The sequence below is a fragment of the Brienomyrus brachyistius genome, chromosome 13 (assembly GCF_023856365.1).
Source record: "Brienomyrus brachyistius isolate T26 chromosome 13, BBRACH_0.4, whole genome shotgun sequence".
NCBI classification, from domain to species: Eukaryota; Metazoa; Chordata; class Actinopteri; order Osteoglossiformes; family Mormyridae; genus Brienomyrus; species Brienomyrus brachyistius.
Genome location: NC_064545.1, coordinates 68,973 through 187,404, shown reverse-complemented (window position 1 = coordinate 187,404; position 118,432 = coordinate 68,973). Strand labels below are relative to the sequence as shown.

Genomic DNA, 118,432 nt, shown 5'->3' with positions numbered 1-118,432 from the left:
TTTCCACATCAGGCATGCAGTGCTGCCTGAAAGTCTCGCTCTGTTAGCAAAAGAAAAAGAATCCCACCCAAAAGGAAAAGGGTTATTGGGGGGCCAAGGTGCTTTGTTCCACTAGGCCAGTGGAGTTGCCTAATTTGACTTGATAAATGAACGCCATGCTTGACTGAACACGCCGCCAGCACTCCTCCGCCTGCACGGGAGACGTCTGCAGCGCAGCTCAGCTGAGAATCAAAGTCTGCAGCTCTGAATCCTCCGCTAATATTTTTGGTTTCAGTTAGAAGCCGCTGCATTTAAGTCACAAACTGTATTCCCCCAACTTTGGAACCACTAATTTTCCAGTTAACCCCTCTGTCACTGAGTGCAGGTCATGGGAGACTGAACCCAATTAGATAGTACTAATGAATCCCAGAGCTAGATGACCAATTCACATAATAGTACCAGGATCCCAAACGGACTCAAGTGTAGTTCTTTGGATGCGACCGAGTGGCAGCAAGGACCCAGCTAACATTAACATGCATGGCAACAACACTATCCACCTGCAGCACAAACATCCTGAATGTTTTCAGGACTATATCTTCAAACATTTCCAATAAGTCCTGCAGTCACATTCAGGGGAACGTGTCACTTCAGTCCAAAACAGATACATAAAACGCTGCTCGTGGCTGTTTCCTAACATTAACCTTGTATCATGTTGCACAGCGAAGCGCATTTTGTAGCGATGGCTGAATGTGGTACAGTACGAAATTATAGACAGTAGGAAATTTGCTTCACGCCCCTAGGACCAGGGTCCGAGTCTCCGTCTCCCTTGTCATCGTGGGGCCCCTCCAGGTTCTCTGGTTTCCTCCCACAGTCCAAAAACATGCGGGAGAACTGGAGTTACCGCATCGCCTATAGGTGTGAATGGTGTGTGTGTGCCCTGCGATGGGTTATTAATGGGATGGGGGGGTGACCCTATGCAGGTACAGAAGATGAGTGTATGATAAGTTTTCCTTAAAGTAACAGTTGTGTGTGCCGGTATCTGCTGTGCTAAGCACTTGGAAGATGAATGGATGGATGATTATCCAAACATGGTTCAGTTCTGTTTATGTTTAAGCACAGCTAAATCCAAAAGCGGGTGGGGTGAAGGTGGGGTCCTGTTTAACGTCACCATACGCAGCCCGTTTCTCTCTGTTTTTCCTAATGTGAGACACTGCACTGGAGTTCCTGTTGAGTAGGTTTTAGAAGTAGAGATCGATTTTTAATGAGCAATGCTAATTTAGAACTATAGTCAGGTGACCAAGCATCAAATGATCAAAGGCCTTAAAGTCACATGACCAAGCTTCATATGACCAAAGATCATAATTGGAGAGTCAGATTGCAGAGGCAGCCATAGTCAAAGGCTTCTGCTACTACAGGGAAGTTTTGAGTATTAGGGAAACAATGTCTTCATCAAGAGTTGTGATTAGTGGGTGTCTGTGTATAACAGACTCTTCTGTGCTTCATGACGATAGCACACCCATTGCCCTCCACCTATAAATATTAAAGCGTTCCCTCCTGCGGCCAGGACCACAGCGCCACCTATAGGCCATGCAAGGGATGGTCTGTAGTTGAAAGGGAAGTCAGGATTACCTTCTACCTGTTTATCTTATTAGCACCTCACAGTCAAAAGAAAAAAAGCATGTGACAAATCATCAGGTGACAAATAGCTAGTTGATGCGCTCTTCTGGAATGCTGTTTAAGCTCATAACCCATAGCTAAAGCAGTACTATGTAACTATGGCGGGCATATTCTGATGGCTGCGTCAGGACATGCAACAGGCCTCTCGGCTTCACGGCAGTCACCTGCAGCGTGATGAAGCAGTATTAACAACAGTAGCAGTGATATACCGCCAGGGCTTACAAAGGGGCAACTGCCGTTATTCCTCATACTGGACTGAAACGCAGTGACAAACACTCCCCAGTGAGCCAGTGAGTGGCAATTTAAGTCATTTACATTAGTTTTCTTGTCAACTTGCTGTGTTGCTAGCTGACAGAATTGGGCAATTCTCTAAATCTTCCCAGACTGGCAGCGCCCCCTACTGTGTGAGGAAGAATTGCAGAAGCAGCAAGGCCAGAGGAATAGCAGAACCCCATGCACGGCTTACGGAAGCCTTCCTGTCACAAAGGTGAGCACCCACAGTTCTCTGTTCCTGGGGTAGGCACGCTCCAACATCCCCACTGCAGTACAACACTATTAATCTGGCCACCACCTTGTGGGCAGCGTATGGGCAAACTCCATGGGGAGAAGCTTATGCATATACTTACATTTTAAAAATACACTGAAAAAGTAATGGTTAGGGCCAATTAAACCAAGAAACATGAACAAAATCTGTATGTCTCTCCTAGTGATGTACACAGACTTCTGGAGGGATCCTCGAATATGGAGGCGTAGCCAACTGGTACTTATTGCTGGCCTGGGGGGGGGGTGCAAATTTACATGAGATTTTAAGTGATTGTGGGTTATAGGAAGGACCATATTGTAATATCAATGGGGAGGGCACTTTCATTCGTTGTTTTGAGGCACTCCCTGGCCCCCACCCCTCTGCGCATGGGGTGCCCATCTCACATACTGTTCGGAGGTAGCCTAGGCCGTCCAAGACCTTTCTTGCTGGACAAATGTCGGTAGCTGAAGGTCAGTGACTATCTGGGGGGGGGTGTCACAGTGTATGTGGACAAAGCCCACTTGAGTGCCCTCTGGAGTCAGAAGCATTGTGCCACAATCAGACAATTCGCAGTGAAGTAACAGGACACACCTAAACACCAGCTGTTCAGTGATTTGACTAGTTTTAGTAAAACTAGAGTTTTTCTAAATTTATATTTTATAACAAAAAATGCAGATATACAGTATTGAAAAAATATTTAGTTTCATTTTCAACAACCTAATATTTTCATGACCTCCATAACACTAACCCGTAACATACTGTCCCCAACCTCCGATGTCATGAATGGTCATAGAAAGAGGACAGAGTGTTAGGAGGACGGGGATTTGGGGGCCCTCTGAGGGCGGGTCAAGACACCATGGCACATCTGCCGGCACCGGTATCAAAGAGGAAGGGAAGACACTAATAATCATTGCAGCTGTGTCCAGTATGAGCTAAAATGTGTCCGTTCATAAGCACGGTGCTGTGCATTCACAACAGGAAGCCTAAACGAGAGTTAAAGAGCCAGCATTTCCACAGCAGTCCTCCGCAGACATTGGGAGTCAGTTAAAACAAGACTAGGAGGTTAGTAAACGAGAGCAGATGTCTGAATGCTGTATTCAGCACCACTTGCAAAGTGCTCGGCATTCTGATTGTGCTGCGAGCCGGGAGACTGGGGAGTGGTGGAGCAGAGGGCATATTGCGGCAGGGAGGGGGTGGATGTTACAGTCCTTCCCCCTGCGCCTCTGCTCTCTTGCCTTGGGAGAGCCTGTTCAGGCAGGAGTGACAGTAAGCTGTCCGGTCCCTCATGTCCAGCACACAGTCCCGCACCATCTCCGCGAACACAGAGGGCCACAACTTGTTCAGTGCCTCCCCCTTGGTGTTGGTGTCCAACGCCCTTTGCAACAAGCTGCGTAGGTATTGCTGGATGGCCTCGGCCCTCTCCAATGCCTCCACGGCGCCCTCCTGTGGCGGGGGAGAAAATGGCAGGTTGGCATGTGCTGATTAGCGTGATATCTAAGTTCTTTGGGCATTACGGCACTTAGATGAGCCCTCAGCGGAACAGCGGTCTGAGCTGGTCAGCCATCATCGATCTGCCGGGCCTCCAGCGGGTGATGCTCACCTCTGTGTTCTCCACGCCGGCGTCGCGGTTCGGGTAGGTGAACAGCGAACGGCTCAGACCTTCTCCCAGCAGTTTCCCATTATCACGCAGCTCCTCGGGACTCTGCCCAGCCCGGCGGCCGCGGCCATCTAAGAGGAACTGCAGCTGACGCTTTCTGCAGAGCATCATGGGAAAGAATATAAGCCAGTGACCGAGGAAAAGTGCAGTGCAGGAAAAGACAGAGAGAGGATGTACCAGCATCCATCTATCCATTCATTGTCTGAAACCACTTGTCCTATTGAGGGTCGCGGGGGGGGGGGGGGTTTGGAGCCTACCCTGGAGGCTACGGGAGCAAAGCAAGGAACAACCCATGATGGGGCGCCAACCCATCACAAGGCACCGCAATCAAACAGCATTCAGTTCCCAAATAAGGCAAACGAGTTTGCACTACTAAATGGGAGATGACTTATGTGCAATATCAAGACATTTTTGCATTCTTACAAGTTCAAGCTGCCCCTAACAGTGTCCTGTGAGGAGAAGAGCAGGCAGCCGGATTTTGTATCACAGTGTATGTAGCAAGCTATGAACAAATGAACAAGAACTATGAAAAACATACGTCCATTCATCCTCCAACTGGTTATCCAGAACAGAATTGGAGTGGAGCTGGAGCCAATACCAGGAAGCACAGAGAACGAGGCAGGGGGAGCCAGTCTGTTACAGGGTATGCACACAATCACACAGAGCAATTTAGGGACACACATTAACCTAACTGTCTTTGGACTGGGGGGGGGGCAGGGGAACTGTCACAGCCCACACAGGAAACTACAGTGGAAGTGGGATTTGAACCCACAACCCTGCTGCGTCACTGTACCACCAGACAAAAAAACATAAAAAGATTTTCAAAAACGCTATAAAACATGAGGTTGGCTTATATGCTGAATGGGCAAATAGGCTCTCACTAAAAGCTAAACCAGTGTACATGTCATGAAAATGATGTCTGAGGATTACATAGTGGGAGATCTCTCAAGCTCTGGAAGAGAACTAAAGCTAAACAAATAAAGAAATGAACAGCATTGAAAATAAATTGATAGACAGAACATAATGATATACCGTTTACAATGATTAGACGAACGATATTTCAGCTTTATGGCGGTGCGACTGCAATGCACATTCGGAAGTCATCCGACTAAGTTTTGATCTGTTCCCTGTCTAGCGACATGCTGTATGACACTCTCTACTGATGCCAGGCGATGGCAGCATCACCATATTTTTTTGTGTTTAAAGAAATACTGATTCAGTACCAGTAGTCATTAATTTATCATATCATACTTATATTTGCTGCAATGGGTTCATGCCCCATCTTGGGTTATTCAATTAGAGTAAAAGCTCATCTATAAAATACCACCTAAGAGATCCACTGATTCAGACAGACAGCTTGGACATATACTGCCTCCAACAATTACAACCTTTATCGGAATCCTGACAGCTCTGTCTGAGCTCTGAAATGCCCATGTCAAGCTTCCAACAAAACCGCCAACTGGAACGCGACTCCGAAACTGACCTTTTGTTGCCGTCTTGCTCGCAAACACCCGCATGACCATTTTCAGCTAAGCGGACATCCAAAGCGGATGCAGCTCTGGATTCTCAAATCCTATTCATCACTATTATCTGCCTGGAATACTGGGCTACACCGACCTGCTCCAGACACTCCTGCCAGAAAGCTTAAGTACTTTTTGGCCTGAACTAAGGGCCTGAGCAGTTGATGGGATCAACCTGCCTCTTACCGAGACAGGAGAGGGGTTTGCGGGAAGCACTGAGAGACTGATTTACATCCACATATATGGAGAAGCGTTACACACAATTGGAGACGCATCTCAGAAAAGCTAGCCTGGGTTTGTATGCTGCGAATATTCTTCGGGAATAAAGTATTAGAACAGCCAGAAATGTCTTGATAGTGTGGCTTTTGACTATCGCTCAGCATGAGAGAATTCTCCATTGATATTTTAATGATGGTGTGTATATAATGACAATTAGTGACAGTGAACGCTGAGACAAAGCTTTATGTTACAGGAGCAATGTCTTAACAACTACTCATCTGGTGTTTCGGGGAAACAGACCAAAATAAGTTTTTGGTCGCTGTCAGACCTCCGTGGGGCTCTCATTCAAGAATGAACTTAGATCATGTCAACCAAGTGCTGCATGAATCACTTAAGAACTATTACAGCTCACAGAACCGAGTACAGCATGCATGGCTCTCAGCTGAACGTTATGAGCCTGCTGACAAGGGGAACTCTGAACCCAACATCATTATAAAAAAAAATACAACAATTTCAAAGCAGCAAAACAACGCCTAGTTCCTGATCAAGAAAAGTTCCCCATAAAATTAATGGCAGGTGTGGAGTCCTTCCATATTTTGCTGAACTTATGTTGCAACAGCAGTCTAGGAGGACATGTTTAAAGACACAGACAGATATTAATAGTACATCAGCAGAGATGAGGTGCCACCAGTGATTTTACTTTGCTTGTTTGGGTTTGGCTTTTAATCATGGTCATGAACCAGGACCAATCAGGCCGATCGAAGGATGCCAAACACCACCGGGCTTCCGATTCAGAGGAAGTCGCATTTCTGTCTGAGTCCACATGCCACACACACTACAGACTGGACTCACCTGGACTCGTCCAATAACAGCAGCAGGCGATAGTGTGGGGTTTCAGTGCCAGTGACGTGACCCAGGGCTCCAAAGAGTCTCTCCGCCGTGATCACGTCCTCCAGGGTCACCTGTCACACACAAACCCATCACGCTCATCGCTCGAAGGGAGGCACCCCAAAATGCGGGTCATGAACAACCTGGAACCAACCTCCTGGCCGTTGATCTTCTGCAGGTTGAAGTGGCTGAGGCGGAAGATGACGAAGGGCCGCCACAGAACAAGGTCCACCACCGGGTTCCCGTCGGGGTGGATGGTCAGCTGCTCCAGGCGCCGGACCTGAGCCAGGGCACCCAACTGGGGCAACCGGCTGATGTTGGTCTCGAAGAAGATCAGATGCTGTCAGGAACACAAAGAGGATCGTGAAGGAACACCACCAAGCCCTGGCTAACAGTGCCCCAGTGTAGAGGTGTCCGAGTGGATGATGGGTCGCGACCTCACCGACAGGTTCGGGAACTTCACCCTGATGCGGGGCAGTGTAGGCGCGATGCCGTCGAAGGGGATGTAGCGGAAGGCAATGACGGTGACAGCACCAGCGGTCTGAGCCCCCCAGCCCCGCTCCAGGGCCTCCAGAGCCCCCAGTCCAAACAGGCGGAGCGTGTCCCCATCCAGCTCGGCCAGGTGGCTGTCTGACAGGGACAAGCTCTGCACACTGGCGCCCCCTGCCTCTGGGGACCTGCAATCATCACATACAGCATCACATACAGCCAGGGACAAATCCAGCAAAATATGAAAATCAGATTTTCATATTCAGATTTTCCTCTCCCTAATCACACATTTGCAATGTAACTTTATTTAAAAAAATGAACAGAATGCATAGACACTATAAAACTTACTGTATGTCACAATACAAAAGCAGCAAGAAAATAAGACAATAAACATTAATGACAACAATAAAAACTGCAAATGAGAAAGGAAGAGTATGTACATAGAAGCATGTAACCCAGGGCTATTCAAATCACGGCCCTCAAGGTCCAAGCTGATTTTCCAGCCTTGCTTTACCCATGAGCCGGGTGTGAAGTCTCTGGCCAATCAGTAATTAATAAAACTAACTACCTGGCAGAACTGAAAACAAGGCCTGGATTTGGAATCGAGGGCCAGTTTTAAAGGCACTGATGTGACCAAGGAGGTCAAAATCATCAGTAGTGCCCATTTGCTGATCTGCTCCTGATTTCCCCTTAATTCATGAATATGTTCGGTGTAAAGATACACAAGATCAATCGTGAGAGAGGCCCAGTGTCCCTCCTGACTATGACAGCCAGTGTCAATTATATTTCCTGACAGTGTGTTGACAACTGAGAAGTATCCTATTTCAGTTGTTAAATTCATGGATGCCTAAGCTGCTGAGTTGTAAGTGACCCATTGCCCTCTGTTCCCCATCCAGCTGTCCCTACTTGATGTTCTGTACATTCCAGGTTTCAACCGTGATTCTTTCTTTGCAGTTGTGGATTTTCTTTTCTAGCAGCACAAATGTCCATTTCAGAGGCATCGATGCATACTGGGAAAAACCAGCCGTACTCTGAAGAATCCATAGCTCTTCTTCCGTAGCAAACTGAGGAACTTCTGACCTGAGGGATTCACCTTTCAACACCACACTGTTTTTCATCCTGATATCTAAGTAAGGTTTCCCGGTAAGGTGAGGAAGTTGCTGATCTTTAACATCTTCAGCTGTTACCTTGGTCCTTGAGGAACATGGCAAACCATGTTGCTCATCCATATCCTGGAATGAATAAAGTTCTGATTTGCCAAACATTCTTGCCAAAACCCCTGTAGACAATCAATAGGAAGAAGTACATAGTTTCCCTCCTGGCTAAATGTAGTACTAAGACAATCTCACCCAGGATCCTCTCTGATTTTCCCCCATACTTACGAAGAGGCAGGAATAATACTCCCCATCTAAAAATTCGATTTCTCTGCCCAGCACCTGTATACAGTAAATCCTGCAATCCACATGGTCTTACACACACTGCCTCTAAAAACCCACCAGGGGGGCTCAAATTCCTTGCTTCTCCAAACACTTAATGGCCCAATTTTGAAAAAGCAGAATAAGTTTAAATGTGGGGCAGCCAGGCGACATGTGCACCTGCTTCACTTTAAGATGGTTTGTCGGTCTGATCCTTGTACACTTTCCTCCCCAATGCGGGACACGTTTCAGCAATAAATTTAGGTGGGGGAGCTGAGAGCGTCATAAATCGCAGAAAATTAATCCAGGCTAAAATATTCATCTTGACAAGGAAAACCTTGCTTTGTAAAGAAACATAAGGAGCACGTCATCTCTATAGATAATACTTTTATTCTTCATGCCAGAAAAGCTTTCCTGAACACTGGCTAGCAAACATTATACCCTCTAACCAGAGAGTACCCTATGTCAGTCTCAGAGGTCCAATTCTTTCAAAACAGGCCAAGAGAAGGGAGGAGCCAGCAGCCCATGTCATGTCAGTGACTCTCATGTCTGTCTCTAGTCTCACGGCGGATTGGCACTGAGGTGGCCGATTGCCATGTTGCCATAGAGCCCTGCCTGGAATGCAGCGTCCACTTTCAGCCGGACGGCGTGACGATAACTCACTCCAGTCATAACGGAGGACTAAGTCTACATCAATCTTATGTTCATACACAAAGCGGATTACAATAACAATCCCAGCTTTATGAGATTGTCCAAGCTTGGTAAATTACAGAAAGTCAGCCTGTTCAGTCTTCTCAAAAATAAACATAAATCAGAACCAGTAAAACATATTTTGTAGAAGGACTGGACGAATATGTGCATCAAATGTAATGCAGGAAAATCATTTTAGGGGGGGGGGGTTCAATCGTTTTGCAAGGAGCTGCAAATTTTCTATATTTCAAGAGTCTTCAAAGGCTATATTTCAAGATTGACCCACCTATGGGACCTGGTGGGCAAGGCCTTCTGAGATGTAATTATTATTCCATTTATGCATCATATTCCAGGCCCTGATCTCTTGTATATACTTTTTAATTTAATGTTATATTTTAATTTTATTTCTCTTCCAGGATTGCCTTAGTCTACTAATTGTTATTTCTAATGTAAATACCTTATTACTGTCTCTTCTTTCTGCGGCACAGTCCAGGAGTGACTTAGGTAACAGATTTCACTGCATAACATGTAGGTGACAAATAAAGGATCTTGAATCTTGAATTTTGGTGGGTCTCTATGGCTCAGTTCACACAGGTTGATGGAACAATTTCCTTCACACTCGCCATAAATCTTCCACCTCCCTGTTCCTTCCCACTACTGCAGCAGTGTCTGTTTTTCCTAAAACACTCACTCCTGCTAGTTTTCTCCGTACAATTACTAAAACATTTCCCAGATTTAACGTTTCACAATGACCTCTCCTTCTTCAAGCCCGCAAACTTCCTACATTCATCATTTTGATGCCTTAATGGTTTATATTCTTCCCGCCGGTCACCTTAGTGGGTTAGTGAGTGTGCACTAGCTCTCACACATGCTCCCATCCTATGGAAAGTTTGGAGACACGTTCCCTCAGTGACACTTTTTTTTGTCTTTGCAGAAATCACAACACAAACAGATACGAAGAAAACATTTCAAACGCTTTTCATTACTAAGAAAAAAATGTCTTCATAACATTTCATAACTTCAACAGATACTTTGGAGACAGACCCACAATGGAGAGCAACACCTGTTTGCATAACACGCACATACTCGACCTCAAAGAAATCTAAAGAACACACACTCACAGGGAACCAAATTTCAGCTCGCATTCCTTTTCCCAGAAGCACAGCTGGGACACCTCAAACGCACACACAGAAACTCATTCATCCTCGCAAACTGTCACGCTCACCCTGACAGACTCGCTATACACCAACATGTAACTCATTTCTCCAGCAACTCCCAGTCAAACACAGCGCACTAAGAGGTCAGCGGCAGGCCCATTGTGTCATACGTCCATCTTCCTTTCTGATGACATCAGTTTGATCGTGTTGAATAGAGATGAGTTCATATGTTTGCCTTTGCAATGTAAAGCTGCCAGTCAAGCCACAATCAGCACCATCATTAACTAGGCGCTTATCAGTTACGTTTACTGATCCATTCAAAAGTAACAAATGAAATGACAAGGATGGAAATCCTGAAATAAATCAGATGTTTTCACACTAAACCAGGTTACAGTTCAGTGCACAATTTCTCTCATTCCAAGAATAATGGGAAAAAAATAATCTAAGGTTAGATGGAAAAAAGGTTTTTTTGTATATCTCTATTGATTGATATGATGATCATCATTGTCCTCACAAAACACAAAGTGTGATATAATGCATCAGGAGCTTCAAAAATATGAACCATCTGTGGGTTCCCAAGGACCATATTCGGAAACACTGCTCTACATGCATCAGGGGTGGAATTTAGGATTTGAATCTGCATCCCCCACACTCATAAGCTTCTCACTTTCCCCGAAAGAGACTCTGAAGCGGGGCTCCAACTGCAGCTCTGCAACAATTGAGACACACTGCAATGCCAGAGCTGGGCGGGAGCAAAAATGCGCACTGTCTTGCAGGGGTCTCGGAGGAAGCAAAAAAGAGGACCGCCTGTGGATCCCCGAGAACTGGACAGGGAAACACAGCGTTAAAGATATTAAAGATGCAGTGGCAGTCCTGGGGCCCACAGCCTGAGAGCGCAGTGAGACGAAGAGCAGGCCAATTGTGCATACTGGCAGATTGAAGCACTTCCAGTGAAGTGCACGCTGACTTCAGCAACAGAACGGTGAAAAGCTATTAGATGCAGCCCCCTGCATCTCTCAGGAATAATGTGTCGATTCCAACCCCACTGGAAAACTTCCGTCGAGACCACCAACAAACACTAGCAAGTACAGACTGAATGTTAACACGAAGTGAGCGTTTTGACGTGTGACCCTAACTTCACACTACACTGTAAGCTGCACTGTATGTGACCCTAGAGGCTAGTGGAGTCAGCAGGGTTCCCTGTACCTCTGGGTTAGGCGTGAAGGGCACACCAAATGGGGAAATAACAGCAGCTAACCGCTCTGCCTAAAGCAGTGATATGATGCTATGTTTCCTTGATCTCCTGGACATATTTTACCCAAATTTCACCAGCCACAAAGCCAAGGTCTGTGGTTGAACCCCCTCGCTAAATGTGACCTGGGATGCGTGCTTGAAGGATCCGCACACAGTTAGAAAATAATACAAATTATAGAACAGCAACACTGTATTCATCCCTGTTGAAACCTGGAAAGTACAGCTCAGTAAATTCTCTTTTTGTTGAACTCATCTTCCTCTCCAGCTGGTGGAGTCACTGCACAGGGGCAGCCAGTGTGCAGTGTGCAGTGCCCCTGGAGCTGGCTGTTCAAGGCCTTGCTTAGGGTCCCACCAGTGGCATCAGTCTGGCGGCCCTGGGATTTGAACTGGTGATCATGGGCTGTCCCTCAACTTACCGACTGTATCCCGGTATTCTTGTATGCTAATGAGGCAATAACGATAATATGAGACTCATATCTACCACATGGAACCTGCATTCTGCTACAGCCCCTGTGCACAGACCTCGTACCTGGGATCCCGAGGGCTACTGGGCCGACTGGTGCGTATTCGTGCCTCACTGCCCCCAGCTGGTCTCTCCGAGGCTCCAGCTGGACACGTCAGCCTGCAGAGAGAAACCAATAATCTCAGTCACCCGACCTTCCCCCCAACCCCCCCCGGGCCCAAGCCCCAATCCCAACCAACGTGCTACAGGCCTGCAGGTCCCACGTACTTCAGCTCGTCTGGGGAGAGCTGCTGGCTCGGCCCGTCGTTCTGCTGGGGTGGGCAGTGCTCAGGGCTGCCCTCGTCCCTGGAGCCGGATTGGGCTGGCAGCTCCAAGCAGGCCTTGAAGCCCTCCCACTGCTGGGCCGCATTGCGGATGGCCTGACGCCGTTTCTCCTGGAAGGACACGGGTCACACAAAAGCACATGGGTTACACATGTACACACACAAACACGCACACATGCCGCCACCATCCACATCATTACCCCGTTAGGGCCAAAAAGATTTCCCATGGTAACTTTATCGCAAAATCACATGGTTACTACTGCGTGACCTATAAGGTTCATAAACTGCACGAGGCATTAAAGTCGCAGCAGGTTTCCCGCTTTAGCACCCAGTGGTGCGGCGACGGAGCGGCTGCGCGTAACTCACACACCTGCAGAGGCAAACAGGCCCCTCCCACAATCTGTCCGCACTTGTCCCATAAACTTGAGAGCACTGCGAACGTGGCACTACACAAGTATCTAGGGCGCTTTAAATACCTACTCGCCGTGTAGCTCTGGTGATGATGTATACAGTGCCAAAGTATTTGCTCGTAATGGTGTCGGCCAACAGCGACGTACTTTAACTTGTGTAGTCCCCACGGCAATATTTTCTGCAGTCCTTAACTGGAGACTTTTCACAGTTGTTCAAGCATTACCTGTCATGGAGGCCAGCGTATGACTCAATGCGAAGGTTTCCACCTGTCCTGCTCAGAGACGCCACTACGGGTCGTAACCACGTGCCTGGCCCATCGTGTTTAACCCGGGAAGCGTCTCTGAAGGGATAGTGACGAGCCTGAGCAACTTGCTGGAGTGTTCATTCCGGCCCCCTGAGAGAGAAACCGATAGCGGAGTGCCGGCTGTCACTGAGATGGCCGGTCGGCCGGATGGTGTTCGCTTCACACCAGGGTAGATGCTCTTTGGCATAGAGACGGCCCGACACACCAGGAAGGCTGTGTGGTGGACAAGGCGGCACTGCGTGCCCACATCCTGCTGGGTGCCAGTGTGATCCAGTGATGTAAGCAGCTCCAAAACTGAGCATGCTGCTCCACACAAGCCCAGGCAGGGACAGACATAAAAGTCACGCCATGGGACCCGCACCTCAGCATATGGGACACACCCTTACATAGGCCATCTGGCTTATATTCTCAAACACACTGGGTGAACGGACCCCACCCCCATTAAAGAATGTGATTAAAGCTCATGCGAGAGGTCTCATTTGGAGGAAAACAGGCGATGTAGTGGTGCACTGAAACTTTGACCAATACTGATAGCCAATATCCATCCATCCGTCCATTTTCCAAACCGCTTATCCTACTGGGTCGCGGGGGTCCGGAGCCTATCCCGGAAGCAATGGGCACGAGGCACGAAACAAACCAGGATGGGGGGCCATCTGCATGTTTTTGGACTGTGGGGGGAAACCGGAGTACCCGGAGGAAACCCCACGACGACATGGGGAGAACATGCAAACTCCACACACATGTGACCCAGGCGGAGACTCGAACCTGGATCCCAGAGGTGTGAGGCAACAGTGATAACCACTGCACCACCATGACGCCCCGATAGCCAATATATTTTTGCTAAACTGATTTTATTTTGTGGAAATCGAAAAAAATGGCTCTACAGGTTAAATACATTTTGCAGGTCGGTACTTTTGTGAATGAACCGACAAAATCCCACGTCCTCCACTATTGAAGACAGTTTGCTATGCAATACAGTCACCACCATTATTTTACTAGTTGTGTCTTTAGCTCTGGTACTGCTAATGTTTAAATATCGGTTGGCAATAATCGGCCAAGATATGGACCGATATCGATATATCCAGCATCATTAAGATAATGCAGAGGCAGAGATACACTTCATTAAACATTAAGAAATAAATTGCATCGGGATACAAAAGTAAATGCATGTCACTCTTGCATTGGTGCTAATGCAGAATCGCTTGCAGTCAAACACATTGGACAGACACACACCAGGCCTAAACAGAACAATTCACACACCTACTCTGGGAAAGAAACTCCTTGAATTAGCATACATGAGCATCCATCTCCACGAAGCCCTCCTGCAGGTTGGGTTAACAGGAGACACGGCTGATGTTTACCATGGCGTCATAACACACCAGAGATGAAATGTTAAAGAGGCGAGTGACAGACGACCTTCAGGAAGCGGGAACGAGGGGGCAGCTCGGCTACTTCGAGGCTAAAACCGGGGCGGTCTCCCAGTGTACCGGGTCCATAACAATCACCCAGCCACAAGCCCAGGCATACAGCTCCACTAAGCATCGATATGTCAAACCCTAGCAAACTCGTAATTCACCTGAAAGCACCCCCACCACCATCACCACCTGCAGAGAGAGTAAAACGCCCCCTCCATTAAAAAAAAGACCAAGTGGTTTCAGGAGATCTTAAATCATGGAGGAGTAGGAGCTGAGGTAGAGAGATTGCAGTCATTTTTCTATATATCATCACACCCGGCAGTAAGTTTCCTTCCTTAGAACACGTCATAGGAATGTCATAGAACGACAGTGCATTAAAAGGAACATGGAAACTATCTGAAGTTACAGTAACAGCACAAAATAGTTTAACACAAGGTCTACGCTGCGCATTGAGGATGCTGGGAGGCGCTTGTTCAGACCATTGAAAGCTCTCCTTCATGCAGTCATGGACGCGTGCGACCAAGTCACTGCAGCCAGTGGACCGACACCCACAGTTCCAACTCCAACGTGCCACAGCCGATCACAGCCAAGACTCACCAAACTCTTACATTTTAACCCTCCAACTAATCCCTCATTTTCCTGGGTGGTTCCTACTGACCAAAAAGCCTGAAATTTGAAAGTGTCTTGGTGAATCTTCTGGGTATTCTCCTAAAGAGGATCAAGTCTCCATTCCTCCCTGGAATATTGAGGAGAAGGAATAAACAAAAGTGTAGGAAATGAAGAGGTAAAGGCCTTTCCAGTGAGCGTACCTTGTGCACTGCGTTCTTGTGGCTCTCTCTCTTCCGTTCCTCATCTTTCCGTGGTAGAACACAGGCCATGTGCCCCTCCTGCAACAAAAGGTGCACGAGTTCATCACACCATTTACTGCATGCACCGTTAGCCCAATCAGCTCAGCACTGAAAAGCACACTGACATCCATCCATCCATCCTTCCATTTTCTAACCACAGCTTCTGTTCACGGTCCCAGGAAATTAAAAATCTGAATTTATCATTTTAATATAAATGTTTTTAATTACTAATGGAGCAAGCAGAGATGCAGCGGCATTTGGGTTTGCTCTGATACATTGTCACCTTGAATTTCTATTTTCCCCTCAACACATTTCATCTCCCCAGGTCACCTTAGACCGCACACCTCTGAAATCCTGCCACAGTGCCAGTAATTTCACAGCCTGAAATATTAAATCTCGATTTTTCCTGCACTCTGTTCAATGCCTCTCAGCTCATACTCTGGATCTATGTATATTATAAACTACAGAAAATTATGGGAATTTTCATAATTGTCATACGTCCTGTATAATTTTCCATTTGACCAAATGAAAATACTGATAATTGATTAAAACATTTTGCTCTTCATACTAGACATTGTACATTTAAACAGCACCTGGCTAGTCGTCTTAAATCACAAGAGTAAAACCAGAGTGATAATCTTAACAGGCTGCAGGTCTGTGCCTCACGCCTACAGAGATGGTGCAAGGAAAGCAGAGGCCAGGTACTGATTGCGAGTCTCCTTTAGAAGCACATGCTGGAGAGATCTTACGAGCCACACGCCGAGATCTGCATCCCAGCACTCATATTGCATCTGAAGGGAACCACCAGCAGGCAGGATGCACTCGAGTGCCAGGCCTTCATCCCTCCCTCAGATCAGTGTATGAATGTGTTCGGCTGTTTCGGAGCCTCCGTGTGCTTAAGAACGGCACAAACTCCGCCCCTTCCTGGTATATTCCGCTTCTCAGAGGGCGTCACTTGATACATCCTGTTGACAAACTGTTTAAAGTTACCCATCTAATAACTCAGGCCAGCTGTGCATCTCTTCTTGGTCACTGTGCTCCCCCAGCTAAGATGGGGGGGTGGGGGGCTCTAAATCATAGACTACCACAGGCTGAGGCTTTGCTATATGCTCTCTGATGCAGTGGCCAAAGCAGAGGCTGAGATGGGCATCATGGAGACCACACACACACACACACACACACACACACACACACACACACACACACACACACACACACACAGCTGCAGAGCCCCACCCTGGCCCGGACAGGTGTAATCACATGCAGTCTGACATTTTAACATGCATAAACATACTAACCAGAAGCAGCTAAGAAGGGAATTGAAGCTAGTTAAGAAAAATAACCAGGATTTTAAAAGACAAGCCATTGTGAGCAGACTTTGTCTGCAGTTAATGCCACTTTATAACAGCAAACCACTCAAATTCAGCTGCTCCAGGAGCTCTTCCCCTTTGTGGTAACGGCAAAATGTCTTCAGTCATAATTCCCCTCCCGCCCCGACAACCTAGGGACACCGGCAGGAGTAGTAATGCACATGTCCCCAGCGAGCAATGGCCACAGATGATTATGGAGACACACACTAAATGAACAGGAATCTCATTCCTTATACGAAACCAACAGATTACCAAGGACAGCTCAGAAAAGGAGAGAGAGAGACAGATGAATGAAATAAAAATTACAGCAGGCGACAGTCGCCCTTGATCAGAGCTGACATTGTCTGCTGCCCTTATGCTACATTTCCACCCAGCCGAGCACGATACAGCTTTATCTGCTGCAGTCTGGCATGCTGATGCGGGAACTTCGAGCCTTTGTGCACGCAGACGCAGATGCACGCGCGCAGCTGACAGCTAGCAAGGCAGCGACAAGCCGCGTATCACGGCAACGAAGCGGGATCCGTCCTCCGCCGCTGGGATGTGTTTCCCGGAAAAAGCGGCCGTCCGGGCAGAATATGCTGATTGGGATCCGATGCAGAGATTCGCCCCCCCCCCCCGCCCCATGCGTTATGCAGGGGGATGGAGACCCCTGTCCCTCCTACCTGGTGTGGTGCCCGCTGGCGGGGGGGCGACGCGACTCCGGCGGTGGGCAGTGCCAGGCAGGAGGCGAGCGACGGGCAGCGCGTCAGTCCTTCCCAGCCGTGGCAGCCGGCAGCCCCCAGCATCCCCCTCGCTCGCTCTCTCGCTGTCCGCCCGCCCGCCTGCCTCTCAGGGAAACACAAGCGCCGACTCGCGCATGCCCGGCCGCCGAGGCTGCTGCGAATAGAAAGGGCGGGGGGGGGGGGGGAGAGACCGGGTGGCGAACCGCACGGTAATGCGGAGATCCTGACTGCAGGAGCAGCGCTGCGCATGCTGATGGCCAGTGCCGGGATGAAGGCTGGTAATCCAGGGGGAGACGCCCACACGTGTGAATGGCGGTGATCTCCCCACCATTTGGAGCAGGAGGATAACCGCTACCTGAATGTGGCATGAGGACAGGTATGAACAATATCACAACATTCAAAATGCATTCAAATGCATGCTGTAATTAACACAAAGACCCCCACCCGTCCAAGCTGACGTCTGCATGCTCCCAAGTGTGTGCAACCCAGCCCCCTTTATCGATCACAGACATGCTGAGGAGAGCGAGGGCCAGATCAATGCATTTATGTACGCCACGTGCATCCTGGTTACAGCCTGCCAGGGCCATTAAAGACAGGACACGATTCCAGGCAAGACATTTGGCATAAAGGTATTACGCACAGGGATATGAAACGATCACTTTAATGGAAACATCAAGATCCACCTCAATCACCAATAGTATTGTTTCCCAATCTGGTCCTCAGGGACCTAGGAGTTGGGAGGGATGAAAAACATGGACCGACTCTGGGTCCCCGCAGACTGGATCGGAAAACACTGACCAATACTATCTTATTATTAAACACGTTTCTTTGAGACTTTAATACAATTTCAGGACAGCAGATAATAAACAGTGAAGCAGATTTCCACCCCCCAGGAAAGATCTGCATCACCTTCCGTAACAGATATTAACAGATATCATCTTTTTTTTTTTGGGGGGGGGGGGCACATCCCAGTCAGATTCAGAGGCCTCGAAGGTCCCCTACGCAGCACTGTAGGTGTGGAATCACTCTCCAACACCATCGTCCATTCAAACCGCTTCCGGTCGTCTCCTGCACTCATCCCATTGGCTGACGGGAGTGATGCTGTCCTGTTTCAACAGGATTACTACACGCCTCCTAGTAGCACAGAAGATAAACACCAGGAGCTAAAAGGTGAGAACACACAGCCGGACGAATCCTGGGCTCACGTCGACTTGCAAGCCGCCCGTATCAAGGTTCCCATGTTACCTGTAGACCCAAAACCCAGCTGACCTACATCCAGCCAATGAACCTGCAGCTTGCCCGGGACGACAGCCAGCACTGCCTTGCGTGGGCCACTAGTACCCATCAGTACTCAGGACTACAACATATTGTGTGTATGTGTGTGTGTATATATATATATATATATATATCCACGAACATGCATTTGCAAAACACACGCCCACATGTCTTTCCTTTCCCTCTCTGTCTGGACCATGGCTCTTTTGTCAGCCCAGCAGAATATAAATTTAACTGTCGTGCTTTAGTGAGTGGGCCTGGATGCCGAGTCTAAGCTGATGTGACACATACTAACAGTCAGCCAATCAGAGCCAAACTATACCCGCCTTCAGTGGCCCTGAATTCCGCAGCTGTTTTCAGAACCACACATCTCAATGGCAGAGCACTGCGGCAGGACCTTTGCCTCCCATACCTTCCATAAAGTCAATGCAGCTTCGGTTCATTACTATTCATCACAAAGGCCGGAAAAAAACTAATATAGAAATAGTGGCTCCTATTAAGGCACTAGGAACTAGTGGAAGCAACATTTCTGTTGCTCATTGTATGGCTTTTAAATGAGTGCTCCAGGATGGAAAAGGATGTGTACCAACGTTCTGATTCATACTTCTAAAGTCTGGTTCATATTTCGCATGTATGACAGCAGCACAGTGCACAGCGATTGTGATGTAATTTAGGTCATGGAATCTGCCTTGGACTTAAACACTTAAAAATTGAAAACACACTGGTTCATAGGTCTTGTGTGCACGCCAGCCGCACAGCACACGGCCATTGTGACGTAGAAACATAGAGGCAAAGGATCGACTCCGGGGTACAAATGAAACCCAAAATTTTGTTCATTGACCAGGGAAAAAGTGGCAGAAAGTCAGAAAGTAGTCAGACCAAAGATAGAGGGTAGAAAAGGTGTTTGCGTACTATGATTAAAATTATAACAAAAATGGCAGATCTGACAAATGGTTGACTGAGAAAGTTTAGAAACACTGGCATTTAAATGATTCCTCACTACAGGATTATAAATACTGCAGTGCCCGGCAAACCCAGGCTTCACGCGAGCAGCAGGGAGAAAAAAAGGAGACCTGCTTGCTGGGAAGAACATTCTCTTTAATTGCAGTCCTTAACAGGATCGTACACGGTTCACACAAGACACGGGCAAACATACACGCCTCAATGGGGAAATACAAAGCAACGTGTTTACAATTACATTTACAATTTCTACTGCAACACCATGTGTCACGATATACGTCGGCGGTAGAGGCGCACGGGTAAGGTGATGAGCGGAGAGGCAAGCAAGCAGGCAGACTTAGGGCAAACGGGGATTTATTGGAAGGACGAGGACTCGGGAACATGGCACGCCGACTAACATCAATGACAGACAATGCTAACAGGTAAGACCAGGACTTAAAACCAGACAAGACTAATCAAAGTAATCAGATACAGCGGGGTACAATCAGGGAAATACACGTGGGAAGGCAGGGGGCGTGGCACACACGAGGAGCGGACGAGCCGGGCATGACAGAGCCCCCCCCCAAAGGCGCGCTTCACCGGGCACGCCCAGGAGGAGGCGACGAACGGGACGAGGGGACCAAGACCTGAAAAACAAAACCCAAAACCAAGAACAAGAGACCGGGAATTAAACAGAGAGACAGAACAGGCACAAAGACAGGACCAGGGACAAAACCTGACAGAGGACGGGGAACACGGACCGACAGAGAAAGAGAGGGGACACAGAAGGAACCGGCGGGACACAAGGGCCAGGAGTGAACAGAGGGCACAGAGGAGGACGGGCAGCAAAGACAGGAGGAACACGAGGAGCAGAGACGGGCGGAACGAAGGGACGAGCAGAAAACAAAGGGACAGAGACAGGCGGGACAAAGGCAGGGGCACAGGGAGACAAGGAGGGGGAACAAAGGGGAGCCCGAGGGAGACCCAGCGGGCGACGGGCGGCAGCCGGAGGGGCCGCAGGCGGCCGGGAGGCCGGAGCCGGAGGGGACCTCGGAGGGGCCGAGGAGGCAGGGCGAGGGACCTGCGGAGGGGCCAGGGAGGGAGCAGGAGGGAGCACCGGGGAAGGGGACGAGGGAGCAGGAGGGGCCCACGGCGAAGGCCCGGAGGAGGGGGGAGCTGCAGCAGGCGACGACGTCCGGGGGAGGGCCGGAGGTAGGGGCCCCGCAGGCAACCGCGGAGCCGCCGTCGGGGAGCCCGCAGGCGACCGACCAGGCTCTGGAGAGGGGAGCAAGGCGGGGCGACGAGGCCTCGGAGGGGAACCCGCAGGTGACGCCCAACCCGGAGGGCCAGGACCCGCAGGCGCCAACCGAGCCAGAGCGCAGGCGAGGGAGGGCGAGCCAGGGGGCAGGGCGGGCGGGACCCCAGCCCTGCGTCTGTGTCCCCTTCCCCTGCGGGACACAGACAGGCTGACCCTAGGTCGGAGTCGATGTCGCCGGGGCGAGGGACAAGGGGTTACAAGTTCTGTCCCCGAGGGGTCCCATTCCAGCTCCTCCACCTCCAAAGAGGGAGGAGCCAAGATGGAGTTGTCCAGGACCACCTCGGGGACTAGGACAGGGACTGGAGCTGCTGCAGGCGGAGGGGGCGCCTCTGGAGCTGCTGCAGGCGGAGGGGGCGCCTCTGGAGCTGCTGCAGGCGGAGGGGGCGCCTCTGGAGCTGCTGCAGGCGGAGGGGGCGCCTCTGGAGCTGCTGCAGGCGGAGGGGGCGCCTCTGGAGCTGCTGCAGGCGGAGGGGGCGCCTCTGGAGCTGCGGCAGGCGGAGGGGGCGCCTCTGGAGCTGCGGCAGGCGGAGGGGGCGCCGGGACAGGAACACGGTCAGGCCGCCGGGGCGCCGGGACAGGAACACGGTCAGGCCGCCGGGGCGCCGGGACAGGAACACGGTCAGGCTGCGGGGGCATCAGCCCGGAAACTGCAGAACGCTGCAGTGGGGACCTCGGCCCAGGTGCTGCAAGCCGCTGCCGTGGGGGCGCCCGCCCGGGAACTGCAGGACGCTGCAGGGGGGGCACCGGCACGGGCGTTGCAAGCCGCCGTCGTGGGGGCGCCCGCCCGGGAACTGCAGGACGCTGCAGTGGGGGCGCCGGCCCGGGCGCTACAAGCCACCGTCGTGGGGGCGCTCGCCCTGGAACTGCAGGACGCTGCAGTGGGGGCGCCGGCCCAGGCGCTGCAAGCCGCCGTCGTGGGGGCGCTCGCCCTGGAACTGCAAGACACTGCAGTGGGGGCGCCGGCCCAGGCGCTGCAAGCCACCGTCGTGGGGGCGCTCGCCCTGGAACTGCAGGTGACTGCAGTGGGAGCGCCTCGGAAGCGGCTGTAGCAGGCGGGGACAGGAGCGTCTCGGAAGCGGCTGCGGCGAGATCAGGAACTGGGGCGAGATCAGGGACTGGGGAGAGATCAGGAACTGGGGCGAGATCAGGAACTGGGGCTGCAGGCAATTGCTGTGGGGGCGCTCGCCCGGGAACTGCAGGGGACTGCAGCGGGGGCACCTCAGGAGCGGCTGCAGCAGGGCGGTCAGGGACAGGAGCGCGGTCAGGGACAGGAGCGCGGTCAGGGACAGGAGCTGCAGCAGGCGGCTGCAGAGGGGGCGCCTGCCCGGGAGCTGCAGCAGGCGGCTGCAGAGGGGGCGCCTGCCCGGGAGCTGCAGCAGGCGGCTGCAGAGGGGGCGCCTGCCCGGGAGCTGCAGCAGGCGGCTGCAGAGGGGGCGCCTTTGCAGGAACTGGAGCGCGGTCAGGAACTGGAGCGCGGTCAGGAACTGGAGCTGGCTGCAGTGGGGGCGCCTGCCCGGAAGCTGCAGCAGGCGGCTGCAGAGGGGGCGCCTTTGCAGGAACTGGAGCGCGGTCAGGAACTGGAGCGCGGTCAGGAACTGGAGCGCGGTCAGGAACTGGAGCTGGCTGCAGTGGGGGCGCCTGCCCGGGAGCTGCAGGTTGCTGCAGAGGGGGTGCCTGCCCGGGAGCTGCAGGTTGCTGCAGAGGGGGCGCCTGCCCGGGAGCTGCAGGTTGCTGCAGAGGGGGCGCCTGCCCGGGAACTGCAGGTTGCTGCAGTGGGGGCGCCTGCCCGGGAGCTGCAGGTTGCTGCAGTGGGGGCGCCTGCCCGGGAGCTGCAGGTTGCTGCAGTGGGGGCGCCTGCCCGGGAGCTGCAGCAGGCAGTGAAGGCGGCTGCGCAGGCGGCTGCACGGGAGCGGGGTCCGCCGGCAATGGCGGCTGCACGGGAGCGGGGTCCGCCGGCAATGGCGGCTGCACGGGAGCGGGGTCCGCCGGCAAGGGCGGCTGCACGGGAGCGGGGTCCGCCGGCAAGGGCGGCTGCACAGGCGGCGGCGGCAGCGAAGGCGGCTGTACTGGAGCGGGGTCCGCGGGCAGCGGCGGCCGCGCGAGCGGCTGCTCTGGAGCAGGGTCCGAGGACAGCGACGGCCGTTCTGGAGCGGGATCCACCGCTCTCCGGAGCAGGAGCAGCCCTCGGAGATCCGCTGCGAGCTGCTCCAGGACTTCCGGGGGGGAAGCAGGAGTGAACGCAGCGAACCCCTCCTCTAGCTGCATCACGAGCTGGTCCGCTTCGGGCGACATCTGCCCGGCCAGTTCATCCCTCACCCTCCAGTATAACCCCTGGAGGGTGAAGAACTGGGTAATGTGAGTCGGGGTTGGAGCGATTACCTCTGGCCGGAGTGTCTCTGCCGTAAGCGGTGGGACGAGCTGAGCCGGCACAGATGAGACGGGCTTGGTCCCTTTAAGACGCCGCGGGATTCGCGGGATGGCATCTCTTACAGTGGCGACCCCTTTGTTCGCCACCCGCTCAGGCCGGAAGCAATTCCGCTCGAGCGGCGGTGGCAACTCCGTGGCGTCCGGTTCGGATGGCCACAGTAGCAGGGATTCATCCACCTCCTCCTCGCTCAAGGGCCAAAGCCTGGCCAACGCGCAGGCTCCCAGACGGAGTACCAGTTCTTCCGGAATTTGCTTGCTCCGCTTCTTTGCGTGGTCTGTCATTCTGTCACGATATACGTCGGCGGTAGAGGCGCACGGGTAAGGTGATGAGCGGAGAGGCAAGCAAGCAGGCAGACTTAGGGCAAACGGGGATATATTGGAAGGACGAGGACTCGGGAACATGGCACGCCGACTAACATCAATGACAGACAATGCTAACAGGTAAGACCAGGACTTAAAACCAGACAACACTAATCAAAGTAATCAGATACAGCGGGGTACAATCAGGGAAATACACGTGGGAAGGCAGGGGGCGTGGCACACACGAGGAGCGGACGAGCCGGGCATGACACCATGTACTTGTCTATACTTTTTGCATGTTTGATTTTTGATTTAATTTTTAATGCAGTTTCAACAATTTTCTATTTTTTCTAAACCTAGTTTCTTTTTCAGTGTGGTTTCCATTAGTCTTTTATTTTAAAGATGTAAATCTATTTGCCTGTTATATATTTTAGTTTATGTTTTAGTCATTTCATTTCTAGGGATAAATGCTAACTATAACAAAATGTCACGATTAAGTGCCATCGGCTATTTCTGTGGTTCAAGAGAATTACACGAGAGGCCCAATAATACGTACTTTTGATAAATTTGACATTGGTTTTTATTTAATTTCAATTGGGTTTTGGAATTAATATTTATAGCTGCTGATAGTAGAGAACTGGTCCACTGTTCCATGGCCAGGGTGAAAACCACACAGCTCCTCCTGAATCCGAGGTTCGACAATTCAATGGAGCCTCCTTTCCAGAACCCCCGAACAGACATTACCCGGAGGCTGAGGAGTGTGATCCCCCTATAGCTGGAGCACATCCTCCGGTCCCCCTTCTTAAATAGGGGCACCACCACCTCGGTCTGCCAGTCCAGAGGCACTGCCCCCGATGTGCACGCGATGCTGCAGATGCATGTCAACCAGGACAGCCCCACAGCAGCCAGAGCCTTAAGGAAGTCCGAGTGGATTTCATCCAGCCCCGGGGCCCGACCACTGAGAAGCTTTTTAACCACCTCAGCTCCTGGGATCAATGGAACATGCAAACCCCTCCACCACGATAAGGTGTCGGCTCCAGGAGAGGATTATTTTTGTACATTGTTTTATTTCAGTTTATGGAAATTTTTTCACTGACGATAATCCTGCTTTTGGTACTCTAAGTATATAGTAAATGGTTAGTTTTATCAAAATTCAGATTTATTCTTATAACATCCATATCGCGATACATAGACATGACTTAAAAGCAGCTTCGCTCTACAGCGCCACCCGCAGGCCTGACGTCAGAGTACACGGTCTACACTGATGTATTGGCGCTAGAAGTAAGAACATTCGGCATTGGATGGTCCATTACAGTGCAGCCGTTTTCACATGAAATATGAATCAGCCCGAAGTCACAAATTACTCACAGAATAAAAAGTCCACATCAACTGCTCCAGAATTCATCTACAGCGTCCCAGTCACCCCCAGCTCAACTAGGAGAATATCTTCTGTGGCACGGATGGGACGCACTAAAAAGTCACCTGTGTTTTCAGTTGAAAAATAGCCCTTTTCCGTTTACATTAAACTTCTGGGCTTTTCCCAAAAAAAGCCACTTTTCAGTATGAAACGCTGAACCTTTTACAGGTTCCTGAAGACATCTGTGCTCACTTCACCCTCACAATGAGGACTTGGCAGCAGAACCAGAGAGAAGCCAGAGAGAGGAAAGTAAATTCGAGATGCTTCTTTATTCTGCTTGCGACTGATAAAATGCAGCCTGTATGCGACAGTGCGCAGAGATGCTAAAGGCGCTCCAAATGCTGCCATTGTCTCTGGAACGGTACACTTTCACTAATACTGTCTGATGGGGATGTTAATAATAGATGCCTTTTACTAATTAACAGGCTGGACAGGAAAGTAGGGGCTTTGCGTCATTTAACAGAAATGGCATCCTGCTTGAGGGGAGTATTGCACTCCTTCCCTCTTCATCAAGCTGAAAGGCCTGAGGCTTCCTCTACATTCAAACAGCTTCTCCATTATGCTGTTTTACCAAATAACAGAATGGAAGCAGGAACCACGAAAGCACAGAGTCCACAGGCTAACTAGACCAGTGTTTCCTAAACCGGTCCTCAGGGGCTCACAGACCCCAGTCCAAGTTTTTGCTACTTCGCAGCTCCCTGTCAGAGAGTCCACATTTTTGCTCCCGCTGGAAGGGAGCAAAAATGTGGACTGTCTGGGGGTCCCTGAGGACCGGATTGGGGAACGCTGAATTAGACAGAGGAGCAAAGGACTGAGGGCCGGAAAAAAACCCACAAGTGGTGAGAGATGATGGGCAGGTCAAGGACATCAGACGATAAAAGATCTGCGGAACAAGTTCAGATGGAAACGCATAATTATATGCGCCTAGAAGACAAAGCTATCAAACCAATAAAGCGACTCAAGGGACTGGCCACCATCTAAGGAAAAGCCAAGAAAAGGTCAGTGGGAAGGTCCCGGCAGCCCAACATACAAACACCCATAAATTTCAGCAACATACTTGCAATTTTGCAGGTTTATGCATATTCTGCTTATATATATGTGTGTGTTCAGCAGATGCTTTTATCCAAAGCCATGATGATCAGTCAGTAGGATCAGTCAGTGTCCCAGGAACTGGGGTTAATGGCCTTGCTCACTGGCCCAACGATGACATCACTCTGCTGGCTATAGGATTTGAACTAACGACCTTCTGATCACACACACAGACCATAACCTGCAGGGCTCTCACACCAAATGACTCTGCATTGCATGACCTCTGAAGCGCAATGAGTTCCACATGAGCTTTACCCCTGATCAATCAAGTAGGAAAGCCCTCAGGAGACATCTCTGGTGGTTCCTCTGATCTCCAAACTCTCAAGTTTCTCATAAGACTCCATAACACACCAGGACGACGTATGTCAATAATATATAAGGCCGACAACAGTTTAAGGGGAGGGGGGAGGTCGATGGATCTTAAATGCACTTTAGCTGAAGTCCAGATAGCCAGGGACACTGAGCAGATGTTTGGATTTTCACTAAGTACAGCAGCGCCGTCCCAATAATCCCAGCGGGACGAAGGTCTCCAAGCGCCTGCAGCAAGGAAGCAGCCAACTGGCGCCCAGTGCACAGCACTTACGCAGCTAACCCCAGCCCCCGCGCAGCACCTGCTGGGAGAAGGGTCGCCAGAATGGGGCCCCCACCCCGAGCCTTAGTGGTTGGAACAGCGGGTGAGCAGTGCAAGTTGTAGGCAGGTATCGGTCAACTATGGATTTCCCCCTCCCCCTTGTCCCTGTGCTCCCCCCAAAATGTGGTGGAGGAGGGAGGTCCAATCAGTAGATTTTGCCAAGCAGGGCAATCCTGAATCTGCCAGGGTATCCGTGCCAACACCTCACCCCACCCCAGAGCTCTGTACAGCACTATGACAGACCAGGGGACTCTTGCCACCTCAGTATTAAACCCACATAATCGCTGGCCAATCCCAGTTAGACGTTACCCATCCGATGTGTCACACTGCAGCCCAAGCAGGTGACCTCTGCTCTGTGGCATGCCGGCCATCCACCAGACGTATCAGTGACAGCCCTGCAGAGAAATTATTTTGCTGAGCTTTTCATGGGCTCATTTCCACCCTCCCAGATAAACGCACCACTGTCAGCAAATGAACCCCCCCCCCCTCCCCACCCAAAGATTTAATTGCACGAGTAGGTCTTCCACCAACATTCAGGTGCTCGGCATTTCTTGTGTAATGTACCGAGAGCTCACCAGCCAATGGAGGGGAAAAAAACCAATAGAAGGCAGTGATTATGTAGCATTTATGGAAAATTCCTAGTACTGAGACAACATGTAAACTCCACACCGGCAGGCATGCATTTGAAAGCCCATATCTTGGGGGTGCCATGCAACAATACTCGTTCTGTAACATGGCATACAAACATGGCATACTGTGGGCCAGTTGCTCACAGTATGGTCTACAATGCGGTCTGCTGCCCTCTGTGGGTTATAGTAGGGAATTACAGGTACAGCATTTGACTAACACCTGTAAACATAAAACAGGACATAGTGGAGCAGCACAGATCACCACAGGAGAGGCTGCCAGATGGTAACGCACCTTACTTTCTCAACACTGCTGAAAGTCATACGACAACAATTATACTGATCTCCATTTTTCAATGGCTTTTAAAAACAAGCAACTCCCAGTCAACACAACTTTGCATTTCATATGTGCTCAGCTTCAATGTGAAATAAGTTCCTCACACAGAAAAAAATTGTGTAGTGTTGTACTAAACCCAGTTTGAGGATGAGGGAAATCTAACCCTGTTTTCTCATCACACCTTATCGGATACCGAGAAGGGGACAAAGGACCATGCAGGTTAACAGCAGCCTGATAGTTTCTGGTGTTTAACCACACACACTGTGTTACTTTTGCACAGTACAATATGCTGGTGCAACAGCATACCAGCACATTTGCACATGTTCCAACTTCAAACATCTTGTCTCATATCACAAATTTCATTGAACACATTTAATTATTGAATAAAAATCATCTCTAAAAATCTTCCATAGTTCAGAGTCAGCCTGGAGTCTAATCAGACAGTACACGGTTCTGGCTTGGTGGAGAAGAGTAGATATTTCACTCTTCCAGCAGGGGGCGCTCGATCTTGCGGTACATAAGAGATTGTTGGAATTTAAATTTAAAAAAAAATTACAGACAATAATTCGGTGTAAAAGGATCAAAAGAACTGATTTGAAATTTGCAACTTTTAACACATATATGCATTTTAAGCATGCAGGTAAAAAAAATATTCATTTGCACAAATAATTCATTTGCATGGTATCAAAATTCAAAAGAAGGTACTTTGCTCCCCCCTACTGGCCAACCGTGATTATTGCCCTTTGAGTCATACGGATCAGTCATAAATAAAAGTACTGCAGTCAATATAAACTGATGCAGTATTTTTGTTAATGTGTGATAATTTATTGTTAATGCATTTATATATTTTTTACAAATTGATTTATCTATGAACAATTAATTGGCTCTCACCTTGCGGCCTGTATTCACCTGGTAAGGGCCACAAGTGAACAGAGCGGATAATGGTTTTAAAAGATGGCTGCAGAGATGTATTCAGTTCGGCCCGTCAAGCTCGTTTGGGGAGAACTTAACCAATAGCTCAGAGTTATTAAAATCTTATCTAGCTCTGATTTAAAGGAACTCAGGGTTTTAGCTTGCGATACACTAGCAGGAAGACTATTCCATACTCTAACTACATGCTGTGTAAAGAAGTGCTTCCTCAAATTCGTTTTAAAATGTTCTCCCGCTAATTTCCACTTATGGCCACAAGTTCTAATATTTAAAGTAATATTGAAATAGCTATTTGGCTGAACAGCATCCAGACCTGTTAGAATCTTATATACTTGGATCATGTCCCACCTCAGTCTCCTTTGCTTGAGGCTAAACAGATTCAGCTCAGCTAACCTCTCCTCATAAGACCTTCCTCTAAGACCAGGAATCATTCTCGTAGTCCTACGTTCCACCTTTTCCAAGGCAGCAATGTCCTTCTTAAGGTATGGTGACCAAACCTGCACACAATATTCAAGGTGGGGTCTTACCAAGGAATTACATAATCGTAGCATCACCTCCCTTGACTTAAACTCCACACGCCTAGAGATGTAACCCAACATCCTATTGGCCTTTTTTTTGCTTCCCCACACTGGCGAGAGCGGGACATGGAAGTATCAACATAGATCTCAGTGTGTTTCTTGCTACCTTTATTTCAGTGGAAACCATAAAATATCTGTACTTCATATTTCTGCTCCCTGCATGGATGGCCAGTTAGATTTCTTGCCGACTACAAAATACTGCTCTTAACCTATAAAGCTGTAAATGGTCTTGTACTGCAGTATGTGAGTGACCTCATTTGCAACTACATTCCGAATCGTACACTTAGATCACAAGATGCAGGTCTTCTATTCATACCCAGAATAAAAAACGTTACTTTTGGGGGAAGAGCATTTGCTCATAAAGCACCACGGCTATGGAATAAACTTCCTATTAGTGTTCAGAACTCAGACACAATCTCTGCTTTTAAGTCAGGGCTTAAAATATACCTTTTTAGCCAGTCATTGGGATAGTAAAATCCCCTTTTCTACGGTGAATGGGAAATCTGAAGATTCATAGTCATTTGAGATTAAAGGGGAAAGGGGGGATTGGTGCTGTCGTCCTGCCACTCTCGCCGATAACTTAAGCTATTGACGGTAGGTTGGCTTGACGCCAAAACCCCTGGAAACCCTCATGTCTGTGCTTCCTTCCAGGTCTCTCTTTTAGCCAGACTGTCATAGTTACTTTAGTCCTGCCGGAGGTTAGGTTAGGTGTAGGGCAATAACTCTTCTCCATCTTCTCGTTTCCGAGCTGATCCTGAGCCGACTCTACACCGTGTGAACCTGCACCTGGACTCCTGGAGATAACTACATGACACCAACTGGGACTTTATAACTATATGAACTTTAATGAATGTCAATATAAATGCAGTTTCATGCTCCCGGTCACCCAGAAGAGGATGGGGTCCCCTTCCGAGCCTAGATTCCTCTCAAGGTTTCTTCCTGCTAGAGGGAGTTTTTCCTTGCCACTGTCGCCTCAGGCTTACTTGGTGGGGTTCTGGCCGGTTAAATATAAAGTGCTTTGTGACAATGACTGTTGTTAAAAGCATTATATAAATAAAATTGAATTACCTTACATTTAACTAAATTAAATTTCATCTGCCAGGTATCAGCCCAGTCGCTAATTAAATCCAGATCCCGTTGTAGCCTCTATGCTGCTAGATCAATATCTGCTACACCACCCACCTTGGTATCGTCTGCAAATTTAACCAGTTTACTGTATGAATTCGTGTCAATATCATTAATGTAAATTAGGAACAATAGTGGTCCTAAAAGTGAACCCTGCGGTACCCCACTATGAACTGTGGCATTGGGCCTCTAATAACTACTTGTTGCTTCCTGTCAGTTAACCAGTTTTCGATCCAAGCTGCTATAGTTCCTAAAATCCCTGCCGCTTTGAGCTTAAGCAAGAGCCATTTGTAGGGGACAACAACAAAGGTCTTCTGGAAATCTAAGTAGATCAATCTAAGCTTCCTCAAAGTCCTCAAGTAAATTAGTTAAAAATGATCTACTTCCCCTAAATCCATGTTGGCTATCCCTCAGAATGTTATGTTATGTTGTGTGCGTGTGAGACAGAGAGACAGATAAAAATGTTATTTTATCATTGTGGGGACCACTTCTTTGGTCCACACAAGCAAAAACTCAGTTTCATAAAAATCTGTGACTGCAATCAAAAAACTAAAATTGCCAAAATTCTTGTATTTCTATGTTTGGTTATGTATAGTTAAGGTTAGGGCTGCATAGGGGTTAAGGTTATCATAGTTAGCATTAGCATTTTTCCCATAGAAATGAATGAGCGGTCCTCAATGATTATACGACTGTGTGTGTGTGTGTGTGTCTCTCTCTCTGTGTGTTTACATTGATCACATTTGAGGACCAAATTGTCCCCAAAGTGTAGTAAAACCTGAAATCTCCCTACTTTTGGGGACATCTTTTGAGGTCCCCATTTGGATAACCTCAGTTTGGATAACCTCAGTTTCATAAAAATCTATGAATGCAATCAAACAAGCTTTATAGTGAGCCTTCTATCACATGCTAATTTAGTATTGAACTGACTCTGGATAAATGAATTTTGAATCAATATATTTTCTTTGGTTACCTTCACAAAACCAACAGATTAAACATACTGGAAACATCGTGAATTTTTCCCTAAGAAAAATAGCGCCAGAATGTTAGGAGTTTGTTACCGCAAACCGTTCTCACGTGTAACTATTTTGCCGGTACACACGACACACTGATACTTACCTTATTTTGAGTAAAAGGACCATTTTATGAAGTATAATATAGTTTCTACTAGTTTATATTCATGCAACGCATGCTCCCTTTCCCTCCAACGTAAATATTCTCCCCCATTTAAAAACTTCCCAAACACACAATTCCTAGTATGAAAATATAACAACTGGCTAATACGAAAATCACCACGCTTTTGACTTCCTTTAGAAGTGCAGGGGTTATTTGTTTGTTTATTTATTTATATATATATATATATATATATATATATATATATATATATATATATATAAATAAATAAATAAATAAATAAATAATCTCGATGGGGAAGTAATGAGACAATTGATTTAGTGTTCACACATACACAACGAATACAAGTACGTGTAAATTAAATGTCTTTAAATACATAAGGTGCTGGATGAGTATTATATACACAGCGTACAAAAGGGGACATTGTTTTAGGGGAGGGAAATGATTACGTGCGAAGTGTAGGTTTGTTTCGAAGCAGTAGATGGGAAGTCACTGGATGAGAATTATATACACTATACACATAAGGTGAAGGGATGACACATTTCTAGGGAGAAACGCTGAATCAGAGGCAATGCATGTGCAGGTTTCTTCAGGTGCAGCGTCAACCTTCAGAAGATGTCTAGGTCCTCACCCCTCGCATGTGTCATTACCGTCTGAGCCGTCCCTAAGTGCTGCTTTCGCACACCTCACACCACATCGTAAGCTCGAGGGCGTAAAAACAGCACTCTCGGGCCTTTTTCGGGAGACTACAGGGGAATTACCGTGTCCATCCCAGGCGTCCGCTGCTGGCTCAGCGCAGAGGCGCTCCTGCGTCCGCTGCCAAGCACAATGCGGCGCGCCGCCAAGGCAGCGCCCTGCGGTGCGGGGAGTGAGTCACTCAGTCGGCTGGCTGATTGCTGCCAAAGGGGAGGAGGCGACGGACCAGCCTTTGCTTGGACAAAGGCACCAGCGATGTGTGATTTACCAACAAAGACCATTAAAATAGCGGCTGCTCAGAATGATAAAAATTGGATGCTTACTAAATATTAAAAGTGAAACATTAAAAATGCAGCTGACCAAAAAAAAAAAACACACGCCGAAAATCATTTTAAACTACCCTGACTTGCGATGCACATGATTATAAATTCAATTAATTTGTGCTATGAGCAATTTATGATAAAGTACCTACACTGTAAAATCATTCGATATGCACGTAGGAGGTTGTTATCCAATTATCCGAAGTCTAAAAAGCTATTAGTGATTGACCCTACTAATTGGCAAAGCGTCCTTCCCTGATTACCGACAGTTTTTAAACACTTGCAGTAAAAAAAAATCGTGTCTCTCATCGGAAACACACACACGTCAGGTGGTGGTTCTTTTTCTTTATAAATGTAAACATTTAGCACAAATACAGCGTGTAAGAAATGAACGCATTGATAAAAGCATTTCTCCGCTGCCTCTCCTTGCTTTTGCCTCCCCCCTGGCTTCAGCTCGGTTTCTGCTGGTGGGTTGGGGATGCGTGCGGAAAGACGCTATGGCCCAATCCCAGGGCTCGTCTCAGACAGCGGACTCTCCTCGCACATCAGGAAGTACAAACGCAAGACATCAGCCCATCTTCTGTTCAGGGCTGCTCTTCCTCGTCGCTCCACTGGCTGCAGTGGGGCAGGGTCTGGGAACTGTGGAAAGCCGTGGCGCGCGTCTCTGGGCTCCCCTTCGCTCTACACCGGCATTGGTGCCAACAGCGTAGGGCGCTGCGCACCCCTGAGACCCACGGTACTGGGGAACCGGTGACCAACGCGGCCATAGATCCCATTGTCAACATTTCTGAAGGGGAGGAAGTAAACATTCTGGAAGAAGACCGGTCATTTCCCAGCGTGAGCGCTCCGAAGGCATTGGCAGCTCACGTTGAAGCAACACTGGATTCAACTAAGCTGGCGTTAGCTGAAGAGATCATGGTGGACCAACAGCAACAGGAGATCGGGACCCAGGTGACCATAACCGTGGCCATCCAGGAAGCAGAAGACGAGGAGCCCGCTACGGAGATGCCTTCAAACTCTCTGAATTTCTACGGTGGCAGTTGTAGTGAAGACGACACTGGAAGACGGGAAAAATCAAGGTAACTAATTTTATTACAAGTATATTTAAATCCGTGTTTACATTTCTAAACGTTTTTAATGGAGCTATATTGTAACATTCCTTAATATTAAGAAGATGTGACGTGACCTCATATCGTGTCATATCACCAGCACGCCCTTGTATTGTCACCTTCGCGTCACTGACGCAGGTCATTCTAGCGGCGTGTCAATTCGGGAACGGCTTCTTTACCTAGACCTGTTGCCGATATGATCCAGCGTCATACGTGTTTTGCTTTACTACTTTTGTGCAGTTAACCATACGAATGTTTGGGTTATTCTTTAAAGTCGATTAGCCTAGACAGAGATCACTAAAACTCCGCTGTTCCACTTACTAATGGCTTTTGGTTTTTCATTATGGAATTCGGGTAAAATGGAACGTTCCCTGATTTACTCCTGGAGGTGTTACCTTCACCAATGCCAGTTTTCATTCGTGAGCACTTTTATTAAAAAAAAACAGCTTGCAATCAGTTATCTGCAGTTATCGGTAAGGTATCTGCAATTCCTTAATGGACAGGCACTATTGCAGCACCCTTTATGCTGTGCTGTTTGGGGAGTTGACTGTCAGGATTGCAGTGACACTAGATTCTTTTTGCTGCTTGTAACCAAATTGCTGGTATGCTAATGGAGTGATACTGCAACTTATATCAAGTAGTTTTGGTAGCCCTGACTTTCCACCAATCCATCTTCAGAGATTGGTAGCTGCAAGTTGCGTTGAATAACATCTGAAGATTTCTTCAGTTCCAATACAGAAACACTTTAGTCCAGTTGCATATATACAACAGCTTGGCTTTGTAACAGTGGGCATGAGTAACAAATACAATGGGTGAAACTGTCCTTTTTACTCAGCGGAGCAGGAACAAGTGGTGGGGAAGCTGAGGAGGAGAGCTGGCAGCCACCACACCCCGAGCTCTCCCAGAAGCTGGTGGCCCAGATCGAGTACTACCTGTCCGACGAGAACCTCGAGCATGACGCCTTCCTGCTCAAGCACATCCGGCGGAACAAGCTGGGCTATGTTAGCATAAAGTTGCTCACATCCTTCAAGAAGGTACCCAGCGTCTGCATATTTACATCATGGGTTCCCAAACCATTCACAGCCCCAAAATGATAGGTGAATCCCTCAACCCCCCCAGGCCAATTAGGGTTCTAAGTCTACAGTACCAAGGTACAGAATTGCATAATAGTTAATGTACATCAGTGCATTTCTGTAGTCCAACTTTAGCTGTGCCAGGGTTTTAAACTTGGTACTGCCTACATTGTATGTGAAAATGTGGTCTTGGCTCATTGTCATGGGACTGAAGCAGAATTATTTGGGCACAATGGGGGGGAAAAGCTAGAACATCTTGTACAACAATAGTGGTGGAACCTAAAGCAAATCTAATGTACTTTTGCCATTGAGTAGCTTTTTAATAATGGTATGAATCTGGAATGAGCACTTAAATTACCAAATTGGAGCCTTGAATGATCTCTGATCTTTTGATTATTGCCAGGTGAAGCACTTAACTCGAGACTGGCGGACGACAGCCTGCGCACTGCGCCAGTCCACCGTGCTGGAGCTGAACGAGGAGGGGCGCAAGGTGCGGCGGCGCTCTGCCGTCCCCGTGTTTGCCAGCGAGAGTCTGCCGAGCCGCATGCTGCTGCTTAGTGAGCTGCAGCGTTGGCCGGAGCTGGGCCTGGCCTTACAGGGCAGCTCGGGTGAGGGAGATGGAGTGGGAGCTGGTTCAACGCAGCAAGAATATCTCATGGAGCTCCTGCTCAAGGCCTTTGGGGCGTATGGCTCCATAGCTTCTGTGCGGGTGCTGAAGCCTGGGAAGGATCTGCCCGTGGACCTGAAGAAGCTGAGTGGCCGCTACACGCAGCTCAGCACTGAGGAGTGCGCCATCGTGGAGTTCGAGGAGGTGGAAGCCGCGATCAAAGCCAGTGAGGCTATGGGTTGTGGGGATGGAGTGGCTGGCCCACTCGGCGTGAAGGTCATCCTGATTGGTACCAAGCCACCCAAGAAGAAGCTGCCCAAGGACAAACCACAGGAGGCCAATGGGACGTCAAAGAGCCGCTCCTTGAACAGCCGTGTGCGGGAGCTGCAGTATCAGGCAGAGGATTCTGCGTGTAGCTCCTCTGAAACGGAAAGCAATCCCACCTCCCCTCGCTTCAGCCGCAAAGTCCAGCCGAAGAATAAACTGAGCCCCCCAGCAGCGGGTTCCTGCTACCACCAGAACAACCACCTGAGCCCAGCAGTGTCCCCATGGTCCAGCCCCTGGTCAAGTCCCCGTGCCAGCCCAAGTTCCCTACGCAAGTCTCCACACCCTTGCAAGTCACCTCTGGCCAGCGAGGGCCGACTGAGCCCCGAGTCTGGCCAGCGCAGGGCAGACTACTCCTCCGACAGCAGCCTGACTCCCTCGGGTAGCCCCTGGGTACAGCGGCGACGCCAAGTTGCCTCCCAGGAGAGCAGCCCAGTGGGCAGCCCCATGCTTGGGCGCAAGATCCAGAACGCAGATGGACTGCCCTTGGGTGTTCTACGACTGCCCCGTGGGCCCGATGGAACTCGCGGCTTCCACTGTGCTACCATGGAGGAGAGGGGCAAAGCTGCAGGAACACAAACGTGAACTGGAGTGACCAGCACATCAACCACCAACTTCCAGATTGGTACTAGCCAGTTTATGCTATAATTTTGTTTATATGGCTAATGTGACTCCATGCAAGCTACTGTGTTACACAAGAAACGAGAGCCGATTTCCATGAAATCGTACAATGGTCTCAAATTCAAAAATCACATGATGCACTTCTTCCATTAGCATCTTAAAGACTGAGATGGGTGGAATGATGAATGGCTTTTTAAAGCTCCAGGAAGATGGAGACTCATTGTGTGTGCAGATCCTGTTGTCAGACTCATACATGTGTTAAACGTAGACCAGTAGCTCACTGTGCTAAGGGCCTGTGGCGTTACCACGTTGGCCTTCTGTGTTGTGAATTCTCTGAACAATGGCCATGCATCTCCTTTTGGTATCTATGCAGATGTAGATCAGTTCTGTGATAGTTTGTGTTGGCAGTACAGTAATGGAAATGAAGCTTGGCGGGAGGATGTTTTTGGGTGGTGAGTGCTGTTGTAGCAAGGGGGGGGGGCAGGGTCAGTGGTACTTGAGTGGTAAATATTGTTTACCCTTGTACAAAATAAACAAATGGCAGATCATTTGTGGTCATGTCTCTTCCGAACAGTAACATGGAACCAAATAGGCACCAAAATATTTTACCATTAAGGTACAGTATGGGAGAATGGGTAAGACAACCACTTACTGGTCGAGCAGGAAGGTCTGTATAATCAGCCTGACATGGGTCAATGGGCCTCCATTCAAACTGGGGTACCTTTAAATCTGACAAGTTCAGTCTAAGCAAGAAATCCTGCTTTGCGATACCAACTACGCAAGTTACTAATGTTAACATGCAACTGGACTGTTTCACCTATATATGTTGCAAAGGGGAGCTTTTGAGAAACCTACCTCAGTTTAGATGTTGCTATTCAGAGATGAGCTAACCAAAGAGATTTTTGCAGTACAGTTTGTAGAAAGCTACATCGCTTCGAGAATAGTGCTAAACATTTGTATCTTCCCAGTGTAGCTGCTTTTTTTTTTGTTTCTAAATGACAGGACTGGGTTAACACAGGTTTATACCAGAGTATTTCAGCAGACACCTTTGAAATTCTTTCACATAAAAGATTTACTTACTAACCCTTTTTTTGTGACTCTGAACATGGTAAACAGAGAAGCTGTAACACGTCAAGTCTGACAGACTTATTTATTAAAGCAGATGCCAAATGAGCTACTTTGCTAAACTTTTTTCCCTAATTGTGATAGGCTCATTTTCCCAGTGCAACATGAGCAGTGACAATGAATAAACATATAAAAGTCATAACGGTTACCATGCATAAGGTGTGGCCCAATAAAAATGCTAGTTCAGTCCCTGTTAGCATGCGTGAAGGACCGTGGGCTCTTGGTGAAGGCAGCTGGATTTCGAGAAGAGATCAGGCAGGAGCAGCGCCCACCTCTGTTGCAGCCGCTGCTTGACGGCGTCTGTGGTGAAGCTGCAGCCAATGGCCTGCTGGGAGAGCGCCCACACTGCCTCGCGGTCAAGGCCGAATGTGGATGCCGCTAGCTGGTACTCCATGGAGAGGGTGGTGCTGAACACGCCCTTATCATCCGTCTAGAGGGACGGGGTTTCAGTCAAATTTTTATACATATATGAGAAACACAAAGACGCTGACAACTCCGTAACTCACACAGAGCACGCAGGGATGTCCCAGCTGATACCAGTATGGGAAGTGATGCTTCTGGTAGGAATCTACAGTCTGACCCTTGACATTGGACGTTAAGCACAGCTCTGCAAAGGAAAAAGAAAAGGATCAGAGGACTGTGGTTAAGATACTGGATGTGGTAAACTGTTAATTTGAAGGGTACAGTGGACTTCAGAAAGGCTCATATACTCGGCGACCTGCTTGCTAATGCAAACCGCCTGACCTTCCAAACATCAACCCAGGTGGCTGCAACTGAACATATACAGCAAGCAGAGAGGGTCAAGAGGGTCATAAAATGTTTGGCTAAGAATTACAACAGCTATTATGCATGACCTAAACAACTGTCAATGTGGTGCGATTATTAGTGCCAAAAACAGGTTGCAGCATCTCACAAACAACCCCTCCTATTTTAACACAGTACAGCGTTTAGAGTGTACGGATTATAGTGTGATACGCAAAAAAACATCCAGTCAGTGGCGGCTCTGTGGGAGAAAAAGCAACTCGTCAGTAAGTGGTCAGAGGAAAATAACTAGACTTGTCAAAGCTAACAGGAAGTGCGGTGCGCAGAAAAGTATTCAGCAAATCCTAACTTGTCTACCCTGAAAAACCCTCAGGGGGAAAAACTGGGAGCTATCTGCTTCTGTCTGGGGTTTCCTAATAGTGGCCATTGAGTGCAACTCTCAGGTCCTATAAATGATTACTTTGAAATTAAAAGCCTGCAGATTTCAGCATATCATAAGCAAAAAATATGTTTCACAGAAGATTCACAGTGTAATTTTCACATTTACTGAAAGAAACTTAGTAACACCATATGATTGTATCAAGGTTTGACATATGCACTGTCTAATGCTTCAGTGTGATTGGCCAGCATGAGCACAGGTGGTCATTTCTTACCCAAAGGAATATTTTTTTCTCTGACTCTGTCCACCAGACTCTGAGACCCGCCCACTTCTGGGTGTAGGAAAGTTCCATGGCCAATCCTGTCAGGGGGGAGGGTCAGCAGCAGCTCCGACTCCTCCGTCTGGGAGGGAACCTGGAACAGAGCTTCTCTTTTTTTTGTATAAAGTTTAAAAGTTTAAACATGTACTTAACTGACGTGCCTCTTATGAAAACAGCAATTATTACGATAACTGAACTAGAATGAGAATGTAGTTCAACTGAAATTTTGATTAGCTTTAAACTGTATGTCTATATTTAACATTTTTAAATGAATTATTTTATCCATCCATCCATCCATTTTCCAAACCGCTTATCCTACTGGGTCGCAGGGGGTCCGGAGCCTATCCCGGAAGCAATGGGCACGAGGCAGGGAACAACCCAGGAAGGGGGGCCAGCCCATCGCAGGGCACACTCACACACCATTCACTCTCACATGCACACCTACGGGCAATTTAGCAACTCCAATTAGCCTCAGCATGTTTTTGGACTGTGGGGGGAAACCGGAGTACCCGGAGGAAACCCCACGACGACATGGGGAGAACATGCAAACTCCGCACACATGTGACCCAGGCGGAGACTCGAACCCGGGTCCCAGAGGTGTGAGGCAACAGTGCTAACCACTGCACCACCATGCCGCCCCCGTATTATTTTATTTTTATAATATATAGTATTGGTGGGAAAACACACAGAGTTTCATTACACATGTAAAATGACAAAGATATTCTGTTCTATTCCATAGTAGTATGAGGCTTTTTGGAAATGAACCCTCAAATGGATGAGAAATGATTAAGTATAACTCCAGGTAAGACAACAGAAAGAGTGAAATGTCTGACTTTGTGTATTCATTATAATCGGAATTATGCTTAAGTTGCATAGATGACTGTGTGCTCTAGGTGCTTAATATGTTACTTTAGGGAAAGCAACTTTTTGCAATAACGTGGCACTATTGAAAGTGAGTGGTCAGGCCTTGTTGCAGGAAGACTTGCCCTCCTGGCCTGATGTAGCAGTAAAGTACCTCAGACATGTGCAGAGCCAACTTCAGCCCACAGTTTTTGGCCTTCTGCAAGGCAGGCAGGAAGTCTTTGCCATGACCCACCTTCAGAAGGAATAAATGTCCCGTAAAAATCACACTTATCACCATTATGAAAGCGAAACGAAGGCCGTGCAAACTAAGAAAACTGGGACAGGATCAACTGACATTTGGGTCACCACTGAGGTCCATGCCGACAACCAAACCGTCACTGGCCAGCATGTAATCCTCCGCAAGCTTCACTGTCTCCATGGCAACCTCAGCCCCATTCCTTCGATCTACTGCCACCAGGAACCTTCATGAACAATTGGACATGTACTCACCTACCTGTATGCGAAAACATCTTCTAGAAGAAACAGCTGGAGTCTTACCTGACCTCCGTGTCTACGTCCTCCTCCTTACACTGCCTGATGGCTTCAATGATGGATTCCACATACCTTCCCTTTGTTAGACCTTGCAAAACAAAGGATTTAAAGAACTTAATAAAAAAATAAAGCTTTTGTTAATGTGAAGAGTGTTGGATACCAGACACCATTCCTGGTGTAGGGGGCAACTACCTTAAATGTGACCCGTCGCCACGAACTCAGTTTTATGGGTGAAGTTCTACCAGTGCGACTTATTTCGTGACGACGGGTCACAAATTTTACTATAAAGTGACTGTTGTGGGCTGTCACTTAAAGTGTTGTTTTAAGGCAATACTCTTGACTTGACATATGTTAGATTAGTCAGGCAAATACACAAGACCCCCCCCCCCCATATCTCTTTGGTAGATGCTGGGGAACCCCTGGACAGGATGCCCCACAAGATGATCATGTGTCCCTCATCACAATCATACAGGTTTAATGCAGATATTGGGAGAAATATTTAAACTCCAACAATTCATGCAGTGAATATTTGTGGTATTTGTTGATCCCAGTAACTGGTGCTCTTGGCTTGCTTTGGGCATGTTTTGAACTCTTTTTAGAATAGACAGCACCATCTAGTGAGATAAAAAAAATACAGCTAACGGCTCATGAAAAGTGTCAATTTAGCCATCATTACTTTGAAAAATATTCCCATTTTAATTTGCTTATACGGGGGCATACCAGTGTTTGCATCAGCCCGAGGCGTACTCCGCAGCTCCAGGTACCTAACTCCATCTTCCGCAAACTCCTGAATAACTGATTTGGTAACCTAAAAACACAGACATCCCTGAATACCTGCACATTTATTGTGTTCCTCAAGGTACCATCATGGGCAACGTAGCAGGGTAAAAATAAACACTTAAGTAACTGACGATTCTTCGTTAAAAAATTTAAGTTGCCATACCATTAAGAGGTCTTCTTCTGTGTCAATAAGTTGATGAATCACTTTAAAAACCTGAAAGCACCTGTAAAACAAATTACCTTTACAGTTCTGCTGGCAGGACGTAAAATATAACAGAGTCTATCTTTGAAAATTCCATTACATGATCGTAATCAAGCAAGCGCTTAGATAAAAAATAAGTAGTTCTGCTCAGGGTTTTAAGAGTGTTGTTCCGCAAGGCCATGGGTACGCACTCGTCTAGTGTCCGCCGCTGGCCCTTCAGGATGGCAGTCATACTATGGTCGATGTTCAGATGCGGTTTGCGGGCTATAAGACGCTTCATAGTTGCGACACTCACAGAGCCATTGAGGTGAGCATGGAGCTCCTACAGAGACAAAAATTAAAGCAGACAGCAATCATCAGAGGGAGAAAAGCATCTCCATTTAAATAACTTATCATTCATTTTCATCGACTGGAGTTGACTAACAGGGAAAGAAAGATATGTCTTTTACCAATAATATTTTCTTATCTTGCCAGATAATACCATTGTATTTTTGCAATACAGAGTGTTACAGTTCAAATGTTCATTCAAGAACGGATAAATTACCACTTTCGGAAGCTGACGATAAAACAGTTCTGCATCATCCTCCATCCTCAGTGTTAAATCCTGCGCCTGTTAAGCGCTTTTGCTTTTCCGCTGTGATAATTGTCTTCAATATCAGTACTGTAAGCTCCACTTCCTAAACCGGTCTCTTTCGTAAACAATTTCAAAGCGGATTCGCTCGTTGCGACATCGAAATAATCCCCCCGACATTCGGACACGCACGCTGTAGTTCCGCATTTCGCGTGTCATGTTCTTAAAATAGCAAGAAAATAAAATCGTAAGCAAAAGTACTATATTATTTCTCCTCCATTTTCCTATACTTTTTTAAAACTTCTGAAAAGTACAAAAATGAAGATTCCATTTTTTAAAACTGTAAGACGTTTAAAAATACTTATATGCAAGTACTTTATTAGTGAGGATATTTAATGTAATGAAAGAACGAGACGAAATGTTGTATTTTTTTTACAGTACAACCAGTATAAAGTGCTTCGTAAATGTATTGCGCAGAAAACAGTTAATTCAGATTATCGAAGGATAATTGAAAGTGAGAAAGTGTTTCCCAGACTAATTTATATTAATATATCGATATGAGGTGCAGGCACATCATTAAAGTACCAAGTCTCCCTATAACGAACGATTGCTGCTTAACACAATAAACATAACTGACATAAATCAGTAAATCAACAATAAATCTGCAGTGACAGAACCACATCAGCAAGACAGAGGCCTGAGAATCTTTGATTGAAATGATTTATAATTTGGATACGAACATATGCCCGCGACCATGACTAGGACAAGGATGCAGGGATGGAGAGATATTAATGTATTCTTTGTGAATGGAGCGTGTTACGTGAAATTTAACACATTCCAAACAGTTGCTTATAGCTGGTAGGTTTTACCATGGGGGGGCAGTATTTGTATACGTTATGGGGCTTTAGTTCTCTGTTCAGTGATTTTATTTAAACTAGATAGTATGCCATGCGGATGGCCACTGGGGGGCACTTAGCTAGCGCTCGAGCCCAAACTCTGTTCTACACTCAGAATACGGGGGACTGGACTGACTACCAAAGGTAGGTGCTCCCATGAGATAGCAGTCTGTTCAAATTGCCTGGGAATCCACTTCATCTCATAAACTTAGGCAGCAGTGGAGCCAGACAGGCCAGGCGGGACGGGATCCAGGCTTCTGGGAAAGCCCAAAGTGGGTGGAACTCCCTCTGCTTGCTCTAAGTAGAGATCACGGGATCTCGCACTCTACAGGGAAAGGTATTTCTTTGTTTTTGATTATATTGGCCTGACAAACTAGCTAAGCAGGGCCCCAGGTTTAATATCCTGTTATATTATTCCATGCGATTTCACTGAGGCAATACATCTTACCCTAAGATTTTCATTTATACTGTTATTTGCCTGAATGGCTTTCATGATTTCTCTTTAACTACAGCTCAAGGGGTTATGAATTTTACCTTCTTCCCAAGGCAATAACATCATTAGTCAAAGGAATCCAACTCCCGAATACGTTTGCAATTATAAATATATCAGGCAGTATGGCTGCTTGATGCAGTCTAAGGGTTTGCTGTAGTTTGTACCAATAGCTTGATGTCTCACAAGCCAAGGAGGTTGTGTAAGAGAGGCTTAAGGGGCCCTTTTCTCTTTAAATGTCGATGGCTACCCAGAATGCTCAGCGGCAGAGACAGCAGATACAGCATGCTTTTTCTGCCCACAGTTCCATTCACTCCACTGCTGTCACATTCCACTGTGGCTCGGTTGCTATTTATCCCCGTTTCATCTGGCAGTCAGCGCAGACGCGTCTGCATGTTGTGCTGCCAAAGTGGTGACTCAGTGTGGCGGGAGACGCGCGCCGTTGTGAAAACAGCTTACAAACAGACAAGCCTCCTCCCCAGGAACTGAAGCGGCACATATGTCAATCACGGAAGAGCTGAGTGAAAGTGTTCCCAAAGCTGGCTGTCAGAGGCAGGGGGGGGGGGCTGGCCGAGGCCCTCTGGCTGGCTGCCTCTGTCTGCCTCCCCATCCCTACAGAGAGGCCTCCCCTCGCGCCAGGCTGCGGTTTTATTAGCTCTGGCTCCACATGATCTCATCTGGAAGATGGCCCTGGTGGAGAAAGAATCAGGAGCCAGATGTGGGTTTAAGCTCTGGATGAACTATGTGCCAATGCATGTGTGTGGTATGCAGGCCCTGCCATATGGTTCCCATTCCCAGGCGCACAGTTCATTTCTCAGTGTTATTCTATGCTGGAAACAAATGAAAACTATTATCTTTCTAGCGGAGTGCTGTTTGAATAGCGGCCTGCTCCTCCGCCTGCAGTAATAGGGGTTTGTGCCACGGCACAGCAGCCAGATTAAAGCCCCTCGAGATCTGGCTTCACCCCACACAGGCCTTTGATTGTGTAAGTACCCAGAATCCCATTCAGGTCGTCGTTCGCCCCTCGGCAGGCTTAGGCCCACAGCGAGCCGACGCCACTCCAGCGCTCCTTCAGTCTGAGATACTCCTCTCAGAGGAGCTACAAAACACAAGCAAAGTTAAAAGATTTACAGGCAACGTGAGTAGCTAAGGGTTTTGAAGAAAGCTTGTCCGGTGAAGGTCTGGGAAACTAACTGCATTTCCACCCAGGATGGCCAAGGGAAGCATGGCCAAGGTCTATTTCTGTGTTTGGGTTTTATTTTTACATAAATGTGGTGTCATGGCCATTGTGGTGATTCCACACAATGATTCCACTACCAGCAAAAAAAGACTCTATGTATTCACCATACTAACCAATATAGTTTGCCACACAGCAGATTCAGAGCAAGTCACACCAATGGCTAGAGAGAGCCATTAATGCTGAAGGCTTTTAGCCCCTTACCTGTGATCTTTTATTGGTATCTCAATAAACTCAGATGCCTTATAATGATCTCATTCTACACTCTATGGCAGACGTGGGCCATGTGTGTATGGGAACCAGATGGCGCCGCCACTTTAAGGGCTTTAATTGAATTTGAGTTCTAATGTGGTGACCTCATCTGCACAACCCATCCTCCACTCCCAGTACTGGTACAACCAATCATATTTTAGCATAATACTACCAAGTCTGGAACTCTAGTGTGGTTAACAACAGGCTTCTGTTAGTGAGGGATTTTGTGTGATTGGTTTAGATGCTGCGGAAGATGGTCTGCTGGGTTTGTTAACAGGGCCGGGGCGATTGGGGGGGGGGGGGGGGGTGGTGGGTGCGCGTTTGCCGATCTTTGGTTTGTGTTGTGCAGTTAAGTTTTGGTACCGCTGATGCCTGTTTTTCTTGGTTCTGTTTCAATACTGATTACTGCCACTGCAATCCAGTGTTCTTGTGTAGTGTTATAATTTGTATGTGGTGTTACTTTGTGGAGAATAACAAAATAAACACATACAGAGACATCATCTGGTAAAAATGGATGGATGGATTAATAAAAAAGAACAGTGGGCTTCTTTATTTGTTCTGCAGGACCCAACTGGAAGCTGGAATGAGTTGCTTTGAGAAACGGTGGTAAAGACATGAGCAAGTAAAAGGGTGAATTGTGCTTAGAGCAGATTTCTAACACTGTCCCTCTCACTCGCGCTCCATGTGAAATCATTGCTAAGTAGGTGTGCCGTTGGCTTACTGCGCTTTTGCAAATTGTCTCGTGATGAAAACTATGTTTTACAACTTTGAACCAGTGAAGTGGTATCAGTTTCTGGTAAAACAGGAGCTTGTCATTCAACTCTCGTACCATTCTTCACACGTCTGGCTCACCTCTACCAGTCAAATATAAGCCACTGCTTCACATCTTTGGACCATCTTTACTCATTTAAGAGCTTTCCCTTCATCTTTCGGCATTCTCAGCGGGGGTGCCATAATCGCGTGTCCCCGCTCTGCGCTTGGCCGCCGCCTTCCTCTGCTCTCTCGCTGTGCAGTCCCACGAGTAAATCTTGTCAGGCTGAAGCGAATCCAAGCCCCTGACCTCCTGGCCTGCCCCCACGTTAACCCCTGCCACTCCTCTCGAAGCCAAAACGATTCTATTCAGTTTCATTAAGACAGCATGACATCCTCAATGACAGATTATTTGGGACATATAATGTAGAAGCAGCAGAGGAGTCCAGAATTTTTGACTGGGGATTGTAAAGGGGGGAGGGGCAATGCATTTCTTGGGGATGCATTTAGGGTTAGATTATGCAGTATCGGTGTATAAAAAAGTGAAGATATGTATGCAAGATAATGCTATTAAGTGAGGACACAAACTGATACTGTGCCAATACCAATGGATAAGTAATATGAGTGATAAACAAAAGAAAGAGGAGATCACTCTTCAAGATTTGGCAATGGCTGCAGCTCATTAATACATTAATTAAAGTCTCAGGGCCGCAATTTGCTATTAATTTTTACAGGCTTTTAATCAACATTTTTGTTTATCAGTTTTGTTTTGCGAGTGGAGTACAACCCTTTTCAGGTCTAAGGCATAATTGAAGGACTGAAGAAAAAAAAAAATTAAACGAAAGGGTTGCTTAGAAACACTGGGGCCAAGAGAAACCGGCAGAATGAGCAGAGGAGGGGCTGCACTGTGGCTAGAGATGAGATACAGGGGACAGAGACCCAAGTGTGACGGTCGAGACTGAGTATCTGTGCCAGTTAACTTCAGCATGACTGGCAAAAGAGGTAGCGTGCACAAGTGGGGTATAGTCGTGAGAACATGCCCCCCAGGCATGCAGTGCCCTGAGGAGGACACCCTGAATGGCAGTGTGAGATCTGAGCTGAATCGACAGCCTCGGAGTGATCCTCCATTCACGTCAGTTACCAGCTGCTCGTGGGAAGGGTCTGTCAGGTAGCATAACCAGGCGAGGGAAGGCACTGCGAGATAGCATGTAAACAAGAGAGGCTCTGTGCTATTATCCTCCCAACCCCCCTCATGGGCCCCCTCCCCTCAGGATTTTAATTGGCCTCAGTTTCACCACAATTCCATGAAGAGCTCTTCAGCATCCCCTTCTCCTGTTCCCTCTTCTTTGGGTATGTTGATACAATTAATGAGGCCAAGATATTTGGGTTGAGAGGCAAAGTTATACGTTGGGGGGGGGGGGGGGGGGGGGGGTTAATCCTGGAAGAACCATAAAGGTCCTACTCAAGCCCCCACTGATACACACCACAATCACTCAGCCTGGGGATATTCTGTAAGCATGAATAGGACATTGTGCTAGAAGAAGAGGAATCCAGGCTTCTCCTGTGGTGCTTCATCTGCAGTTGGTTTCAGGAAGAAATAAAACATTTGACTAAATGAATTTTTTAAAAATGGGTTCTTGCACAGCGCGGGTACAGTTAATCCCCCTCCCCGTATTTCAGGGTCCTCTGCTGATGTTGTTTTTGACTCGGTTCCCAGAAGCTGAGCAGAGGTCTCAGGGTCCATAAGAGCAATCTGAGATGTTTTATTCTTCCAAAGAAAATTAAATCAACTCGCGTCAATATGCTTCACAGCCCCACTGCTGAACGAAATGTGAGATCCAGCTAGATATAACTATTATGACTAAGCGTGGCCGTGTTTCACTGGAGTGTAACTATGGAAAGCAACAATTAAAAAATAACAGCTTCTGCAAACGGTTAGCTGGATACCTGACAACTTAGTAAATGTTTGGTTCTGCTGACTCTAGCGTCTTAAAGGCTGTACCACACTGGGTGTTATATTACAGCAAAGTGCTTAAAAAAAGTCAGGAGAACGCTAAACATGTGGCGCTGTTTACTACCCCAGTGTATTCCTACACATTACAGCAAAACAAAACCGAGGGAAGTCAGTGCAAAGGGTAAAGCGAGCAGACCAGCGCCGTATGTCCCTATCCAGCATGTACTCGCAGTGAGAAAGCGCCCCCATGGATTTGCGGGCAACTGCGAATAGAGTTTCTTTTCCACACTAAACCACAGACTGGCAGAAATTTACTCTTGTCAACCCCAGCTCCAGGAAGCCATTTCCTCGTAGTTTTAAACGGATGGATAACCTAAACCAGTTGTAAAACGCAAACATTCATTTGTTTCCAAACCAGTTTAGACCAGTAAATCCTATCAGTATACCGACTGGTACAGCATAGTTAATATTTCCAAATGAAACCCACAGCTATATATTTAAGTGCATAATGAGAACTACTTCAGCTATCCAAAAACATGTTTGCTTTAAAGCAAACTGCAATTTTATAATATTAATACATAAAACTAAAGGCTTGGTATCCATAAACAAAGTATGCCTACACTACTATTTCACCAGATGCAATAATAATGCGATGGGCGTATTTATACACAAATAATGGAAAAACTGACAACTAATCACCGCTTCGATGGCGTTTTCCCCCATTAACCACGCACATTAATCTCTTACAATTTTTAAGATATATATCTGGCATCTGGCTGGCTAGGGGCATTCTATCGCCAGTTGGTGCTATAATACAAATAGGAAAAAAACTTCCTAAATCACAACGCTAATACTGCGATACATAAAACAAGGTCGGTGTTGCCAAACCATGCGGATCAGATAAAAGTATGCTATGTAACTCACGAACGGGTAGGAAAACAGCGACGAACGAAACGGCAGTAATTTTAGTGCGTCGGTGCTCAAATGGTAGCATAAAGGAGATTTTGTTGTAGGGATCCCCTATAGGCATCCGGTCTCGAAAAACCAAAATCTTAAATCATATGGATGTTGCTCCAGTCATCCATCCTGGAGCCGAGCCGGGGGGGTCAGCTCCATAACTCTGCATTCTTTCACCATTCACCAGTGAAGGGGGCAAATTTATAGAGCATGTGAGATATGCTTTGCAAGCATAGACTGGGGGGTGGGGGGGATGGCGGCTAATCAAGCCAGGCGGTTTAATTCACTTCGAAGACGTGTAAATACAATGAAATCGGGCCTTTTGCTAGCTGTGGTGTTAATTAGCTGCCATGATGGTGTTGTCAGTCATCCACAGGGCTGATTAAACCACTAATCAGGGTCTGGTTCATCTTTATGGAAATAGTGAACCACACATTATGTGCTTTTAAAGATGATTTAAATCAGCATCGCATGTTATGGAGGGTTCCTTCGTTTTTTGGCCAATGTTTAGTTTAGTGCAAAAATTGCGCAGATAAGCCATCAAGAGCTGATTGCAGTTTTAAACGAAGGGCTAGCCTGATAAAGTTGTACTAACAGCAAAGTCGGCAGGGCACGAGACCATTCACGAGCCTTACTAGAGTAGGGGGTTTCATTTTTTAATGAGTTAGTTGGTTGGTTAGCTAGTTTATTGTTTTAAACGCTTTAATCATAACTCTAGGCTACATTATAAAATCATCGAGTTTATGTTGGTCATTGCTAAGTATGTTCCGTGTTTTGGCAAATTCAGCCACACTCATAAAAACAAGTTATATATTTTTATATATTTAAAATATCTTTCATTGTGTAAATGAAAAGGGAGCTCGACGCAAACATCTCACTAAACACTCATGGTAATCAGCGGCCCCAAACGATGAAAAGGCAGAGTAAGGAGGGGCAGTGGGTCAATTGTTAAAGAAAGTAGGAGAGATGGAGGAAGGGTGGGCGACTGCTGGAGGAGCACTTCAGTTAATTTAACTACTTGATCCCAGAACCTCGCCTGTTCTCTCGCGATTCACCCCAAATATTTGAAGTGAGATGCTCACAAAGGACGGGCGCTAGAATGAAGAGGAGAGCAAACGGAAATGGGGAACGCTCCCGTGTTTATCTAAAGTCTAATAAAGTCCCAAGGACAACATAAGACGATTAAGCAAAACACAACATATATAAAAGAGCAACACATACAATGAAACAACGTGCGCAGTGATTTATATGTTTGTTCCAATAAGAACAGGAGTTACATTCACTTCAAGTAACTATTTTTCTTAATGCAGGGTAATAGAAGGTTGTCCGATGGACTGAATATGCTAAAACCCACTTTCCACACTGTACGACAACATACTTTACCACACACACACACATGTTGGTATACCTATCTAAATGGGGACCGTCCATTCATTAATATGGGAAAAAACCCTTATCCCAATCACGACACCCGTAACCTCTATCCATCCCTAAGCTTTAATATAAGTAACCAACCAAAATACAAGACTTTTGGCATTTTTACTTTTTTTGATTGTATTCACAGGTTTTTATGAAAATTTAGGTTATCCAAATGTTGACCTCAAAAGATGTCCCCGAATGTATAGGGAAATTTAAGCTTTACTACACTTCGGGGACAATTCGGTCCTCAACTGTGATCTATGCAAATCCCCACACACACGCAAAAGGATATCCTCGTTTCATATGATAATCCATTTCCAAAATATTTATCATCAAGTACCATTCACACAAATTTAATAAGCCGTCTTCCATCTACGTTTTCCGTATTACTCCATGCAATTTCAGAAATGTCTGCACCAGTAGAATATTAACATCGCCAAATGCAACAAAATAAGGCAAGAAGGCAACTTGGAGGCACCGGACAGAGGGACCCCCGAATCGGACTGCGTGTCCTCTCTCTCCGACTTCATTTCATAGTCCTCATCCTCGTACACATCGTCCATCTCCCCGTACGACGTGGAGACGCCTTTATCCCCAAAAGAGCAGAGTTTGCGCATGTTGTCCTTCACCACCTCGCAGAAAGGTCTCTCCACGCCGTCGCACACGCAACGGTTCAGCAACATCCCGCTGGGAATTAAGAGCATCTGTTGGATTGTGGTCCTGCACCTTGTCGTGCATCTCCTGCCATTGAATAACTGGCCACAGTTGGACAGGTAGGCGGTTAGTTTGGAGTTGCAGTTGGACTCTTCCTCACACCGCTGGCGGGCTTCGGTGCATCCTATTCCCGAGGCGTCTCCAGGATGTCTTCTTGGAAGGCAAGGCTCGATCGCCCGTTTCGCCCTCCTACATTGTATGTCTTGGCCGCAGTCACATGTTTCCAGATCTGGCCCGTTGCGAGTCTGATTTAGTCTTACCAAGGCACTGATGCAGTGACTGGGACATTGACGTCGATTCCCCCTAATATTAGCTTCACATGCCGCTAGGTACTGGTTGTAGGCTAGTTCGCAGTCTTTTTCTTGCTGACACCGAAGAAGCGCCTGCCAACAGACATAATGGGCATCGAGGGCTACCAGCACCCAGCCGAAAATCGCCAGGGCGCAGAACCAATTTGTCATGTTTCCTTCCCCGATGCAGCCGCGCTATTTCACAGAACAGCCAACTTTCACTTTAGAAATCCCCACGTCCACAACTTTTTCGATAACCTTGGCGACATCCTGCATTTATATTAAAAGTACAAGCGAAAAAAAAGCAAGCCCATTTATACTGGGGGTAAGATTGGGCTTCTCTCTTGCAGCGCGTTGCACGGTTTGACAGTTTGTAGCACAAAAGACGAGCTTGTTGCAGGAGTGTAACTCACCGGCGGTCAGGATACGATAAAACCCTGTAGTGCTGTGCAGGATTTCCACCTCATCCAAACACTACGACTCCCAGGCAAAAAAAGGAGAGCGGGGATGAACTTCATCTTAAAAAAGAAAACGAAAAAGAAAGAAAACTTCTCAGTCTATCCGGCATTGTCCACGTCACCGTACCCTGTCATGAGTAGAAAACACCGATTTGTTTCGGTTTTATGGGTTTCGGACTGTGCATTTTCTCACCGCGGCACGTCCATCTCTCTCCATTCTGTTTTTCATCTCCCCCTACTTTCTCTCCCGCTCCTAACTTTCGCTATTTCTCCCCCTACCTGCGCCTTTGTCCCTTGCACGGTTACGCTTCACGCCTCGTTAAGCCTCTTGCTGTCATCCACCCCCCCCCCCCCCGAAAAAAGAAGGGATAAGTTTTTCCTCCCCCTCTCATTTATAGGGGTGCCCGAGGATTGGCCGACGTTGAGGAGTCAGACGTGGGATTCATTTCCATAGCAACTATGGGTTTTTTTGGCAATCTGCATGTCACAGAGGATAAAATGTTCATATTTTATATTTTTAATAGAACTCGCAGCCTGTGTGGTCTCCTTAAATTCTCTCCTTTTGTCAGATAAAATGTTGGTGCCAAAGTAACGCAAGGAGGCCGAATAACAGGCAACAGACGGCATTACAGAGCTAGAGGCTCGCATGTGGACCCTCTCCGCTCCAAAGGAAGGCAAATGTGTTTCTGTTTAACGATAAATCCAGGCGCAAAACGTCTTACAGCGAGGTAATTGCAAAAATAAATTTTAAAAAGGAGTGGTGCGTCACGACCCCGACTGCCCTCTTTGCACTTTACCCTCTCGCTCACTCCCCCCATGCTGTTGGGCTTTTAAGCTCTGATTGATAGGACTGAATGGGAGAGAATAGTATTTTCTGGCCTGTTACCCCCCTTTGTGTCGGACTGGCCATGCTTTGGCCCAGTGTCTTTCGAACCCAAAGATTGTTCACGCCTTGCAGCCAGCGTATAGAGGAGGGCTTCAGCATCAATGTATTTTACAGCGCTTTCCTTTCATGCTGCACTTGAAAACTGCCAATGGAAACAGGCCCTCTTCCATTGATATGGAAACTACCTTGATCCCTCTAACCACCGAAATTGATGAAAAAAACACACACAGCAACACTAAGGGTGTCTGTCTGTTTGCAAAACTAAGATTCAAACCTTCACCCTTCTGTGAAACATGGGACATAATCTCACTCTGGCAGTTGGGTGACTGTATGTCAGATTTAACAAGTACCGGACAGTCAATGACTCACGATTTCTGTACTCCTACGCTGATGCTGTATGCAATATGTCTAAATCGTCACGCTACTGTGGTACCGCCCCCTGGTGTTCATATTTAATATAACATCATCAAAATGTAGAAACAAATAATCGTCGTTATTTTAAATGCTTCATGATTTTATAGTCCATTGAAAATCACGGAAGTACGAAAACAACAGTTCAGTGTGAAATGACAATATGACAAACAAATCGAAAATTTATGCTTCTCCATCTCCCTCTTTGGTTCTGCCCCCCACAAAATTTATTCAGGGCCCAGATTAGTGGTAAATCATTTTCCTAACACAAAATTATCCTTCCTTCTTCATCTTCCAATAATGGAAATGGCTACTACAAATAAAAATGTCCTTTTTTAATTGACTCTGAATATGGACAGAGCAAGTACTATGTATGAAACAGTAACAAACACGTAACTATTACAACAGTATTAATCCTGCGGCACAAGCACAAAGCACATATCACATCAACTAAAAACACAAAAACGTTACTAAAATGGGGAGATAGAGTGGGATCTAAGGGGCGGAGGGTGGGTTGATATGCAGGGGACACAAAAAGACCACGCAGAAGTCGTTTGGATGACATATACACTCATTTTATGCTTTGGCAAATCAGGCTGAATACACAAAGTGATATAAATAAGTACTTTAAAAGCAGCTAAAATTCTCTATATGTTCAACTTCGTATGAGTGATGTATGTGCAGACGTTTCTCCAATGCAGGTGAGGTGACACGGTAAATTCCCAGTAAAGACCTGATGTAAAGCACTCAGTCCTACAATCAGCCATAGAGAGTTTACAAAGACGAGAAGTTTAGACGCATTACGGTGGTATTTCAGACATCACAGTCTGCTAAACGGCAAAATAGGATCATGATATTTGTTACAGGATGCAGGTCAGGGAACATGATGGTGCAGGTGTCTTTCGGGTGGGATTACATGACAGAGCACTTCTCTGCGCACTGCTTGAGGTCCTCTATGCTGGCCTGCGCCTTGTCCTTCAGCTCGTCCAGGTCCATGTTCTGGATGTTGCTCAGTTGGCCGATGATGGACTGCTTGTGTTCCTCTTCTCGGTTGTCCTCGGCGATCATTTTGGCCAGATCAGTGGGCAGTTGCACCTCCCCTCCCTCCTGGATCTGGGCCACGTCCAAATCATTCTAGAAGGAAGGAAGCAGAGATGCAAAAAGCAACTAATTGTGGGCAGTTGCACAGCATTTGCAGGGAAAATAAAGAAAATGCAAAAGAGTGATAAATGCGTCATTAACCTGCGTCAGCCTGTATTTGTCTCGGAAGTGAGTCCTAACAGCGGCACGTTCTGCTTTCTTCTGCGCAAAGTTGACTTCCCGCTCCTTCCTGGGGACACACATTATACTCACAGGTTCTGCAAGTCATTTTAGTCATACAGGATCATCTGCATATAAAACGCAGCGATATCTGTTGAGAAACGGAACGTGGAATCAAGAGTAATCCTCCGAAGATATGTCACTGATACGAAATACACATGTGCTTTTTTGTTTTGCATTTTCTATCTTGCTTTGCAAGGAAGACATTTTTACTAGTTCAGTTTCATCTCTCAAGTAAAAAAATGTTGATGCAGCTTCCTAGTATTTACATCTTTTGGTTAGTATCTTGCTGCAGAGATTGAAATTCCAGATAGTCAGGGGAGATCCACAGTTATCACCCAAAACAACCGTAAAGTGTTCCTTTGTCTAGCTGCTATATAATGAGATACTTTAAAAACATAATTTTCATACATAATAACAGAATAAGGAACTAAATGTGTTCTGTCCAGTGATCTTACACTTTCATATTTATTTAAATGCGCAAACGATACACAACCAGCAGAGGGCAGTCGGGGACAACTACTGTACTTATATTGATCCTGAAATTGAGATGTTTATCCTTGAATTGATGGGTATTTCAATAGGATTTATAAATACTGCATGAATAGAAAATGATCTTTAAATTTTGCTGAGTGGACAGTGGTTACTCCACTCATTTTTGTGCAATCACGATAAGGGGTGCAGGGTTACCAGTCGCCTCTGGGTATTTTTACCTCATGTCAGTTACAGTGTGTCTATATAACAGGTCTCCATCAGGGCTCACTATAAAGCAACAGCACAATAATAAGTTTAGGCTTGGCAGCACACGCTAACAAGGCTAAATGCTTGTTATGTACAGTAAACTGTTCTATGGGTTAGCTGCCACTCTCCAAGGTACTCGCTTTTTTCCCCTCAAAACTGAACCGTTTAAATGTACCCCCATTGAACTGTCACAGTGTAGCATGTTGGGTATACAGTATGCCATGCGATGAAGTTCGCCGAGGAAAATGAGGTTCTCCCACAATAGAATTTGCCAAGGGGGTTGGGTACTGTCCACGAGCTAGAGCTTGGGAACAGTACCGCTCCTAGCCGCATGTGGCGCTGTAGGAGAGCGTCACCTCCGGGCCCCCGTCCCAGTCAAAGGGAAACTGGCTGCCCCTGACGTTTTATTATTATTATTATTATTATTATTATTATTATTATTAATCTACTTATTTATTTAACCTCATACCTAATTTTACGCCGTATATCTTATTTTAAGCGGCAACTTATGTGGGCGCCTTATCGCGACATAGAAAGGTTGAATAGTCGATTCAAATAAAATTAAAAGTCTAAACTCTAAAGTTAGTAGGTACTGGAAACTACTGCACTACAACCAATATCTAAATTACTTAGTTGGATAAGAAATGAAAAAGATCCGGAATGATCGATAAGTTGCGCCTGCTATTCCAAAAGGCAGTCTTATCAGAAATCGGTGTATTTTTCATACCTTAATTATAGATCTAGTTATCTGAAACGCATATTTTAGTATAACTGAAAAAACAACAACAAAATAACAATAATAATGTAATACATTTTGTTTATAAGCGCTTTTCAAAGACACCTTAGGATCACATTAATCAACAGGCAGCGCTGTGAACTCACTCCACAGGAGATATAACACTAATATTCGCACAATGATTTTGTTCATGTTACTACAAACCCAGCAGTGAAAAGGAGCGGAAGTCCCATAAACGCGTAGCCTATAATAGTTCCAATGTAGAGCGCAAAGCAAGCATTTATCTGCGAAGAGGTGTATGAGCATATAACCAGCGACTGCACATGTCACTGTCCGCAAATCGCCAGAGACCCGGCAAACACCCCGCACTTACTTCTCATCCACTATCTGCTGCTGGATCGCCTCGTACTCCTCCTCCGTTCTTCCTTTCGCTGCACCCTCAGACTTCTCACCTTCAATTTCTTCTTCCTCCAAGCCGCCAGTTAGTGTTTTAAGCGGTCCCCCCACCACGTGTTTTATTATAAAAGACATACTATAATGGATTTTATAATAATCCTTTTCCAAGAGTCTCCTCTAGTTACAGGTACAAAACCACTGTGTTTTACCAATTTTTTTGGAATGAAAATCTTCGCGTTCTGGAGCTAATTTAATTAAAGACCACCATTAAGAAGAAGAAAGTTGAAACAGATATTACTGTCCATGCAATGCTGCCTTAGAGATGGTGGGGAGGGGAGCGCTCAGCACCGTCTGTGGCGGACAGCTCCTTTCAGACGGGGGGGCTTCACTGGATGAGGGATGGAATAAGCAGATTTGACTCAACGTTTTTCCCTCCTTTCTTTCCAATTTGGACTCTCTATCCAATACCATATGCAGGGTTGTCAACTTCACTCAGCTGGCTGGAGTGAGATTTTCAATTCGAGACAAATCTGCATACGCATTAACATGCATGTAACAGTTTTGTCGTATTATAGTCTGCAGATTTTGCAAAATAACTCAACGGTTTTAATGTAGCAATATTTTTGCGTTTATGATGGAATAATATACATTTGTCATAAGATTTCTTGCCAGAGCGCGAGAATACGAAAGCCTGAGTGTTACGCTAGATGCATGAAAGTTGGTATTGCTGTTTCTGACAGGCAGACGGGACTTAGGACTGAGGAAAGCAATATTTGCGTTGTGAACAATCCATCGTGTAATCGTGTTTAGACTAAGCGAAATGATCGAGGCGATTGCACTTTGAAAGAGACAAATAGAGAAACACATAACGTGGGACGCTAAAATTTTCTTCAGCGTTTACAGTAACTGGTGTAATGATTTACAGTATTTTAAAATATTTGTTTGTTGGTTGGGAAAGGAGGGACTGATTTTGATTTAGGCAGTTCATCTCAGTCTTTGTACAAGTAAAATGAAAAGCCAGGACCATCATTTACACCACTGCCATCTGAGAGGGGGGGGACAATATTTCCAATGTCTTTGACCCTAGGGCGGTGGTGTTCCCAGTGTCGGCAGTGAGGCTTGTCTAGGGCAGCACATGGGCTTCAACTGGCACAGAGTGCGAGTCTCCCGAAAGTCAGTATTAGGGTCACAGTATCCACTGGTGCATGAATATTGGTGTCCATGCCCCCCTTGGTAACTTTTCAGAGCTGATTGCAGAGCCTCACTTAAGTGTGCTTGATTTTTGACGTCCAGGCAGCCTTCGTCTTTATAAACATCGACATTTACCTGATTGCTTAAGTGTGCATAAGACACCCAAGCAGGCTGGCAGATTGAAAAACCATCCAATGACAGGTGCACATCCCTCCTTTCCCAAGGGCCTCATATTCTTCATGAAGCATTTTTTTCCCATTATATTCAGTCTGGGAGCATTGCATTCAGTTCATGGGAGGTTTACCCATGCAAAAATGTTCTGGGGGCAGAAGGAAAAATGATTGATTATCTCTCTGAACCAATCAGATTGTAGAGGAGGAGGGTCTGAGCAACTAAAGGAGTTGGGACCAGCCAATCAGATGTCTTGGCCACACCTCCTCCACAATTTGATCGGTTATCTCTCGGAACAAATCATTTTTTTCTTCTGCCCTCAGAACGTTTTTCTGTAAGTAAAACTCCCATGAGGTCGAATTAATCATGGGGTAAAGTTCAAGTAGCTCACCATAAGCACACAGACAAAAGAAAAAAAAATACATGGATAAATACATAGATTATCTCACATGCAAAGATCATGCACAAACAGGCTGGCATACGAATACACCGGAAGCATATGGGCAAACATGCGCCTTACGTCGGCAAAAATACGTCTCAATACTCTAATAGGCAGGTACACAAACATGGGTAATTCTGGGAACAGTTGGATAGCTGGTCTGAAAGCCCATTACAGGACGAGAAGAGTGAGCAAAGCCTGCAGATGTGGACAGCAGGCTGGGGGCTGGCACAGTTTATGACAAGTGGCAGGACTATCTACCACCCCCACTACAATGGAGAAAAATTAGAGTCCACAAAAATATCTTGAGATGGGTTTAAAACCAGGGTTTGCAAAGGTCTGAGTACTGCCAAAGAAAGGCCCAATTATGGCAGGGGAATCGAAGAGCACCTGGCAGTGTTGATGGTGCTCTAATGGATCCCAGCGGAAGGGTGACGGGAAGAGCTACTCGTCAGTCTGTCAACAATGCCTTCCTGCTGATAAGGGCTATGAAACGGAGGACGTTGAACACAATATCAGAAACAGTGCCGTTTTCTGCCATCATTTAAAATTTTGAATCCTTTTCCATTGTGTAGTAATTCATTTTATTCTTGTTGACTTGAAGAGCCTCATTGGCAGTATGTACTATCCTTAATTTCTGACCCCTCCCTCACTCTCTTCTTGATGTTTGGTGTCTGGAGATAAGGCAAGAGCAAGGTCATTTGTTTCACAAGCAAGACATTAAAAAGGTAGACGTACCTCTGTTGACGTCCCAAGAGAAACTGTTCACTTTCACCCCCCCCCACACCCCATTCAAATCACATCCAAGCTTGAGATGCGGACTGACGGCCGTTCTTTTGCTATAGTCCATAGGTGAATTTCTCAGCAGGACCATGGCAGAGCAGATCCATCTGAATGGAGTTTGCTCTGGGTCAAAGGGGAAAGGCAGGCTGAGGTATGGCCAAGCCATTGGTATCAGAGATCATTGATTGGATTTGCATTGGGGATGGGAGCAGGAGCCCGGCAATGCTTGGAACAGGTAGAATGTTCCCTGAAAACAGATGTCTGGCTTGATGACAAGCTTCCCACAAATTCCATTGTGACATCACAAACGGTCTAACTCCACTAACAAATCTCTTAAGCCTTAGTGCATAGAAATGACATAGAAAAAAAAACTATTATTTTTCACCAAGTCATTGATCTAGGTTTTGGAGGAGATTCTGGTGATGTCTTCAGGATTAACACCACGATGCGTTCTTCTTCACAGCTGCATGTTTGTGGAGCTCTGTTAATTAATCATCAGGTACGCTCAGAAACACGCATAAAGGAGAAGTGGTTTTGACTTTTCTCCTGGCACCCAGAACACATTTGGGTTTGGCATTTTATCAGGCATTCATTAATTCAACCCATATTCCTTCAGTTAAGTAGTGAATCCAAATGGTGATATTACAGCATACATCCACAAACAGGTAATCTCTGAATATCACCACGTTCCGGCTTTCTCCTCAACCCAGTTTGGAGGCGAGTAACCTGTCTGCTGGGAGGCTGAGAGCAGACATACCACCTGACACACAGAGGATCAGGAAAGGCCGTGTCAACACACAGCCTGGACACACTGCCTTAGTAAAAACATCCACATACCTTACCTGCCTCTGAGTGACACAACCATATTTCATAAACACACTGGAAGTTTAGGAAACTTCTGATTTCTCATTCACGTCAAATTTTTACAAAAAAACTTGATATGATTATCAAGTTTTCTTTCTGTGTTTTTAATTAAGAATTTCCACAGACAGAACGATAATATAACTATTTCTTGACTCATGGGCAGAAAGCACACAGAAGTAACATCAGCTTTCGATAATAAATGGTGATGACTGTGATCGTTATTAGGGATCGCGGCTCCTCTGGGAAAACGGAGATCCTTGTGCCAGGTATGAAGGTTGACACTTGGATGGGGGGTGTCGGATAACACCCACAAAACCTGCATCTGCTGACTGAGGTGTTTTGACAGCCAGTCGGCATTGACACCTATCTGGACCACATTGGACAGCTTAGATTGAATAGTATTTATAAAATTAAATGGTTCACATGCATAATGATTCACACATTAGAAAAGCCAGATCATGGAATTACCACTGGTCAGATTCAGATTTATAATTAAGATCAATCCAGCTAAACAGGATAGTATTTACATTCTTACAGATTACAACAGACTGGACTTGGGGTTAAACCTAAAAAGGAAGGAGGACATGGAGAGATGAGGCCAAATTATACTGTCTTCAATAAACAGTTTGTATCTACAGTTATAGGTACAGGAGCACAGAAGGGGACAGAGAAGGGTGTAGGCCCACGTGACAGAGAGCTAGCAGGAGACTGTCACTGAAATCTCTGCCGACATGGCACCCCCTAGTGGTGGGCAGTGGGTGATGCCCAGCAGGCAAAACATCACAAGAGAAGGGAAAGTAAAGCCTGACAACTGGAGCAGAAAATACATTTCCTCCAGTTCCGGGGAACCTTGAATTTCCCAAAGTCAAATGTACCATTTCAAGCTATGTCATGGCCCCAGGCCCCAATCAGGTTATTTAGAGAGTGACAGAATTACATCACAGCAGGTGAGGGCACAACTTCCTGCTGCTTCCTGACCAGATCTCTCTGCATCTCCAGCTCTGAGTGGGAAACCAGAGAGAAAAGCATGACAAAAATCAACAGTGACCCCAGGCTTCTCTTGGCACAGTGGACAAACAAATCGAAGACTAATGTAACCGCGGCTGGTTTCATTCCGTCCTTTCTTATTCCGGGAGTGAGACACTGATGTTCTGGCCAGTGGCTCCGGATACCAGGCCCTTAAGCTGTCTGACGTGTTCCTGCTCTGCTCCTCACACTTGTGTATGTGACAGACCTTCCTGATGACATTAAATGCTACATACAGCGCAGGCGGCATGACTGACCCGTCACAGCAAATGGCAACCCGGCATGGAGGGACATGTTTGAACCCTGGGCCCTGAAAGCAGGTCTGCCAGTACCAGGTCCCAATAAGGCTGGGACCGCTAATCAAGAAAAAGGTACCATCAAACATATTCCGGTCAGAACCATAGACACAAGACATTTATAGTCTTTAGGCGCCAAATGAGTTTGAACCCGAGACTAAGGCTTGTTTGGAATCATGCAGATTGCTAGCTTGCTAAGCTAATGAGTGTCTGGTGAAGAAACCAAAATTTGCTGGTTCAAATTCCCTAGATTTGCCATCTATAACGCAGCTGACGGGGATACTGATATAGAACATTTTCTGGAAGCCGTCTGAAGGTGGTTTGCCCTGTACACTGCCTACGGTCCTGACTTAAGGAGTGTGTCTTGGCTAGATTATTGAACGTTAACACAATTTGAAACACAGGATGCCTCTTTAAATCCTTGAGATGTTCCACCGGTTCATATATTTTTAGATTACAGGGCTCAATTTACGTACGAGTATGAAATACAAACACCAATTCAGGAAAAGGCATTGGGGGAGGGGGGAGTGTTTAGTATGGGGTTGTGCTGTCCTTTGTCCCACAGCGACACCAGCAGACAGACACGGTGAGCCACTGGAGAAGCACAGAACACCTCGCCTGATTTAGAGCTGCATACGACACACACATCACGGTGCCCATGGTTTCCAAAGCACAAACACTTCTCTGTACCCCTGTAGAGGAAGATTCTCCTGATCACCATTATCAGTGTAAATTATCTCAAGTAAATGAAATAAATTTGGGCCTTTCACCTCCCTCTAGTGTGCACATGCACTGATGTATAGAGACTAATATGCATACTGCAGTAAAATCCCATTATAACGGACTTGAAGGGACCTGGCAAAACAGTCCTTTATATCCAAAGTCCATTATACCCACTACAGGACACCACTTCCTCATGCCACACCCCAGCAGACACACTTGTGGTATAGATGATCATATTGTACATGTAGTAATCCAGCTTTACCTGACCAGATGTGTGACTATTAATAATCCCGACTACGTATCCGCGCTGGATATCACCGGCAGGCCACGTGCCTTGTAGGCAGAGCCTGCATGTCTGTTACAGCCAAACAAAACTACAGCCAAAAGCGGCCCTGGGGACCAAATTGTTTGTCTGTTATAAATGAAATTCTATTATATGCGAGTCCACTTTTTCTGCATGTTCCTAAATGCACACAGCTGGGACCAGCAGACCTCATCCGTTATAGACAATATTCCGTTATAAGCGAGTCCCCTACAAACGGGATTATACTGTAACATAGCTATACTTGTCCAGCAGAAGCATGTACAACCTAAAACAATTAGCAGAGTCAGAACATAAGGGGACTGTAAAATATCACTGAACTTCTGTTTATAAAGGGCGAAAATGTACAAACTGCGACGCACTAGACAGAGTAAATGCTGGGAATTATTGGCGTAGGCCAGAGCAGACTGGTTTCAAAGTGGCTGGAGACAGCTTTCCCCTTTAGCTTGTGTTGCAAAAGATCCACAATAGGTTCTTGGTTCCAATGTACAATAAGAAACTAGCAGCATGCGATAAAATGGCACGTCAGCCCAAGTAGATGAAATCCAATTTGATTTGGGGTTGCTGGGATGATGCCACTTACACTTCGGTATTTTGAAATGCGCGGTTACCACCTGCTCCACTCATTGAGAACTGTTGGGGTTCTGCAGAAGCAAGGTGTTGTCATGTAATGGATGTGCATGAGAGACTATGGAAATCTCAGATCTTTCACATCAACAAATTAGACCAGTATTTCTCAATCTGGTCCTCGGGGACCCCCAAACAGTCCATGTTTTTGCTCTTTCCTAGCAGTCTCTACCCTAGCGGGAGCTGGGAGGGAGCAAACCCATCAGAGGATCAGACTGAGAAACACTAGACAGACAGAGAGTATGACAAACAAGAGCCAGAAGCCAGTTTAAACAGAAAGCCAAGATGCCAACACACTCTTGGGAAAGGACACACTACCGCAGCAGCCAGGACATTTTGTGGGTGTAATAAAACAATGAAAACACCTAATATCATGCAAATATCATAAGTCTAATGAGTAGTATGGCAACCCTACCTTCAGAGCATTTTCAATCCAACACTGATGCACAGAGAAGATGTGGATTACACAACCCCATTTAGACAAGATTTACTCCTTTGGAGCTTTTGAGAAACGTACCCTCATTTAAAATGAATTATGTTAATTAATTAATTACCCAGCACCACCTCTGGCAATGGAATCAAACCAGGCAAAGAGATGATTAGAAATGAGCTTGAAAGAAAGAGACACGGTATCCAGTGTAATCCCACAAATGGGTGCCCTGTAGCTGAGGGCCTGCAAGACGTGCTGTTCAAACTGCCGGCTAAATGATTCTTGCACACGGTAACTGCACTGTAACACCATGGCTACATTTCAATCACACCACTGCATTTCCTCGTGGGAAGCGTGCCAAAAAAAATAAATAAATAAAACCAACTGAACTCAGACCCTTACGAAGGACCCCACTCCGCAGGACGATGTGAATCCCTGATGTTCCACATAAACAGAGTGTGTGCGCTCATGTTATTTACATTTTCAGGGCCACGTAAAAGCACGACAAACAGCAGAGAACTTGCTTTCACGCTAAGGGTTATTAAACAGGAAGCCTTTCCTGTTATGCTGACACTCGGGGATTTAGGGTTAGGGTTTCATCCGGAAGGAACACTCCTGGAGTCAAACATCACACAGAGACACTTTCAATGTTTGTGTATTTTTTTTTCCCCCGTTTGTCATTTTCTTTAGACTGGTCAGACGGAATGATTTATTCATTATCATGGCAGCATAATAAACAATGAACATTGATAGCACGCACAGTACTTCAAGGCCTCACCGCATGCACAGCTCTCTATGTGTTCACAGGTACACTTGGAACATTTTACTTTTGTTGCTCCGGCAATCCTTTGGGTGTATTTTTTCCCCCCAATTTTATTTTTGTCGTCCATTAAATATATTTGCGTTACGAAACAAACCCACGTATTGTGAATCTACCGTTTCGGAATTGGTCCTCCTCCACACGGTACAGAATTCCCGAAGGAAAGGGGTGGTGGAATGGGCGCTCCATTTCAGGACTGGTTTCCATTTTGATAAATGTGATTATAGAGAAGCCTGCCTCACAAGCCGGGGGAGGGTAAAAAGCAGAAAAACAAAAACAAAAAAACCGACTTTTAAAAAAGGAATAAAAACAGTCTGTGGTGGTAGGGGGCACGGCCAAGGGGAGGGCGGGGACTGGTTTGGAGGCACTTGGGCACACAGCAAGGCCTCACCTCCCTTACACGCAAACGCACTGCCAGGACTGGCCCCACACAAGGAACGGGGAGGGTGGGGTTTCCGGGAGCGACAAGGTGTAAAAGAAAAGGCCAGCCTTACCCTCATCCTTGCCATAGGGTGAGAGAGAGAAAAAAGGTGAAGAAGAAAGAGGGAAACGGAGGGGGGAGGCACAGGGTGGGGAAGATGGCTCGAGATGCGCTACACAACAATAATGGGGGGTGGGTTGGTCTACAACTGAATTGGGGTAAGCGTGAGGTTTGGGGGAGTCTACAGTCCCAGAGTGCTGGTATGGATCCGAGGAGCGGACCCCCCCAGGGAGGCAGGCCTCCTCACCAGCCTCCTCATGTGCCCCCCCCCCCCCCCCCCCCCCACCACCCCCCCGGAGCCCATGGCCTGTCCTCCTCACAGGTAGAGCTCCTTGGACATGATGTGCTGCAGCTTCTCCCTCAGCAGCTGAAAGCTGGGCCGCTCCACTGGGTTCAGGGTCCAGCACTGCTTCATGATGTCATAGACCACCAGCGGACAGCCGTCCGGGGCATCCATCTTGTAGCCCTTCTCCACCCGGGGCACCACCTCCTTCAAAGGCTGCAGTAGGGGGAGAGACAAGTGGCAAACTGACTCTCGCGCCTTGCCAAAGCGGCTCATTTTACAAATTACAGGCTGTGCAGGCACCCAGCGGGGAATCAGCACCGACTGGCCTGGCTGACATCCACCCCCTCTAAGGAGTTTTGCTGCAGTGACCAGCTAAGAAACAGCTCCAACCAGAGTTGCAAAATTCTGTGAATTTTCAGTTCAAAACTTTCCACAGGAATTAACGGGAATTTATGGGTAGCAATAAGAGTGAACTTGGAAATTTACTGCATTGCAGGTTACTCTATAACAGGCAACTTTGACATAGTTAATAAACAACATCTTGATGGCACTAATAGGGATACCACTGTATAACCAACTCGCTTGTGAGTAACTATGTGCGACTAAAAACACCCCAAAGCACGTGCATCAAAACACACTGTTTGTAAGTCATATTCTATGTTGCATTAGTGTAATAAAGTGAGACAAACTTTCAGATCATCTGATTACTAGAACAAGGCTGCCCTCTTATGGAAGGATAAAGAAAAATTCCAAGGGAGGAAGTAAAAGCCCAGGATACCAGGCAGGTGTACTCACAATTCTGGGGTAAGGCACACGCCCAAAGGAATAGATTTCCCACAGCAAAATGCCATAGCTCCACACGTCCGATTTGGTGGAGAATTGCTGCTTGTAGAGAGGGAGAAGTTACATGGTAAAGTGAAACACAAGACCTGGACAAATACTGATACATGGATACACACACATGCCAAGAGCCCATGTACCTTCTCCCTGAGGGCTTCCGGTGATGTCCACTTCACGGGCAGCTTGGCCGTGTCCTGCGTGGAAGACGCCTCCTTTGTCAGGCCAAAGTCACTGACCTTGGCAATGTTGTCCTCAGACACCAGCACGTTCCGGGCAGCCAAGTCTCTGTGTACAAAGTTGTTGGCCTCTAGGTATTCCATAGCCTCGCACACGTCCCTGGGGGATGGAGGGAGAGAGCGCTATGAGATGAGGCAGACCACAGGCACATAGCGCCGGCACATCAGAAAGGAGCAGTAGAACGGCACCACTCACAGGGAGAACTTGAGAAGGCATTCCCCTCCCAGCACGGTGCGACCTCGCGAGCGCAGATAATCCACCAAACTGCCCTGAGGACAGACCAGCGCAGGGTCACGGTCAATCAGGGGTTTATCACAGAGTACAAAACAGGGGACACCATGGATGGGACACCAGTCAGCTATAGCTCAGCCTTTCCATTACCACCTCAAGGACAGTTTAATCTGCACCTAATCATGACCTGGTAGGTGGCGTGTGGAACACAGAGAGGATGAAGTCTTGCCCACCTTGGCCATGTACTCCGTCACGATGAAAAGGCCGTTATCCTCCAGGATCACGCCCAGCAGCTGCACCAGGTTGTTGTGACGTAGCTGCCTGCAAGGTGGAGGAGCAGTCGGTGATAGTTAGCTCACTGTTAACACGGCCATCTCTCACCGCCACATCTCGGCCTCTGTCCCAACTTTGCATGTGATGCTGCTGCATAAAGGTAACTGACAAAAATCGGTAGACAGCTTTCCTTCTTCAAACAATGAAATGAAGAAAAACAATAATGGAAATGGACAACACCTCGTCAGAAAACAAACTCACGTCATGACAGAGGCCTCGGCGATGAAGGCCTGTGCTGTCGCGTCGTTTTTGATGCACTTTACTGCCACCTTGGTCCCTCGGTAGTCTCCCACCATCACATCTAAGAGGAGTGAGAGAGAGAGCCGCTCAGTGCCGTCCTGACTGCGCGCATACACTCGTACCCTCGTGACACAGTCCAGCAGCACCAGCCTCAGGCAGCTGAGATGCGTACCCCCAAATTCTCCTTTCCCGATGGTCTGTAAGAGCTTCAGCTCCTTTTGGTTGAGAGCCCAGCCACCTGCAGGGAGGCACAAGGGGGTTCAGGAGCCAGGACTGACCGTCAGGATTATCATGCTTTTAAAACTGCCTCAACAGCAAAAGCAGAGTGGGGTGATGGTGACCCTCCAGTGCAGGATAGGGGGAATAAGCGTGCTGGGACAAAGACCAGAGGACAGGGGCTGCAGGGGCATAAACGGCCAACAGTGTCTTACTTCGAGAGAACTCGTCCTGGGCTGCTACCGTCCCCTCCATGAGCTTTGGCTTGATGAGGCGGGTGCAGAGGCCGTCAGCATCTTTGGTGTAATGCTGTGGACAGACACAGGGAGGCAGCAGTGGCCGAGTCATTGGACTGTGTACATTTGGAGAGGATGCAGGGAAAAAAAAAAAAAAGAGCTCGCTGGAGCACTGCTGGAATGTACCGTCTCCTCCCCACTGCAGCAGACAGCAGAAGCTCCTACACTAGTGGACTAGAATTTAATAGCATCGAAAGTAGTTTACACGTAAATGAACAGCTGTTATTTCAGGCTGAGCAGTACATATTACACTGCATTAGTGGGCAGCCTAAGGGAGACTGACATTCTGAACATCACAAAAGCAGATACTGTAAGAAAAACGGCAAATGATTTTCATTGAAGCCATGCCAATGCATTTTTGAAAAGACATGCAGCAATCTGTCCCATATCCTACATACACATAGATATGGGAATTGGGTGAGGAGTATTGAGAACTTCTCTTGTTAAATTATCTAGAACCTGGTCTCCAAACTTCCTCTTCACCACTTCCTGTTCAGTACCTGTTCTGGGAACAGCAGCACAGCCAGCAGCAATATCATGCCTCATGCACATATATATTTGGACTTCTTTATTAGCAAGAAACCCATATGCTGACTGACTTACTCTGTTTGCAGCTGTACATACTCATACATTTATACAGCTGGATTCCTAAGCAAGTGATTTGGGTCACGTTCTGTAAAAATGCATTATGCTTTCTGGAATCCCATCCTGGAAGTCTTACACAGCCACCACCTGCTGTCTATACTGAGAATCCTGAGGGATGAACGTGTCATTGCCATTATGGAGGCCTAGGTCTGTACGATGAGCCCCCCAGGCTCCCCACAGCATTAGAGCAGTACAGCTCAAAAACCACACGGGTAAAGGCATGGACTGAAAGCAGTGTAATCCGGCTCTCCCACTGGAGTTTGGGTGGAGCGCAAAGCCGGGACCAGCTGGCCGAAAGGAGACACGTCCGACAGCTAGGAGATCCTCCCCAGGGCCGTGTGGATCTGTGACAGGCTGTCCAAAGTCAACAGAAAAATGCAAAGAATGCCGCAAGAAAATGAATTACAGAGGAGGGACAGGGTCTCAGGATAGGTTAGGGTCCAGTGGGAGAAGCAGAACAGGCAGCCAGAAGCTGGCTAGGAAGAAATGAGACTCTCCTGACATGCCTACTGCCGACTCCCCCTCAGTTATCTCCAGAAACAAGATCATTTTATAAGAGTCATATGCCGCAATTTTAATCTCCATGTAGACCTTGACAATAACAAAGCATTTGAGTTCTGTAAGCTAATGAATTTCAGACATTTTATTGTATCAGTTAAGATATTTCTAAACCTACTGATAAGATGGGCCATTGTTCAGATTTAGTTATTACGAAAGTCTTAAAACTGAGACCCCCTATATTTGAAACTCGCTTATCATTATTCTGTATGTATATATTTTCTTACAGATAATGAACAGAATTTGGAGTACAGCACTATAATGAAACATTAATTCAGAAACAACTGAAGATTTTGTGTCATACGAATGGTATCTAAAGGTTCATCAATCCTGCACTTATCATGAAATACTTTTCAGTTAAAGTTAAACCAGTACTGCCGTGGAGGAACAAGGAAAAGCCACCAAAGTGACAGCAGACATGGGAAAACAAGACCACTGCACCAACCTTTCAGCTACAGAGCAGGACTATGGTCTCACAGCTGTTGAATGAGCCACCAAGTCATTTCACCAAACTCAGTGATATTATTGACGGTCTTATAAACTCCTCTGGTCCAATCTTCACTGCTGTATTCAGTACATTTAAATGTGAAGTAGCAGCTTCTTTTTTCAGGGATAAGATTCCTAAAATTTTGCCTCACAAAACTATTTTAGGGTCCTTCTGCTTTTACTGATATCCATTTCCCACACTGTCAAAGTTACTAGGTCTTTCTACTCAGCAGGCTGCACTATGTTAAACATAATAATGTATCATCTTAGGCCATCAAATTGGCCCTGAAACCCTCTTCCAAATCCCTTCAAGTCAGTTTTTACAGCATTTACAAAAAATATAAAGAATATTGCCTATTCCTTATGCCTGGGAATATTTTGACTCCTGCTGTAGACAACCATAACAAAACACTCCTAAAAGTAAAATCTTGATGCTTCTATGATTTAGTTAGTAAGATCCACTCAACCTTTTTCACCAGTGATTTTAAGAGGTTTCACTCTGGTTTTCACTGTTCCAGTCAAAGTCTTACATGTTCTCTGTTCTACTGTTAGATCTTGCAGCCCTTGACACAACTGATCATGATATTCGGATAGAGTACAACATGGGCTGCCATAATGGGAGCTGCATTAAACTAAATTAGGTCATATCTCATGGAAAGGACATACAGTACTCTGCAAAAGCCTTGGGCAGTCAAAGAAAAGGTTTATAACTATTTAGCCAAGCAGAAAGTTTGTGTTTATACTGAACAAACAAAAAACACAATTTAACAGTGGACCATATGCAAATTAACAATAACACATAAAAACTAATAAGAACCACCGCTTCAGTTCCCAAACCTCTGCTCAGGGGCATAAGTTATATATTAAATTTCACCACCAGCTCAATTAACAATCAAATAATTCAACGAGGTATTGATTAGCCAAAGATGATGTGCTAGTAGTGCAGTCAAAAAATATGAGTACAGACGCGCCTCTACTTACGAATGAGATACGTTCCGAACAGCCGTTCGTAACTTGAAGTCTAAGTCATTATTCATCATCATTTCAAGGGCATACGCGAGTACAAAGAGATAGGATGCTGGGAGTACGCACGCTACCCTGCTGCGCGGCGGGAGTAGCGGCCAGGAGTCGTACTAGGCGGAACTGGTACGCAGAAAAAACAATTGATGTTGCAGACAGGAAACGGGAGCCCAAGGAACACAACTTGGACTTACGCTCCTCTTCGTTTGTATGTTTGAAAGTTCGTGAGTAGAGGAGCGCCTGTGTGTGTGTATTGTATTGTATGTCTATGTGTGTGTATATATATATAAATAAAAATACAATACAATACAATACACGCACACGTTTATTTACTTATTTGAAGTGAGATGATTTTAGGAAGGAATTCTATCACAGGTGTGCTGTGGTGTGTGTTTACAGAGATCGGATCAAGGCAGTATCCCTGTCAGTAAATGTAGCTTTGGCCCTTTCATCCATTTACTTTGACAACGGACTGCTGCGGCTGGTGACATTTTTGTCTGCAGGAGTCTGCCCCCTGGTGGCGGCGTCTGGCACACCAAGCAGCTGTGGGAAAATGGGACCTGGCTGGGGAAGCCTAGCCTTTCATTTTGACAAAAACATTTTAATGGAATTGCCATTTCAGTAGGGAGTTCCCGCTGTGGTAGGGGTTAAAGTTCCCTATGAATAATGTGGGTGGGATATTATTTTTGCTGCTGTTTTTTTTTGGTACTTATTATAATTTCTTCTCTGCTAATTTTCATTTACTTAAAAAGCCTATAAAATATTTTGTAAACCCTGTCATTAAAACAATGCTATATAAATAAAGATTAATTGCAATTTTTAAGCAAGGCAACGTTGGGGGAAAAAAAGAAAAGAATGAATCTTGGATTATCCCTTTCTTTTTATTCGGCCCGAGTTTTGAGAAGTTGCGGACAAGAAATGGGAGCCCAATGAACACAATTTGGACTTACAGTCCTCTTCGTTCGTAAGCCCAAAAGTTCGTAAGTAGAAAGTTCGTAAGTAGAGGAGCGTCTGATATTAGATGGTTGCAGCAAATACTAGAGTGACTTCAGGAGAGGCTTTGATACAGCTAAGCTGACACAAAGATTAAGCATAGGTATCACAAGGACATTAACATTTTTAAACATTTTCTCTGATTTCTTAAGATTTCGGGACAGTAATGCATGTTCAGATTGGTTCCACTGAGGAATAACCACCAAACATCACTTATGGTGTGCCTCAAAGCTCTACCAAGGTCCTGTTCGTTTGTGACCGATGAAGCTCTCCATCACATGCCGTATATCTGAGATAAATACACAGATGTTAAACAGTCAAAACCTGAAATGCTTCTCTTTGGTTCAAAAGGTTCCGTGGGGGATGTTAGCATTACATCTTTCTCCAGGACAAAGTCTTTGGGTTAGAACAGAGATCAGTGCTGAGACACATTTGTAATGTCACCAAACTGTCATTTTACCGGATTATGCCCTTCTTGACCAGCAGGCTCTACCACTATAGTAATCTTTTTGAGGATACATTAACCTTAAGTGACTTAGAGAAAATTCCACATATCTACTAACCAAATTTAAAAGCACACAACAGTTCATTTTTAAAACAGTTTCACAGGTTACCCTTTTCATTTAGAAATGACTTTAAAATCCTCCTCAAGTCCCTAAACTCTTGCACCTGAATATTTGAAGGATTTCCTAGTCAGTTAAATACCATTATGAGCTCAGATCCTCTGATATTAATATGATTCTACAACATATGACACTAATAGACATTGAAGAAGACATCTTTTGGCCTTTATGGGCCAAAGAACAGAATCAGTCGACGTTCTGAAGAAACAAGTCCATTATTTTATCAACATTCATCACATTTGTATTCTACAGTTCCCCATTTTTATTCTGTATTCCTGTTTGACTATTTCACTTTAGCCAAATTTCTCATCTTCCTTCAACCATAAAGCTTTTCAAACTACACTGCTATATGAAATAAAACTATTTATAGATTGAACCAAGTGCAGTTAGGGTTAGCTACACAAAACTCCAGTCACATAGCATGACGTCTCAGTGACGGTGATGCTCTGCCGCTCTCTCTCTCACACACACACACACACACACACACACACACACACACACACACACACACACACACACACACACACACACACACACACACACACACACACACACACACACACACACACACCTACCTACCTTTGAGGGGACCATTCATTCATTTCTATGGCCAAAACCCTAATCCCAAAGATTACCCCTACCCAGCTCTAACCAAACAAAATACAAATTTTTAGTTTTTTCACTGCAGTCACAGATTTCTATAAAAAAGATTCCCCTTATGGGGATTCAAAAAACGGTCGCCACAACATCAAAATATCAGGTATTTATTGCATTGTGGGAACATTCAGACAGACACACACACTTAGTGATTCCTCAATTCCATCCACTAATGTAGACGAGGAGACATAGGCCCCTCATTAGGGGGGGGATGGGTTTCAGGTATCTTGTGCCCAGCCTGCTCACCTCCACGAGCTGCATGAGGTTGATGAAGTACTCCTCCTCGTCGATGGTGAGCTTGCCGTCATGGTAGATGATTCGATAGTGCTCCACCTTGCCCTCGCAGCTAACGCACAGCGTGTAGTCCCCAGGGTAATTGGTGCTCTCACGCACCAGGAAAAGCCCCGTCTCTGGTGGGTACAGCAGGCGCTCAGCCTGCTCACGGGTGATCTTCCCATGGAACCATCTGGAAGGAGAGATGGGAGGGTGAGAGACAGAAAGCGCACTTATGCGAACACAAGTACGGCGAAAAGCCAAATGCTACCCAAGACTGCAACCGCTATCGGATTACCGTCAAGTCAGTTGAAATGTATGCTGCCTCAAACACTGTACATGTTCACAGCAGTTTCACAGGGGTCAAAGGCTTCTTGAGAACCATGAATTAATCCTCCAATATAACAACACACCTAGTGAGGATTCTCTCCATCAAAGAAAGAAAGAAAAAAAAAAAGCAGTATCCGAGATATGGTCAGCATGTCTTCTTCCCCCTGGCAGGCAGGGGGCATGCTTGAGTCAACTCACATCCTGCTCCCTCAAGTTTCACCTTGTGGCTGTGGCCTCCTGTGCTGCTGCAGGGGAGTTACCTATGCGAAAACAGGAAGTGCTGCAGAGAGCTAGCGGCGCCCCAAAAACCGCCGTGCCAACAGGAAGGCTGCAGAAATGCCTGCCGGCCTGCAGCCGTGCTGGAGCACTCTGCGGCGCCGGGCAGAGCCGTCGGAGCTCCGCCCCTTTCCGGTGCCTGCCTACAGGGCGAAGGGCAGAGAGAGAGAGTCCGACCCCTGGCCTGCTGGCTCATCCCTACAACCTGTTTCTGTTCTCTTTTACAGTAACGGGGCTGTCAGAATCTCAAAACTCAGGCCGAATAAAAAGAAAGGGATAATCCAAGATTCATTCTTTTCTTTTTTCCCCCCCAACGTTGCCTTGCTTAAAAATTGAAATTAATCTTTATTAATTAATAATAAGTACAAAAAAACAGCAGCAAAAATAATATCCCACCCACATTATTCATAGGGAACTTTAACCCCTACCACAGCGGGAACTCCCTACTGAAATGGCAATTCCATTAAAATGTTTTTGTCAAAATGAAAGGCTAGGCTTCCCCAGCCAGGTCCCATTTTCCCACAGCTGCTTGGTGTGCCAGACGCCGCCACCAGGGGGCAGACTCCTGCAGACAAAAATGTCACCAGCCGCAGCAGTCCGTTGTCAAAGTAAATGGATGAAAGGGCCAAAGCTACATTTACTGACAGGGATACTGCCTTGATCCGATCTCTGTAAACACACACCACGGCACAGCACACCTGTGATAGAATTCCTTCCTAAAATCATTTCACTTCATATATATACACATATATACATACATACATACATACATACATATGTGTGTGTGTGTGTGTGTGTGTATGTGTGTGTATATACACACACACACACACACACACACACACACACACACACAAGGTGGGGAAACTTCGTTTTAAATGCCTATTTTCCAACAACCAGAGGGGGCTCTTCAGGGGCTGTGCTATGCTCACTCTGTCCTAGCAGAGATGTATTCCTGGCTCCTGAGGGTACCAGCCTATGCTAGAGCAGTGTTTCTCAATCCAATCCTTAGGGACCCCGACCCCCCCCCCCAGATGGTTTTTGCACATTTTTGCTCCAGGAGCCAGAAGGGAGCAAGTGTTGACCGTTTCGGGTGTCCCTGAGGATCACTGCCCTGGGTATCCCCAATAAATTCACTCAAACAATGGTTTAGCGATAAATGTGTCATGGGAGCTATTCAACAACAGCCTAGTCAGAGTTGCCTAAAGTGACACACCAAACCACCGGAATGGCTTCAGCCATCAGGTCTTGCACGCACGCACGCATGCACGCGTACACACGCACTCTCCACAGCACCTCTCCACAGCACCTCTCCACACTTACGGCATAAGGCTGAGCTTGCCCCCTGACTTGACGCCTTCCCGTTTCTGGACGTAGTTGGCAGGAATCGTTCCCTCCCTGCCCACTGGATTCTTGGCTTTGTACCAGTTAGGATCCTGAAGAACAAATCGAGTCTTATAATAGGCACCTCTGGACCCAGTGGATCGATACTCTAAAGCGCTTCACCAAAACACATCCGAGGTCCGCTGTACTTGCGACCTAAATGAAACACAAGTCGCGACAAAGTGCACAACTGCAACCCGCCGTATCACCCGGCTCACTGTGTTATGGTCAGCTGCTTAAATTACACACCATAATAGCGGAGCATGAGCGAGTGCTGTAATTGGCTGACACAGCCTGACAAATCAGACTTCTTTATTTAAGCTCATGCTTGCCGAACAAGCTATTAACAGGCTTTCTGTTTCCATGGCAACAGCAGCTCGTTACCTTAGTGACTCCAATGATGGTTAAGACGTCCCCCTTGCTGAAGGGCAGGTCCTGGTCTGTGGCACCCTGGAAGTTGTACTTGGCGACGCACTCTGTGCCGGCCGGCCATGCTGTCTGGGGGGTGTAGACAGACAGCTCAAGCTGGGGTCAAAGGTGACAAAGAAAACACCAGCAGGAGGCACTGGGGAAGTGTACAGTTTTTTGATTAGTTGCTTCTTTTTGGCTTAACCCCAGTACATCTCTCACTGGGGCTACAAGCGGGACACCTGCTGACCGTCAAACCACAGACTTCTGGACGGAGGTTCTTCGTCAACACACGAGCTACCACCCTCGAACCAACGCTCAGTCTGGCAGGCAGGCCGGCAGGCAGGGGGTGGAGCTCTGTGTACGGTCATTCGCACCTGCAGGCTCACACAAATGCTATTCAAATGCATTCAAAGTGGAGGCTGTGATAACAGTGCGGCATGAAGGGCGCTCTAAGGAGTGTATTGTTCCACCGGGTCCTGCCAGGCCACCAGGCCGGGCTGGCCAATGGCAGCTTTGGCACTGCTCGGCGAGCACGTGCACCAGATGGGTAAACTGATAACGAACCCAGGCGGATTCAGTGCCAGTCAGCTGTAACTAACAGCGGTGCTCTGTCTAGACAAGGCCGCTGCTCGGACAAGGAATCGGGCAGCATCAGGAAAAGGGCGGCAGGGCAGGCATCTGAGCGGCATCGCTGCCCCTGCATGGTTTTAATCATCGACATCTGCTTTTGTGTTTCACAGCAGGCAGACACAGCCCTTACATCCAACAGGAAGGTTGCTCGCTTCCCCACAGCACAAATACATATACATAGGGTGGAGAAAAGGGACCTCGCATACTGACTTTTGGCAGACTGAAACTAATTTTCCTCGAAGACCTTGTCCTTATTCATGGACAAAACAGCCCCTTTTAACTGCTGAAAACAAAAAGATCTGCAAAAGGGTGGAGTGTCTTCTAAAACTTTCAATGCTCCAGTATGCTTCTTCATGGAACAACAACAGGAAATTCAGACGTACAAATGCCATGCCATTTAGACGCCAAAATGCCAAGTAAAGATGGATATCAGTTCCCTCAGAGAACGTGAGGCTTCATGACACCAAAAAAAAAAACAAAGCCAAATCAGAACACCCACACAACACTGGCCACCAGCAATTCAGTCTAGTCAGGGCGTACGGTGCATCTATCTAGAGGGAAAGGCAGCGCTCACCTGGACCCCAGACATGCTGATGGGGCTGGGGGTAGCAGATATCCACTCTCGAGTGTCACAGGTAAGCTCGTACCATCAGAGCCAGGGAGCAGGAGCAGACAAGACAGGTGGGGGGGCAGCACTGGAGAAAAAGCACCTGTGGGGAAACAAGACCAGTGATTAGCTCACTTTCTGACGCTACCATCACATACCCTGTGACCAGTGGAAAACCATGCTGTTACAGGACAACATTCTGCACAGCGTTTCGCGCAAAATTTCCCCTCCAAAACAGCAGGCTCATTTCATTTCTAGACCAGTTGGTGCAGAAACCAACTGGTATACAGCAATTCAATGTTTTATTGTCATCTTGGTGGAGACCCAGAGTCATTGGTTCAAAGTGAAGTGTCTCTCATTGCCAGCTAGCAGCTCAATGCGGCGTCAGCCATCTATGCGACGTCATTCGTGCAGTAACCCCAGGAAACGTTCCGGCGAGGCTTCGGCCGCAGCACTCAGACGTAATTAGGGTCCACACGAAATGCAGCATTATGCCTGGACACTGGAGTGTGATGCTCTCTCTGATTGCCGCTTTTAAGGTCTCCTCCTGATTCTCTCCGGGGCTACGGCCTCCCAGTAGGAGGGCAGTGCGAATTGCAGCCACACAGGGGTCATGTCATATCTGAAAACTTAACAGGAAGTAACTATTTTTATTTGAAGAAGAAAAAAAGAAAAAAAGAGACAGGAAGCAGCTGACGCAGATTTTCCAGTGCCACAGACAGGAAGTGGACCAAAAGAGGACTAAGACCTATATGATCCCTCCGCAGATGGAGTCCGGCCACATCAAGGCCGTTCAGTCTCAGCAACAACATCAACTGCACATGGACACGCCAACCTAGAGCCTGACCAGTACCAGTAACCTGAGCCTAGGATGAATGTACCACAATGCACCTTTGACCATGACTCTCGCATCTTGTCCCCATTCTGGAGGGGAAGATAACGATGTTACAGCAGACGAGTTGCAGAGCGGAGCGGGTGGGCAGGCAAAAGGCGCCCAGCTGTGGGAGCAGCGCCTGTAAGCCAGCACGCAAACAGGAAGCTGTCTAATGGCAGACTGCTGCAGAGCCCTATGCAAACTATCAGGGCCCAATTTAGCAGTACTGGTACAGCCTGAGGTCATGTAACTCCGTCTCTGCCATGCACCACTTACGAGCAGTGCGTGGGCGGGTGGGAGGAAGCTGAGGTGCCTCTGCAAAAGGACATCAGAAAAGAGGAACCGGGCTACGGTGCTTCCTACACCCACCTCAGCAATGGTAATGGGGGCCGGACGGCAAGGTGCACAACAGCAAGGAGAAGGCCCTTCTGGCCCGACCTCTCATTTACTACACACACACTAAGCAGGACAGACAGAACGTGGACCAAAACAGCCTACACCCCACATCTCAGCGTCTACCATCAGAGATCCGAAGCAATAAATTTGAAGAGATGAAAGAGCCAGTTGTCACTTTCCTTCACAGCAACAATGCAGAATTTCATTGTTAGCCCCAGTGAAACTTCTCAAAAAAAGCATTTGTTGTAGCAAAACGAAATTTAAGGCACAGAGTTGCCAGTCCCATCACAGGGCATGGACAGGTGGGCAGATACATGCACACACAAAGGCACGGCACACCGTTCCAGAACTTTTCCATAGCATCAGGAAGATACGCCACTTAGAATTGTATTGATAAAAAAAAAAATAAAAAATTCTAACTTCAGTACTACCACCAGCTTTGGTACCTTGATAGCAAAACATTCAATACTAAAATCAATACTGTAAAACGTTCCCTTTTAAAAATATTATTGCTTTGAAATAAAGACCTATTTATGAATTAACCAACAGCAATTCCCTATAACGCAGTTTTAACATTATCATTGAATCACGCAAATTGATTAAACTCCATTCAGTGCAGAGATTCTGATATTAGTTTGTTGTTGATGTTAGCTTTATATTTATTTTGTCTGTGATTTTAGCCTAAACATGACTATTAGCTATTAAACTGAAAGGTAAAATGTAAGTTACATCAGTATCATATGTCTTATGTCTGCATACATGCGATGATCTTTAACCCCACCCCCCCTTTTATAAATCAGGGTAAGACTGATGCCCCGCCAGGTTAAGTATGTTCCCCCCCGTTTGCATACTAGGGCTGTCAGATCTGGGCATTTGACGCTATTGTTTGGTTTAAAACAAAAGTAACAGCATCGCTCACTTCATGCCACCTTGCTTATAAGCTAGAGGCTGTTAGTGGGCAATAACTGTCTCCATCTTCCATCTATGTAGCTTCTTTGCAGACATGTGAAATAAGTGTGACTGTACCCCTCACCAAAGCACAGGTTCAATTCGTCCACTATACTTGGGAACTTCTTAGTGTGTTTAAATGTCACCTTTTCACCTTTTCTTCTCCAGACAATCTTTTTTTCCAGATGCCCCAAACAGTCAGAAAGTGGATTCAGAGAAAATGACTTTACTCCAGACCTCAGCAGTCCAATCCCTGTACCTATTGTCAGTCCCTGATGTTTCCCTTGGAGAGAAGTGGCTCCATCATCCAAAAGTCTGGGCCTCACCATGCATGCAGATGCACTCACACCTGCCTGCTGCCATTCCTGAGCGAGCTCTGCACTGGTGGTGCCCCGATCCCACATAAAAAGGCCTATTTATGAAAAAATTAACTGAATTAACTTTAGAAGATGGTCTTGGCACTTGCTGGACTTTCCTGAACGCCCTGAAGCCTTCACAACAACTGAACCTCTCTCGAAGTACTTGATAATCCGATAAATGGTTTATTTGGGTGCAATCTTATTAGCAGCAATATCCTTGCCTGTGAAGACCTTTGTGTGCAAAGCAATGTTGACTGCACGTGTTTCCTTGCAGGTAACCATGGTTAACAGGAAGAACAATGGTTTCAAGCACTACCCTCCTTTTAGAGCATCCAGTCTGTTTTTCTAACTCAATCATCACGACAGAGTGACCTCCAACCTCTCACCTGTGTTAAAGAGAGAAACACTGAAATGATGCAGATCACTCTTCAGAACATTCTGGAGTATATGCAAATTGACATCATAAAAACTGCAGCAGCAGACTGTGAAAATTAATATTTGTGTAATTCTGAAAACTTGCGGCCACGGCTGCGCTTGTTATAACTGTTGTATTTGTCCATCTTTTATGCACATTGAAATGTTTAATGTGTGACTACTGTAAGCTGTTGCACTCCAAGAGAGGCTCCTTTTTTTGTTTGTGAAGGGAGAAGAATGTCCAGCTCGTTCTTATGTTTATGGGGCAGTGAGGAAGAATCCGACTGCTTTGGTATTTTTTATTTAAGAAATAACATACTTGTAAGACACAGGCATACAACAAGTCTTTAGTTTTATTTTGTTAAGTCACATACACCCTCAAACTGCATTCACCATGACCCACCCCCTTCCCATCATACTGCACTCCCTGCTGGGTCAGAACACCTGAAGTGTGGCTGTCACAGCAGTAACCACTGTGCCACATCTGGGCCTGCACCTTCCCCACCAAGCATGTCGCATCACCAACATTTGCAAGATTTGCAAAATGATACAATAGTTATTTTTAAATATTCGCTTTTGTGTTTCAATAATAAGTTAAGGTTAACTATATGCAAGCGAGCATCCCCTTCATCATTTAGCAGAGCCTGTCCACCAGCCACCCCAGGACACCCAGCCAGTACTGGCGTTTCACTCACACAGACATACAGACACAGACACACAGGGAGGGATGGAGGAACAGACAGCTGAACACATACATGAAAAAGAAAATGTCAGTGTTCTATAAAGGGCACAACTGGAGGCATCAGGATGCAAACCAAGCCAGCAATATTACAAGAATGTGTAAGTCACACAAATATGGATTACAGGTCTAAATATGGTCAGCCAGCAAAACAAAACAGGAAATGACACAGAGAACAAATGTGCTCTAAATGGCCAGGTTAGGGACTAATTGGCGTATCGGGCCTGTTTTCTGGAGTATGTCATGCGTAGCGTCACGCGTTTAAAGCTCTCAAACACATTCCGGCGTGACATAAACAAAGAGCATACTGGTATATAAGGCTCGCCTGCATAAGAAACATGGACTCCTATCAGAAATACGTTTTCTCCACTTTTTTGCCACTGATCCTCTAATGTGTGAGATCAGAGCTGGAGGATGCGAGTGTTGCTGTCACTGCTAATTCTCTACAGCTGGTGCTACTCACGAAGCTCAGGATTAGCATGCTTTCAATCCTGATCATAACAGACTCCTGTGAACATGCAGGAGATCTCATGTAGACTTTCGTGCCTCATTCGGCTTGGCACGGCGGCAACAGAAGAGGGAGCCTTCAGGCTCGAACTCCGAATCACAGTCGGCTCAGTATCTTTCCCCAGGGCTCACCAGCGAATCCCAGGAGGGGAGTGTGACCGAGCTGCAGCCAGGGAGGCACATGCACTACTCTTCTCCATCATGAGGCAATGGGGAAGAGCTATAGAAAAAGAACTAACAGGAGTTCCTAAGACAAGTCACACCAACCTAAGGATAAACAGAAACTTCCGCTATCTTACCGCTATTCAAAAAGACAGACAGCATAGAGCTATAGATGCTAAGTAAAGCCAACAAGTGGCACGGGGAGAGCTTCAATAGTGCAGACAGAATGCAGCACTTATGCACTCATGCGAGATGCACAGACACAGGATTCTCTTCCTCCCCGTGCTTTTTCAGCACTACCGGGTAGTCGGAAGGGCGCTTTTTCACACGTCAGTCTTCGCGCCTGTTGCCACAAAAGACAGAGGCAGCTAATCTGATGGCTATGGTTTAAAAATACGCCAGAGACGACACGAGGCAGGGTGCAGGAGAGAGAGGATTCCTGAGGGCACACTGGGGGGCCTTGCGGGCTCCAGTGCCGAGCCGACACGAAGGGGGATTGAGAGATCGCTGATGAAACACTCAGTAATGCTGAGCAGAGGGAGGCATTGGGTGGTTCCAGGACGCAGGCACTTCAAGACGAGGGGGAGGGGAAAAAAGATGGAAAAAAAAACAAAACAAACAATCTATCCCTAAAGTGACAATTGGACTATCACTATTCCGGTGGGTGGAGCAGAGTCTGGACCCACTGCCCCTACCTTTGACATGTGATCATAACCCATTCTCCGGGAACAGAGGCATGGGCAGGAAAATTATCTGTAGTTACGCTGGAGGAAACGGGAGCATATAGGTGAGAGCGCACTGGTCATAACTTGCCTAGCGCTACAACAGCCCTATAAACATTCCTGCCTACATCAGGACAGGACTGCCGAACAACACACACGCTATGGAGCTTGCTGTTTGCTAGCCAGTGGAGTGGAGTTTGGGGAGTGCCTCATCACACTGGCCACGGGAGGATGACATCACTGCACAGGGGAGTGACTCCATGACCTAGCATATTGTGTGCGCTCTGCATCTGCAACGGCAACTAAACCCCCGTGATGAGCGGAATCGCTGCCAAGCGCTCAAGCCAAATCAGAACTCACCGTACATTCGGCTGTATCTATTCATGTTCAATGAAACCCAAAAACAAAAACCTCAAAAACAAGCATTGGAGCAGTTGAATTTATATATAACCAGAGGACTCGTGAATTTCATTCTCAGGCGAGGTTTTTAATAGGATTCCAGCTGACTGCTGCACTGGGACTTCGGGAGGCTGAGGACATACCAGGGCTGTTCGCTGGGCTGGAGCCCCTTTTCATATTGTGGACAAAGTGCATCCTTTGTGCACCCGCTCAACATGCGGTGACCCTGCGACCCTGCCGGGACTCGCTGGGCTGCACCACGCCCCCACACCGCCACTGGGATCTACTTCATGGGACCGCCCCGAGCCCCCACCAGAGGAGTGCAAAGGGGGTATATGAGGTGGCTTTCCTCACAAAAGAGAGTGTTTGGGGATAATCTCTCAGCCTGTGTGGAGGGAGCTGCAGGCTGACAGGGTGGGGTGGGGGGATAATTAGCTCCTCATCCTCAGGCTCATTTCCATATACACAACAGGGGGAGATGATCAGACCCTGCCAAATCAGCGCTGGCCACACCCACTCCACTACCCAATACCCACAGCTCACCTCCGTGACCGATTCTAAGCTGAGATGCAGTCCTGAAGGGACAAGCACGTAATTTGAGTGAATATTTGTACATTTTTAATCTCATGTTGACATCCGTCGAAGGCCCAGGGAGAGACGGGGATGGCGTTGGGAACATTGGCTTCATGCAATAAGGAGCATACATTCCATGGGAGGGTGGGGCGCTTTGAAACAGCCAAGGTGGAGAGAGAGCCGGTGCTACTGCCGCCTCGGCCATGGGGTTCGATGGTAAAGAAGCTCTCACAGCAGTCTGTGAGGCATGCGCCCTCATGAATGTCTCCACGTGCTCAGATCTCAAGAGCATGCTCGCACACCTCTGATGTCTGAGCACAAGGGACGGAAAACCTCACTGGTGCATCGCAACTGAAGTCAGGGGCTGCACGACTCACTCAAACATCAAGACAATAATCCAGTTACAAACTCTGAGATTCACTCATATAACTGGCAGTCGTCAATACATTAAGACAGGCTTTGAAGAGAAAAGTCTTCACGTGGGTATGGTATGGCCTGAGAGCTAATCACGTCAACGCACACATCATCAGCCCAATTCCACAGTTATACCAAGGTGACAATGGATTGTTTAAATTTGTCAGCACTGGGTTTTGTATTAAATTCCGCTGCTGTTTCGGTGCTTGCTCGTCAAGATGGCAGCACATTTGAACAGCTCAGCTAACACAAACACACCTTCATATGCATCAGAGAAAGTCTTGTGCTCTCACCATGCATCAATGTCATCTCTTTGAGCAGAAACAAAATAACACAAAAAAGTAAAATGATCCATTTAAAAAAGGGAGTTAACAATGGACATACATGAGACGCCATCCAACGAAAGCCTGAAGCGAAACCAAAAGAACACACAGATTTTCACCTGTTTTTGCATGTGATATTAACATTTTACAGCACATTGAGAAACCATCAATGCCTAGCTGGGCAACACATTAAGAAGCCTTTTATGCATTTGAAATAATTATTTTGACTGGTCTCATCATTGCTCCTTGAAGTTGCAGACGTATCATGCCTGCAAAGGTACCAATACATGCGTTTGTGTGCACGCTGCAGGGCATTGCAATTTGCTGAAAGACAAAATCAGCAAGAAGACGGTGTTGCATCAACCATCCTGATCAGGCCTTTGCCCTCTACTGATTGTTTTATACCCTGATATTTGAAATCCACACTCTCCCAGAGCCTGCACACATCTACCAATGTGTATAATTTTTGCTCTGGGAAATGGTACACAATAATAAATCAGAATACTTGAAGGCTTCAGCAGAGTGAGCCAAGCAAAAAGACAACACTGCCTTTGATCTTTACTGCAGGCCCAGCACAAGCACACCTGGTGGCAAAAGAAGGAACATCAGGATGTCAACAAACAATGACACAGACCAGGACACCTGGGCCAAAGATAGCACAGCAGTTACCGGCCTGGGAATCAAAAGGTTTGCTGGTTTAGGCAAATTAAAGTAATGACTTCATGAACCATGCTGCGGTACAAAACACTAATAACAATGCAAGGGTAAAGAAAAGTGCTTGGTTATGCAAAGGTAAACATATAACATGAAGTGACTGCGGACCCACTGACCGTCGCTGCTCAGGTTGGCTGGATTACAAAACGGGTGCAGTGAGGGAGGTGTCACAGGTCCCGTTATCTTAAAGAACCACACAAGCATTGAGACAGGTCTGGGTCTGCCAGTTCTCCCACCAGCCCCAACCCCAGAACAGCATGATAAACCCAGCCAAACCATTACTGACCCAGAACGGTGTCAGAGTTCACAAAGATTCGGTGTGTGGGGTCAAACCTTGCAAACAGACTCAAGAGACTGGGCACAAGTAAGCGAATGGATGAACATGAAACGCTCTAAACTTCCAAAGAGAGGCAAACTTACGGCCCCGCACTCTCAGGATTTTCCATCCTGGATGAATTCTACTCAGCATTCTGGGAAGGAGCTTGGACTTTTGAGAGCGAAAACAGGTATAGCTTCATTCTCCTTCAGGTTGCGAAATGCCCGGTGCGTCTGCATGTCAGGGTGTGTGCAGATAGGAAGAAACAAAAAAAAATGCCATCAGCTGAGCTGTTCAGCAAGACTGGACAGGCGCTGAGAATTCTTACCCGAGGGTTTGGGTAAGACCGGAGCCGGCACTCCTCATTATCCCAGAGAGACAGCAGCGTGAGTGTGCGATGTGAAAAACACCCCACGGGTGGTTACTTTGCCCAGGTCCAAATGTAAAACCTCGACTGCACCAGTAGAATTCAAAAGTTTGTATAAATATATATCTCGGCTTAGCAACTCACGCACAATAACCTTAAGAACAGCGACCCGGAATTGAAACGTTACGGGCAGGTCCATGTGGCGGCGTCGGAACATTTCTACACATGGGCCATCGCAAATTATACAGCTCCCTCAAGGACACCTCCGTTGCACTGTACATCTAAATGATTAATCATGGCTCCAGCACGGCCATTACAGGCCTCTGCAGCTGGCACGCTGGGGCACTGCAGGTGGGAAGCAGGCAGTTAGAGACCCAAAGAGGCTTCAGCGACTAGGCCCTGATCTCAGACAGCTCCCCTGGACAGAAGACGGACTAGTCTTTTACAATCGATTCAATTTGTTTACAATATATTCTGCTGTATTCATTTGATGACATGTGTTAATATACCCTACACTGTACTCGAACACTTTTGATACTCAAAAAAAAAAAAAAAAAAAAAACACTTTGCTTTTTATATGCAGGGAAAGTGCTATTTATTTTTTTTAACACACAAAACATTTTTATGAATAGCCTGAATGTTCATTCTGATTATTCAAATATACAATGGAAGAGCTTAACAACAAAATATGTCTTGGTGGCAGACAATTTAACTGTACTAATTCAATCATTCTACTAGTTAAAAGATGCCGAGTTGGCCTGCATGACGTGCGATCTTAATAATCGACACAGCATGTTATGCATATGCAATTGTCACACTGCAAGGATTGCAATAGACAACTGGGTTGAAAACAGAGCTGCACAATATATCATTTCAGAAATAATCACTTTCACATTTATCAGCACTGCACTGTGTCTGTTGACAAGTCGCATCAACACCACCAACTTATATGACACACTATTAGTAGGTTAAACTACGGCCAAATAGAATTTTTTTTGGGCAATTTAATCTCCTTGTTTTATAAATATTGAAATATCACTCACAGAAATTTCACATACTGCAATGTGATATTGTGCAGCCATAGTTTGCACAATTTTTACTCTGTCATAGGAAACAAAACTTAGCTAGTTTTGCCATTTTAATGATTGTTCATTGTCAATCACTATCATTTTTGTTCTTACTGTTGGACTGAGACAGTGTAGTATAAGAAATTTTACAAAACTGAGTGAAGAGAACAAAAGCGAACAAGAACCTATCACGAGAAGGCAGTCTTCAGCCATATGGTAATATTTTGGATTCCAGAGACAATAGAGAAAAAACAAATGATTTTAGCAGTGCTTAGTGAATGTTGGCACAACTAGCACCATACCACCAAATTATTTGACAGACTATTAATAGTTCCATTTGAGTATTAGTTTATTTTGGGTAAATTTTCAACTCTTGTATTATAAAAATCTCAATATGTATTGCAAATATTGCAATGTGAATTTTTAACTCCCCAATATCGTTCAACCTTAATCCACTCCTAAAGAATCCCGGGAAATGCCGTGTACAGTAAAATGTTTTCCAGTAAGAGCTTTGAATGCCTGGGAAAAATGTGTTACGCTCTGACGCATCCACTGAAAGCTTGGCTTTAAGATCCATAAGTTAAGATCCATAATAAGAAATTACACTCCGCTGTCAAAGGCATCTCAGCAGTCAGAAACAATAAGAATGACACTGCTTGCAGGAGGAAATATGCTAGTGAGCGTGATGTCACATTTTCTGCCATCTGTATTTTTGACAGTCAGTCAATTTAGTCTCTACCTCTTCTGGACTAAAGTTTCTTCAGTCTTGCCACAACCAACAATGGATTGCAGATGAAGTGCTGGGTGAGGTGAAATTCTGGGCATCCCTTATTAATAACTAATGAGATGTGATGCCCTACAGAGATCCAAACCCTGTGGCCTGTCTCTGTTCCATTTAATTTGTCCCAAAGTGCGAACACGCAAAATTTTTTAATTTCTTGTCTTGTGAGAATAAATTTTTATGTTTCCTTTTATGTTTAACAAAATGGCATCAGTGCCATTTAGTTAACACCAAGTATGAGTACTGATGCTCGCTTTCTGGTGTCATGGATATCGATACCCATTTGGGCAGTGCGATGTCTTAAAATATGCCTTATTTGAACTTAAAAATATTTGGATAAACGAAAACATCCTCTCCCATTGCAGCACCAAGCAGGGCATAATTTATTTAACAACAAAAAAAAGGTGAAAACCTGAACAAAACGATATACAAACGATCCACTTAACAGCCAGCATTAAGATTTGTCAGGATGGAATAGGTGGATTAATTATGAAATAAAAGCATGTCACTCTATAACCAAAAGCAGTTTTATACTATGTACCACCTCAGAAAGTATCAAGTGCCCAACTGATACTAGGAAATAGCTTGTTATCTTCATTGCACGAGGTATATCATTTGATATTTCCTCTGTCTGTGCTAGGGATCGTCACATGTTTGGTTATAGCACAGCGTAGCTGTTGACAGCGATTTTGTCATAGTCTCTTTTGTATTACTTTTTAAATGTTTACTAGTCTTATATGAACCTGAATTCATACCTCCTCTTGACAGTTTAGCAGAGCACGGTTTGCACTATGCTTAGAATTTTGTCATTAATTCTGAAACCACAGATAATTTATCCGGCATATTTTGCTCGTTAATGATATTGCTGATATGTCATCGTGTGGTATCAGTTATAAGCATCAGCACATTGTTACAACGATGAGTAGGACATGAGCATGATATCAGTCCACTCACTGCAGTCCACTAACATCTGAATGGGGAAACTCCATCATTAATAAAGGCCTTTCTGTACCCATCCCTGTGTAACATACTTCAGCCAAGCCCCTTCCATGCCACCTCTTCTGGCCTTGACGCTTGATCACACTCAGTAGGCTGCTGATTTTCTGCCACAAACTGACAAAAAAGCCATTTTCAGTCAACAGGAACGGTGATTTGCATACCCGGATTAAGAATGCTGCAGACCGTTCATAGAATTTTAGCAAAAGCACAAACAGGATGCAAGGGCCCACAGTTACATCTCTGCTGTTTCTGGTTTTACATGGGGTGTAGAGTAGCACCATGACATTAACACCAAGAGCTGAGGCGGGGGAGAGGGCAGGCAGGTTTGCTGGCCGGCTGCACATCATGGATCATCAAGCACGCATCTGACCTAAATTTGACCCCACGTGGGCCGACTTGGCATAGAGAAATTGGCCACTGCTTGCTCATCCCCATCGTCCCCACCCTCCTCTGCAGTGCTGTCAATCTGTTGTTCACATTCACACCTGCAACTCCTCCCCACACTACTTCCTAATTCAAAGACACATAAGCCCATACAAGTACAGCTGTCACACAACCTAATTAAGCCTCAAAAAAGTGAGTGGCCCAACTAAGTGACGAGCCTGGCGGGCCATTCAGTTGCAGATTGCAGCCAAGTGTATTCTCGTTCCATTAAGGAAGGAAGAGGAAATAGAAGCATGTAAAATTATCAGCCGCAAGCTGTCAAAGGAACACCAACCAAGTGAGAGAACAGACAGCATCTCAAGAGGCAAGTGACCGGTGAACAAAAGCAAAGATAAAGTACATCCAAAAACACACTACGCTTCGAAAGGAGGGGATTATCCTTCATGAAATCTGAACCGAAAAAAAAATATCCCTGTCAAGAGTAGTAGCGAGGAATGGTGAAGAAATAAAAAGAGGCTGACAGTGTCAGCCATCTTTGTCAAAATCACCCAGAGCCATCGAAACGAGGGGGGGATGAGCATTTCCGGCGAGGCATCACAGGGGTTTGAAGGAGCAGGAGTGGCCGCCATGAAGGTGGCGAGGCGGAGAGAAGCACTTCCTGCTCATCTGTCACATCCTCCCGCCCCCTCACACTAGGGACCCGAACCCCTGGCACAGCTCAGCGCCAACACTCTCAAGAAGTGATGCCAAGATGCGGTTCTTGAAACTGCTATTATTTCCCCTGCTTTCTTTGGGTGAATAATCTTCAGGTGCTCAACATGGGGCTACCAATGGATTGTCAGCTTTATCCAAGACAGGAACATCCTTCAAAGAAGATGACAACGCATTTCCTGCAGCATTACATCATCTTATCATTTAGTTACCTAGCAACCATCGTCTTCAGGGTGACTTTGGGGTGGGCGAAATGACAATACATTTTCTTCTTTTCCCATTCATGCCATAATACTTTCGCCTGAATTAGTATCTAGAATGCCAAACACATATGACAGATTATTTGTCATACAGCTAATCCCTATAGTCATATACTATCAACATACTGAATATTCATAAAGGCAATCAGAGCACAAAGATCTAGAATTTGAACATGCCTCAGCTAACAGAATGGATCACACATGGTTTCTGGATAGGCCAGGGTATGCTCTGCAAGATAACAAGCCCACAAGTGGTTCCCAACTCATTTGAGGCTTGTCTTTGTCTTGTCCCAGATCAGGCTCCCTCTCATTGCCTGCCTCCCTCCAGAGTTGTCCTTTGCCCTAGCCTTCAAAGCTGCTGCCTTTTCACTAGAGGTTTCCATCAACACAGCCTCCCGCTCTGAGAGCATTTCCCACCATGCAGATGGTGGGGTCGCCCTCACCTCGGCCAACTTGGCCCAAGCAGGCCCAGGTGTTTGGGCTGCTGAGACCCAACGATGAATCTCTTAAGAACACAGCTGGACTGCAGTCACTGATCCACTCTGGCGTGAGAAGGGAAGGAGTATGAGTCCCACTGGTCCTGACCTGCCCCAGGCCAGTGTTAAGGGGAACACCCAGTCCCCAAACCACAGTAGCAGGCAGGACAGCATGTGATGCCCAAAATCCACAACAAACACAAACCAGAAACTTCAGTTCTCACGCTTCCTTGAAACGACAAAGATATTTGGAAAAATATGAGCAGAAGCTACAGCAGTGCTAGGAAGCACATTTCGCTTCTAAATGGGGATAAAGGGAAAGCACCACAATGTTTCGCTACGTCCCAAAAGATGTAACGAGGTCTCAGTTTAACATGGAGCTCAAACTAAAAACCAGATTTAAATAGAGCCGCAGGGTCAAGACAACGGCAGCATTGTGGGTGAACAAGTGAAGCATTCACAGAACAGCATCTCCGTCGAGAACCAGAGGCATACCGCGCTTCCGTCAGAAAAGCATGGCGTCTCAAACACAAGCCAAACGTGTGGCTCAGACCTTGTTACGAGTCAAACAAGCTGCCTCGTTAAGAGCAAAGGAGGCGGGCCGTAATGTGCTGCCAGGGAAGCCAGACAGGCCTGCAGGTGCATGGTGCAAATACATGACCCCATGCCCTGCTGGCAGCACTTGTTAATGATGAATACATCTCTACACAGGGGCTTATGATTTCAGAGGCTCAACATGCCAGGGACCCTCAGTTACAAAGCCCCCCCCCCCACTAATGCAGGGAGCGAAGTTCAGGTGGGAAAGAATCCAAATCAGCCATATGGCTAATAGCAACACTGCGCTAATGAAACTGATTGCAGTGGAAGGTGGTACCGGAGAGAGGTAGGGAATATACAGTAAGTTACAGGCTGAGCAAAAGCGGCTGGCATGCAGGGAAGTGGGGAGGGGGTGGAGTATCCAGGGCTCCTGTGGGAGCTTCATTACCTGATTAGAGACCAAAGAGGTGAGCAAAAGAGATGAGGCAGACTACAAGGGGGGATGCTAGACTCCTCCTAAGGGACTGTGGATGCACTCTAAGTGGAGTGTGCTGCTGTGGCTACACCGTCTGCACACATCCATTTATCCATTAACATCTGGGAGTCACAATGTAGTCCATTACAGATTGCATCCCCCCATGCCCCATTTGAAATACCACACCAGCCCTGCCTTGAATCTAGTGCCCACACCTTCATATTCAGCTGTGTAAACCAAGGCTGAGAAACGGAATAGAAGACCTGATTCGAAGAAAAGGAAATCCCAAGGCTATGCAACAACTACACCTGCAGGCCTACTGAGAGGTGCCCGTTTACCTGCTAAATGCTCTTCCTGTTCGACTCCTAACCCAGACAGCTTAAAGCAAGCATGCAGGGTTCCTGCTGGCACCTCATGCACTTTCACCCACAGCATTGATTCCACTGTCAATATGCAGACTTTCTCTGTTGTAACAATCAGTATCAGAGCGTAAGGGGGCAATAAAGTGCTTGTGATTTCAGTACATCATCTGCAAAAAAGGTAGAGGTAAGAATAGTTGATTAATCAGCCAATAATTAATTAATAATTGGGCATCAGACTTGAGCTATTTCGGAGTTCTTAAAAAGCACTGTACATAAAACTGTTTTGTATGTTAAAGATGGTTATGAAGGGCACCACGCCCTGCCCAAATGACAAAAGAAAATATACTCGCTCGCAAGATAATCAGAGGCAACCCTTGCACAGGAGAGGAGGGGACAGAGAAAGACAGAATGGAAAAGTTTGTGTGAAAGTGCAGAGCGAAAAAGTGACACTTCAAATGTGGCAACCACACTCATCTACAGCAAAACAGGGTTTTTTTTAAAAAGGGAGGTGGGGCAAGGCCAGGTATTCAAAAATAGAATGGAAGGAACTGCTGTCCACTTGCCTGTAAGTCACAATGTATAGCTTATTTCTTAATCATGGGCATATCGACCATGCTCTAATTTAAAACTCACTTATAAGAGCACTTACAAACACTTTCAAAGGCACATCTCGGACGGTACTAGGAAGATAGAGGGGAAGCAGGTCTTGTTCATCTCTCTCCACCCCGGCTTGGCTTAGGCTGCAGGAGGAAGTGACCTTATGTGGCCAGAGCCTGTAATTTATCTACCCCTCATTAATTCAAATCAGCTACACAAAACACAGAACTTTACTTGCACGGCTAGAGCCCAGCATTTGAATAACTGGACACGGGAGCCATCTCTGCACTTCGCAGCCGAGTAACTGAAGCAGCGGGAAATTCAGGGGCCTAACCTACAAACACACATCTGCAGATATGGGCAACACTGTGGTGAGACAGAGGACAGGTCCAACCAAGCTCTCTTATGAAAGAGGAAGTCTCTAAAATACAAAAATTGGCAGAATAAGTTAAAGCAAATGGTACTACAAAATGAAAACTGAATCCCTGATATGCTTGTTGACGGTAACGTCAGCTGGAAGATGTAATGAGCTGCGGTGCCATGCGGCCCTGAGGCAAACTGGGTGAATATTAACTTGACCAGAACAACACAAACAAGTCAGGCTCATTTGACGGCCAATCACAAAACAGCTGCGACTGCTTCACTTCCTCCTTCACCTTTGAACCTGTCATTCTAGCTACAGTCACAGACCAACCTCTCCCATGTTACAGAGACACGGTTACTGAAATGACTTGTGTATAAATGGAGGTAGAAAAACAGCATCCCGTTTGCTGTTCCTGCTGAGCACAGGCTGGTCCAGCTGTGCTCACTGCATCAGCACCCCTTGCCCCGTGCCATTTCCAAGCAGCTGCCCGCTGTTCCACCTGCTGAGCATGTGTGGCCCACTTCCTCATTCAGAACTTCATGCTCCATCGGATTTCCCAGACCACCATGAGGAGGCAGCGCCCTCAGTGGACTGCCCAGGTGAGTCTGTGGCAGCCCCAGTGCGACAGAGACCGATTGGCTGAGCCTCTCAAATTCATTGCCTTGGCAGCTATGAGGTTTTTATAAGGTCACATGCAAAAAGGTTCCCCCAAAAAAGTAATGCATGTGTAATGCAAATCAGGCTCCATGTGACTCTATGAATAAGCTGGCAGAAGCTGTTCATGAAAGCCCAAAATCGATTTTCTGAGTATTTTAATTACCGAGAACAACTAAGGGCATGTAATACCGCTCAGACAAAAAAAAGAACTGCAACACTTATGCTCCATAAACACTGGACTCTGCCTGACAAGGAAGGTTTTTCGCTTAATCCACATTGCCTGTTTTGGGCTCTGCTTTGTGCCATGACTAAGAAATTAAGTTTTAATCTGTGACAGATAGCTTGCTTTGTCTGAATCAGTCTCAGCATCCAGAAGAGACAAAACGACACTGAATATTCAGAACAACCCCCCCCACACACACACACACAAAATATGCTAACAGCCCCTTCCCACCAGTCTTCAACAGCCTCATCTTGTTGGGAGTAAAACCAAGCATGCACCAGCCCATATGAGCAACGGACAGCACTGTCGTGTGCTCAGAAAACCTCCCTCTCCTCCAGACCGTGGCACACGTGTGCTGGCAAGAACTCAGTGACACAACTTGGGAAGCAGCCTGTTCCTCCAGCCGCCGTTCAGATGGACCTCCGCCACTTCACTGGGCTCCATACATCAGCAACAATGCTCTCATTCTGCTCCACGGGTGAGGGGCGGCAGGCCAGGGGCTATCCTGAGGGCCCAGACAGCTGCCATACTGACACACAGAGGGCAGCAGCAGACTGTGCCACCCCACTCCAGCGGGCAGACCCGGGAATCCACACCCCTCTCTCTGCCATCCAGACCGGCTCTTTTATTCACACAATCAGGATGCATGCATGCTCCATCCTGGCCAAGGCTAAGGAAAACTGTCCTGCACGTTACTAAACAAGAATAACTCCAAGCCGTCAAATGACTCGATAACCTAGGAGAAAAGCCTACGTTTGAGAGCTGCTGGCTACACACTGCACTTTCCCACAGTAATATGTACATTAAATAAGCCTTCCTTTTAAGGCTGTTGGACGTATAAAAATAGAACAAATCATTGTCAGAAGACTGCCCTAATTGAGAGAACACAGTTTCCTTAACTGATGCAATTAAAAGATGTTCCTGCTAAAATGCATTGCTCTGTGAGGTAGGAGTGAAATTGAATCAGAAGCTCTGCTGAGTAAAACAGCAAGATCAAGGCACGATTGCAAATCATTTTAGTCTATTAATACTAGAGCGATCATGTCACACGCATTATGCATGACAACCAAATGTACATTTTCTCCTCAAAGCTTAATCTAAGAAACCCTTCTTTTGCAGATACCCTCATACACTAATAAAAAACAATGCTAAAAACATGCTCAGTTCATTCAGATGGTCCAAGCTAACAGCTGGTAAACCATGGGACCTCATTCGAAATGCAGCATGTTCTCAATGGCTGGCTTTGAGTTTGACCAAATATCCATCAGTGTGGAGATTTTTTTTTTTCCATGGCTAGAGGGCTCTCGGGGTGAAAAACCCAGTAGTGACACTATGGATATACATGTGAATAACTCCGTTTTCAGTGGCAGCAGTGTAGAGAGAAAATACCAGTGAAATGTCAAGTTTCATGACTTCCTCTTCATCTCCAGCTTCGAAAAAAGTCTCTAAGCAGAACAAAGCCACAAATGATTGAGCAAGCTAAAAGACCCCTCTGCATTACATATCAAATCTGACGTTTTAATTAACGTATGGAATAACGCTTCACATATAAACATGGATAACAATCCACTGCCAGCTTTTCTTATACCGCAAAGAGTACTGCACTAAACCGTAAGACATTGATAGCGATACATGAATGAATATAACAACACAAATTGTTTATTAACCCACAAAACGGCCTGCAGGACACCAAAAACGCACGAAACACGTCCTTTCAACGATGCGACTACGTTATCCATCGTATCCCCGAATGACACACCTTTCAAACAAGGAGAAAATACTCGGGCTACAGTGGCTCTGTGCCATTTTTAAGCTGAGGCAAAGCTTAGAAGAAAAGAGGCGATCCAAATGTTACAGTAACACAGCCTGCAGATACATTACTTGCATTTGCTTTAGAGGCAGGATGCAGAGGCTGTCGGCTGTCTGCACCCGCTTTAAAAAGCAGTTTAACATCCACATGTCATGTACTGACTCGCGAGGCAGCTGCATGAATAGCTGTCAGGGAGAAGTTACCTACAAAAAGGCCATTTTCCTTGGGGTACCACAAGTAACTTGGGGTAATATAATGTGAATTCATATGAAGGCAGCACGTAGGGCACTAACCCGGAGACACACAAAGACGTGCGGAGCTCAGCCAGCCGCTGTACCTCGTCTCTGATCGAAGCGGCGATGCCGGCGTCGTCTGGCGGACAGTGAGACTCGGCGAAGCGAATTAGGAAACACGACGTTGGGGCCGGTTCTTTGCGGCGGTCACTCCATCCAACGGCCGAGCCTTTCGCCGACGTCTCAGCTGCTGGTAAAGGTGGGGAGCGCTGTCCGCCTCTCCCTTGAACGGACGTGAAAACGATTTCACTCGCGGCGAGAAACAGTCCAAGACGCGGCGCTTAGGAGCGAATATACGCGTCGAGCTGGGTATCCGTCTTCCGTCTGTTTTTCTCTGTCTTTCTTTCCTCCCGCCTTGGTCCTCTTACCGCATTTCGAGGCGGCTCGCTTACAGTAGGTGTGCAGCGAGTAGCGCCGACGAAAAACAAAAAAAAAACGCCGCGAATCCGCAGACGGCCGGACGGCTGCGGGGCGGCTTCACGCTGGCAGACGGCGCCGGACAATTACACGTACGCGGTCCAGTACATGTGCGGCAGCAGCCGGACGCTTCCCGAACGGTTCGCCCCCGCTGATTGTCTTGAATTTACGGAGGCCCTACAAGAGGAAATCCCCCCCCCTCCGTTTTGATCGGGGGATCACACTGCGCTTGCGCGCCGTCATGGCAGCCGGGAAGGCGTGCGCTGGCTGAAAATGCAAGGTTCGAGCGCCCCCTTTTGAGGATGAGAATACACTACAAAGGGGATGCGACGTGGATGTTTTGGTTAACCTTGGGTAACCTTTACTAACCTTGCTCAGCGTGGAGGCAATCCAAGTCATTTTTTTGGGGGGGGGGGACTGCAAAGAACGACTGTAACCCTACTGTAGCTGGTGGTTTTATGTATATTTTACGCTCAAATATGTTATCTGTATCATGAGTTTGTTCATTTTATTGCTAATTCTGATTATTAGAAATCTTATACCCCCACTAAATGATACAAAATTGCAATTTGCTAGGAATCAGTGACACATTGAAATATTTAACAAAAGTCTGCAATGCCTTGAGTAAATACAAGCATTCATCAATAGACACGAGATGTCAAGGATGGAAAAGTACTGAATCAGTTAAAATATTCCAATCTTAGAATGAATATGGTTATTAGTGTTCCAGTTAAGCAAACAGAGTAATAAGATAGCTGTCCAACACAAAAACAGGCATCAACATGTAAAAGTAAAGGCGATAAACAGGGCTGCTACGTACAATTAGTATGCATTAACATGACTTAAATGTCAATTCAGCGGGTTACACGCCATTGTTCACTTTGAACAAAACAACGCTTTCCAAAGTATATGTCAAATAGCCAGAAGTGTTTATTTCTTCAGCCACAGTCTGACAACATGCATAACTGTCAGAGGAACACCTTAATCAATCGTGTGACAGACAAGCACATACACATCTTGCACATTTACTGTAAAATGAAAACCATCTGCCTAGTATTGTATAGGTCCCCCTTGTGCTGCCAAAATAACTCTGACCCTCGAGGCATGGACACCACAAGATATGTGAAGGTGTCCTGTGATAAGACATTAGCAGTAACATCCTTTAACCCATGTATGTTGTGAGGTGGGACCTCCGATTGGACGTGTTTGTCCAGCACATCCCACAGACGCTCGCTTGTATTCAGATCTGGGAAATGTAGAGGCCAAATCAACTCCTTGGATTCTTTTTAATGTTCCTCAAACCAGTCCTGCATAGTTTTTGCAGTGTGGTGGGTCACGTCATCCTGCTGAAAGAGGCCACTGTCATTTAGGAGTACTATTGCTGTGAAAGGGTATATTTGCTCTAAAACAATGTTTAGGTAGGCGGTACGTGTCAAAGTGACATCCACATGAATGCCAGGACTCAAGATTTCCCAGCAAAATATTGCCCAGAGCATCACACTGCCTCCGCCAGTTTGCTTCTTCCCATAGTGCATCCTGGTACCATCTCTTCCCCAGGTAAATGACACACCTGGTTGTCCACATGATGTAACAGAAAACATGACTCATCAGACCAAGCCACTTTCTTGCATTGCTCCATGGTCCAGTTCGCACACTCACTTGCCCATTGTAGGCACTTTTAGCAGTGAACAGGGGTCAGCATGGAGACTCTGACTGGTCTGAGGCTACACAGCCCCATACAGAGCATGAACTTTTTTTTCAGCAATTTATGCTACAGTAGTTCTCTTGTGGGATGCAGATCAGATGGGCTAGTCTACACTCCCCAAGAGGCTTGGGTGCCCTTGCGCCCATCGCCAGTTCACCGGCTGGCCTTCTGTGGGCTACTTGTGGAAGGTACCGACCACTGCAGACCAGGAACGCCCCGCAAGGCTTGCCTTTTTGGAGATGCCCTGACTTTCCTGTCTAGCTGAAACAATTTGGTCGTCGTCAGTGTTGCTCAGATCCATATCCCTGCCTATTCTTCCTGCTTCCAACACATCAACTTCAAGAAACAGATGCCATTGCAATGAGATGATCACTTTACCTGTCATTGGCTTTAATGTTATGGGTGATTAGTGCACACAAGTCTACACATACAATTCTCTCACAAGAACTTTAGCTTCACTGACAACCTTGCTTGTGTACCTTATTATTAATCACTACCACTATTATAAAACTGTGGATTTGGGTTCAGTTTTTTGGGTTCTTTTTGCTCTTATGTGGCCAATACTCAGTTGCATACAAGTCATGTGATTACAGGTCACATGTATGTGTATAGTAACCTACTCTGACAGAGTCTGGCTATTATTCTTATGAAAGACATGCTAGACTGCATAGCACCAGAGTTAGTGGTCAGTGTGCATGGAGTGGCAGTTTTTTGTACCCACACCGATCGGACACTAAAGTGACAATTCAAGACACAAGCACTTGGATACTAGCAAGGAATGCAAATATCAGCTTTTCCAGAAACAGAACTCCTTTATTTGCAACTCAAACCTCCACCATAGGCTCTATAATGTTCAGTAACACTGGTTGACCCTCCCCCTACATCTATTCACTAACAGTTTAGTTCACATGTTTCCTCCATTTTACAGGAAGGCCTGCAGCAAACAGCATCCCTTACACCATCACTGAGTTCACAAGGGACCCCAAAATTACACAAAAAATACATTAAAATGAACAAAAAAGCATGGAAATGAATTGATCATTATCACCTTTAAGTGAAAACTGCAATGATAAAAAAATGGCACAGCTGAATTTCACCAAACCCTGGAGGACCACATTTTTTAGTGCATGAAAGCCATGAAGCCTCGACATTCACAGAATATTAATCAAGTGTATGGTTGCTCTTTGCAGTACCTGCTGTTTAACTCGCTCTCAGTAATAATTGTGGCTGCTCTGCTTTTCTTACTCCCAACAACATACAGTGCTACAAAGGAAGCACCTGTCAAAAAGGTTCTTGTACAGAATCCACAGCTGCTGCCCTCTCACCGGAGCATAAACAGCAGAGACCCTGAAAGACCAGTCTTGCTGATAAACATGTTTAAAACCAGAGTGTTACAAGTAATAAATGCTTTCAAGGCCGCAGAGCCATGAGACCATTACTTCAATCCAGAATAATTAGGCCCTGAGAACAAGCTACTAATGAAATGTCCGTAGCTTCAAAATGCTAAACTCATAATGGGGAAAACCAATGGTAACATCAGAGCCTGACTGAATCAGGGTGAGACTGGTAAGCCAGAAAGACAAGACAAATGCATCGGCCCTGTACCCTGTGTCTTGTGGAAAAAGTAAAAACGGGTCATTTCCTCTAGAAAATATCCAGACACTGTCATTGAATGGGCAAACAGAGAAGACTGCTAACGATGACTTAACAGCTGCAAACGACTTTGCTCCTGACTGACAAACTAGCCCTGCGGACCTCAGATTAGAACTGAACAAACAAGAGACAGAGAACAGGGAAGGCAAACAGTTCCACATGGACAGATAGAGAGACACCGAATGTTTGTACCCAGAGAAGCAAATGATTCCAAGGGAAACATTTCAGCGCAGCCAGAAAGGGGGACAAACATGTCAGATGACAATAAACCTTTTGACAAATACAAGGGTCAATAAGTAAACTGAAAGGAACAGGGATCAAAAGTGACAGATTTACCTGCAAACCACTGTGGTAATGAAACAAATGCTAGTTTTAATTAATGGAGTAGAACCTTTCCAGCAAGGAAGCAATCCGTGGCTTTTCCTGAGTAAACAATACTGTATTATGTATGAAAAAGGATAGAAACAAAATGATACAAATGTTAGTTAAAAAAAAATCACTTAAACATTTAAGGCTGAGAATAACCGCACAGTATTAAATTTAAAAAAAATGGCACCCCTGCCCCAATTTAGCTTGGGAGTATATTCAGCATTCCTGCAAAATAACTCCTATCTATTCCAACTTTGACGGTCAGAGACTGCAGCTACCGATAAACGATAAACTAGTGATGTAGGGCTTTCACTGGAAACTCACACTGTGCAGTTTGCATGTCAGCCACTGTAAGGCAGAATTGAAGCAGTGCTGCAATTAACTTTTGCAAAACCTGGAAGGACATTGCTTTCCATCACCAGTCTCGATTTTGCTTTATGTTGGCCGGCGGAGAGAAATCTTCCAAAATGTGGGAGGCAAAGTTCAAACGAGTGAAACACAGGCTGGGTGGCAGTCATTACAAGGCAGATAATGCCTCAGGTTTCAGCTCACAGTGCAATCGTAGCAGACAGAAGAGTGATATCGAAAGCCTTACAAAATCAGACATTCCTTCCTTTTAAAGCCAGAATAACACTATAAATCATTTCAAAATATAAACTCAAAAACACAGCCACATGTTTTGTGTAGAACAACAGCAGAACATCCTCCTTCCACATTTATAGTTTTCACAAAGCTCTCCAACGGCTTGTGACTGGCTTCACACAACAGGGACTTCAACTCTCAACGTTGGCTCCACCTCAAAAGGACCATGCCTTCTTCATTTCCATGACCACATGAATCCTAGACCATAATTAGCATGACATAAACTGGGTCCAGCTTAGTCTCTAGCAGAATAGAGCACCAGTAGAGGTCTAAAATGCGTGGATCCTAGACCCCTACAAATCTCAGGGGGGCGGGAGAGTTCTGACCTCTACTCTACTGAATGGCAAAAACCCATTAGATATTCTTTTACCCAAGTGTCGTGGAGTATATTTGGTGAAATCCATAGCTACAATCTCCAAATGAACCATTGTCACACCCTACAGGCCTGGTTCAGTCACGAGACCTGCTATGAAGAGTGCAGGGGAATGACGAACTTGCAGCCAAACGGCGAGTGATAACTGATGCCGACTTCCTGGAATATTTGCTGAGGCAGGCCAATGTCACATAGGTAAACCCGGCCTGCCCCCTCGGCCAGCGACAGGGGCAGGCCCAGACAGAGGGACCACTTGGCCTCCACCGCTTGGTCCTGCCCGCTCACCGGCGGGTCGATGCTCAACACAGGGGCTCGGTTCTGGTTGGCCCAGTCTGCGGCAGCCCGGTACCACGGCTGGTCCCTGAGGAAGGCATTTTCATGACAGTCGAGGCAGTTGATGACCAGGTCTACTGGGCTCTCGGGTAGGTCTGTGAAGAAAGCACAGATTCAGAACTCTGAACAGACATGCACTCACATAGCGCGAATCTCAACCTCTAGAGGGCGACAATTTACAACCAAACCATGCTTACCATTTATCTGCCACAACACTAGCACCAAGTACAAAGGCCTCAGGTGAACCAGGTAGCAATAACATGTCTAGTCTTGGTAAATATTCTGTGGAAGATAGCAATTAAATACTGTATCGAAGCAGGTGGGGCGTGTTTACTGACGTTACCTTTGATGCTGGACACTTGTTTGCCTCCCGTTTTATTGAAGAGGGTCAACTCATTAGTGATGGCCTCTATCATTTTGACAAAGTTGGGCAGGAAGAGGATGACCTCCACCTCGTGGTTGGCCAGATGTCGTCCACAGCTGACACCCTGGGCACCCTGCACGTGGGGGCCACACAGCAGTGCCACCGTGGGGCGCTGGTGCACATTCTTGGGGGTCAACCTACAAGGAACAAGGAGCCCATCTCAATACTGACCTACAGACACACCACAACTGTATCCAGACTTTCTATTAGACTGTCGTGGTCTATGCAAAGAGGAACCCCCCCCCCCCAATACTCAAACCCTTGTTGCACATAGTTGAGCCGTGCAAATTATTTGCCTACAAGCTACAGGACCTGAATTCCGGGTCATAGCCTACTACACAGAGGTGTATTAGAAAATGAAAGCGAATTAACACGATCAATACACACAAAGAACGAAAATCCTAAAACTCCCCCCCGATCATTTGCCCGTAGTCGAGTTCAAATCTGGTCCACGTCTCTCCCTCACTGTCCCAGTGATCAGAGATTCTAATTTACCAGGGCATTTTCAATGGACACACCAGGAGTCAATCAGCGTTGGCCTCCGTGCCCCACACCCATCCCACCAGAGCCCCTCGGCCGGCCCCTCCCTCACCGGTTGGGCCCACCCAGCAGCGTCAGCGCCATCTGGCTGGCGCACACACCAGTCATCTCCAAGCGGCGCTCCAACGTGAGGCCGCTCCGCTCCGCCATGGACAGCAGGCGCTTGTGCAGGTCGTACGTCACGCTGGGCACCACCAACCCTGAGTCTACAGTATCCAGCAAACAGAGACACAGAGAAAGACATGGAGGCACTTGCACCGCTGCACTACAGGGACCCATGCAGCAGACCACATGTTCGGTGTGCTACGGTTAAACCAGTCGATATAGGTCAATGCACATAGCAGTTCTTGCACATCTCTGAAATTAAGTAAAACAAAACCATACCATTTATGACCGAGTGCTTGCGATCACATGTGCCAGGAGTAACCTGACATGCTGCTGCACGCTCATGTGACACAGGGTGAATGTCACATGACTTCCAGATGCCCCCATTGGCACGCCGTGCGTGAGAAAATCCCTCGATTAATCCTTGTTCAAAAATCCGCTACCGTGGCAACAGATAAGGTGACAAACTGCTCTGTCATGCAATCGGCGGCAGATAAGGGGGGGGGGGGGGGGCTAGTTGCCTTGCACTAATTGCAGCTGGTATGTATGGAAGAGGACCGCCACAGGTCCCCCTTTCAAGGCCACACTATCCACAAAGGAGAATGGCCGATAATCACAGCAGAGACAGCCATATCTAATCAGGCCCGGCACACAGGGACCGCCGATGCCATTTCATTAGACTCCGTGCCAGGTCCTGATCAGACAAACCCCATGCTTTATTATTTTATTACTATAAATTCACTTGGACCTCTGTCAATCAGCTATAAATCATGCCGACAGATCCTAAATGGGACCAAATTTTGGCAAAGGACACACTGAATCAGATGCACATGTATACATATTAAATGTAAGGGCTTTGGGAACACATGGCTAATGAGACAGCAGAACATACTCAGTGAACCACCAAATCGCAAGGTTTAAGCTTTTTCACACTCAGAGTCTGGGCTCAAAATGAAGGCACTGCAGAAGCAGCAAAGAACATGCTGTCTGCCGAAAGCGAATCAAAAAGCTGCAGGTTCAGATCCGATGAAGGAAACCCGAGGAAAGATTAATCTTACTGGACAGGTGTGATCATAACCCTGGGTATCAAAGCCCCCCAGTTCCTATGAACCGGAATGAGAGCGATGATGTGACGCAGGTATGAATGAAGAGGACAGGAACCTGCGGTAGCTTCCATGTGCTTCTGGGAAGCTGAGGCGGAAGACAGAATGGAAGAGAAGCTACTGGTTCAAATCCCCTGTTGTACTACTCAAGAGCAAGGATTTAAACTGAATCCCTACAGCTGTGTCACGTTAAAACTAAGCAGATTTGGAATCACAGTATATAATTATGGCATGAACCAAGAAAATAAACATCCTGTGCACCAAAGGGGATATTTACCGGTGCAGTACTCTACTCCCCCCGGCTGTGGCACAGTTATCTGCCGGTAGATGACAGGCTTTCCCTCTAGGATGTTCTCGTCGTGGCGATAGCGGGATGGCGTCCGCTCGCCAGGCCCCCCGCGGGAACGGGGCCCGCCGGCACGGCGCTCCGACGTGTCGATCTGGGAGAAGACGGCCGCTTTGTCAAACAGCGCCAGGTTGCCCTCAAAGTCAAAGTCTGTTCCGAGGCCTTCGTCCACGCCGTCACCAAAGCACTCGCTGTCTTTGTTCTTTGCCGGTCCGCCGCTGCTCTTCATCCCATTCTTCTTGGGTGTGGCCTGACTTGGGCCCCTGCAACTCGAAGACCCTAACAAGAAAGGGGGGGGAGGGAGTTGTGGAGGATTTAGTCTGCCTAAAAACAACATAGAACATCAGCACAAAATACGAATGCTGATCCCTGCCTAAGGGCAAGAGTTTCTCTCCAAACAACCATTTCCCTTTGAGCAAGCAAGCAGATCTTTAGCAGTAAAAGCAAATGAACGTCCCATAAATCTTTCAGCATGCCAGACTTCTGTCAGACATCCAACAGATTTGCTGTACTGTTTTATTTCCCAGCATGCACCTGATACACACACTGTTTACAAGTAAAATGATTCTGAATCCAGGCCCCATAAAAGAGGCGTACGTTGCCCTGCGAAAACGGCGTGAAGCCCCACCTGTCGGTTTTGCTAACATATCTCGCCAGAACGCTGACAGTGCTGGGGCTGAGTGGAAAGTTACTGATCAGCAGACTAGGGGGAAAAGGCCAGAGTTATGTTAGCATTGCCTGCCTGCTGTCAGCACTAACCTGAGTAGCTTTATGTAAACCATGCCATTCAATCTGGAAATCTGTGGCCATAAAATATTATTCAGCAGTGTTATTTTTGCACTTCATGGTTTTATTATACTCACAACTGAATGAGTTCTCTCTTTGAACATGCAGAGATGAATGAAAATGAGTATTTATATGTATACTCATATGTGAAAATGTAAAAACACACAAAAAATTAGTGCAAAGGTGGGAAGGGAGGACTAAGGTCATATCCAAGAGGGAAAATAGATACTGAGCAATGTTGTAACAGTACGCAGTATCCAATCAGAGCAGGGCTAGCGTGGGCAGAGATGCGTTAGGGTCACTACAGGGGCTATCAATGAACGCTCTGCTCTGCACTGCCAATGTGCAGATGAGGGACTGTGTTCTTCTAAAAGGGTGTATGACACGCCGAAGGCAGAACCGAGACAGAACTCCCCTATCAGAGGATACAGCCTAACGGAGAGAACTTAAGCACATCCAATACCGTGTATGCAAACAGATCTGCAACACTACTACTCCATAAACTCTGGACTCTTCCTGACTGAGAACTACCAGGTTTGTAGCTGAATTCAGGTGGCTTCTTTCAGACATCTCTTTGTGCCACTACTCTAAGTAGGTACCAGGCTAGATTTACTAAGTCAGAATATTGACAATACAAAAGACACCAAGAAATTCAACCCATTATCTTTCACAGATTTTCACAGATGGCAGCTGGAGTACCTCCTGACCAGACATGTGGGATATCACTTTCATTTCTACTAAACCTTTTAGAAGGTCTCAAAAACTCACAAATGTCCTTTAAGGTAATGATATTTTGAATCTGAAGCATTCTAGCCCAATCTTTAAATATTTCTCCAGTCAATGCGCTGACCTGCCGGTACCTACTGTAAGACGTGAAGCTTTAATCTGTGACAGATCATTTCCTTTGTGTGAATCAATCTCAGCTACCAAAGGAGAAACAAAACCCCCCAAACACAGACACACCCAAAACCAATGACTAGGTTTTTAGAACCTCACAAACTGGACATTATGCTTCAGAATTACTGAGGAGTTTGTTATGATATTAAATCCTCTCACTGTCACTGATCAAAGACAGGACGTCACCAACACATAGTGGCAGAATTAAGGTGGACACCACAAAAATCTGGAAATTCCCAAGGGGCTGGAAGCCAACAATGTCTCCAAAGGGAGCAGCACAGTTCTGACTAAACAAACAAATGACTTCAGATGTACTGGGAAAACTGACTATCCAAGGACACAACAGTAACAATGTCATCAATTAGCCAGACTGCAAAAACCAGTGTTTTCCATTTACCCATCTTCCAACAACTTTGTAAAGATTTCTATGCAACATTAATAATTATACCCACGCGAGTGACACCAGCAGAACCTGGAAAAGTACTGTAGTCAGTTTGGACTGGGATTCCCCAGTATATCTAACAAAAGGCCAATATATAATTTTGCACATCACAGACGCATTGCTGGATGACTTTACAGCTCAATGACAACAGCTCAAAGCATTTGCCTCTATAAAACATAATTTACAAGATTTGCACTAAACCATAATCGTACAAGTGCGTCAAAGAAATAAACAATGAAGAGCTTTCTGAAATGTGGTTTGTGTTTGTGGGCAAGAGCAGGAACGATGATGATGGCGTATAAAAGCGGCATGTCACAACTTCCCAACACTAAATGTTTGCGGCTGAGAATGAATGGATCGTCTATCTTACACCGAGAAATAAGGAGAAAGAAAATATTTAAATTACTGAATTTTGGCCATAGCATGTTATAGCATAACAGACCTCACTGCTTCCCCCATCAGTGTTGTTAAGTTATGGAGTCTTGACTAATACTCAGTTAGCAGCAAACTGGGAAAAACACAGCTGTCTGACTGTTCCCAGCTAACAGCAGGAACGGCGGCATTCCAGACGCAGGCAGCGTGGGGGGGATTAAATGAGGACAAGGAAGGCATGCGAGAATGTAAACATGCCCTGGAATAACCTCTTTAGACTGATATTGTTGGGGAGAAGGGCAAGATTATCACTCTGAATCATACACAGGTATGTCATAAAGGCAGAGTTGGACAGCAATGTGCCAAGTCAGGGCAAACCTCCGCTAAGCTCATTTGGAAGAGTGACATCCCCCCACCTAGCTTTTCCAGGGCTGCAGCTGGCCAATCTGAACAGTCCAGTAAAACACAATGCAAAAAACACTGAATGGTTTACTGGTACATCCTGCCACCCAGATTAACCATATTGGCATTTGGGCATCCCTCATTACACCCCCCCCCCCCAATCTCATTCACAAATGTTCTTTAAGGCAGATATTAAATATTAAATCTCACTAATACATATTAATGCTTTATTTTCCACTTGCACAAGTACCAGTACACTGGAGCACCTCTCTTCGCCCACCCAGTCTTGCTCTCCATGACCCCGGGACACAGGACAGAGTTAACCAACATGAGGGGTCCCTGGGTCTGAGGGATAAGGGCTTTGCTCAAGGGCCCATGTACATGTCACTGTTCTGGCAAAGCCAAGATTCGAACCGACAATCTTCTGATCACAGGTACTGAGACTTCTCACTGCCGACTGCATACTATTTTTTAATATGCCACACACTGGAAAATGTTCCCTATGTTAGATAAAGCTCTGAATTTCAAAAGCCACAAATCAGACTGCATGTGTGCTGTGACCCAGGGGCACTTAATACCCATAATGTGGTCCTGCTGCCACACGCTATTTCCCACCAAAAACCTGATCCGAGAAGACAGTATTTGGGATGTCAGACACCTGCAATAATAGCTGATGGCAATACACCTGGACGGAGAAGTACTCACAGGAGTTGCGTCTCTGTTGGGGGCCTTTGGCCTGCCCCAATGCCTCGCTGCGACGCTCCCCATAACTCTTGGAGCACTGCGGCTGAGGCAGCGAGCTCCTCTCCTCCAGCAACGTCAGTTCTGTTTTACGTGGCACTGCCACTGGAGCACTGCTAGCTGGGGTCCCGCTGCCTCTGCCGCTGGCCTGCTCCTGGTTTCCCGCAGATGGGGGGCCCAAATCAACCACACTGACCTGGTTGAGTCTGCCGCCCTGGCTGCCATTTCGGATCTCCAAAATCTTAAGATCCTTGATGTCTATGGCGCTGCACGACAAAACACCAGCAACACAAAAACAAACATTTGTATAATTACAGTGTATCTGCATAGCATTTGCTTAGCAAGAGACATACTGTTTTCAGTGTTGCATTATAAATATCTAAACATACCTTGTGCCATCAAAATGCAAGCTAAAGTAATCATGGCCTGTCCACTAATACAGAGTTGATCTGATGAACATTTAGATGTGTTTATTCAATTCACCTGAAAGTGACCTCAGGAACCAGACACTTGACGCCATTGTGGAAAGGATGCCTCAATGAGATAGTTTGACTACCCTGGTCCACCGCAGACACTTCTCCCTGGTATACACCGAGTGTAGGTCCACAGTTGATCGACACCAAACTTCCCAGCCAGTCTGCAGCCATATTATTAATTACACCTAAGGAGAAATCATAAGACATTTTAATTGCTAACGGTGGGAAACAAAATCCGTCTCTGAAGATACACCTTAGGGATGAACTGAATCGCGTACGCGGTGAAAGTCAGTGTTTACACTTATGCGACGGTCTTTTCCGGGTCAATTTCTGCCTCGCAACTAAAGAACATAAGCGACGCAAACTCGAAAGCCACTTATCTTTCACGTATCTTTCTATTCAGCTATTCCTTAATTTTCATTTGTGATACACACGAAAGCAGAACTGAAATCTACAGTTAACACATACACCTATTTTTAGCCCCCTGGAAATCAAGACTAGTGTTTCAAAACTCATAAATATAAAATATTATGAACCTGCAGTCGAAGGTCTCTAAAACGATATCAGCTCCAAGTCGAATATTTCGGTTCCTTTCCAATACTTGTACCGATAAATAACTTTCCCAGGGAAGTAAGGTTGCACTTCTATTGCAGACCGACGCTTTACTTCCTGAAAGCCGGTCCGCGTCTTACCTCATTTCCTACGTCGCGCGATGACGTCATTCGCAAGCGAGCGCCCAATCTCTACTTCGTCTTGCTGACCGTCCTGTGGAGACTAACGCCAGTTGCTGTTTAAAATATAGATTTCCATGATTAAGCGGCCGGTATGATTGTGGAAGACACTTAACGTTATTTCAGTTTTCACGAACCTTCATTACATATATTTATATATGTATATTTTCCATGAAAACATACATTGAATGAGTTCGAATAGTAAATATAGCTAAATAAAAAAGAAATATAGTCACTGACAAAGTTAGAAAAAATATTTTTTAAATTCAAATAACATTTCGGCTTTTGTCAAAGAGTCCTCCATTTGCAGCAATTACTACCTTGTAGACCTTGAGCATTCTAAATGTCAATTTGTTGAGATAATCTGGTAGATTTCACCCCGTACTTCTTGAAGGATCTCCCACAAGTTGAGCTAGTCTGATGTACCATTCGGTCATGATGCTCCCATAACAGCTCAATAGAACTGAGATCCGCTTACTGTGTTGGCCGCTCCATTTTACACAGAATACCAGCTGACTGCTTCTTCCCTATAAATAGTTCTAAATTGTGGCAAATTACTATTTGCTAGTAGTAGCAAATGAGTGATTTCAGCTTTTAGAGCTCTTTTGGAGTTAAAATATTGGAAGAAACTTTTATTGTCATCCTTAGTCTCCAGTGCAATCTTTCTTTCTACATTCCTCTTGGAGAGTCTAATGTTATATTGCCAATGCTTTGGCCAGACAGAGCATTGCATTAATATTTCTGCATTATACATACATTTATTTTATTATTGAGCAGGCACTGTTACTATTGTTCAAAGCAGTGCACATGTGAGCCATATAATAAACCTGCTGCTGTCAAGGCAAGTACAGCTTGTAAAAATCTAGTAAGCAGTATATTGCAAGTAGACAAAAGCAGAGCTTCTACCGAGCGTACCACCTCAATGCAACAAGTCAACAGTAGACAGCAAGGAAGCGAAGGTCAGTTGAAGGAGATGAAGTTTGTTCAAGGAGCAAATGTTAATGTGATCTGGGAATACCTTAGTCAAGGCATTTCTGGAAGGCTGTGAGGTGCTCTTAAGACTATATGTAGTTCATTCCACCATTGAAGGACCACACATGTAAAATGAAATGTTTTTGTGGAAGGAAGGAATCACCAGCTGCTGAAATGTAGGTCTTAATGAGTGAATGGAAGTTCTTACATGGAGTAAGTAGGAGAACATTGCACTCTGTGACATCCAGAAGGATGTTCCTGGGAGGAAAGACTGAATCTTTACACAGGAGTCCCAGTGAGAGGGAGTGGACAGGAAGACCTGATGGTTTATTGTGTCAGAGGCAGGTCCAGCAGGATGAGGACTGATGATATGACTTACCTTCTCTGCCAGTTAAAAGTGTCTTTGTAAATGTGTGCAAAACTAATCCAGTGGCATTTTAACGCACTGTTTTCCATTTTCAGTAGTCGAAATGAAAGACGCTTTTAAACAAGTCCCAATGTTTCATAAAATATTTAATATTTCTTATAGTATTTAAGTACAAAATACATTTTTTTGCGGTCAAAATGTAGTAAAATGTATATACAAACAAAAACCATACACCACATTTTGGGATAAATTTCAGACATATCATAATGCTTTCAGTATTACTAATTTACACTAATTTCTCTGGAACAGCTTACAAGGCAGAAAAAATGTATTAATATATACAGTTTGGAACCAAGAAAAATGTGTTTTAGCAACATGTTCATTGCTGCTCATCAAAGGAAAAACCTGTGTATTAGGAAGACATTTTCAAAGCAAGACAATGAAAAAACAGATTGGCTGTGAATAGGGTGGCTTTGTAGCTCAGTAAGAAGCCATGCTGTGTCACACTGCAAAGCCTGAAGATTTGAGTCCCAGCCCTGCTTTGTGATTGAAGTTTGCATGTTCGCCCCATGCAACAAAGTGAAACGATGCCTCTAATGTGCTTGTGTCTTGTGATGAACTGGCACGACAACTGCATTTGTTTATTTTGTGCTGGTTACTAAAGTACAGCACACTTTGTCTCCATTTCAGTCACTGCCCACGTTAATCACTTACTGGCAAAAACAAACATTTCACAAACGTCTACTGATTAACAAAATGGAAACACATTGGTGTACATCTGTCAAAAATCTGCAGTACCTCTTAGACATTCAAGCAACTTTCTATCATGTTCAGAATAAAGAGAGCAATGGAGAAAATACGACATGTCCTCATATTATTGGACTTGTATTCACAAATGTACTCTGTGGGTAGGATACTAGTGCTTTGCCACCCCTTACTCCCGCAGGTTGGCACCCAGCTGGCATCGTTTATGCTTCATGGTCAGGCCATACTCAGGGGTCATGTCCAGCGGATGCCCAGGCAATTTGTGGAACTGCAGCCTCTGCAGCAGGATGGCCAAGAAGAGGAAGACCTCAATGCGGCCGATAGTCTCACCAATGCAGCGACGTTTGCCCATACCAAACAGCTGGACCTTCTCTGCCATGACTTTATTGACCTCTGTTCCATCGGGACTTAGGAACCGTTCTGGGTAGAAGGAGAAGGGCTCTTTCCATATTGTACTATAAATGAAAGGAGAAAGCAGCTCATATTACGTCATTGCAAGACTCGGTATAAATGGTGCAGTGCTTAGGAATAGGCTTCATATCCAGAAGATTGTCAGATTATTATATTCATTTCTACAACCCATCAATCCATCCACCCATCCTCTAAAACCACTTATCCTGGTCAGAGTCACAGATCAAGCTATATATAGTCATGTGAAAAAGAAATCATTGTATCAGGACATATTAAAAAATCATCTGGTTCTTAGCAGGTTTTAAAATTAAGTATATAACACCTCAGATGAATAACAACGCATAACATGACAAAAGCAGTGTGTGAAAAATTAAGTACACCCTTATTGCTTTCATAGGAATGAAGACGGTAAGTAGCAGTCAGGTGCTGCTAATCAAATGCACTTGATTAATTGCTCATCATCAAGTGTGGCCACCTCTAAAAAGCAGAGGTTTTGGCAGCTTGCTGGTCTGGTGCATTCAGATGTGTGTTAACATAATGTTTAGGAGGAAAGACATCAGCTATGATCTGAGAGACGCAATTATTGCCCATCAATCTGGGAAGGGTTAAGTCATTTCCAAACAATTTGAAATCCATCATTCTACAGTGAGAAGGATTATTTACAAGTGGCAAACATTCAACACAGTTGCCAATCTTCCCAGGAATGAACGTCCCAGCAAATCACCCTTGCAGCGCTCAGAGAAATTGCAAAAAACCCCAAGAGATACATCTCACACTCTACAGACCTCAGAGAGCATGTTAAATGTTAAAGTTCATGACAGTACAATTAGTAAAAGACCGAACAAGAAGACAGAAAATGATTAGTTCAAGTTACTGCTTCAAATGATTCTACTAGCTATTGAATCATGGGGTGTACTTAGGTTTCACATATGGCTTCTCCACTTTGGCTTCATTTTGAAATAAAAAAAATACATGGTGGAATCTGTTGTGTGTTGTGTAACACCTGAGGTTAGATTTAAGTTATTTTAGAACCTCGTAAGGAGCAGATGATTTTTTTAATTATGTCCTGATACATAAAACGATAAAATTGAAAGGGGGTGTACTTTCTTTTTCACATGACTGTAAATGTGTTAAACATGATGGATATACATTCGGTAGAACTTACGGGTCGTGGTTGACCTGCCACTGATTGATGAAGACGCATGTGTCCTTAGGGATGAAGAACCCATTGAGTGCTGTGTCTTTTGTTGTGCTGTGAAGAGAACAGTAGCATGTTATTTATGACTTATAACTTTTTTTGTGTCTGGAAATTAATTAGAGTCTGAGATTTTGCAACCTTCTAGTAGAGTTTACAGTTACTTGTAAGGTGTTACTCTTAGCAGTTCAATTGATAGCAACCTCTTTCAGCTTTTCTGGAGCCAAAATATGTTGAATAACAGTCCAATCACCACTCTTTATACCTCTAGTCGTCTAACACCCAAAGATTCATTGATTAATGTCATCGAAGCAGGATTATTAGAATGTACCCCTGACTCACCAGTGTGGGATGGTGAAAGGCAGGAAGGATGTGTGGCGGAATAGCTCGATAATGAAGGCTTCCAGAAGCGGCAGCTTGGGCTTGTCACTGAGACGTGGAGTACGATCCATTCCAACACGCTCTCCTGCAAAGATGAGCATGCAAATGTGATTAACCAGTCACCAAGAGTCAGTGAGTAACTGCTGTGTCAGCAAGCATTCAGACAAATTCAACAATCAAAACATTCAATGCCGAAGAAAGTTAAATACCCTAATTAGCCAAGATATGACTCACTCAGTTCTTGATGGAGTTTCTCTTGGAATTCAGGGTAAGCAACCAAGTACACAACAGCCCATGACAGTGCCGTACTTATGGTATCAAATCCTGGAAGAAGAAGCAATAATGAAATTAGTTATGATGAATTAAATACTCTTGAAAGCACTTATATATCTCAGACATATTGGCATGTACACCTGATGCTGACTTTTAGCACATCTGTCTTCACAGTTGAAAAATACGACTCTACTCACCTGCACCGAAGAGGTCATTGACAATGCCAACAATCTTCTCATCAGAGACTTGGATGTTTGAGTTTTCATCCACCTTCCTGTCCTCACAGTGATTGATGAGAGAATCTGTGATGTCACGGATATTCTTCTAAAAGATAAAATATCGATGAACAATAAGCACTATTTGGAAAATACTTTGGATTATTCCAAAGTACATAATACAGATGTTTCCAAACAGACCTTGTTAAAGGTGGTGTAGTGCTCCCTGACGATCTTTTGCACAAAAGTGGTGAAGCGATCATTGATCTCCCGGAAGGCTTTCATAGTATGATTAGGCAAGAACCGTAAGAAAGGGATGAAGTCAGCCAGGTTCCCGCTGCCCAGTACACGTCCAACCTCATCACTCATGTTCACCAAGTTCAGCAGTTCTTGGTCGTCATGGTGGTACCGCCGGCCAAAGCACATGCCACAGATCACGTTGGTAACCGAAATCACGATATAGCGGAATGGGTCAAAGTGGCCTTCTGCTTCCATGACAGAGCTGAGCTGCTTGACTAGGTTCTCGCCCTCCTTACAGATGTGCTCTTCCAGCATACAGGAGTAGCCAGCGCTGCTGCCCTTTACGATGGAAAATGAGCGTAAGGCACTAGTGGCCAGTTTTCGACGGGTATACCAGACTCCAGATAAATCAGTGCTGAATGCCAAACTCTTTCCTTCAAGTAGGAGACGGAAACTGTGCAGGTCTGGCCGGCCGGCAAAATCCTCCCCTTGCCTGATGAGAGCCTGACGCAAAGTTTTGATCCCGCTGAGGACCACCACAGGACGCATGCCGATGTGAATCCGGTAGACAGAACCATAGCGCTCTGCCATGGCAGTTAGGCTAAGGTGAGGATTCCTCCCCACCTCCAGCACGTTCCCAATTATGGGGACCGGCTTGGGTCCTGGCAGCTGTTGAAGACCCTCTGGGATTTTTGGCCGCAGTAATCGAAAGATCAGGAACACAATGCACATTGTTGCCATAGCCACCAAACTTTCCGACACTGAGATGGAACCCACCATTGATAGATTCATTAGCGCCATTTTCATATAAGAGGCTTGGAGTATCACCCCTAAAAAAACAGAAGAGAGAGATTACGAAATGACATTGAAGAGAAGTTGAAAACAAATGTTTAAAAACACTCCCCCTTGCTTTTCAAGTCCTGACTGGGGTTTCTGAATGAAAGGCGATAATTACATTTAAGGGCAACTGACATCCTAAGGGAAGGGTTGCATTCAGACCTACAAAGAAACACGGTTTTGGGGGGTTTACATATGACTTTAAATAGGTCGCTAAATTAATGTGAAGTATTCCTGATGTTGCCTCGTTTTTCCAGAAGCACTTTTTTTTTTTTTTTTACTTTTTTTTTATTTAGGAACTAATTATTGAAAGTACAGAGAGCAACTCGATCGACAGAGTATTAACTGGAAATCTGAAAAATTATTTCAGTTGTGCAAAATATTTGGGAAAAACTTTAAATTACTTCATTTACTTGCTAAGCCCATTCAGTTATTTTTAGACAATAGACAAATATAGATTACCAATGGAAATTACAGCTCTTATTCGTTTTTTAGGCAAATAAAACAGCTGCAAAATAACAGTTTTTCAAACTGACAAAAAAAATCTATTTTGTAATGACAATATATGGAATTCAATCATAATTACCTTGGTACTGTGATCGTAGGCGTTCAATTACAATAGGTAAACGCGAACCTGCAGTTGCCGTCGGTTTACGTTGTTTTGCAGTAAATAATCTAAATCCTCCCGTTTCTATTTATGAAATGAACTAGTACTATATATACGTTTCTTTTATACAGCGACCCCGGGGCTCTATTGGCCAGTGTCTGTGTGACGCAAGTAACTGTCTATTTCCATATGAAATCAGCAAGTGTTTGAAGAGATCGTAATATATCAGGATTCACAGACCAGAACGAGATTAGAGGAAAGGAGTAACATCGGAAGAAGCGCGCGCGCTCACACAAACACACGCACACACGCATAGGATTGTAATTATGTTTGTGGGGACTCTCTATTCATTTCTATGCAGAAACCTCTAATTCCGACAGGACAACCTTAACTCCCAGCCAGCCCTAACCATAAGTAATTAAACACAATTCGAGAATTTTGGCATTTTTAGCTTTTTGATTGCAGTGATAGATCTTTGTGGGGACCTGAGAATGGTCCCCACAACGTAATATAAACCTAATCCACACACACACACACACACGCTGGCATTGAAAATAAATTACTGATGTTAGTTACCCACTACGCGCAGTGATATTGATTTAAAATAATGCACACATTTAGTATTGATATGGTTTTATATTATATTAATTTATATTAAAGTGCAGATGTTATGCATATCAACGCTGAAACCAGCTGATATTATTACATTAAAGCTGGTAGAGAAAATGCACGGATGAATCACCATGAATACAATTACATGCATATGACAGGACACTCAGGGATGTATAACTAATTTCTTTTTAAAGTCGCCTATATCTACGTCATTATACGGTTTTAATATAGGCCTATTGGGGCAAATAAAATGTTATATATTATTCGTAATGTTGTACTAATTCATAATATATTACAAAAATGTATGCCTGCGGTATTGTATATTAAGTCAACGTATAAACGAAATTATAACTTACGTAGCGATTTAACTGCATACATTGTGTTTAAGCGTTGCATAAATTTGCAAAATCTTCCAAAAAAAAGAAATTTTTGTATGAACGGCAATCTACGTGAAAGATGATGAATTAATGTAGCCTACACTTCGTGCGTCATTAAATATTTTTCTTTTTAAATGTAATTTATGGTCCTTGAGGTAAGACTCGCTTTTAGCTTGCAAAGGAGGTTCTTAGCGTGCGAAGGTGCGTGTTTCTGGGCGGTAAATCTTTAGCCCCGAAGTGTTTTAATCAAAGCATTTGCTTTTGACGGTTTGATAAATCTGACACATTAGAAGTCACAGAATACATAGCAATTATTTAATTTTCTATCATCCATGTATTAGTACTCTGAATGTCTTTTTGGCGCATTTTAACGAAGACATTAGATTTTATTTTAACTTTATTAACGCCGTTATGTTATAAGCAAGTTAATGTCAGCTGTGATCTACAAACGTCATTAAGGCATTAATTAGTTTACAGTAACGTTTTCAGCTTTGCAGCGAGTCGGTTAAATGAAGAGCTATAAAAGTGTCAAGCAGTATCGCGTGCAGCACCGTGCGGCGCCCGGGTTAAAGATTGGCCAGGTTGCGTGAGAGCGCTAACCGAGACCTCCCTTCCCATCCCTCCCTTCCCTGTTCCCCGCGAGAGGCGCTGGAAGGACATGTAAGGTTAAAGGTTGATTTGGTTCAAAATACTTTACCTGACGGGGCACAAATAATATAGTATTACATTATTACTTATGCATTAATTAACCTCAAACTAAGTCTTAGTTACATACTGATGATTCATCATTAATGAATAGTCACGCATGTTTTATAACAGCAGTTACTATATTTGTTACTATATCCGTTAATTCTGTAAACCTTAGTTTGGGAACTATGCTGAAGGAACAAGGCGTGAATAACACAAGTGAATTAAATACTGATCTATTGCTTGTTCATTAATGAATCGGGATGCAGCTTTTATCTGAAGCAACAACTCTGTTTATGATTTTGTACTTCAGTGGTAATTAAGCTATTACTAAGTATTTGGGAAAGTGTTACCAATTTGTTGACAGTTTCATAAACTGAAAGATTACGAACTGAAAATAAAGAAAAATAAAGAATTCTAAGTATTCCACATGAAATGCATTACATTGCCTATTCTGCAAAGGTTCAGAGGACGTGGTAAAAAGGGGATGCCACATTTTTTAGTTACTGACTAAAAGACTTGTGTCACTTCATGGAGGTTTCATGTAATCAAAATTAAAAAAGAAAAGAAATTTTTAACTTCTGTGTGGACACAATAACTGCCAATAAGCGTTTGAAATTGAGATGTTCTCCGATCTGCCATAACACCTGCCTAATTGTGTAGATCCACCTCGTGCTGCTCTGATCCACTGAGGCATGTACCCTGAAGATGTCCTGTGGTATCTGTCACCAAGACATTAGCAGTTTCTGCAGTGTGACAGGGCATTGATCCTGCTGAATGAGGTCACTGCTATTGGGGAATACCACTGTCTCGAAGGTGTACTGTAATTTACCTTATTCCCATAGCGCATCTTGGTGCCATCTCTTCTCCAGGTAAATGATGCACATGTACTCGGCCGTCCACATGATGTAACAGAAAATGTGACTCATCAGACCAGGCGATCTCCTTCCATTGGTCCATAGTCCAGTTCTGATGCTCATATGCCTATTACAGGCACTTTCAGCAAAGATCAGAGGTCCGCTTGGACACTCTGACCAGTCTGTGACAGTGAAGCCCCATACACAGCAAGCTGCAATGCACTGTGAGTTCTGACACCTTTCTATCATAGCCAGCAATTTGTGCTACAGTAGCTCTCCTGTGGGATCAGCCTAGATGGGTTAGCTTTCGCTCCCCACAGGCATCAGTGAGCCTTGGGCACTCATGACCCTGTCCCCATTTCACAGGTTGGCTTTCCTTGGATGACTACTGGTAGGTACTGACCACTGCATGCCAGGAACACTCCATAGGACCTGCTGTTTTGGAGATGATCTGACCCAGTTGTCTAGCCATCACAATATAGCCGCTGTCAAAGTTGCTTAGATCCTTATACCTGCCCCATTTGTTTCTTTACTCACTCCTATGTCACAGGCCCCAGACAGATGGCACATCCCTCTTTCACTCCTTCGCTTCCCGAATAAAACCACATTTCAATAGTTTGCTTTTAAGTCTTGGTGCACTTTTTTTCAATAACGGCAAGATGAAACAAAAAAGTTAAGGAAATTTTCAGTTTAGCGTGCCATCTGATCACGTAAACACAGTGGGACCAAGGGGGCCACCTGTGCCGCTATCGAGATGGAGAAGACGGGCGAGAACTTAAAAACACAAAAGCTACCCAAAAAAACACAAAAGCTACCCAAAATAGCAGCTTTGCTTTTAGCACCCATCACCCCAGGAATCTCTGCTGTTGTGCGAGATGAATGGAAGTCAAAGGAGTGTGAAAGCAAGAGAGAGCTGAGCACGCGATGGCGCGGCACCTGTCTCCCTCACCGCACAAGCCAGGTGCTCCTCGCATGTGCAGGTACCAGCAGCAGACCAAGGCTCCAAGGGTTTCTCTAAGGCACCTGCTTATGAATGATCCTGCTGTAACTTTTACGATCCACTCCCATCGCCCTACATCTCTGCCGAAACATTTATATATTTCATTGTCAAACACTTTGATTGCACAATAAAAACGGGCAGTGCGGTGGCCCAGTGCTTGGTGTTATATCCTCTAACCCTCCGGGTTGCAGGATCTGCTCTACCATAATGTGTGGACTGTGAATATTCCCCCGTTTGCATGACTTTCCTCTGGTTACCCCAGTTCCCCCAGAACAGAAAAACAAATCATGCAGGTTAGTTGAACTGGTGTCTGTAAATTGTCCTTTAAAGTTCCTGGGTCTTGGAATTTGCTCCACTTGTGCTTAATGCTCACCGTAGCCCTGTGACATTAAACTATATACTCTTTGTGAACATGTTGCATTCAATCTTTTATTATTTTTACGGATACAATGGTTAGTTTAGCTTTACTTAATTTAAAACTCCATAATTTAAAACTCTATAATTTAAATGCAAAGTAATTGGCAAGGGGGGTGGCATGGTGGTGCAGTGGTTAGCACTGTTCCCTCACTTCTGGGACCCGGGTTCGAGTCTCCGCCTGGGTCACATGTGTGTGGAGTATGCATGTTCTCCCCATGTCATCGTGGGGTTTCCTCCGGGTACTCCAGTTTCCCCCCACAGTCCAAAAACATGCTGAGGCTAATTGGAGTTGCTAAATTGCCCGTAGGTGTGAATGTGTGTGTGAATGGTGTGTGAGTGTGCCCTGCGATGGGCTGGCCCCCCATCCTGGGTTGTTCCCTGCCTCATGCCCATTGCTTCCAGGATAGGCTCCGGACCCCCTGCGACCCAGTAGGATAAGCGGTTTGGAAAATGGATGGATGGATGGTAATTGGCGAGGGAAGGAATGAAGCCAAGTTAAATATTGGGGGGTACATGCCCCCCCTCAGATCCTATAGCCCTACGTTTTGGGCTCTCATTACATGACGTTCTAAAATAACTATGATAGCCATGGCAGAAAGAAGATGGATGCCTTCTCCTCGATTCACCTGTGGGAAGGAGATAGTAAACATGAATAGGAAACGGGATCAGAGGGACGTTGAACTATGAGCAGCCTGCAAGGGAGCATTACATCATCTCTCCTGAGGGACTTGGCTCTGGATTTGAACGCCTGCCCACAACGCCCAGTGTTTCCTTTTCTCTCTTTTCTGCAGAACAACTTCGTCCTGCTCCTTATGCAAACAGCGGTAGGGTGCGGGCAGCCTCATTTCTGACACGTCTTGCTGTCACCTCATGCCGATCTAGCACAAAGAAACCAAGGGTCCTTCCTTTTGAGAAGTCAGACAGCAACAGAGCGGAGAAAGATCGATCAAACAAATATATCTGTGTGCACAGAGGGTGGAACGGAGCAGTCGTGTTGGGTGACAGGTTTTAAAAGGGTAGCGCGTCACCCTTCCCGCCATTGCCACTGTCCCAGATTTTCAATAGGCTAAACGTGGTCTGAGCAGCCTGACACTGATCTACAAGTTAATGATTTGTGCTGTACCATGGTGTCACGTGCAAACCATATTCACCTGGAGGACCAACGGAGAACACCTTTGATGTATCACCAGAGAACTCTGCAGCCCGACTTATATTTCCACACAAAAACGACATCCTCACACCAAATATACTTATTTGGCAGATGCTTTTATAATAACAATTGATACTTTTATTGATCCCTGTGGGGAATTTCTCTTTATGCCCCCCCCCCCCCCCCCCAGCTTTCTGTAGGTGAGAGTAAGCTGATCACGAAGGGCAGTCACCCATAGCAGCACCCAGGGAGCTGGTGGTTAAGGGTCTCGCTCAAGGACCCACAGATGTGCTTGAAGTGCCGACCTTCCCATCACATGCACAGAGGCTAACCCTACTGAACCACACACTGCCCATAAAATACATACAAATGGCATACAAATGAGGAAGATATAACAGTCATACAGCTGGCGAGCAGCCAGCTTTGGTATGTGTGCAAACTTTCAGTGACTGACCATCAACAAGCGTGCAGTGGTTGCTGGACTGAAGAATAACACATCGCACATATTGAAGGGACGTTCAGATCAGACAGGTGGCAAATTGTGCAGCGTCGTACAGCAGCGACAGAACCCGGTTTATCCTTTGGGTTTAGAAAATAGTGTAAGTGTGGCA

The 118,432-nt window shown here is 46.0% G+C and overlaps 8 protein-coding genes across 10 annotated transcripts; 1 reads left to right on the top strand and 7 right to left on the bottom strand.

Moving 5' to 3' along the window:
* Positions 1-2,784: 2,784 nt before the first annotated feature.
* Positions 2,785-17,465, bottom strand: LOC125706186 (leucine-rich repeat-containing protein 49-like). Its single transcript, XM_048972762.1, has 9 exons — positions 17,265-17,465; positions 15,194-15,271; positions 12,199-12,365; positions 11,998-12,090; positions 6,906-7,140; positions 6,618-6,803; positions 6,428-6,537; positions 3,780-3,933; positions 2,785-3,622 (listed from the first exon to the last, which is right to left on the bottom strand). The coding sequence occupies exons 1-9, from the start codon at positions 17,385-17,387 to the stop codon at positions 3,380-3,382; spliced, it is 1,389 nt and encodes a 462-aa protein (XP_048828719.1). The 5' UTR covers positions 17,388-17,465; the 3' UTR covers positions 2,785-3,379.
* Positions 17,466-32,746: 15,281 nt separating this feature from the next.
* Positions 32,747-36,745, top strand: LOC125706362 (la-related protein 6-like). The gene is made up of 3 exons (XM_048973032.1): positions 32,747-33,542; positions 34,408-34,606; positions 35,049-36,745. The coding sequence occupies exons 1-3, from the start codon at positions 32,851-32,853 to the stop codon at positions 36,159-36,161; spliced, it is 2,004 nt and encodes a 667-aa protein (XP_048828989.1). The 5' UTR covers positions 32,747-32,850; the 3' UTR covers positions 36,162-36,745.
* Positions 33,538-41,910, bottom strand: adal (adenosine deaminase-like). 2 transcript variants are annotated; one of them, XM_048973034.1, is made up of 11 exons: positions 41,704-41,910; positions 41,351-41,481; positions 41,121-41,181; positions 40,898-40,985; positions 40,184-40,265; positions 39,981-40,107; positions 39,798-39,878; positions 38,738-38,876; positions 37,829-37,929; positions 37,595-37,752; positions 33,538-36,926 (listed from the first exon to the last, which is right to left on the bottom strand). In XM_048973034.1, the coding sequence occupies exons 1-11, from the start codon at positions 41,746-41,748 to the stop codon at positions 36,905-36,907; spliced, it is 1,035 nt and encodes a 344-aa protein (XP_048828991.1). In that variant the 5' UTR covers positions 41,749-41,910; the 3' UTR covers positions 33,538-36,904. The 2 variants fall into 2 exon arrangements, with proteins under 2 accessions (XP_048828991.1, XP_048828990.1); XM_048973033.1 differs by lacking the exon at positions 33,538-36,926 and having other exon boundaries at positions 37,329-37,752.
* A 7,478-nt stretch (positions 41,911-49,388) lies between these two features.
* Positions 49,389-51,487, bottom strand: LOC125706664 (growth arrest-specific protein 1-like). The gene has a single exon (XM_048973431.1). The coding sequence runs from the start codon at positions 50,858-50,860 to the stop codon at positions 50,087-50,089; it is 774 nt and encodes a 257-aa protein (XP_048829388.1). The 5' UTR covers positions 50,861-51,487; the 3' UTR covers positions 49,389-50,086.
* Positions 51,488-52,751: 1,264 nt separating this feature from the next.
* Positions 52,752-55,924, bottom strand: LOC125706006 (complexin-3-like). Its single transcript, XM_048972419.1, has 3 exons — positions 55,615-55,924; positions 53,687-53,774; positions 52,752-53,578 (listed from the first exon to the last, which is right to left on the bottom strand). Exons 1-3 carry the CDS (start codon positions 55,770-55,772, stop codon positions 53,357-53,359), a joined length of 468 nt encoding a protein of 155 aa, XP_048828376.1. The 5' UTR covers positions 55,773-55,924; the 3' UTR covers positions 52,752-53,356.
* A 7,224-nt stretch (positions 55,925-63,148) lies between these two features.
* Positions 63,149-94,239, bottom strand: csk (C-terminal Src kinase). 2 transcript variants are annotated; one of them, XM_048972418.1, is made up of 13 exons: positions 93,602-94,239; positions 75,346-75,481; positions 74,115-74,228; positions 73,671-73,783; positions 71,718-71,937; positions 66,409-66,502; positions 66,150-66,215; positions 65,939-66,038; positions 65,638-65,725; positions 65,369-65,442; positions 65,077-65,272; positions 64,892-64,978; positions 63,149-64,309 (listed from the first exon to the last, which is right to left on the bottom strand). In XM_048972418.1, exons 2-13 carry the CDS (start codon positions 75,358-75,360, stop codon positions 64,127-64,129), a joined length of 1,350 nt encoding a protein of 449 aa, XP_048828375.1. In that variant the 5' UTR covers positions 75,361-75,481; positions 93,602-94,239; the 3' UTR covers positions 63,149-64,126. The 2 variants fall into 2 exon arrangements, with proteins under 2 accessions (XP_048828375.1, XP_048828374.1); XM_048972417.1 differs by having other exon boundaries at positions 93,646-94,238.
* A 2,276-nt stretch (positions 94,240-96,515) lies between these two features.
* Positions 96,516-106,400, bottom strand: edc3 (enhancer of mRNA decapping 3 homolog (S. cerevisiae)). Its single transcript, XM_048972416.1, has 7 exons — positions 106,264-106,400; positions 105,735-105,912; positions 105,216-105,517; positions 101,543-101,890; positions 100,110-100,263; positions 99,437-99,654; positions 96,516-99,188 (listed from the first exon to the last, which is right to left on the bottom strand). The coding sequence occupies exons 2-7, from the start codon at positions 105,896-105,898 to the stop codon at positions 98,854-98,856; spliced, it is 1,521 nt and encodes a 506-aa protein (XP_048828373.1). The 5' UTR covers positions 105,899-105,912; positions 106,264-106,400; the 3' UTR covers positions 96,516-98,853.
* A 1,526-nt stretch (positions 106,401-107,926) lies between these two features.
* LOC125706500 (cytochrome P450 1A1-like) lies at positions 107,927-112,953 on the bottom strand. Its single transcript, XM_048973222.1, has 7 exons — positions 112,701-112,953; positions 111,239-112,107; positions 111,020-111,146; positions 110,784-110,873; positions 110,511-110,634; positions 110,139-110,225; positions 107,927-109,017 (listed from the first exon to the last, which is right to left on the bottom strand). Exons 2-7 carry the CDS (start codon positions 112,082-112,084, stop codon positions 108,732-108,734), a joined length of 1,560 nt encoding a protein of 519 aa, XP_048829179.1. The 5' UTR covers positions 112,085-112,107; positions 112,701-112,953; the 3' UTR covers positions 107,927-108,731.
* Between the last annotated feature and the right edge of the window lie 5,479 nt (positions 112,954-118,432).

Bases quoted from the DNA above. Each gene is read 5' to 3' on its own strand.
- LOC125706186 (XM_048972762.1), bottom strand. From the start codon at position 17,387: ATGCTGGGGGCTGCCGGCTGCCACGGCTGGGAAGGACTGACGCGCTGC. The intron at 6,804-6,905 runs GTGAGGTCGCGA...TGTTCCTGACAG, and splicing joins TGAAGTTCCCGAACCTGTCG to CATCTGATCTTCTTCGAGAC. The intron at 3,623-3,779 runs GTGAGCATCACC...CCCCCGCCACAG, and splicing joins CCGGCGTGGAGAACACAGAG to GAGGGCGCCGTGGAGGCATT.
- LOC125706362 (XM_048973032.1), top strand. From the start codon at position 32,851: ATGAACGCATTGATAAAAGCATTTCTCCGCTGCCTCTCCTTGCTTTTG. The intron at 33,543-34,407 runs GTAACTAATTTT...CTTTTTACTCAG, and splicing joins GGAAGACGGGAAAAATCAAG to CGGAGCAGGAACAAGTGGTG. The intron at 34,607-35,048 runs GTACCCAGCGTC...GATTATTGCCAG, and splicing joins TGCTCACATCCTTCAAGAAG to GTGAAGCACTTAACTCGAGA.
- adal (XM_048973033.1), bottom strand. From the start codon at position 41,748: ATGGAGGATGATGCAGAACTGTTTTATCGTCAGCTTCCGAAAGTG. The intron at 40,986-41,120 runs GTATGGCAACTT...CTGTGTTTTTAG, and splicing joins CAGAAGAAGACCTCTTAATG to GTTACCAAATCAGTTATTCA. The intron at 40,266-40,897 runs GTATGCCCCCGT...TTGTTTTGCAAG, and splicing joins TCGGGCTGATGCAAACACTG to GTCTAACAAAGGGAAGGTAT.
- LOC125706664 (XM_048973431.1), bottom strand. From the start codon at position 50,860: ATGACAAATTGGTTCTGCGCCCTGGCGATTTTCGGCTGGGTGCTGGTA.
- LOC125706006 (XM_048972419.1), bottom strand. From the start codon at position 55,772: ATGTCTTTTATAATAAAACACGTGGTGGGGGGACCGCTTAAAACACTA. The intron at 53,775-55,614 runs GTAAGTGCGGGG...GTGTGTCCCCAG, and splicing joins CAGCAGATAGTGGATGAGAA to GAAGGAGCGGGAAGTCAACT. The intron at 53,579-53,686 runs GTTAATGACGCA...CCTTCCTTCTAG, and splicing joins ACAAATACAGGCTGACGCAG to AATGATTTGGACGTGGCCCA.
- csk (XM_048972418.1), bottom strand. The intron at 66,216-66,408 runs GTAAGACACTGT...GCCTCCCTGCAG, and splicing joins CCAGGACGAGTTCTCTCGAA to GTGGCTGGGCTCTCAACCAA. The intron at 64,310-64,891 runs GTGAGTACACCT...CCCCTACTGCAG, and splicing joins GTGTGCCTTACCCCAGAATT to CCTTTGAAGGAGGTGGTGCC.
- edc3 (XM_048972416.1), bottom strand. From the start codon at position 105,898: ATGGCTGCAGACTGGCTGGGAAGTTTGGTGTCGATCAACTGTGGACCT. The intron at 101,891-105,215 runs GTGAGTACTTCT...CTTTCTTGTTAG, and splicing joins CCAACAGAGACGCAACTCCT to GGTCTTCGAGTTGCAGGGGC. The intron at 100,264-101,542 runs GTAAATATCCCC...TGGATACTGTAG, and splicing joins GGGAGTAGAGTACTGCACCG to ACTCAGGGTTGGTGGTGCCC.
- LOC125706500 (XM_048973222.1), bottom strand. From the start codon at position 112,084: ATGAAAATGGCGCTAATGAATCTATCAATGGTGGGTTCCATCTCAGTG. The intron at 110,635-110,783 runs GTGAGTCATATC...TCATCTTTGCAG, and splicing joins GAAACTCCATCAAGAACTGA to GAGAGCGTGTTGGAATGGAT. The intron at 109,018-110,138 runs GTAAGTTCTACC...TTTCATTTATAG, and splicing joins TGGCAGGTCAACCACGACCC to TACAATATGGAAAGAGCCCT.